Source organism: Aegilops tauschii, chromosome 3 (genome assembly GCF_002575655.3).
Source record: "Aegilops tauschii subsp. strangulata cultivar AL8/78 chromosome 3, Aet v6.0, whole genome shotgun sequence".
Taxonomy (NCBI): Eukaryota; Viridiplantae; Streptophyta; class Magnoliopsida; order Poales; family Poaceae; genus Aegilops; species Aegilops tauschii.
Window position 1 is genome coordinate 325,837,040 of NC_053037.3, and position 144,179 is coordinate 325,981,218.

At 45.0% G+C, this 144,179-nt stretch overlaps 2 protein-coding genes across 2 annotated transcripts; both read left to right on the forward strand.

Annotated features, from left to right (window-relative positions):
- Nucleotides 1-27,798: 27,798 nt before the first annotated feature.
- LOC109759966 (cytochrome P450 CYP72A616) lies at nucleotides 27,799-30,592 on the forward strand. Its single transcript, XM_020318796.4, has 5 exons — nucleotides 27,799-28,338; nucleotides 28,645-28,865; nucleotides 28,948-29,195; nucleotides 29,314-29,689; nucleotides 29,772-30,592. Exons 1-5 carry the CDS (start codon nucleotides 28,011-28,013, stop codon nucleotides 30,195-30,197), a joined length of 1,599 nt encoding a protein of 532 aa, XP_020174385.1. The 5' UTR covers nucleotides 27,799-28,010; the 3' UTR covers nucleotides 30,198-30,592.
- A 31,396-nt stretch (nucleotides 30,593-61,988) lies between these two features.
- LOC109759972 (cytochrome P450 CYP72A616) lies at nucleotides 61,989-64,451 on the forward strand. The gene is made up of 4 exons (XM_020318800.4): nucleotides 61,989-62,873; nucleotides 63,025-63,269; nucleotides 63,381-63,765; nucleotides 63,892-64,451. The coding sequence occupies exons 1-4, from the start codon at nucleotides 62,328-62,330 to the stop codon at nucleotides 64,315-64,317; spliced, it is 1,602 nt and encodes a 533-aa protein (XP_020174389.1). The 5' UTR covers nucleotides 61,989-62,327; the 3' UTR covers nucleotides 64,318-64,451.
- Nucleotides 64,452-144,179: the final 79,728 nt, after the last annotated feature.

Below are 144,179 nucleotides of genomic sequence, written 5' to 3' on the forward strand. Positions count from 1 at the left end.
AGAAGAAGTCTATAAAATGTTTGGCACTAAATCTTTGAATGATGAGCATGATTGCAATGTTGTTAGTATGGACTCTTTGAATATCCATAGTACTAATGATGATTGCCCTAGTCATGATGAAAATGTCTCTTATAAGCATGTCAACTTTTGTGGAGTGCATAGAGTTTGCAAGTACACACCAATTAGGAAAAATAGATTTTGCAAGAGGCGTAAGTATTTGGAAACTAAATGGTTGCAAGAGAGGCTAGATGTTTGTGCTGAAAAATTAAAATTTCTTCACCATACTTGTGAACTTTGCAATGAACATGGTCATTTAAATCTCCAATGCAAAAAAATTCATGATCGTATCGTGTCCAAAAATTGTGATGATTTGATTTCCCTTGCACATCATAATGAACTTAGTTTGGTTTTGGGTTATGAAGAAATGAAACGTACAACTAAGCATATTCCAGAATACAACCTTGAGAAATTCCTCGATATTGATCTAGAAGAAATTTTTATGTATTGTGCGGTGAATTGTATTGAAAATCCTTATATTGCCAATTACATAAAGAAAAGAAAACAAGTAGAGGATGAAGAGAATACTAATGAAAGGGAAGAGACTTCCCAATATCCTCCTATTATTTCTTATGATGAATCAGGTAACGAGGAGGAGCCTTCTATTCAACCCATCTCATTAATAACGAGCTCCAAAAAGAGGGTCAAACCCACACATAATGTGAAGAAGAAAAATAAAAGACGGAGAAGCAAAGGTAAAAAGGTATCCCTCCAAATGATGTTGCTCCTCTTACTCATTGTGATGATGGTATTTGCTATACTATTGGTGCTATTCATACTATTAATGATGAGACTGATTATGCTTATGATATGAAAAGGCCCAAGCTTGGGGATGCTATGTTTGATGAGAATGACAAGTTTGAGAATATATTTGCTGAATTTAATGTTTGTCCCAAGCTTGGGGATGCTATGTTTAATGAAGATGATGTTATTAGCCTCCCAAGTTTTGATATGCAAATTTGTTATGATAGCATGCCTCCTACTTATGATGATTATATTGATGAAAGTGGGTTTGGAAGAGTGTCAACTTTAGGAAGTAATGATCCCACTATTTTGGAGGATGTTGAATCTTATTGTGATAATTATGAAAGTGGATTTGGAGAGGTCATGACTTTATTTAGTGATGAATCCACTATTTCGGAAGAGGTTTCAATTGATTATGATGAGAACAAAGTTGCTACTTCTGATGATTATTGTAATGAAACTTATGCTATAAAGAGTAGTGATGATTATATTTATAAAACTTGTCATGATTATGATTACCCTTTTTCTGAACATTACTCATTTAATGTGGAAACCATTTATAGTATTCGAGTCTCTTATGATACTCCCACTATTCTGAATGAGAAGAATTTTGCTTATGTGGAGAGTAATAAAAATTCTATGCTAGTAGATCATTGAAAGAATGCTTTATGTGCTGGTTATATGGTTGAATTCATTCATGATGCTACTGAAAATTATTATGAGGGAGGAATATATGCTTGTAGGAATTGCAATAATATCAAGTTTCCTCTTTATGTGCTTAAGGTTTTGAAGTTATGCTTGTTTTGCCTTCCTATACTAGTTGATTATTGTTCCCATAAGTTGTTTTCTCACAAAATCCCTATGCATAGGAAGTGGGTTAGACTTAAATGTGCTAGTCATATTCTTCATGATACTCTCTTTATGTTTCAATTCTTATCTTTTATATGAGCATCATTGAAATCATCATGCCTAGCTAGGGGCGTTAAACGTTAGCGCTTGTTGGGAGGCAACCCAATTTTATTTTTGTTTCTGATTAGTAATAAATATTTGATCTAGCCTCTGGTTAGATGTAGTTTTATGTTTTAATTAGTGTTTGTGCCAAGTAAGACCTATAGGATCTTCTTGGATGATAGTTATTTGATCTTGCTGAAAATTCCAGAAACTATCTGTTCACGAAAATAATTGTTTAAAATCACCAGAACGTGATAAAATACTGATTCCAATTGCAGTAGATCAATAAAAAAAATTATCTAGGTCTTCCTATTTTGGTAGAATTGTTCGAGTTCCAGAAGTTTGCGTTAGTTACAGATTACTACAGACTGTTCTGTTTTTGACAGATTCTTTTTTCGTGTGTTGTTTGCTTATTTTGATGAATCTATGGCTAGTAAAATAGTTTATAAACCATAGAGAAGTTGTAATACAGTAGATTTAACACCAATACAAATAAATAATGAGTTCATTACAGTACCTTGAAGTGGTGTTTTGTTTTCTTTCGCTAACGGAGTTCACGAGATTTTCTGTTAAGTTTTGTGTTGTGAAGTTTTCAAGTTTCGGGTAAAGATTCGATGGACCATGGAATAAGGACTGGCAAGAGCCTAAGCTTGGGGATGCCCAAGGTACCCCAAGGTAATATTCAAGGACAACCAAGAGCCTAAGCTTGGGGATGCCCCAGATGGCATCCCCTCTTTCGTCTTCGTTCATCGGTAACTTTACTTGGAGCTATATTTTTATTCACCACATGATATGTGTTTTGCTTGGAGCGTCACTTTATTTTCTTTAGCTTTGCTTGATATTTGAATAAAATACCAAGATCTGAAATTCTTAAATGATAGAGAGTCTTCACATAGCTACATAATTATTTAACTACTCATTGATCTTCACTTATATCTTTTTGGAGTGGTTTGTCATTTACTCGTGTGCTTCACTTATATTCTATGAGTAAATGGTTGAATGATTTGAATGTCATAAATCTGAAATTATATATGTTTCATATGCCTTTTCCATGGGGAGTAATGCCTTCACATATAAGAAGTAGAGGTGGTAAATTTTTTGAAGGTTAGCAAACATTGTATTGGTCACTTGAACAATTCATGAAAGAATATTGAAGGAAGAGAGATTTCAAATATAAATATACTATCTTGGACATCTTCTATGATTGTGATCCCCATTAATTATTTTCAAACTTGATCAAATTAGTTGAAGTTGGACAAGGAAGACAACATAATGAGTTATGCTTGGTTATATTTGTATAGAAGTTATATTGTTATGGATCCTCTAACATGTGGTGCTTGCTATTTAGAATCCTTTGCTAGCCAAAATATTTGTACTAAGCGGGAATACTGCTTGTGCATCCAAATTCCCTGAACCAAGTTTATTCCATGAGTGTTCACCATATCTACCTATATGCGGTATTTACCTGCCGTTCCAAGTAAATTTGCATGTGACAAACTCTAAACCTTCAAATAATAATCTGTTTTGTATGCCCGAATCGCTCATGTAGCGTCTAGGGGCTGTCAGTATCTTCCATGCTAGGTGGGTTATTCTCACGATGAGTGGACTCCACTCATCATTCAGGAGAAAATGGCTGGTAACTGGGATGCCCAGTCCTATGATCCAGAGATCAAAAACAAATTCGCAAATAATTTAAACAAAACTCCCCTAGGAATGTGATAGTTGGACGGCACCTGTTGTTTCGGACAAGCCGTGGAGTGTGAATGTTGGTGGAGGGGGAGTAAAAACTTTACCTTTCTGCGTGGGAACCGCCTATAATGTATCTAGTATGGAAGATATTGGGAACTCTTGGTCGTTATGTTGAGAATGAAAGCATACCTCTCAAAATTATTTTCATCTCTGTTTTAAACCTTCGAGCTCTGGCACCTCTGCAAATCCCTGCTTCCCTCTGCGAAGGGTCTATCTTTTACTTTTATGCAAGAGTCAGTAGTATTCCTTCTCATTCCAACCTACTCTTTAGTTGGCAAGCATCATGTGGTGGATAAATATCTAAGCATATATGGCCATTCAAATATATTTGATCATGAATTATTATTGTTGACAATTATCTATATGATAAATAAATTGGGAGGCGAAACATTAAGCCCCTATCTTTCTCTGCGTTTGATGGATGCTATTTGTTCTAAAAATATGCTTTGAGTGGTAGCAATCATGGAAGACTATATGATAGTTGAGTATGTGGGATTTGCTAAATCAAAGCTCTTACATAGACCCTTCCTGAAAATAAGATGAATTGCAATTGTTTGATGACTGAGAACTGTTTGTTAGTTATCAAGAAAGTTTATGATCTATACTTTAACATGTGAATAGCTTGTTACTTGATCATGAGAAGCTTTATGATATGAGATACTGTTATGACAAATAATGATGCTAGAACAAGTGATTAAAATTATCATTGATCAAACTTGTGCACCTGCTAGCATTCACACTTCATAAATTATTTCTTTTATCATTTACCTACTCGAGGACGAGCAGGAATTAAGCTTGGGATGCTGATACGTCTCCAACGTATCTATAATTTATGAAGTATTCATGCTATTATATCATCTGTTTTGGATGTTTATGGGCCTAACTAAACACTTTTATATTATTTTTGGGACTAACCTATTAACTGGAGGCCCAGCCCAAATTGCTGTTTTCTTGCCTATTTCAGGTTTTCGAAGAAAAGGAATATCAAACGGAGTCCAAACGGAATGAAACCTTCGGGAGAGTTATTTTTGGAATGGAAGCAATCCAGGAGACTTGGAGTAGACGTCAGGGAAGCTTCGAGGTGGCCATGAGGCAGGGAGGCGCGCCTGTCCCCTGGGCGTGCCCCCCACCCTCGTGGGCCCCTCGTGGCTCCCCTGACCAACTTCTTTCGCCTATATATATCCATCTACCCTGAAAACATCAAGGAACAGAATAGATCGGGAGTTCCGCCGCCGCAAGCCTCTGTAGCCTCCAAAAACCAATCGGAACCCTGTTACGGCACCCTGCCGGAGAGGGGGACCCCTCACCGGTGGCCATCTTCATCATCCCGGCGCTCTCCATGACGAGGAGGGAGTAGTTCACCCCCGGGGCTGAGGGTATGTACCAGTAGCTATGTGTTTGATCTCTCTCTCTCTCTCTCTCTCGTGTTCTTGAGGTGGTACGATCTTGATGTATCGCGAGCTTTGCTATTATAGTTGGATCTTGTGATGTTTCTCCCCCTCTACTCCCTTGTAATGGATTGAGTTTTCCTTTTGAAGTTATCTTATCGGATTGAGTCTTTAAGGATTTGAGAACACTTGATGTATGTCTTGCATGTGCTTATTTGTGGTGACAATGGGATATCACGTGATCTACTTGATGTATGTTTTGGTGATCAACTTGCGGGTTCCGTGACCTCGTGAACTTATGCATTGGGGTTGGCACACGTTTTCGTCTTGACTCTCCGGTAGAAACTTTGAGGCACTCTTTGAAGTTCTTTGTGTTGGTTGAATAGATGAATCTGAGATTGTGTGATGCATATCGTATAATCATACCCACGGATACTTGAGGTGACATTGGAGTATCTAGGTGACATTAGGGTTTTGGTTCATTTGTATCTTAAGGTGTTATTCTAGTACGAACTCTATGATAGATCGAACGGAAATAATAGTTTCGTGTTATTTTACTACAGACTCTTGAATAGATCGATCAGAAAGGATAACTTTGAGGTGGTTTCGTACCCTACAATAATCTCTTCGTTTGTCCTCCGCTATTAGTGACTTTGGAGTGACTCTTTGTTGCATGTTGAGGGATAGTTATATGATCCAGTTATGTTATTATTGTTGAGAGAACTTGCACTAGTGAAAGTATGAACCCTAGGCCTTGTTTCCTAGCATTGCAATACCGTTTGTGCTCACTTTTACCACTTGCTACCTTGCTGTTTTTATATTTTCAGATTACAAAAACCTATATCTACCATCCATATTGCACTTGTATCACCATCTCTTCGTCGAACTAGTGCACCTATACAATTTACCATTGTATTGGGTGTGTTGGGGACACAAGAGAATCTTTGTTATTTGGTTGCAGGGTTGTTTGAGAGAGACCATCTTCATCCTACGCCTCCCACGGATTGATAAACCTTAGGTCATCTACTTGAGGGAAATTTGCTACTGTCCTACAAACCTCTGCACTTGGAGGCCCAACAACGTCTACAAGAAGAAGGTTGTGTAGTAGACATCAGTAACACAGATAGGTGAAGTAGCAAAAGCAGGGTCATATTTGATTCTAGCATTCAAAGATTTTTCTTTCAGCTTAGCTAATAATTTCTTAAGATCATTCCTATCATTGCAAGCAAGAAAGTCTCTAGTAGTTTCATCATCCATAACATAACCCTCAGGCACAACAGGCAATTCATATCTAGGGGGAGAATCTTCATCATCACTTTCATCAATATTATCAGTTTCAATAATTTCATTCTCTCTAGCCCTAGCAAGTTCATCAAGAAATTCACGTAGTGGCATAGTAGTATCAACAATAGAAGTAGTTTCATCAGAAGTATCATGCAAAGCAGAAGTGGCATCATCAATAACATGCGACATATCAGAATTTATAGCAGAAGCAGGTTTAGGTGTCGCAAGCTTACTCAAAACAGAAGGTGAATCAAGTGCAGAGCTAGATGGCAGTTCCTTACCTCCCCTCGTAGTTGAGGGAAAAATCTTAGTTCTTTCGTCTTTCAAGTTCCTCATAGTGACCAGCAGATATAAATCCCAAGTGACTCAAAGAATAGAGCTATGCTCCCCGGCAAAGGTGCCAGAAAATAGTCTTGATAACCCACAAGTATAGGGGATCACAACAGTTTTCGAGGGTAGAGTATTCAACCCAAATTTATTGATTCGACACAAGGAGAGCCAAAGAATATTCTCAAGTATTAGCAGTTGAGTTGTCAATTCAACCACACCTGGATAACTTAATATCCGCATCAAAGTATTTAGTAGCAAAGTAGTATGGAAGTAACGGTAACGGTAGCAAAAGTAACGGTAGCAGTTTTGTAGTAATTGTAACAGTGGCAACGGCAAAGTAACTAAGCAAAGAGCAGTATGTGAAAAGCTCGTGGGCATTGGATCGCTGATGGAGAATTATGCCGGATGTGATTCCTCATGCAATAGTTATAACATAGGGTGACACAGAACTAGCTCCAATTCATCAATGTAATGTAGGCATGTATTCCGAACATAGTCATATGTGCTTATGGAAAAGAACTTGCATGACATCTTTTGTCCTACCCTCCCGTGGCAGCGGAGTCCTATTGGAAACTAAGAGATATTAAGGCCTCCTTTTAATAGAGTATCGAACCAAAGCATTAACACTTAGTGAATACATGAACTCCTCAAACTACGGTCATCACGGGGAGTGGTCCCGATTATTGTCACTTCGGGGTTGCCGGATCATAACACATAATAGGTGACTATAGACATGCAAGATAGGATCAAGAACTCACATATATTCATGAAAACATAATAGGTTCAGATCTGAAATCATGGCACTTGGGCCCTAGTGACAAGCATTAAGCATAGCAAAGTCATAGCAACATCAATCTCAGAACATAGTGGATACTAGGGATCAAACCCTAACAAAACTAACTCGATTACATGGTAAATCTCATCCAACCCATCACCGTCCAGCAAGCCTACGATGGAATTACTCATGCACGGCGGTGAGCATCATGAAATTGGTGATGGAGGAAGGTTGATGATGACGACGGCAATGGATTCCCCCCTCCGGAGTCCCGAACGGACTCCAGATCAGCCCTCCCGAGAGAGATTAGGGCTTGGCGACGGCTCCGTATCGTAAAACGCAATGAATCTTTCTCTCTGATTTTTTTCTCCCCGAACGTGAATATATAGAGTTGGAGTTGAGGTCGGTGGAGCACCAAGGGGCCCATGAGGTAGGGGGCGCGCCCAGGGGGGTAGGTGCGCTCCCACCCTCGTGGACAGGGTGTGGCCCCCCTGGCCTTGATTCTTTCGCCAGTATTTTTATTAATTCCAAAAATATTCTCCGTGACGTTTCAGGTCATTCCGAGAACTTTTATTTCTGCACAAAAATAACACCATGGCAATTCTGCTGAAAACAACGTCAGTCCGGGTTAGTTACATTCAAATCATGCAAGTTAGAGTCCAAAACAAGGGCAAAAGTGTTTGGAAAAGTAGATACGATGGAGACGTATCAAGACATGACCGAGACACTTCTCCAGTCAATAACAAATAGCGGAACTTGGATGCTCATATTGGCTCCTACATATTCTACGAAGATCTTTATCGGTCAAACCGCATAACAACATACGTTGTTCCCTTTGTCATCGGTATGTTACTTGCCCGAGATTCGATCATCGGTATCATCATACCTAGTTCAATCTCATTACCGGCAAGTCTCTTTACTCATTCCGTAATGCATCATCCCGTGACTAACTCATTAGTCACATTGCTTGCAAGGCTTATAGTGATGTGCATTACCGAGAGGGCCCAGAGATACCTCTCCGATTCAGGGAGTGACAAATCCTAATCTCGATCTATCCCAACCCAACAAACACCTTCGGAGACATCTGTAGAGCATATTTATAATCACCCAGTTACGTTGTGACGTTTGATAGCACACAAGGTGTTCCTCCGGTATTCGGGAGTTGCATAATCTCATAGTCAGAGGAACATGTATAAGTCATGATGAAAGCAATAGCAATAAAACTAAACGATCATTATGCTAAGCTAACGGATGGGTCTTGTCCATCACATCATTCTCCTAATGACGTGATCCCGTTCATCAAATGGCAACACATGTTTATGGTCAGGAAACTTAACCATCTTTGATTAACGAGCTAGTCTAGTAGAGGCATACTACAGACACTTTGTTTTGTCTATGTATTCACACATGTATCAAGTTTCCGGATAATACAATTCTAGCATGAATAATAAACATTTATCATGATATAAGGAAATATAAATAACAACTTTATTATTGCCTCTAGGGCATATTTCCTTCAGTCTCCCACTTGCACTAGAGTCAATAATCTAGTTCACATCGCCATGTGATTTAACACCAATAGTTCACATCACCATGTGATTAGTTCACATCGCCATGTGACTAATACCCAAAGGGTTTTACTAGAGTCAATAATCTAGTTCACATCGCTATGTGATTAACACCCAAAGAGTACTAAGGTGTGATCATGTTTTGCTTGTGAGAGAAGCTTAGTCAATGGGTCTGTCATATTCAGGGCCATATATATTTTGCAAATTTTCTATGTCTACAATGCTCTGCATGGAGCTACTCTAGCTAATTGCTCCCACTTCCAATATGTATCCAGATTGAGACTCGGAGTCATCCGGATCGGTGTAAAAGCTTGCATCGGTGTAACTCTTTACGACGAACTCTTTATCACCTCCATAACCGATAAAATATCTCCTTAGTATTCTAAGGATAATTTTGACCGATGTCAAGTGATCCACTGCTGGATCAATATCGTACCCCCTTGCCAAACTCATGGCAAGGTACACAATAGGTTTGGTACACAGCATAACATACTTTATAGAACCTATGGTTGAGGCATAGGGAATGACTTTCATTCTCTTTCTATTTTCTGTCATGGTCGTGTTTTGGGTCTTACTCAACTTTACACCTTGCAATACAGGCAAGAACTCCTTCTTTGACTGTTCCATCTTGAACTACTTCAAAATCTTGTCAAGGTATGTACTCATTGAAAAATCTTATCAAGCGTCTCGATCTATCTCTATAGATCTTGATGCCCAATATGTAAGCAGCTTCACCAGGGTCCTTCTTTGAAAAACTCCTTTCAAACACTCCTTTATGCTTTCCAGAAAATTCTACATCATTTCCGATCAACAATATGTCATTCACATATACTTATTACAAAGGTTGTCGTGCTCCCACTCACTTTCTTGTAAATACAGGCTTCACCGCAAGTCTGTATAAAACTATATGCTTGATCAACCTATCAAAGCGTATATTCCAACTCCGAGATGCTTGCACCAGTCCATAGATGGATTGCTGGAGCTTGCACATTTTGTTAGCACCTTTAGGATTGACAAAACCTTCTGGTTGTATCAGATAGAACTCTTATTTAATAAATCCATAAAGGAATGTAGTTTTGATATCCATTTGTCAGATTTCATAAAATGTGGCAATTGCTAACATGATTCGGACAGACTTAAGCATCGCTACGAGTGAGAAAATCTCATCGTAGTCAACACCTTGAAATTGTCAAAAACCCTTTTCGACAAGTCGAGCTTTGTAGATAGTAACACTACTATCAACGTCCGTCTTCATCTTGAAGATCCATTTATTCTCAATGGCTTGCCGATCATCGGGAAAGTCCTCCAAAGTCCACACTTTGTTCTCATACATGGATTCTATCTCAGATTTCATGGCCTCATGCCATCTGTCGGAATCTAGGCTCGTCATCGCTTCCTAATAGTTCGTAGGTTCGTCATGGTCTAGTAACATGACTTCCAGAACAGGATTACCGTACCACTCTGGTGCGGAACGTATTCTGGTTGACCTACGAGGTTCGGTAGTAACTTGATCTGAAGTTTCATGATCATCATCATCAACTTCCTTACTAATTGGTGTAGGCATCACTGAAATTGATTTATGTGATAAACTACTTTCCAATTCGGGAGAAGGTACAATTACCTCATCAAGCTCTACTTTCCTCCCACTCATTTCTTTCGAGAGAAACTCCTTCTCTAGAAAGGGTCCATTCTTAGCAATGAATATCTTGCCTTCGGATCTGTGATAGAAGGTGTACCCAACATTTTCCTTTGGGTATACTATGAAGATGCATTCCTACGATTTGGGTTCGAGCTTATCAGGTTGAAGCTTTTTCACATAAGCATCATAGCCCCAAACTTTAAGAAATGACAACATAGGTTTCATGCCAAACCACAGTTCATATGGTGTCGTCTCAACAGATTTAGATGGTGCCCTATTTAACATGAATGCAGCTGTCTCTAATGCATAACCCCAATACGATAGTGATAAATCGATAAGAGACATCATAGATCGCACCATATCTAATAAAGTACGGTTATGAAGTTCGGACACACCATTACGATGTGGTGTTCTGGGTGGCATGAGTTGGGAAACTATTCCACATCGTTTCAAATGAAGACCAAACTCGTAATTCAAATATTCGTCTCCGCGATCAGATCATATAAACTTTATTTTCTTGTTACGATGATTTTCCACTTCACTCTGAAATTCTTTGAACTTTTCAAATGTTTCAGACTTATATTTCATCAAGTAGATATACCCATATCTGCTCAAATCATCTGTGAAGGTCAGAAAATAACGATACCCGCCGCGAGCCTCAACACTCATCGGATTGCATACATCAGTATGTATTATTTCCAATAAGTCAGTTGCTCGCTCCATTGTTCTGGAGAACGGAGTCTTAGTCATCTTGCCCATGAGGCATGGTTCGCAAGCATCAAGTGATTCATAATCAAGTGATTCCAAAAGCCCATCAGTATGGAGTTTCTTCATGCGCTTTACACCAATATGACCTAAACCGCAGTGCCACAAATATGTTGCATTATTGATACGTCTCCAACGTATCTATAATTTTTTATTGTTCCATGCTATTATATATTCTGTTTTGGATGTTTAAGGGGCTTATTTATACACTTCTACATTATTTTTGGGACTAACCTATTTACCGGAGGCCCAGCCCAAATTGCTGTTTTTTTGCCTATTTCAGTGTTTCGCAGAAAAGGAATATCAAACGGAGTCCAAACGGAATGAAACCTTCGGGAACGTGATTTTTGGAACAAACGTGATCCAGAGGACTTGGAGTGGACGTCAAGCAACGGACAAGGAGGCCACGAGGTAGGGGGCGCGCCCACCCCCACCAGGCGCGCCCTCCACGCTCGTGGGCCCCTCGTGGCTCCACCGACCTACTTCTTCCTCCTATATATACCTACGTACCCCCAAACCATCAGAAGCGCCCACGAAAACCTAATTCCACCGCCGCAACCTTCTGTACCCGTGAGATCACATCTTGGGGCCTTTTCGGGCGTCCTGCCGGAGGGGGCATTGATCACGGAGGGCTTCTACATGAACACCATAGCCTCTCCGATGATGTGTGAGTAGTTTACCTCAGACCTTCGGGTCCATAGTTATTAGCTAGATGGCTTCTTCTCTCTATTTGGATCTCAATACAAAGTTCTCCTCGATTCTCTTGGAGATCTATTCGATGTAATCTTCTTTTGCGGTGTGTTTGTCGAGATCCGATGAATTGTGGGTTTATGATCAAGATTATCTATGAACAATATTTGAATCTTCTCTGAATTCTTTTATGTATGATTGGTTATATTTGCAAGTCTCTTCTAATTATCAGTTTGGTTTGGCCTACTAGATTGATCTTTCCTGCAATGGGAGAAATGCTTAGCTTTGGGTTCAATCTTGCGGTGTCCTTTCCCAGTGACAGCAGGGGCAGCAAGGCACGTATTGTATTGTTGCCATCGAGGATAAAAAGATGGGTTTCATATCATATTGCATGAGTTTATCCCTCTACATCATGTCATCTTGCTTAAAGCGTTACTCTGTTCTTATGAACTTAATACTCTAGATGCATGCTGGATAGCGATCGATGTGTGGAGTAATAGTAGTAGATGCAGAATCGTTTCGGTCTACTTGTCGCGGACGTGATGCCTATATACATGATCATACCTAGATATTCTCATAACTATGCTCAATTCTATCAATTGCTCGACAGTAATTTGTTTACCCACCGTAATACTTATGCTATCTTGAGAGAAGCCACTAGTGAAACCTATGGCCCCCGGGTCTATTTTCCATCATATTAATCTTCCGTCAACAAGCTATTTCTATCTTTATTTACCATGCTTTCTTTACTTTTACTCTTTATCATAAAAATACCAAAAATATTATCTTATCATCTCTATCAGATCTCACTCTCTTAAGTGACCGTGAAGGGATTGACAACCCCTTTATCGCGTTGGTTGCGAGGTTCTTATTTGTTTGTGTAGGTGCAAGGGACTTGAGCGTGATCTCCTACTGGATTGATACCTTGGTTCTCAAAAACTGAGGGAAATACTTACGCTATTTTACTGCATCACCCTTTCCTCTTCAAGGGAAAACCAACGCAGTGCTCAAGAGGTAGCAAGAAGGATTTCTGGCGCCGTTGCAGGGGAGATCTACGCACAAGTCAAGACATACCAAGTACCCATCACAAACTCTTATCCCTCGCATTACATTATTTGCCATTTGCCTCTCGTTTTCCTCTCCCCCACTTCAGCCTTGCCGTTTTATTCGCCCTCTCTTTTTCGTTCGCCCTCTTTTTCACTTGCTTCTTGTTCGCTCGTGTGTTGGATTGCTTGCTTGTCTCGATGGCTCAAGATAATACTAAATTGTGTGACTTTGCCAATACCAATAACAATGATTTTCTTAGCACTCCGATTTCTCCTCTTACCGAAGCTGAATATTGTGAAATCAGTGCTGCTTTGTTGAATCTTGTCATGAAAGATCAATTTGCCGGCCTTCCTAGTGACGATGCCGCTACCCATCTAAATATCTTCGTTGATTTGTGTGATATGCAAAATAAGAAAGATGTGGACAATGATATTGTTAAATTGAAGCTATTTCCTTTTTCGCTTAGAGATCGTGCTAAAGCTTGGTTTTCGTCTTTGCCTAAAAATATAATTGATTCATGGAGTAAGTGCAAAGATGCTTTTATCTCTAAGTATTTTCCTCCCGCTAAAATCATCTCTCTTAGAAACGATATCATGAATTTTAAGCAACTTGATCATGAACATGTTGCACAAGCTTGGGAGAGGATGAAATTAATGATACGTAATTGCCCTACTCATGGTTTGAATTTATGGATGATTATACAAAAATTTTATGCCAGATTGAATTTTGCTTCTAGAAATCTTTTGGATTCGGCCACGGGAGGCACTTTTATGGAAATCACTTTAGGAGAAGCTACTAAACTCCTAGATAATATTATGGTTAATTATTCTCAATGGCACACTGAAAGATCTACTAATAAAAAAGTGCATGCGATAGAAGAAATATATGTTTTGAGTGGAAAGATGGATGAACTTATGAAATTATTTGCTACTAAAAGTGTTTATTCTGATCCTAATGATATGCCTTTGTCTACTTTGATTGAGAACAATAATGAATCTATGGATGTGAATTTTTTTGGTAGGAATAATTTTGGTAACAACGCATATAGAGGAAACTTTAATCCTAGGTCATTCCCTAGTAATTCCTCTAATAATTATGGTAATTCCTACAACAATTCTTATGGAAATTTTAATAAGATGCCCTCTGAATTTGAGACTAGTGTTAAGGAGTTTATGAATTCGCAAAAGAATTTCAACGCTTTTCTTGAAAAAAAATTGCTTAAGGTTGATGAATTGGCTAGGAACGTTGATAGAATTTCTCTTGATGTTGATTCTTTGAAACTTAGATCTATTCCACCTAAGCATGGTATCAATGAGTCTCTCAAAGCCATGAGAATTTCCATTGATGAGTGCAAAGAAAGAACCGCTAGGATGCGTGCTAAGAAAGATTGCTTTGTGAAAGCGCGTTCTTCTAGTTTCTATGAGAATAAAGATGAAGATCTAAAAGTTATTGATGTGTCCCCTATTAAATATTTGTTTTGCAATATGAATCTTGATAATGATGGGACTGGAGATGAGCCACCTTTACCTAGAAGGCGTTCCAAAAATTCGGAGTTTTTAGATCTTGACGCGAAAATTGGTAAAAGTGGGATTGAAGAGGTTAAAACTTTAGAAAGCAATGAACCCACTATTTTGGATTTCAAGGAATTTAATTATGATAATTGATCATTGATAGATTGTATTTCCTTGTTGCAATCCGTGCTAAATTCTCCGCATGCTTATAGTCAAAATAAAGCTTTTACTAAACATATCGTTGAGGCTTTGATGCAATCTTATGAAGAAAAGCTTGAGTTGGGAGTTTCTATCCCTAGAAAACTTTATGATGAGTGGGAACCTACTGTTAAAATTAAAATTGAAGATCATGAATTCTATGCTTTGTGTGATTTGGGTGCTAGTGTTTCCACGATTCCAAAAACTTTGTGTGATTTGTTGGGTTTCCGCGAATTTGATGATTGCTCTTTAAACTTACACCTTGCGGATTCCACCATTAAGAAACCTATAGGAAGAATTAATGATGTTCTTATTGTTGCAAATAGGAATTATGTGCCCGTAGATTTTATTGTTCGTGATATAGATTGCAATCCTTCATCTCCTATTATTCTTGGTAGACCTTTCCTTAGAACGATTGGTGCAATCATTGATATGAAGGAAGGGGATATTAGCTTCCAATTTCCGTTAAGTAAAGGCATGGAACACTTACCTAGAAAGAAAATTAAATTACCATATGAATCTATTATGAGAGCCACTTATGGATTGCCCACCAAAGATGGCAAGACCTAGATCTACCCTTGCTTTTATGCCTAGCTAGGGGCGTTAAACGATAGCGCTTGTTGGGAGGCAACCCAATTTTAATTTTAGTTTTTTTGATTTTTGCTTTTGTTTAGGAATAAATCTTTGATATAGCCTCTGGTTAGATTTGTTTTTGTGTTTTAATTACTTTGTGCCAAGTTAAACCTATAGGATCTTCTTGGATGAAAGTTATTTGATCTTGCTGAAAATTCCAGAAACTTTCTGTTCACGAAAACAATTGTTAAAAATCACCAGAAAGTGATAAAATACTGATTCCAATTGAAGAAGATCATTAAACAAATTTTCTAGGTCGTCCTATTTTGGTAGAATGTTTGGAGTTCCAGAAGTTTGCGTTAGTTACAGATTACTACAGACTGTTCTGTTTTTGACAGATTCTGTTTTTCGTGTGTTGTTTGCTTATTTTGATGAATCTATGGCTAGTAAAATAGTTTATAAACCATAGAGAAGTTGGAATACAGTAGGTTTAACACCAATATAAATAAAGAATGAGTTCAATACAGTACCTTGAAGTGGTGTTTTCTTTTCTTTCGCTAACGGAGCTCACGAGATTTTCTGTTAAGTTTTGTGTTGTGAAGTTTTCAAGTTTTGGGTAAAAGATTTGATGTATTATGGAACAAGGAGTGGCAAGAGCCTAAGCTTGGGGATGCCCAAGGCACCCCAAGGTAAATCTAAGGACACCAAAAAGCCAAAGCTTGGGGATGCCCCGGAAGGCATCCCCTCTTTCGTCCTCAACCATCGGTAATTTACTTGGAGCTATATTTTTATTCACCACATGATATGTGTTTTGCTTGGAGCGTCTTGTATGATTTGAGTCTTTGTTTGTTAGTTTGACACAATCATCCTTGCTGTACACACCTTTTAAGAGAGACACACATGATTCGGAATTTGTTAGAATACTCTATGTGCTTCACTTATATCTTTTGAGCTATATAGTTTTTGCTCTAGTGCTTCACTTATATCTTTTAGAGCATGGCGGTGGTTGTATTTTATAGAAATTATTGATCTCTCATGCCTCACTTATATTATTTTGAGAGTCTTAAACAGCATGGTAATTTTCTTTAATTGTGAAATTAATCTTCTATATTGAGTTCATTGAATGTTATGAGAAGTTAGATACTTGATAAGTGTTTTGAGATATAAAGGTGGTAATATTAGAGTGTGCTAGTTGAGTAATTGTGAAATTGAAAAATACTTTGTTAAAGTTGGCAAGTCCCGTAGCATGCACGTATGGTAAAAGTTGTGTGACAATTTTGACACATAGGTGTTCTTTTATTGCTTTCTTTATGAGTGCCGGTCGGGGACGAGCGATGGTCTTTTCCTACCAATCTATCCCTCTAGGGGCATGTGTAGTAGTACTTTGCTTCGAGGGCTAATAAAATTTTGCAATAGGTATATGAGTTCTTTATGACTAATGTGAGTCCATGGATTATACGCACTATCAACCTTTCACAATTTTCTAGCCTCTATGGTACCGCGCATTGCCCTTTCTCACCTTGAGAGTTGGTGCAAACTTCGCTGGTGCATCCAAACCCCATGATATGATACGCTCTATCACACATAAGCCTCCTTATATCTTCCTCAAAACAGCCACCATACCTACCTATCATGGCATTTCCATAGCCATTTCGAGATATATTGCCATGCAACTTTCCACCGTTCCGTTTATTATGACACGCTTCATCATTGTCATATTGCTTTGCATGATCATGTAGTTGACATTGTATTTTGTGGCAAAGCCACTATTCATAATTTTTTCATACATGTCACTCTTGATTCATCGCATATCCCGGTACACCGCCGGAGGCATTCACATAGAGTCATATTTTGTTCTAAGTATTGAGTTGTAATTATTGAGTTGTAAATAATAAAAGTGTGATGATCATCATTATTAGAGCATTGTCCCATGTGAGGAAAGGATGATGGAGACTATGATTCCCCCACAAGTCGAGATGAGATTCCTGACTAAAAAAAAGAGGTCCAAAAAATGAGAGAAAAAGAGAGAAGGGACAATGTTACTATCCTTTTTCACACTTGTGCTTCAAAATAGCACCGTGATCTTCATGATAGAGAGTCTCCTATGTTGTCACTTTCATATACTAGTGGGAATTTTTCATTATAGAACTTGGCTTGTATATTCCAATGATCGACTTCCTCAAAATGCCCTAGGTCTTCGTGAGAAAGCAAGTTGGATGCACACCCACATAGTTTCTTTTGTTGAGCTTTCATATATTTATAGCTCTAGAGCATCCATTGCATGGCAATCCCTACTCCTCTCATTGACATCAATTGATGGGCATCTCCATAGCCTATTGATTAGCCGCGTCAATGTGAGACTTTCTACCTTTTTTGTCTTCTCTCATAACCCCCATCATTATACTTTACTCCACCCATAGTGCTATATCCATGGCTTGCGCTCATGTATTGCGTAAGAGCTGAAAAGGCTGAAGCGCCTTAAAAGTATGAACCAATTGCTCGGCTTGTCATCGGGGTTATGCATGATGAGAACGTTTGTGTGACAATATTGAAACATAGCCTAACTATATGATTTTGTAGGGATAAGCTTTCTTTGGCTATGTTATTTTGATAAGACATAATTGCTTGGTTAGCATGTTTGAAGTATTATTGTTTTTATGTCAACATTAAACTTTTATCTTGAATCTTTCGGATCTAAATATTCATACCACAATAAAAAGATTTACATTGAGAATTATGCTAAGAAGCATTCCACATCAAAAATTCTGTTTTTATCATTTACCTACTCGAGGACGAGCAGGAATTAAGCTTGGGGATGCTTGATACGTCTCCAACGTATCTATAATTTTTGATTGTTCCATGCTATTATATATTTTGTTTTGGATGTTTAATGGGCTTATTTATACACTTTTATATTATTTTTGGGACTAACCTATTAACCGGAGGCCCAGCCCAAATTGCTGTTTTTTTGCCTATTTCAGTGTTTCGCAGAAAAGGAATATCAAACGGAGTCCAAACGGAATGAAACCTTCGGGAACGTGATTTTTGGAACAAACGTGATCCAGAGGACTTGGAGTGGACGTCAAGCAACAGACGAGGAGGCCACAAGGTAGGGGGGCGCGCCCACCCCCACCAGGCGCGCCCTCCACCCTCGTGGGCCCCTCGTGGCTCCACCGACCTACTTCTTCCTCCTATATATACCTACGTACCCCCAAACCATCAGAAGCGCCCACGAAAACCTAATTCCACCGCCGCAACCTTCTGTACCCGTGAGATCACATCTTGGGGCCTTTTCGGGCGTCCTGCCGGAGGGGGCATTGATCACGGAGGGCTTCTACATGAACACCATAGCCTCTCCGATGATGTGTGAGTAGTTTACCTCAGACCTTCGGGTCCATAGTTATTAGCTAGATGGCTTCTTCTCTCTCTTTGGATCTCAATACAAAGTTCTCCTCGATTCTCTTGGAGATCTATTCGATGTAATCTTCTTTTGCGGTGTGTTTGTCGAGATCCGATGAATTGTGGGTTTATGATCAAGATTATCTATGAACAATATTTGAATCTTCTCTGAATTCTTTTATGTATGATTGGTTATCTTTGCAAGTCTCTTCTAATTATCAGTTTGGTTTGGCCTACTAGATTGATCTTTCCTGCAATGCGAGAAATGCTTAGCTTTGGGTTCAATCTAGCGGTGTCCTTTCCCAGTGACAGCAGGGGCAGCAAGGCACGCATTGTATTGTTGCCATCGAGGATAAAAATATGGGGTTTATATCATATTGCATGAGTTTATCCCTCTACATCATGTCATCTTGCTTAAAGCATTACTCTGTTCTTATGAACTTAATACTCTAGATGCATGCTGGATAGCGGTCGATGTGTGGAGTAATAGTAGTAGATGCTCGACAGTAATTCGTTCACCCACCGTAATACTTATGCTATCTTGAGAGAAGCCACTAGTGAAACCTATGGCCCCCGGGTCTATTTTCCATCATATTAATCTTCCGTCAACAAGCTATTTCTATCTTTATTTACCATGCTTTCTTTACTTTTACTCTTTATCATAAAAATACCAAAAATATTATCTTATCATCTCTATCAGATCTCACTCTCGTAAGTGACCGTGAAGGGATTGACAACCCCTTTATCGCGTTGGTTGTGAGGTTCTTATTTGTTTGTGTAGGTGCAAGGGACTTGAGCGTGATCTCCTACTGGATTGATACCTTGGTTCTCAAAAACTGAGGGAAATACTTACGCTACTTTACTGCATCACCCTTTCCTCTTCAAGGGAAAACCAACGCAGTGCTCAAGAGGTAGCAAGAAGGATTTCTACTATCATTATCAACTTTGCATTTTTGGCATCAATATTATGAATATGTGTATCACTACGATCGAGATTCAATAAACCATTCACCTTGGGTGTATGACCACAGAAGGTTTTATTCATGTAAACAGAATAACAATTATTCTTTGACTTAAATGAATAACCATATTGCAATAAACATGATCCAATCATATTATGCTCAACGCAAACACCAAATAACATTTATTTTAGATTCAACACTAATCCCGAAGGTAAAGGGAGTGTGCGATGGTGATCTTATCAACCTTGGAATCACTTCCAACACACATCGTCACCTTGCCCTCAACTAGTCTTTGTTCATTTTGTAACTCTTGTTTCGAGTTACTAATCATAGCAACTGAACCAGTATCAAATACCCAGGGGCTACTATGAACACTAGTAAAGTACACATCAATAACATGTATATCATATATACTTTTGTTTACTTTGCCATCCTTCTTATCGCCGAGTATTTGGGGTAGTTCCGCTTCCAGTGACCATTTCCTTCGCAGTAGAAGCACTCAATTTCAGGCTTGGGTCTAGCTTTGGGCTTCTTCATGGGAGCAGCAACTTGCTTGTTATTCTTCTTTGAAGTTCCTCTTTCTTTCCCTTTGCCCTTTTCTTGAAACTAGTGGTCTTGTTAACCATCAACACTTGATGCTATTTCTTGATTTCTATCTTCGCCGATTTCAGCATCACGAAGAGCTTGGGAATTACTTTCGTCATCCCTTGCATATTATAGTTCATCACTAAGTTCTAGTAACTTGGTGATAGTGACTAGAGAACTTTGTCAATTACTATCTTATCTGGAAGATTAACTCCCACTTGATTCAAGCAATTGTAGTACCCAGACAATCTGAGCACATGCTCACTGGTTGAGCTATTCTCCTCCATCTTGTAGGCAAAGTACTGTCAGAGGTCTCATACCTCTCGACACGGGCATGAGTATGAAGTACCAATTTCAACTCTTAGCACATCTTATATGCTCCGTGGCGTTCAAAACGTTTTTGAAGTCCCGGTTCTAAGACATAAAGCATGGTGCACTAAACTATTAAGTCGTCATCATACCGAGCTTTGTGAAACGTTCATAACGTGTGCATCTGCTCCTGCAATAGTTCTGTCACCTAGCGGTGCATCAAGGACATAATTCTTCTGTGCAGCAATGAGGATAATCCTCAGATCACGGACCTAGTACGCATCATTGCTACTATCAACTTTCAACTTAGTTTTCTCTAGGAACGTATCAAAAATAAAAAGGGGAAGCTATACGCGAGCAATTGATCTACAACATAGATATGCAAATACTATCAGGACTAAGTTCATGATAAATTTAAGTTCAATTAATCATATTACTTAAGAACTCCCACTTAGATAGACATCCCTCTAATCATCTAAGTGATCACGTGATCCATATCAACTAAACCATGTCCGATCATCACGTGAGATGGAGTAGTTTTCAATGGTGAAGATCACTATGTTGATCATATCTACTATATGATTCACGCTCGACCTTTCGGTCTCAGTGTTTCGAGGCCATATATGCATATGCTAGGTCGTCAAGTTTAACCCGAGTATTCTGCGTGTGCAAAACTGGCTTGCACCCGTTGTATGTGAACGTAGAGCTTATCACACCCGATCATCATGTGGTGTCTCGGCACGACGAACTGTCGTAACGGTGCATACTCAGGGATAACACTTATACCTTGAAATTTAGTGAGAGATCATCTTATAATGCTACCGCCGTACTAAGCAAAATAAGATGTATAAAAAGGATAAACATCACATGCAATCAAATACGTGATATGATATGGCCGTCATCATCTTGTGCCTTTGATCTCCATCTCCAAAGCATCGTCATGATCACCATCGTCACCGGCTTGACATCTTTATCTCCATCGAAGCATCGTTGTCGTCTCGCCAACTATTGCTTCTACGACTATCGCTACCGCTTAGTGATAAAGTAAAGCAATTACATGGCGATTGCATTTCATACAATAAAGCGACAACCATATGGCTCCTGCCAGTTGCCGATAACTATTACAAAACATGATCATCTCATACAAAAATTTATATATCATCACGTCTTGACCATATCACATCACAGCAAGCCCTGCAAAAACAAGTTAGACGTCCTCTACTTTGTTGTTGCAAGTTTTACGTGGCTGCTACGGGCTTCTAGCAAGAACCGTTCTTACCTACGAATCAAAACCACAACGATTTTTCGTCAAGTGTGCTGTTTTAACCTTCAACAAGGACCGGGCATACTCAAACTCGATTCAGCTAAAGTTGGAGAAACAGACACCGTCACCTGTGTGCGAAGCACGGCAGTAGAACCAGTCTCATGAACGCGGTCATGTAATGTCGGTCTGGGCCGCTTCATCCAACAATACCGCCGAATCAAAGTATGATATGCTGGTAAGCAGTATGACTATTATCGCCCACAACTCTTTGTGTTCTACTCGTGCATATAGCATCTACGCATAGACCTGGCTCGGATGCCACTGTTGGGGAACGTGGTATTTCAAAAAAATTGCCTACGATCACGCAAGATCTATCTAGGAGAAGCATAGCAACGGGTGGGGAGAATGTGTCTATGTACCCTCGTAGACCGAAAGCGGAAGCGTTTAGTAACACAGTTGATGTAGTCGAACGTCTTCGCGATCCAACCGATCAAGTACCGAACGCACGGCACCTCCGCGATCTGCACATGTTCAGCTCGGTGACGTCCCTTGTACTCTTGATCCAGCTGAGGCCGAGGGAGAGTTTCGTCAGCATGACGGCGTGGTGACGGTGATGATGAAGTTACCGGCGCAGGGCTTCGCCTAAGAACTACGACGATATGACCGAGGTGTGTAACTGTGGAGGGGGGCACCGCACACGGCTAAAAGATCAACTTCTGTGTCTTGGGGTGCCCCCTTGGCCACGTATATAAAGGAGGGAGTAGGAGGAGGCCGGCCTAGGAGGTGCGGGCCTATAGGGGGAGTCCAACTAGGATTCCCAATCCTAGTTGGAGTCCCCTTCCTTTTCCAAGAGGGGAGAGACGGAAGGAGTAGGAGAAGGAGAAGGAAAGAGAGGGGGCGCCGCCCCCTCCCTAGTCCAATTCGGACTTGCCATGGGGGGGGGGTGCGGCCACCCCTTGAGGCCCTTCTCTCCTTTCCCGTATGACCCATTAAGGCCCACTACTTCCTCCGGCGAATTCCCGTAACTCTCCGGTACTCCGAAAAATACCCGAATCACTCAAAACCTTTCCGATGCCCGAATATAGCCTTCCAATATATCGATCTTTACGTCTCGACCATTTAGAGACTCCTCGTCATGTCCGTGATCTCATCCGGGAATCCGAACAACCTTCGGTACATCAAATCACATAACTCATAATACAAATCGTCATCGAACGTAAGCGTGCGGACCCTACGGGTTCGAGAACTATGTAGACATGACCGAGACACTTCTCCGGTCAATAAAAAATAGCGGAACCTGGATGATCATATTGGCTCCTACATATTGTACGAAGATCTTTATCGGTCAAACCGCATAACAACATACGTTGTTCCCTTTGTCATCGGTATGTTACTTGCCCGAGATTCGATCGTCGGTATCATCATACCTAGTTCAATCTCGTTACCGACAAGTCTATTTACTCGTTCCGTAATGCATCATCCCGTGACTAACTCATTAGTCACATTGCTTGCAAGGCTTATAGTGATGTGCATTACCGAGATGGCCCAGAGATACCTCTCTGATACAGGGAGTGACAAATCCTAATCTCGATCTATGCCAACCCAACAAACACCTTCGGAGAAATCTGTAGAGCATCTTTATAATCATCCAGTTACGTTGTGACGTTTGATATCACACAAGGTGTTCCTCCGGTATTCGGGAGTTGCATAATCTCATAGTCAGGGAACATGTATAAGTCATGATGAAAGCAATAGCAATAAAACTAAACGATCATTATGCTAAGCTAACGGATGGGTCTTGTCCATCACATCATTCTCCTAATGATGTGATCCCGTTCATCAAATGACAACACATGTCTATGGTCAGGAAACTTAACCATCTTTGATTAACGAGCTAGTCTAGTAGAGGCATACTATGGACACTTTGTTTTGTCTATGTATTCACACATGTATGAAGTTTCCGGTTAATACAATTCTAGCATGAATAATAAAAATTTATCATGATATAAGGAAATATAAATAACAACTTTATTATTGCCTCTAGGGCATATTTCCTTCACCTTCCCCCCTTGAGGGAGGCCGAATTGGGTGGGGGAAGGACTCCATCTCCCCTTTGGTCGGCGCAAGGAGGGGAGTCCTTCCCCTCCTTGTGGCGCCCCTTCCTCGCCCCTCAACCTATATATACTAGAGGTTCAAGGCACTTTTGGATACTCCCTCCATTTACTTATACAAGGTTACTATGAAAAATATATTTTAAATCTGTATAAGGCCATCAACAGTAATCGAGACAAAAGTTAATGATATTTCATCGTACTAGCAACCTGTTTAATGCTTGCATGCATGCAGTCATAATGATACTCAGCTATAACGTCCAATCAGTTTCCTATTCTTTTTTTGCATGAATGTGGCGTATTAATGATCTCCGTAAACGAAAAAAAAGTTGGCTTGCAAAGAAAGCATTAATTTTTATCTTCGTACCTGTAACCTAAGTTTGTGGCCTTGTATATCAAAATGAAGGGAGTACACAAGTTTTGGAGCCTCCTCTAGTTCCTCTAGTTCTAGTTGTAGTTGGTCCTAATTAATCAATTAGAGCTTGACCTAGATCCTCTAATCCTCACAATTAGAATCCCACTGTGGTTCTAATCTCCCCCTAATTCTTCGACGACGATTAGTTCTGGACGGTGAAGCTCTCCCAGATCGCGAAGACCATACGCTTGCAACCAAGTAGAGAGGTCGTACTTTCGGTTTCCCGTTCGACGAATCGTTCGCGGGCGGTTCGCGGGATAGTTCATCTACGGTTCGAGGGACTCCAAGTAAAATCTACCCTGACTCGTCTAATTCCGCTGCACTCCGGAGTCGGTAACGATCGTGATCCAAACCTTATATGCACCTTCATATTGTTTCAGGGTTATTGTAGGGCGATTTTTTTTGTTTTCTACTACGTTTCCCAACATATAGCCATCACTACTGCTTTGATGATGTCCCTAAGGTAAAAAACGAATGGGAAGCCCGTTCGGGCTAGGGGCTGAGTCCAGGTTCATATCTTTGACACGAGTTGGCTTCCTAGTAGGCGTTCCTTAAATATCTATGTACTCCGTCCTCTCCAAAATAATCGAAGTGTTTGGTTTGTCCTAATTCAAATTTTATTAATGTTGACCATGTCTATATAAAAATATATCAACATCTACAATATTAAATTTCTTTCATTACATCACATTTATTATGAAATATATATATATATATATATATATATATATATATATATATATATATATATATATATATATGATGTTGTAGATCTTGATAAATTTCTATAGGCTTGGTGAAACCTAAAAAAGTTTGACTTGAGACCATTTTAGGAACATGGGGAGTAGCTCGCAAGGGTTTCTCCAATGTTAACCCTCAAACCTCCCACATCCATCCGGACCGAGCGGTTCAGATCCATTTTGCCATCCAACCGGGTGCCCCTTCAGTCCGTGGACTGGTCCGAGTGTCTGTTTTCCCGCAAACCAGAGGCAACCGGGGCGGGGGGAGGGGTGCGGGAGTCCAGACAATCGCCACATAGGACTCTGACAGCCCCAACCCACTCAAATCCCCCTCCCGGTCCACTTTTTTGCACTCCAACCCTGCCCCCACCCCCCTGCTTTGCATCTACACGCTCCTCGTCCGCTACCACCAATGTTCCTTTTGGCCACCGCACATGCATCCTTGGATGTTCGCAGCCAGCCAGCCACCAGCAACGGGCCTACCCACCTTGGACTACGCCTTCATCCACCCAAGATCCCTCCGTAGCCAGGTACTCTCCACGCTAGTGCTGACGACGTCCATGAGATCTTTTTGTTGAACTTGTTGTCATTTTCTAGAGTAATTCGATGGTAGGGTAGTTGGTGAGGGAGGATGAGTTGATGTGCAATGCATAGTTGGTCATATTCGTGGACTTTGTAGGCATGAACTCATGGGGCTCAATCTTTTGGCAGCGCGTGCATGCTTCTTTTCATGAACAAAAGAACTTCATGCCCTACGAAATGCGCGTCATCCGTGAACGCAATATGAAGTTGATATCGCATCGATAGTACACCATCTAAACTCCGTCATGAACTATTGCAGTGTGATTCATCGAGTGGAGATAATGTGGCCGTTGGGCTCGTCAACCATGGAGATCATAAGTTTTACTTCTTGTTGCTCTACATGTTGGTTAATTCATTCATTCACTTAATGTTGCTTTACACGTTGTATAGCCGGCACATGTTGTCTTGTTGTACTACAGGACCGAGGGCGGGTCACTCACACACGTACATCGTTGGCTAAAAACTATAGGGGCAGTATGTGTGGTACGACATATGTCCATTCTAGACTTGAGAATCGTTGAATTGGGAAACAATGATTTCAAAAAACTTGTTGAACATCAAGTTACTTCAGATGTAATATTTACATTTGAACTATTTTTGCACTAGGCATATCTGCATTTTATTTATGGAAGAATCGTGCTATTTTATATAGTTATTTTGAGTGTTGTGGTCTTTGGAAAAACTAAGGCAGACATTTAGGGGACAAGATTGGATGGCCGGCTCCAGCATTAGTGTCCGCAGACTGGTCTGGACCAGTCTATTAACAAATAGTGTGTCTGTTTTTGGGGTTAGTGTTGGAGATGCCCTAAGATTATTAGTGTATTGAGGTGAAGAAGGAGATCAACGCGCGCAAAGAGAGCGCAGTCGTGGCGGCAGCCTCAAGCGCCTAATGATTCATTCTTGTATTGCCTGTCGATAAATTGTCGTATTTAATTTTGATACTTTTAAAAAAAAGAGGATATACCCCCGGCCTCTACATTTGAACGACGCATGCAACAATTTTACTAATTATTCACAAAGACCTTACAAAGTAATACAACCTCATCATCTTGGCAACACATGTCGCTACTCCTATCCCCTTGATGAAGAGGTGCCGAATGTTCGAACCGAATACCGAACAGACTCGCACCAAGGCCTAACATCTAAAGCCGGGTACCCCATCCAAGCCACAATGCCGGGATTGGAACAGACACCGGTCCGGCGCACTCTCAGTGTACCCCACATGCGCACTCAAGCCTGTATACACATCCAAGAATGACGCCCCCAAGGGGGAGACACCACAAGAGCGCTGCCATCATCCGATCTACTGATCTAGGGTTTCCCCTGGAGGTAGCAGATAGTGGTCTAGAACTTCTCAACGGCGATGCCTTCAAGGAGGGAACGACACCGAAGAGCCCCGCCATCGCCGACCTTGGCAGCTAGCCGAGAGCAAGTTTTCACCCAGATCAGCTCGAAGAACCTCCATCAAGCGTCTTGTGCACGGATCGCTACCTTCTCTGACGGGGACTAGACAAAAAGGGTCCAGCTGCCGCCGCCTGATCGGCCACGACACCACCACGGTGCCTAAGCAGCCGGTGTGGTCAGGCCCACCGTGCTAGCCCATCGCCGTAGAACTGAGCCACCGGCCCACCCAAGCCCATCTGGGTCAGGCGAGATCCGTGAACCCAGCTTGCCACCACAGGAGCGCCACAGGCCCGGGGTGGCCGCTCATTGCCATGTAGAGTTCAGGTGTATGCTCATTGTATTATGTATTTTCTCGATGCTCCATTTTGAGCAAATGAAATCCACCCTTTGTCAATAATGATAGCCATTCATAAAAAAAGGAACTGCAAAAAATTTCGTTAACAGAAAACTAACTAAAAGTCCTTTTCCTCAAATTTCACCTAAAATACGTTTTATAGAAACTGAGCTGTATCCAAACAACCACTTACGTATCTGCATAGGTCATAATAATAAGAACAAAAGAAGCAGGTATCCGCAAACGCCAAGCGACGGTATCCTTCGGCTCCGCGGTTGCTCTCGATTCCACGAAAATGAAGACAACATCCTGATTTATTAACAGTTACAACGTCTCCGCTTGGGTTTCTTGCCACGCTCTGCCGATGGAAACAACAACAAAAAACGAATCCAGCCTTTTGTTTGTCCTTGGTGTGTGGCACATCGTTTTCCACAATTCCCATCGGTAACCGCGAAAATGTTGTGACGAGAAAGAAGAAGCAAGAAGATAAGAAAAACATGTGATGCCAAGCAGGGCAGAGCACCCACCCTCGTATCACATCGACGACACTTGCTGTGCCTATATAAGATTCCATCTTCCACCGCACCTGCTCTAGTTGTACCGCACCACACAGTTTGATTACAGTATAAGAAACTAATGGAGGTCGCCGTAGCAGCAACCACACTCGGAGTCGGAGGTGACGTGTCTTCTCCTTCATCGCTGAGCCTGCTCTGCGGTCTCTCTGCGCTGCTCGTCCTCCTGTGGGCGCTCTCCCGGGCCGCCGAGACATGCTGGCTGAGGCCGCGGCGGCTCAGCCGGGCGCTCAGGGCGCAGGGCCTCGGCGGCACGGCGTACCGCTTTCCCGCCGGGGACCTCGCGGACAACGGCCGGCTCAACGAGGAGGCTCGGTCCAAGCCCATGCCGCCGTGCCACGACATTGTGCCCCGTGTGGCGCCACACCTCCTCAACATCGTCAAGGAACACGGTAGTAGAATTTTGTTGTTGCTCAAGTTGAATTTCTCTCTGGTCCAATATGTCTTTCTTTTTCGTTTTTCCGACATGAAAATTGATATTACAGTATACTGAAGTATCTACTATTGCTCTTCAGTATACTGAAGTATCTATTGACATGAAAATTGATATCACAATATGTTACTATTGCTCTTCTTTTACGGGCATCTGATGACCTAATCCTGCTCAAGGTAGCATTAAAACAAGATATTATTGCTGTCTCTACTTCATTTTTAAACCCAAAAATTTCTGACGGCAATCAATTTTGAACTGCATGTAGGCAACGTTTGCATCACCTGGTTTGGACCAGTCCTAAGGATGGTCATAGCAGAGCCAAAGCTAGTGAGAGAGATCCTATCAGACAAGTCGGGCCATTTCGAAAAATTCACCAACAAACGTCTGGGAAAACTGATAGCCCTTGGGCTTGCGAGCTACGACGGTGAGAAATGGGCGACGCACAGGAGGATCTTGAACCCCGCTTTCCATCTCGAAAAGCTCAAGGTAGTACTATTCTTTCTTACTAGGGTAGCTCCTAACCCGATCAGGGTGTGTGTGTGCGCGCGCTAACTGAAGCTGTTTACAGAGCATGTTGCCGGCTTTCTCCACATGCTGCACCGAGTTGATAAGCAGCTGGGAAAGTAAACTAGCCGGTTCTGATGGATCACATGAAATAGACATATGGGAGGATTTCCAGAACCTCACCGGAGACGTGATCTCTCGCACGTCGTTCGGTAGCAGCTTCATGGAAGGGCGAAGGATCTTCCAGCTTCAGGCAGAGCAAGCGGAGCGAATTATCAAGGCCTTCCAGTATATGTACATCCCAGGCTACCTGTAAGCACACTTCCTGTACCAATTACTCTTGACATAGTCCTTTTTATTCTGAAGTACAGTAACTTTTTTCCTTGTAAAATTCAGAGTAAGCATGAATGATGCGACTGCCCTTTTTCAGCTTTTTTCCAACCGAAAACAACAAGAGGATGAAGCAGATCAACCGAGAGATTGAAGGGCTCCTGAGAGGCATCATCGAGAAGCGGGAGCGCGCGATGGAGAACGATGGGCTTAGTAGCGGCAACGACTTGCTTGGCTTGATGCTGCAGTCGAACAAGGAGAGCGGGGCGTCGAGGATGAGGATGAGCACCGAGGATGTGATCGAGGAGTGCAAGCTCTTCTACTTCGCGGGGATGGAGACCACGTCCGTGCTGCTCACCTGGACGCTGGTCGTCCTGGGCATGCACCCCGAGTGGCAGGATCGGGCCAGGGAAGAAGTCCTCAGCGTCTTCGGCAAGGACAAGCCCAACTTCGACGGCCTCAGCCGACTCAAAACGGCAAGTGTCTCTCACACTTTACTTTTAAGTTTCGCCTAGAAGCCATTGCTGACTATGATTTGGCTCCAATTTCCTTGTCCAGGTGACGATGATACTGTATGAAGTGCTCAGGTTGTACCCACCGGCGGTCACGCTGAACCGGAAGACATCCAGACAGATGCAGATTGGAGGCATCACCTACCCTGCCGGCGTGCTGCTGGAGCTGCCGATAATCATGGTTCACCACAACCCGGATGTATGGGGGAAAGACGTGCTGGAGTTCAAGCCGGAGAGGTTTGCGGAGGGGATCTCCAAGGCAACCAAGGACCAGCCGGTCTTCTTCCCATTCGGCTGGGGCCCGAGGATTTGCATCGGCCAGAACTTCGCGATGCTGGAAGCCAAGATGGCGCTGAGCATGATCCTTCAGCGTTTCGAGTTCCAGCTCTCACCTTCCTACACGCATGCGCCGTACACGGTCATCACACTGCATCCTCAGCATGGAGCGCAGATTATACTCAAGAGTCTCTGATCGTCATCTTGTCTTGCGGCTTTGTCGACCTGTCGTCGGGTAACTTGGTAAGTGGAAGAAGTAAATTGAATCAAGTGAACTAGACTCTTTCATTTGATCCTAAAACTGGGTATTTGTACATGGTTAAGTACGTGTTGTTCACACCGGTTACGGGGAACACAACTGTTAGCAAAGTTGGTTCATACAGGGAAAGGGTGCCTCAAAAAAAAAAAAAGGAAAGGTGCCTGTTCAGAGCAGGCACCGATACAGAAAGGAGGCGGGACGGGATCTGACCATTTTTCTGCCACCGTAGTCTCTGCCGGTAGGATAACACTGCCTACCGTCATGGTCTTCGATGATAGAATTTAATTGTGTCATGAAAAATACCCTACTGCCAATATCTTCCTTTTTAAAAATGACGTCGCCTGTGCATGCATGCCGTCTGGGCTGGACCGCGTTTTGCAATTATGGCTGCAAATGTGCAGGCTGCCTGCGCTGCCTACTGCCTGCCTAGCTAGCTACCCGTGCATCCCATCAATTGTTTAAGTTTGTGACATGTCCAAGCTAGGAGCTACGTGCTAGCAGTGGCGGAGCCAGGATTGGCCGACGCCCCAGGCGAGAAACTAAGGGTCAAAAAATAACCCCCCTCCCCCTCCCTGAAAAATACAGTTTCAAAGCATATAAAAGTGTAAAAAAAGACTCTCGTACGCTACGTACCAGCAGCACATGCCCTTCTGTCTTTGTTGTTTTCGTTCACTTTTTTGTTATTGGGCTGGCTAATGGCCCAACAACAGGGGCATGAAGTGGGCTGCGCCCCAGGCCGTTTTTTTTTCCTCTAGATATATAGGCTGGGAAATTTGTCACGCCCCAGGCCACTGCCTGGGGCCCAGATCCGCCCATGCGTGCTAGTAATGATGCATGTGGGTGGAAAGAGAAAGGAAAAAATGGATGCGAGTGGATGTTTGTGCATACTATGCAGTGCGTCACAGAGACCAATGCTTGCATGCACTCACATGTGTCTCGTAATAGTGTATAGCCTACCGCCAAGTACAATGGCCAAGTACAATGGCGTAGGGTTACACAGCTTACCACCAATGACTATGGCGGTAAGATATGTTGCACTTTAAATGGTCGTGACAGCGTAGTTAAGTTCTACCGCCACTGACCTCGGCGGTAGGTTGTGTAACCGTCCAATGACTACAGCAGTAAGAAAAAGGGCCAGATCCTGATTTTTTTTGAACTAGGGTCAGATCCGGCTAAACTTTTGCAAAAAGGTCAAAACAACAAATTTAGCCTCCGCCCGGCGCTTGGGCAAACAGCAAATACCTATGGCATTTTAAGGCGTCTTCAACCAATCGTCTAAAACGGACATAGTATTCGTCTGTGGACAGTGATACGGGTCAACCAAACGAAATTTGAACACAGTATAATTTTCATGCAAATTGGATGATTTTCATTTAAACCGGACCAAATTCATGGTATTTTCAACACAAAAGCAGACATGATTTTTTTAACATAGCAAAACCTAGTCTACATCTTTGTTGTCCCTGGAGGCGTCCATGTTCCACGTCCCGTTCTTCCCCACGTGCAGCGAGCTCAACGGCCATGACCTCCGGGAAGTGAAGTTACGGATCGCCGACGAGGGGAGGAGTAGGACATGGGACATGGAGGTGTCCACATTCGTGTCCCACCTTCTACACTTCCACGTCGGAGTCTATGTGGATGTGACCCGTCGAGGTCAATGTTGAATATTTGAGGAATTTTCCGTTAAGTTTAATCAAAATAATAGTGGATAAAACATGAATAAGATAATAGCGAAGATAATCAAAACAAACAATAGGTTAGTGAAACTAGTCATGCAATCAAGGTGATAAGAAATAAGTATCATATTCATATCGATTGCTGCAACTCGTAAGCTAAATGCTAATCCTAACAAAGAGGATACGATGGCATACAGAGCAGCGTAAGAGGAAGCAGGTGCACCATTCGCGAACTCGCGGTAGGTTTGCCCCTCCGCCAGCCGATGATGCGCAAGGAGGGCGAGGTTATATGTTGGTCTTCCAACGCGAGGAGGAACGCCTCCACTAGCGGCGTCGGCTGCTCCTCCTCCATGACGTCGTTGAAGTGTGCATGCGCCTGCTCAATGGTGCAGCCGGCATGGACAAGCTCAGGCGCGGGTGTCGGATCGTTGTCAAATGCCTCCTCCATTGTCGATCCTTGTCGCTCACCTCCAGCGAGCTTGCCGGCAAGCTAACCTCTATCCTCTGCGCACGACAGGACTGCCAGTTGGCCGCAAGACTATGAGTATTGGGCTTCAGATCAGGTGCTCTAACTCTACACTTGTTAGTGCCTTCTCTGATGCTGATTGGGCTGGCTGTAGTAATGATAAAAAATCAATAGGAGCATTTTCAGTATTTTTTGGCTCTAATCTTACTTCTTAGAGTGCCAGAAAGCAGGCCACAATATCAAGGTCAAGCACAGAGGTTGGATACAAATCTTTGGCAAATACAACTACTGAGATCATTTGGATGGAATCCTTGCTTGCACAATTTGGGATTAAACAACATCGTGTGTCCTATGGTGTGATAATCTAGGAGCAACTTATTTGTCTGCTAATCATATCTTTCATGATATGAGCAAATGCGTCGAGATTAATTTTCACTTCGTATGAGAAAGAGTTGCAGAAAAGAAGTTGGAGATATGATTCATTTCATCCAAGATCAATTGGCAAACGGGTTCACAAAAGCCCTTCCTGTAAGGCCATTTGAGGAATTCAATAAGAATATAAATTTAGCACAGCTTAAATTAAGAGAGGGTGTTAGATAATATGGTTTAATTCCATATCGTAATCTCAACTACACTTATCTCTATTCCCTCTCGTAGTTATCCCGTTCTCTCACCTGTACACGCTGCATCTAAGCGATCGACATGAACTTGCATGCCACTGTGACACCCCTGATTCAATCGTACACTAATCATACACGCAAACGTGTACGATCAAGATCAGGGACTCACAAGAAGATATCACAACACAACTCTAAACATTAATAAAAGTCATACAAGCTCCATATTACAAGCCAGGGGCCTCGAGGGCTTGAATACGTAGCTTGATACATAAGCGAGTCAGCGGAAGCAACAATATCTGAGTACATGCATAAGTTGAACAAGTTTTGCCTTAAGAAGGCTAGCACAAACATCAACGATCGAAGAGGAAAGGCCTCCTTCCTGGGACCTCCTAAGTACTCCTGGTCGTCGGCGGGCTCCACATAGTAGTAGGCACCCTCGGGGTGGTAGTAGTAGTCGACTGGGGTGGCATCTGGCTCCAGGGATCCACCATCTGGTTGCAACAACCAGAAAGAAGAAAGAAGGGGGAAAGGGGGAGCAAAGCAACCGTGAGTACTCATCCAAAGTACTCGCAAGCATCAGATCTAAACTAAGTATGCATTGGTATCAAATGAAAGGGTTGTATTTGTGGACTGAACTGCAGAAGGCCAGAATAGAGGGGAAGGCCTAGCCTATCGAAGACTAGCATCTTCAAGCAGCTCCAAGCATCTTGCACCATGTAGAAGAGTAAAGAATAGCAGTTTATAATTAACAAGCATGTTGTAGAATTAATGCCGAGAGATCCTTCCTCGACTCCCTGCGAGGAAGCAATCCCGGGGCCACATATCCATCACATATCAAGTATCCATTTCTAGTTATATAAGATCTGGATACAAGTCTGAACGTCCATTACCGTGGACACGGTATTCGAATATATATCTTCCCTGCAGGGGTGCACCACGTTACCCAACACGCTCGATCACTCTGGCCGGACACACTTTTCTGGGTCAATGCCCGGCCTCGGAAGATCAACACGTCGCAACCCTACCTAGGCTCAGCAGAGAGGTCCCCGTCGGTATACATCCTAAGCACTCCAGGGTCTGGGCCCATCGCCCGTTGCACTCGGGGTCGTTGTGTGCAGGGTGGATACCAGCACCACCCGTGTAGTGGATGGCACGATCCGACCGTGCCACAATGCTGAACTGGACATCTGACAAAGCTTCGGCTGATACCACGACGTCGAGGCCCATATCTATTCTCACGTGGTGGTTAGTGCGTAAAGGCCAAATGCCAATTCAGAACAAATACCCAAACCTATTAATGCATTATTAAAAGAAGTGATGGCTGCCGGGACAAGTCCGGAGCTATCACCCCCTCCTGGGTGATACCGCTAAACAGCCAGCCGCCACCGTAACTCCTCGGGTGCTCTCCGGGCCCGCCCGATTTTCACCAATGTCTCAAATAAATTTAATGTAACCATGTGGCCAAACATCAAGGGGAAAACCCAAGGAATCACCCTCGGAGGATTCCACTCGATGTAATCATCAAGGTGAACGTAAGAGGAACCACCCTCGAGGTTCACACTTGAGGTGTTGCACGACAGAGCCGTATCGGGAATGGTGAAGGAGGAACCACCCTCGTTGACCACGACCGAATAGCTACACTACAGAATTATCATCAGGAGTGCGTTATGAGGTACCACCCTCGGCACTCGATAGTAGCTCTGCAGTGTCGAGCAACAAAAGGGGCGTGATGTGATGTGAGGTGTCGGGCTCTGGTCGTCGATCATGTTGATCGAGTCGTCGATGATGAAGCAGGGGCAACAAGGACAAGTGGGGGTCACTGATGGATCACTAACCAACCTATACTAAGCAGTTTAGGATAAGGAGGTAAGGTACAACAGCAGGTTACAAAAGCAGGCTATGCATCAGAATAGGAGCAATCAATTACAGTAGCAAAATCTAATGCAAGCATGAGAGAATGGAATGGGCGATATCGGGATGATCAAAGGGGGGGCTTGCCTGGAAGCTCCGCTGAAAGGGAAGAAGGGTCGTCGTCGACGTAGTCGATCACAGTGGCATCAGCAGTGGTCTCGGGTCTACCGGAGAAGAAGAGGGGGAAGAAACAGTAAATACAAAGCACACAGATGCATGACATGAAATGAGCGGTGCTAGGGGTGTTCTAATGCAGTGCTACACGATACTGGCGAAGGGGAATAACATCCGGGAAAGTTTTCCCGAAGTTGGTATTTTCGGACAGATGAATCGGAGAGGGACGATTGCATGTTCGCTATGATAGAGATGTGTTGCAGATGAACGGACTGCGTATTCGGATTCATCTCGTCGTTCTCAGCAACTTTCATGTATAAAACTTTTTCATCCGAGTTACGGTTTATATTCTATGATTTTATAAAGTTTTAACAATATTCTTAAATTAATATTAATTTGAAAATAATGAGTAAATGTTAGGTGCACCCAGATCTGTGTACACAGAAGTGTACCACAGGGTGACATGTGGGTCGAGGAGGTCCCAGTTGACCAGTCAACGTTTGACTGGTCAACAGGGGGTGGGGTCCCCCTGTCATGCACACACATTTATCTAACTACTGATTAAATTAACTAATCTAGTTCATTAGTTTAATTAAGATTAAGTTAATAAGCATTTAACTAATTAATTAATTAAATTTATTAATATATCTTTTAACATTTCTCATTTTTTTAGAAAAGGAGGCGTGGGGCCTACTGGGCAGTGGCTCAGAGCCATAGCGGGCGCAACAGGCGCTGGGCGCTCGCCCAGGGGCGCGGTAGGGGCCACAGAAGGGGCGACCGGCGCTGGTTGGCGGGCAGGGGCCGTGAGCGGGGCCGGTGAGGTCAGGTGGCGGCGGGCGTGGGCCGGCTTGGTTGGGCGCGGCGGCTGCGGTAGCCAGCCGCAGGAGCAACGGCGGGGAGGCGTAGCAGGCGAAGGGCTGCAACGGGGCTAGGCGGGGGAGCCACGGCGTGTGCGCCCAGGTTGGCCAGAGGCGGAGGCAGGGGTGGCCGCGGGAGCGCGCGGCAAGGGCGGCTGCGGCACCGACAAGCGTCAGCAGCGGGCGGAGCACAGCAGCTAGCAGCGTGGCAAGGCGGGGCGGAGGGGACTGGAGCCGCGGTCGCGGTGGTGGACGGGCGGTGCCAGCGGCAGCAGCAGGCAGCCGCGGGTCGGGTGGGCGTAGCAGCAGCTTAGCAGGGCGGCAGCGATGCAGCAGCCTCGCAGCAGAGCAGTAGCGAGCGCGAGGGGAGGTGGTGGCCGGGCGCGGGTTGCGAGCGAAACAGGGGAAGCGGACGAGGATGCCTATGTGTGGCCTCAACGCGGCGGACGTGGGGTAGGGGAGCGGCGAGCGGAGCGCCGGCGACGCACAGGGGAAGCAGCGGTGAGCAGCAGCAGTCTGCGACGGTCATGCGCGGCAGCACAGCAGGCGTTCGCGACGGCAGAAGCCGAGAAGCGGCAGTGAGCAGCGCACAGGCAAGCAACACAGCAGCGGGAACGGCGCAACGCAGCACGCAGTAAGCAGCAGCTCGAAGAGCAGCCGCAAGCGGCTGTAGCATGGGTGAGCGGGCGCGGCGACCGGAGAAGAACGTGGCATCGGTGCGGGGAGCAAGCTACGGAGAGATGGCGTATAAACGGAGGAAGGGAGAGGGGCAGGGGCTCACGTTGCGGCACACGAAGGCCGTTGGGGGCTTAGTAGCACAGGGCAGTGGCCGGAGTCGAAGGCGACGCGGCGACGGTGATCCCAGGAAGAAGACGAAGTGGGCGACGACGCTGGTGGTCCTCCTCGTCGATCCACGGTCATAGGCGAAGCAGAGGAGGCCAGCAGACCGGCTGGACACGAGACCAGCGCGCGGGGGTAACGGAGGCCATGCCGGTGAGCTTGGCCATGGCGACAGCAGGGCTGGTGGATCTGGCGAGGGAAGGGAGGTCGGGAGGGCGAGGAGCGAGAGCATGTCTAGTAGAGCCCTCAAACCCTTCAATCTAAAACTAGTTTTAAGGGTTGAGAATTGGCCATTTTTGACACTTTTAAGGGTTGAAAAACAGAGGCAAAGACTAGAACCCTCAAACCCAACCCTTATAACAGAATATCTCAAACCAAACCCTTATAACGGAATATTCTGTTATAAGGGTTGGGTTTGACGGTTCTAGTCTTTGCCCCAACCCCAACCCTTAAAACTGTCATTTGACATATCACAATTTTCATCATCTCAATAACACCGAATAGTACTTTCAAACACATAATAATCATTCAATTTATTACAACAATGTTTTGAAGCAAATTATAATAATTGTTCAAATCAAATAGGACATAGAAAAGTAAACAAAGGTAGATCATGGGCCTTGGCGCCGCCCAGCCAACTGCCACTGGTGCTCTACTAGATCATCCCGGAGCTGACCATGAGTGTTTGCATCCTCAATCTGACGATGTGCTTCAAGAGAAGCTTGTACGCGACAAGGGTTTCTTTCCGGTTGCACACGAGTACCAACATTGTCATAGAAACAAGGCAGTTTTAACCCTCTCTCATCCTTGATGATCATGTTGTGTAGAATCACACAACATTTCATGATCTTCTCCAAGGTTTTTTTGTCCCAAAAACGAGCTCGACCCCGAACTATGGCAAATCTTGCTTGCAAAACACCGAAAGCTCTCTCAATATCCTTGCGGGCTGCCTCTTGTGCCTTGGTGAAATGAGCCTCTTTTCTGGTTAAGGACACCCCATTTTTCTCCTTGATGGACTTCACAAGAGTTGCCCAACCGGGGTAAATTCCATCGGTGAGATAGTATCCCATTGAGTACTCATTGTCCATTATTTTGTAGTTGCAAGTTGGAGCATCCCCAAAAACTAATCTTTTTAACAAAGGAGATCTATTGAGCACATTGATATCATTGAGTGTTCCCGGCAAACCAAAAAATGCATGCCAAATCCATGTGTCCTTCGATGCCACGGCCTCAAGCACAATGGTAGCATCACAGCTTTTACCGCAATACATTCCTTGCCATGCCTTTGGACAATTTTTCCATTTCCAATGCATGCAATCAAGACTACCAAGCATCCCCGGCCATCCCCTTTTTACATCCATCTCCATCAATCTCTTTGTATCTTCCTCGTTGGGTGCCCGAAGATACTCATCACCATACAACCGGATGACCAATTTTGCAAACATACGAACGGACGCCGTGGTTGTATCTTGTCCAATGCGAAGATACTCGTCCGTATAGTCCGCTGGTATGCCATAGGCGAGCACCCGCATTGCATCCGATATCTTTTGGTACGCACTAAACCCCATGATACCGGCGGTGGATCTACGACGCTTGAAGTAATCTGAGGCGGCCTCACAATCGGTGACAATTTTCACAAACAAACTACGGCGCATTCGGTACCTTCTCCGGAAGAGGCGAGGTGGGTATGTCGGTACCTCCGTGAAGTAGTCTCGCATCAAATGTTCGTGTCCGAGACAACGGTTCCGGTAGATGGTGACTCGCCCCATCTTTGACCCTCTCCTCTGATCCATCAGCTTCACGCGGTCTTCAAACTCTTGCACGTCGAGGAGGAGGCCCATCATCTCGACGTCATCGTCTTGAAGCAAGTCCTCAATGTCCGAGTCGTCCGATGACGACCAACCGGAATCATCGGACAACGCATCCATCTACACAACACAAAACAAAAAATGTAGTGTTGCTCTGTAACAAAAATACAGGAAACAGGGCCGGCCGGAGCTCGCTGTGGAGGAGGCCGGCGGTGTGGAGACAGAGGGAGGAGGAGCAGGGGAGCTCACCTTGGACGGCCCGCGGTGGAGGAGGCCGGCGGTGTGGACGAGCTCGGGGCAGTGGAGGAGCTCGGGGCGGCGGTGGAGGAGCTCGGGGGCGGGACGGCGGCGGCGGCCCGAGATGCGGCCGGAGGCGGCTCGGGTCGGCGCGGGGGCGGGACGGCGGCGGCGGCCCAAGATGCGACCGGCGGCGGCTCGGGGAGGCACGGGAGGAGGTTGGGGATGGGAAATTTCCCTCCCGCGCGTGGCCGGATCGAAGTGAGGGTTGGGGTAGATTTTGCCCCCCAATCCTCACTTGTACAGGTTGGGAGAGGGTTTGCAGGTCTGATCCTTCATTTTTTAAGGGTTTAAGGGTTAAGGGGTTCTAGTCTACGTGTTTTTTCGCCCAACCCGTAAAAAAACGGTTAATTCTGTTTTTTGAGGGTTTAAGGGCTCTACTAGACATGCTCTGAGTGGGTGGGGTGAGTGGATGAGAGTGGGAGAGGGAATCGAGGGGATGAGGGGGGTCCTTATCCCCTCCCGGTATCGACGCCGGCGAGGTGGTCGGGCGGGGACCATGCCCCTGTAGCGACTGGTCGGAGGAACAGGGCGATCGACCGGGGTGGGGGTTGGGCTGGCTTGGTCGGTCTATTGGGCTAGGCCCAGTGGGAGTCACGGGGTTTCTTTTTCTTTTGCTTCTTTTATTTTTCTTATTTTCTTTACAGTTTTAGTTTTCTTTTATTTTTGAATAGAAATTAGCTTTATAAAATATAGTAACAACACCTAAATTGGTTTTACTAATTACACCACTGCCACATTTAGTTTGAGGTTCAAATAAAATAGTTTAGTATTTCTATAATTTAAAAAGCATTTAATATTTCTTTTTATCCACTGTCATATTCACAAAATGGCATTTAAATATTTTACATAAGTGTTGGGTCACCACCATAATTAGTTACGGAATATTTGCCACACTTTGAACATTTTATTTTGCATGTTTGAGAAATTTGAATTTTGGGCTTTAATTTGAATTTGAGTTTGAACTAAGATTCGGATCAAGCGAGGATTAGCAACAGTAATGTGATGACGTGGCACCATTAGTAGGGGATTACTGTAGCTCGATTCTCCGGGTGTTACAACCACGACAGGGGCTCTTCCTGTGGCACATAAATAAAGTTCATGTGTCACATAGAAGCCCCCACGCCCCCACGTCGTCCCCGCTAGGGCGACTCGGGCGGCGCTCAAATAGCCACCGGGGGCGCGATCTCCCTCTTCCCTTTGCCGCCGCCGGAGGACGCCGCCGGGCTAAGCACGGAAGCCGATGGTGGTGGCGGACGACTCCCTCTCTCCCGCGTCTTAGGGGTGGTGCGGGGCTCCTAAACATGTGGTGGCGCGGCCGATTCAATCTACGCTGCGGCGGCGATGATTGCGGCAGGCGGCGGCATGGTGGGCGGCCGTGCCTCGGACGGCGGTAGCAGCATGCGCGATCCTGTACCGGGAAGGACGATGGCTACGGTCGGCGGCTGCGCACCATCGAGCCTCGTATTGGCGGCAGCATTGAGGGCCTGGTGGACTGGTCGGCGGCGGCTCCGGTCACATCTGATCTGGCCGGAGCAGCCGGCTGTGGTGGCCATCTCCTCCATTGGAGGTAGTCAGCCTGAGGCTCGATGGTCAGATCTCGAGATCCATCACCTAGTCCCGACTGCGAGTCGGGAAGACATAGTTGCCGGTGAAAACCGAGCCGATGGCAGGCGATGGCGGCGTTCTATGTCGTTACCTTGATGAAGTCTTCGTCGTGTAACTACTTTCGACCCACTCGTGCTGCTCCGGGGGAAACTCTAGGATCTGGTGTTCCAGATTGGATGATGCCGGTACTGCGGTGTCGTTCCTCTCTTGGGAGCATCGTTTGTGGAGCAGCGCTGGAATACAGAGGCGGGAGGTGGAGCTGCTTCGTCTTGCACGGAGCTTCAGTGGGGATGTTGTCGGCGTTCTGGGAACGGGGGTCCCAGACTTTCCTGCCTACGGCGCGCGGCGTGGCTCCTCCGACGGCCTGGTACGACCCATCTTCACCAGCAAACACTCAAGACCCTCGCGAGGGGCCAAGCCTCGCGAGGCGGACGACGCAAGACCTCCTCAGGGGCCGCCTCACTAGGCTCGCTCGCGAGGAGCGGAGAGATCAAGGCAAGGGGCACCTCGCGAGGTTCCCGTGATGTGAGTCATGACGACCAAGGCCAGGCAAGCGCCAGGCAGGCGCCAGCGGGCGCAGAGTACTCGTTTCCTCTTTGGTGCAAAAGGAGCAGGCGCATGCGAAGACTCCCGAGGCATCAAGCAAAGGTTTCCATATCGGCGCAACAAGACCAAGACCAGCAGGACGGAAGGACGGAGGTCACCATGGAGCCCACGACGTCGTCACCACCAGAGCCTTTGGCAAGCGAAGACCACATTTTGTCAGGATAGCTTGTACTATCTGCCCCCCTTCAAATTGGCCGTTGTGGGATCCCTTCCCGCCTAACATTTGGGAAGAGGACCGGGGCCTCTATAAATAGGACTAGCCACCACCATAGGAGGGGGACGGATTTTGGATCAGAGCCATTCCACCCACACACGCACAAGCTCACTGAGCTCAAGAACACCTCTCCTCAAGAGGTTGTTCTTCCCTTGTACTTGTTCATCCTCAGCCTACAAGGCAATCCACCACACCACACTGGAGTAGGGTATTACACCACATCGGTGGCCCGAACAAGTATAAACTCTCGTGTCCCTTGTTCCTTGAGTTCGCGTGCGAGGCCTTGAGATCGTAGGGAGTGGGTGAGCTTGGGGAAGAGAGATCTTCGTGCACACTGATGACCCACAAGTATAGAGGATCTATCGTAGTCCTTTCGATAAGTAAGAGTGTCGAACCCAACAAGGAGCAGAAGGAAATGATAAGCGTTTTTTAGCAAGGTATTCTCTACAAGCACTGAAATTATAGGTAAAAGATAGTTTTGTGATAAGATAATTTGTAACGGGTAACAAGTAATGAAAGTAAATAAGGTGCAGAAAGGTGGCCCAATCCTTTTTGTAGCAAAGGACAAGCCTGGACAAACTCTTATATAGAGAAAAGCGCTCCCGAGGACACATGGGAATTATCGTCAAGCTAGTTTTCATCACGTTCATATGATTCACGTTCGGTACTTTGATAATTTGATATGTGGGTGGACCGGTGCTTGGGTGTTGTCCTTACTTGGATAAGCATCCCACTTATGATTAACTCCCATTGCAAGCATCTGCAACTACAAAAGAAGTATTAAGGTAAACCTAACCATAGCATGAAACATATGGATCCAAATCAGCCCCTTACGAAGCAACGCATAAACTAGGGTTTAAGCTTCTGTCAATCTAGCAACCCATCATCTACTTATTACTTCCCAAGGCAAGGGGGAAGTCCCCCCACCCTAGGGTTCCCAACCCTAGGCGCATGGGGGAGGCCCATGGGGGGGCGCCCAGCCCACTAGGGGCTGGTTCCCTTCCACTTTCAGCCCATGGGGCCCTCCGGGATAGGTGGCCCCACCCGGTGGACCCCCGGGACCCTTCCGGTGGTCCCGGTACAATACCGGTAACCCCCGAAACTTTCCCGGTGGCCGAAACTTGACTTCCTATATATAATTCTTCACCTGCGGACCATTCCGGAACCTCTCGTGACGTCCGGGATCTCATCCGGGACTCCGAAAAACTTTCGGGTTTCCGCATACATATATCTCTACAACCCTAGCGTCACCGAACCTTAAGTGTGTAGACCCTACGGGTTCGGGAGACATGCAGACATGACCGAGACGCCTCTCCGGTCAATAACCAACAGCGGGATCTGGATACCCATGTTGGCTCCCACATGTTCCACGATGATCTCATCGGATGAACCATGATGTCGAGGATTCAGTCAATCCCGTACACAATTCCCTTTGTCAAACGGTATGTTACTTGCCCGAGATTCGATCGTCGGTATCCCAATACCTTGTTCAATCTCGTTACCGGCAAGTCTCTTTACTCGTACCGCAATGCATGATCCCGTGACTAACGCCTTAGTCACATTGAGCTCATTATGATGATGCATTACCGAGTGGGCCCAGAGATACCTCTCCGTCACACGGAGTGACAAATCCCAGTCTTGATCCGTGCCAACCCAACAGACACTTTCGGAGATACCCGTAGTGCACCTTTATAGTCACCCAGTTACGTTGTGACGTTTGGCACACCCAAAGCACTCCTACGGTATCCGGGAGTTGCACGATCTCATGGTCTAAGGAAAAGATACTTGACATTGGAAAAGCTCTAGCAAACGAAACTACACGATCTTTTATGCTATGCTTAGGATTGGGTCTTGTCCATCACATCATTCTCCTAATGATGTGATCCCGTTATCAATGACATCCAATGTCCATAGTCAGGAAACCATGACTATCTGTTGATCAACGAGCTAGTCAACTAGAGGCTTACTAGGGATACGTTGTGGTCTATGTATTCACACATGTATTACGATTTCCGCACAATACAATTATAGCATGAACAATAGACGATTATCATGAACAAAGAAATATAATAATAACCATTTATTATTGCCTCTAGGGCATATGTCCAACATCCAGAATGTCAAGTGTGAATCAGAAACTTCATTGAGAACTAACAAACTATAATCTCAGTCATTGAAGCAATTGCAATTTATCATAACATCAGAAAGAGTCAATATAAGAGCTTTTCAGCAAGTCCACATACTCAACTATCATTTAGTCTTTCACAATTGCTAACACTCACGCAATACTTGTGGTTACGGAGTTTTAATCGGACACAGAGAAAGATAGGGGCTTATAGTTTTGCCTCCCAACCTCTTACCTCAAGGGTAATGTCAACAATAATAGCTCATGCTAACTTACATCCAATTAGATATATATATATATATCAGGATCTTTCCAACAGAATGTGCTTGCCAAAGGATAAAATGTAAAAAGGAAAGGTGAAGATCACCATGACTCTTGCATAAGGTAGAAAATAAAGGTAAAAGATAGGCCCTTCACAGAGGGCAGCAGAGGTTGTCATGCGCTTTCATGGTTGGATGCACGAATTCTTAATGCAAAAGAACGTCACTTTATATTGCCACTTGTGATATGGACCTTTATTATGCAGTCCGTCACTTTTATTTCTTCGACATCACAAGATCGTATAAAGCTTATTTTCTCTCACACTAATAAGTCATACATATTTAGAGAGCAATTTTTATTGCTTGCACCGATGACAACTTACTTGAAGGATCTTACTCAAATCATAGGTAGATATGGTGGACTTTCATGGCAAAACTGGTTTTAAGGGTATTTGGAAGCACAAGTAGTATCTCTACTTGGTGCAAAGAATTTGGCTAGCATGAGGGAGAAAGGCAAACTCAACATGTTGGATGATCCATGACAATATATTTTATTTTAGATGTAAGAAAAACATAACCCATTACGTTGTCTTCCTTGTCCAACATCAACTCTTTAGCATGTCATATTTGAATGAGTGCTCACAATCATAAAAGATGTCCAAGATAGTATATTTATATGTGAAACCTCTCTTTCTTTATTACTTCCTATTAATTGCAACGATGACCAAAACTATGTTTGTCAACTCTCAACAATTTTTAATCATCATACTCCTTATATGTGAAGTCATTACTCTCCATAAGATCAATATGATATGTTTTTATTTCTTTTTATTCTTTCTTTTTCTTTTATTCCCTCAAGATCATAGCAAGATAATCAAGCCCTTGACTCAACACTAATCTTTATTATATAGCTCACGGACTCGATTACATAGAAGGATCATAAAGCAAAACTCAAAACTAAATCATACCAAAAACTTTATTCTACTAGATCAAGATAATACCAAAAGGATCGAACTAAGAAAACGGTAAAGATAGAGATGTGATGGTGATACGATACCGGGGCACCTCCCCCAAGCTTGGCAGTTGCCAAGGGGAGTGCCCATACCCATGTGATTATATGTCTTTTGTTGGTGAAGAAGATGGAGGTGATGATGGATAGTCGCACATCGAGCGTAAGAGGTCCTCCAACTTGCGGATAATGCCCTTGAGTGCGATGATATGCTCCTTCAACAAAATATTTTCACATGTGAGATACTTGTTTTGTATACGAGCTAACTCAATCATCTTGAAAGCTTCGATCTTAGTTAGGGTAAGAAGATTGTGATCAAGTTGAAGGATGTCTTCTGCTGCCGGAGCTTGGTCCTCCGTGGCCTTCTTGATATCCTTGTTGATCTCCATGGGTTCTTCCCTCTTCAGCTCTATCTTCATTAGCCAAGCATCATTGTCACCATTGTTGGAGGAGGGGGACGACATGATGCCTGGCCTTGACAACTCTGACAGAAAACAACTCGAAACAAGAACAGAGGATAATTGGGTGATACGGTGGTCAAAACCTTTGGGAGATTATATAATGAATTTTTACCGACCAAAATACGTATCGTGCAAGAAAACGGAGTCCGGAGAGCACACGAGGTGCCCACGAGGCAGGGGGGCGCGCCCAGAGGGGTAGGGCGCGCCCTCCACCCTCGTGTCCTTTCCGGACTGCTTCTTATTTTCCTATTTTTCTAAATATTCCAAAACGGAGAAAATTTGCCATTAGAACTGTTTTGGAGTCGATTTACTTACCGTACCACATACCTATTCCTTTTCGGAGTCTGAAACGTTCTGGAAAGTGTCCCTTATGTATTCCTCCGGTGTTACGGTTTCAATAACATTAGTTTCAACATTTATAAGATTACCTGAGATATAATGTTTGATTCTTTGACCATTCACCACCTTTGGATTTGTGCCTTCGAAGTTGTTGAATTTTATGGCACCGGAACGATAGACCTCCTCGATAACGTAAGGACCTTCCCATTTAGAGAGAAGTTTTCCTGCAAAACATCTTAAACGAGAGTTGAATAGCAACACATAGTCACCTACATTAAACTCACGCTTTTGTATCCTTTTGTCATGCCATCTTTTAACTTTCTCCTTAAACAGTTTGGCATTCTCATAGGCTTGGGTTCTCCATTCATCAAGTGAGCTAATGTCAAATAGCCTCTTCTCACCGGCAAGTTTAAAATCATAATTGAGCTCTTTAATGGCACAGTATGCCTTATGTTCTAGTTCGAGAGGTAAATGACATGCTTTTCCATAAACCATTTTATACGGAGACATAGCCATAGGATTTTTATATGCAGTTCTGTAGGCCCATAATGCATCATCAAGTTTCTTGGACCAATTCTTTCTAGATCTATTAACAGTCTTTTGCAAAATTAATTTGAGCTCTCTATTACTCAATTCTACTTGACCACTAGACTATGGGTGATAAGGAGATGCAATTCTATGATTAACATCATACTTAGCAAGCATTTTACGAAAGGCACCATGAATGAAATGTGAACCACCATCAGTCATTAAATATCTAGGGACTCCAAACCTCGGAAAAATAAGTTCTTTAAGCATCTTAATAGAAGTGTTATGATCAACACTACTACTTGGAATAGCTTCTACCCACTTAGTAACATAATCAACAGCAACTAAAATATGTGTATATCCATTAGAGACAGGAAACGGTCCCATATAATCAAAGCCCCAAACATCAAATGGTTCAATAACAAGTGAATAATTCATAGGCATTTCTTGACGTCTACTAATGTTACCAATTCTTTGACATTCATCACAAGATAAGACAAACTTACGAGCATCCTTGAAGAGAGTAGGCCAATAAAAACCGGATTGCAATTCCTTATGTGCAGTTCTATCTCTAGCGTGGTGCCCTCCATAAGCCTCAGAGTGACACTTGCGTAGGATCTGTTCCTGTTCATGCTCAGGTACACAACGCCTAATAACACCATCTACTCCTTTATAAAGATGTGGGTCATCCCAGAAGTAATGTCTTAAATCATAGAAAAACTTTTTCTTTTGCTGGTATGTGAAACTAGGTGGTATAAATTTAGCAACAATGTAATTGGCATAATCAGCATACCATGGAGCAGTACAAGAAGCATTTATGACATTAATTGTTCATTAGGAAAGCTATCATCAATAGGTAGTGGGTCATCAAGAACATGTTCTAACCTAGACAAGTTGTCTGCAACGGGGTTCTCAGCTCCCTTTCTACCAATAATATATAAATCGAATTCTTGTAGCAAGAGAACCCATCTAATAAGTCTAGGTTTAGCATCTTTCTTTTCCATAAGATATTTAATAGCAGCATGATCAGTGTGAATAGTTACTTTAGAATCAACAATATAAGGTCTGAACTTATCACAAGCAAATACAACTGCTAAGAATTCTTTTTCAGTAGTGGCATAATTTCTCTGGGCATTGTCTAGAGTTTTACTAGCATATTGAATAACATTTAATTTCTTATCAACTCTTTGCCCTAGAACAGCACCTACAGCATAATCGCTAGCATCACACATAATTTCAAAAGGTAAATTCCAATCAGGTGGCTGAACAATAGGTGCAGAAATCAATGCTTTCTTAAGTATTTCAAATGCTTCTACACAATCATCATCAAAGACAAATGGTATATCTTTTTGTAATAGATTAGTCAGAGGCCGAGAAATTTTTGAGAAGTCCTTAATGAACCTCCTATAAAAACCGGCATGACCAAGGAAACTTCTTATACCTTTGATGTCCTTGGGACACGACATCTTTTCAATAGCATCAACTTTAGCTTTATCAACTTCAATACCTCTTTCAGAAATTTTATGCCCCAAAACAATGCCTTCATTAACCATAAAGTGGCACTTCTCCCAATTCAAGACAAGATTAGTTTCTTCACATCTCTGCAAAACTCAATCAAGGTTGCTCAAGCAATCATCAAAAGAGGATCCATAAACGAAGAAATCGTCCATGAAAACCTCACATATCTTTTCACAAAAATCAGAGAATATAGCCATCATGCATCTTTGAAAGGTAGTAGGTGCATTACATAAACCAAAAGGCATATGTCTATAAGCAAAAGTACCGAAAGGGCAAGTAAAAGTGGTCTTTGCTAGATCATCAGCTGACACAGGTATTTGAGAGAAACCAGAGTAACCATCTAGAAAGCAAAAATGTGTATGTTTGGATAATCTTTCTAGCATTTGATCTATGAATGGCAAGGGGTAATGATCCTTTTTAGTAGCTTTATTTAATTTGCGGAAATCAATTACCATCCTATAACCTGTAATAATTCTTTGCGGAATCAATTCATATTTATCATTAGGAACGACAGTAATACCTCCCTTCTTAGGGACACAATGGACATGACTTACCCACTGACTATCAGCAACGGGATAAATTATACCTGCCTCAAGGAGCTTTAGTATTTCCTTTCTTACCACTTCTTTCATCTTAGGATTCAGCCGTCGTTGATGATCAATAACTGGTTTGGCATCTTTCTCTAAATTTATTTTGTGTTGACATAGAGTGGGGCTAATGCCCTTAAGATCATGAAGAGTATATCCAATAGCAGCACGATGCTTCTTCAGAGTTTTCAATAATTTCTCTTCTTCATGCTCTGAAAGGTTAGCACTAATAATAACAGGATATATCTTCTTTTCATCTAGATAAGCATATTTAAGAGTATCAGGTAATGGTTTAAGTTCAAACACGGGATCACCCTTGGGTGGAGGAGGATCCCCTAGGATTTCAACAGGTAAATGTGTTTCAGCATAGGTCCCTGTTTAAAGAATACTTCATCTATTTCCCTTCTTTCATTCATAAACATATCATTTTCATGATCTAGCAAATATTGTTCTAAAGGATCACTAAGAGGTACGGCAATAGAAGCAAGACCAATAATTTCATCTTTACTAGGCAATTCCTCATCATGAGGTTGTCTACGAAATTTAGAGAAATTAAACTTATGAGACATATCATCCAAGCCAATAGTAATAACATCCTTTTCGTAGTCTATCTTAGCATTAACAGTGTTCAAGAAGGGTCTACCAAATATAATGGGACAAAAGCTATCTTGTGGGGAACCAAGAACAAGAAAATCAGCAGGATATTTAGCTTTCCCACACAAGACTTCAACATCTCTAACAATCCCAATTGGTGAAATAGTATCTCTATTAGCAAGCTTAATGGTAACATCGATATCTTCTATCTCAGCTGGTGCAATATCATGCATAATTTCTTTGTATAAGGAAATAGGTATTGCACTAGCACTAGCACCCATATCACACAAGCCATGATAACAATGATCTCCTATTTTAACAGAAATAACAGGCATGCCTACCACAGGTCTATGTTTATCTTTAGCACCAGGTTTAGCAATTCTAGCAGTCTCATCACAGAAGTAAATAACATGCCCATCAATATTATCAGCCAAGAGATCTTTAACAATAGCAATATTAGATTCAACTTTAACTTGCTCAGGAGGTGTATAAGTTCTAATATTACTTTTACGAACCACAGTTGAAGCTTTAGCATGATCCTTTATTCTAATAGGAAAAGGTGGTTTCTCAACATAAGCAGTAGGAACAACAGGATCATTATAAGTGATAGTCTTTTCTTCAACTTTAATAGGTGCAACTACTTTTACTTCAACGGGAGGATTATATTTAAACCACTTCTCCTTAGGGAGATCAACATGAGCAGCGAAAGATTCACAAAAAGAAGCTACTATCTCAGAGTCAAGTCCATATTTAGTGCTAAATTTACGGAAAACATCGGTATCCATAAAAGATTTAACACAATCAAACTTAGGTGTCATACCTGACTCCTTACCTTCGTCGAGATCACAATCTTCAGAGTTGCGTTTAATTCTTTCCAATAAATCCCATTTGAATTCAATAGTCTTCATCATAAAAGAACCAGTACAAGAAGTATCGAGCATGGAGCGATTGTTGTCAGAAAGCCGAGCATAAAATTTTTGAATAATCATTTCTCTTGAGAGCTCATGATTGGGACATGAATATAACATTGACTTAAGCCTCCCCCAAGCTGGAGCGATGCTTTCTCCTTCGCGAGGCCAAAAATTATATATATAATTACGATCACGATGAACAAGATGGATAGGATAAAACTTCTGATGGAATTCCAATTTCAACCGTTTGTAGTCCATGATCCCATATCATCACATAGCCTATACCATGTCAATGCATCTCCCTTCAAAGATAAAGGGAAGACCTTCTTCTTGATAACATCATCGGGCATACCTGCAAGCTTAAATAATCCAGAAACTTCATCCATATAGATTAAGTGTAAATCGGGATGCAATGTTCCATCTCCTGCAAAAGGATTAGCTAGCAGTTTCTCTATCATACCCGAAGGAATTTCAAAGTAAACATTTTCATTTTCAGTAGGTTCAGTAGGTTGAGGAGCAACTCTTTGCTCTACTGGTCGAGGTGAAGATACCCCGAACAAGCCCCTCAAAGGATTACTTTCCATAGTAACAAATGACAGTAAATTTCAGCACACTATATAAATTTTTTCCTAACCAAATTCCACCTACCAAAGGCGCTTCACTCCCCAGCAAGGGCGCCAGAAAAGAGTCTTGATGACCCACAAGTATAGGGGATCTATCGTAGTCCTTTCGATAAGAAAGAGTGCCGAACCCAACGAGGAGCAGGAGGAAATGATAAGCGGTTTTCAGCAAGGTATTCTCTGCAAGCACTGAAATTATAGGTAACAGATAGTTTTGTGATAAGATAATTTGTAAAGGGTAACAAGTAATGAAAGTAAATAAGGTGCAGCAAGGTGGCCCAATCCTTTTTGTAGCAAAGGACAAGCCTGGACAAACTCATATGTAGAGAAAAGCGCTCCCGAGGACACATGGGAATTATCGTCAAGCAAGTTTTCATCACGTTCATATGATTCGCGTTCGGTACTTTGATAATTTGATATGTGGGTGGACCGGTGCTTGGGTGCTGTCCTTACTTGGACAAGCATCCCACTTATTATTAACTCCTATTGCAAGCATCCGCAACTACAAAAGAAGTATTAAGGTAAACCTAACCATAGCATGAAACATATGGACCAAATCAGCCCCTTACGAAGCAACGCATAAACTAGGGTTTAAGCTTCTGTCACTCTAGCAACCCATCATCTACTTATTACTTCCCAATGCCTTCCTCTAGGCCCAAACAATGGTGAAGTGTCATGTAGTCGACGTTCACATAACACCACTAGAGGAGAGACAACATACATCTCATCAAAATATCGAACGAATATCAAATTCACATGACTACTAATAGCAAGACTTCTCCCATGTCCTCAGGAACAAACGTAACTACTCACAAAGCATATTCGTGTTCATAATCAGAGGGGTATTAATATGCATAATGGATCTGAACATATGATCTTCCACAAAATAAACCAACTAGCATCAACTACAAGGAGTAATCAACACTACTAGCAACCTACAGGTACCAATCCCAGGCTATGAGACAAAGATTGGATACAAGAGATGAACTAGGGTTTTAGAGGAGTTGGTGTTGGTGAAGATGTTGATGGAGATTGGCCCCCTCCTGATGAGAGGAGCGTTGGTGATGACGATGGCGATGATTTCCCCCTCCCGGAGGGAAGTGTCCCTGGCAGAACAGCTCCGCCAGAGCCCTAGATTGGTTCCGCCAAGGTTCCGCCTCGTGGCGGCGGAGTTTCGTCCCGTAAGCTTGCTTATGATTTTTTTCTCGGATGAAAGACTTCATATAGCAGAAGATGGGCACCAGAGGGCCACCAGGGGGCTCACGAGGCAGGGGGCGCTCCCAGGGGGGTAGGGCGCGCCCCCCACCCTCGTGGCCAGGGTGTGGGCTCCCTCTGGTATTTTCTTCGCTCAGTATTTTTATTATTTCCAAAAATAACTTCCGTGGAGTTTCAGGAATTTTGGAGTTGTGCAGAATAGGTCTCTAATATTTGCTCCTTTTCCAGCCCAGAATTCCAGCTGCCGGAAATTCTCCCTCTTTATGTAAACCTTGTAAAATAAGAGAGAATAGGCATAAGTATTGTGACATAATGTGTAGTAACATGCCATAATGCAGTAAATATCAATATAAAAGCATGATGCAAAATGGATGTATCACGCACCCCAGAGTTTGAACCTTAAGGGTTTGGCCGGAACCCGTGATCCGACATTTGGCGCGCCAGGTAGGGGTGCGCTGAAGCTTTCCTTCCGTCGATCCACGCTCCACCGCTCCACCACGTCCATGGCCGACGCACGTCGAGCTCGCGCCGAGCACCGTGCCGCCCTGGCTGCCCGCGTTGCTCAGACAGCCCCTGTCGGCGGGCCTCCCCGTCGTTCTCCATCACCCGCCGCCAATGCCGCCGCCGGCCCGGCGGGAAACAAGCAGCAAGCATCTTCGCTGCACCCCTCGGTGCGGTGGGATGGCCGCACCGCCACCCCGTCGCTGACTCCGGCCGGCTCATTGTCCCACGCTCGTCGCGCGCCCACGGACGCGCAGGCCGCGCTGCTCATGGCACGCGAGCTCCTGCGCTACCGCCCGGTCGACGACCTCTACGAGGACTGGCTGGACTGCATTGTCGAACTCATCAGCGCCGCTGGGGGCTCACCCGTACCGTCTCTCTCTCTACCTCGCGCTCCTCCAGCCGCGGGTGACGTAGCCCACGGAGCGCCTCTGCCACCTCCGCACCAAGATGGCGCCCCTAGGCACGACCCGCCGCGCCGGGCGCCCGCGCGCGAAGAAGAAAGCTGCCAAGAAGTTCCCCGGTCGCAAGAAAATGCTCCTGCGCTTCAGGCACCTCCACGTCAAGACCGCGTGCCGCCTGCGGCGGCGGTGCGCATGTATCAAGAGCAGGCTCCGCCTCCGCAAAGGGCCCCGGTGGCCACAGCAGGCTGCCGCGCCTTCACTCTAGAGCTGCGTAGTGTTGTCTGGCCAGGCAAGTTCAAGCCGGACCTGCCTCCGCGCTACGATGGCACCCCAGACCCTGCGGAGTTCTTGCATCTCTACGAGCTGAGCATCGAGGCGGCCAACAGCGACGAGAAAGTCATGGCGAACTGGTTCCCCATGGCTCTCAAGGATGGTGCCCGCTTGTGGCTCCTGAACTTGCCCCCAGGGTCAATCTCCTCCTGGGGTGAGATGCGCGACCGCTTCGTCGCCAACTTTCAGGGCACCGGCGACCGCCCTCCGGCCGCGGGTGACCTGCGCCGCATCAAGCAGCAGCCAGGAGAGACCCTGCAGAAGTATATCGAGCGCTTCAACAACGTTCGCCTCAAGATCCCCAAGGTGACGGACGAGGTCATCATCTCAGCGTTTTCCGATGGCGTCCGTGACGTCAAGATGAAGGAGGAGCTCGCCATCCACGAGGAGCTATGCACGGCTCTGGAGATGTTTAACATGGCGACCAAGTGCGCAAGAGCTGAGGAAGGGCGCCTCTCCCTCCTCGAGCTCCCTGCTGCCGACCCAGAAGAGAAGAAGGCCAAGGCCAAGGACGTGAAGCGCAAGGGGGTGGCCGTGCTCGCGGTGGAGCCAGACACGAAGCGCGTCCGGGACCACACCGAGTCGTCCAAGAGCAGCCGTCCGTTCTGCGCCTTCCACAACGTACACAGACACAACACCAACGATTGTCAAGAGCTCAGGGCCATCTGAGATGGACGCTTCGGTCGACGCCCCGAGCGCAACGACCGGGGCTACGGCCGAGGAGGAGGACGAGGTGGAGGACGCTGGGACGACCGCGGCCCCCGCCAGGAGTGGCGCGACCGGCCTCGTGAGGACCGCTGGCAGGACTAGCCTCGTGAGGGCGCCTGGAGGGACCAGCCATGCGAGGACTGCCCTCAGGGCAATGCTGGTCTCCCTCCATTGCCGCCACCGCCAAGGAGCGACGACCACCATCAGGACAAGGGAGCTGGGGGCTTCCAGGAACCGCACTCTATCGCCTGCATCTTGGGCGAAGCTTAGGCCCCAGCGTCCCAGTGCATCTTCAAGAAGTTTGCTCGCAGGGTGAGCGCGGCCCTTCCCAGGCTCGAGGCCACGCGCCCGCTCAGGTGGTCCAAATGTGCCATCACCTTCAGCTCATCGGACCAGCTCAAGTGCGCGGCGACTGTCGGCGCCCTCCCGATGCTTTGCTCGCCCGTCATCAGCAACGTCCAAGTCACCAAGACCCTCATCAACGGCGGCGCAGGGCTCAATGTCCTGTCCGTCGAGACATTCGATAGCCTCTAAGTGCCATACGATCAGGTGCAGCCTACCAAACCCTTCTCAGGAGTGACCGACGGCTCTACCACCCCGATAGGACAGGTCCGCCTCCCTGTCACCTTCGGCCCGCGCAACAACTACCGCACCGAGCTGATTGACTTTGACATCGCCCACATCCGTCTGCCGTACAACACCATCCTTGGGTATCCAGCATTGGCCAAGTTCATGGCAGTGACCCACCACGGCTACAACGTCCTCAAAATGCCAGGAAGCGGCGGAATCATCACGGCCCCCTACGAAGAAAGAGATGCAGTGTTCTCCCTGGAGCGCGCCTTCCAGGCCGCAGCAATCGAAGACCCCGACAACGAGGGCACGCTGTACCCTCCTGAGGCCATCCCCAAGAAGAAGAAGCAGCTACTCTGCACAGGGCCTCAGGAGAGCGGCGTCTCCAGCGGCACCGCCTCAGGATCAGCGCCCGCACCTGGGGCGCCTCCCTCCCTCGCATAGGAAGGCGCGCCCGGCGCCCTCCTCGGGCAAGGCTCGGGGGATCTCTTCTGGAGGGCCGCAGACCTAGCCAACATCACGAGGGAGGCGCTTGGGCACCACGTGGAGGCGTGCTTTGCTGCATGTTTCCCTCAAGAGGGCACTGGGCGAGGAGCGCCCGGTGCCCAGGAGTTCATCGTCAAGGCAACCCAGGAGCTTCAAGAAGCAAGGACCATGCGCGCCGACCGCCGCCCACCACCTGAGGCAGCTCCCCATCCTGGCGAGGACGGTGGGCTGAGCGTCTGCATCGACATTCCAGGGCTCAACAGGGCCGCATCTCAGGAGCGCTTCTGGCTTTCGCACGTTGGGCGGTGCGAGGGTCCACCTCACAGCTACGTCTGCATGCCATTTGGCCTGCCGAACGTGGCAGCCGCCTTCCAGCGCCACCTGCGGAGTGTCTTGTCGGCTCAGGAGGCTAGGCATCACGCGGTCCGGGCGGAGATGGCAACGGTCCTCGAAGACCCGCCCGAGCCCCCAGAGCCTCTCGAGGCTCAGGGGCCTGGCGGCTCATGAGGAGCGACTCCTTCATCGCGCGCCTTCGGCTTCCTCAACACTCCTTCGACAACGGTACCAGGTGACATTTTCCAAGTTTACTCAGCTAGGAGCGCCCCTCGGGCCGCACCATTTCCAGGTCGCACGGGCCTGTCCCTGCGACATGTATCGTTCTGCATCTTTAGCTTACTCTGTAGGGGCGCCCCTCGGGCTGCATCATCCCCAGGCCGCTCGGGTCCGTCCCGGTGGCATGTATCATTCTTACATCCATCTGAACTAGCTTGTTCCCTCGCATGAGTTACCTATGATCACCACCTGCCTGCCCGACACTTTGATGCTGTGAACGTCGTGCGCCCTAGCAAGCCCGCCCACGACCGCCTCATGATTAAGGACTGGCACGGCGTCTGTGCTCGGGTCGGTCCTTGCAGCGTCGTCAAACCCAAGAGGCTGAGCTCTGGGTCGCGGGCCCGCTCCCGTGTACGTCACCTCCCATGGCCCTTGGTGCCTTGTTCTCGCATGAGCTAATCATGGATGGACAGGCTAGGGCGCGCGACCCGGTCCTCGCCGCCGCGGGAGCCGCGCGCCAGTCGTCTTTCTTTAGGATTCTTTGCATGAGAAGACTAGGCACGATGTCTGTGCTTGGGTCCATCTCTATAGCGTCGATAAACCCAACGACTGAGCTCTGTCTGGTGGGCCGGCCCCGCTCACGTCACCTCCTGGGGTCGTTGGTGTTTGGCCTTCTCATGTGATCGCCTCAGGAGATTCGCCCGACGCAGGTTGCCTAACCATCTCGTAGGACCACTACAACCATCAAGAATCAAGACCAGGCGCAACCCGCCTTGAGGTAGGGCCTCGTGAGTCCCGTGCTGGCTCATGAGTGCCCAGACACACCTCGTCTAGCCCTGCCGTGCAAGCCACGTGCCAGGGTGGGGCTGTACATGCCCGGGGGCTCCACTCAGAGGGAGCCCTCACCCACGCACTAGTGGAAGCACCATGCTCCGCGCTGGCAGTCGACACGATCGAGGAGCGGCTATGCCCGTGCAAGTGCGGAAGCGCTACGCTTCGCGCTGGTGATAAACAACCGAGAGCGGCCCCATGGCCGTACCAACCTCAGGGAGCCACCTGGCTCAGTGTCCAGCCTCGCCGCAATGCTTTCCCCTTGGGAGAGCCGCGCGAGGGCGCTGGGCACGGGGGCTACGCTCGGGTCACGCCCAAGCATACGCCGCCCTGCCAGGTCCCTCGGACCTGGTCGTCACGCGCCCTCCCGAGCAGAACCAAGGTATGAAGGTCGTTTGGGCGTCAAGGGGGTCTCCTGAGCATCGCGACTCAGGAGCCTAACTGGCCACGTAGCCCCTCACCCCTTGGTCTCGTCCTGGCGATCCGGACGATCCAACGGCAGCCGAGGTATGCGCGGGGTCGGGCCCCGCCGACGTAGAACACTAGGCCTACTCCCGTATCTCCTTTCCATAAGCTGTTTGCGCGTCAAGGGGGACTCCTGAGCATCGCGACTCAGGAGCCTAACTGGCCACGTAGCCCTCACCCCTTGGTCTCGTCCTGGCGATCCGGACGATCCAACGGCGACTGAGGTATGCACGGGGTCGGGCCCTGCCGACACAGAACACCAAGCAAACGGGAAGGAAATCGTGGAATCTCAAACAAATATTACAAGACATACTGTTCTTTAAATACCAAACAAAAGTTTAAACGCCTCCACGAGGCATGGTGCATGTTGCAGAAGCAAAGCAGGAAAAGGAGCCGCCAGCAAGCCGTCTCTTCATCCATGGACGCCGCCATCGCTCGTGAGGGGTGCCCCTTCGACGGCGACGTTGCCCTCACTTGTGCCGCCCGCCGGAGTTGCAGGTTTAGCAGCACCTCCAGTCGAGGGCGCAGGGTCGAAGGCGCGGAACTTCTTCAGCAAGGCTTCCACCTAGCTCTTCACGGCTTCGGCAGCGGCTGCGGAGCGCTCGTCATACACGGGCTCGAGCAGCCCATCAAGGTCAGCGTCAGGATCACGAAGATGGAGGTGGCTAAAGACGCGTGTCAGTGCAGCTGAGGAGAGCGCACGGGCTTCCCCCTCCACCAAGGGGCCGATCCCGTCCACGACGTCCTCAAGCGCCGTGACCAGATGAGGGAGCAGCTGGGTGGGGCCCCCGTCGTCTGTCGCCACGCGGTCTTCAGCCAGGACCTTCGCTTTGGCTTCCAGCTCGGCCTTCTTTGTCTTCATCTCCTGCTCCAGCTTCTCCAGCCGGCTGCGCTCCGTGGCCTATGCCCTCGCGAACTGCTCCAGCTCGGTGTCCTCTAGGGCCTTCATCTTCTCCGCCTCCGCCTTGTGGTATCAAGCCTCGGCGGCACTCTCGTTGTGCATGGTCTCCAGCTTGGCCTCCAGCGCCCAACAGCGATCCTGGGCAGCCCCGGCGTCCTTCAGTGCCACCTCGCGGGAAGCCGCGGCTTGGGCGACGGCCTGCTTGTCCTTCTCGGAGGCCGCCACAGCCTGGCTCAGCGCCGCCCGGACGGACGCATCGGAGTGGAGCCAGCCAGAGATCAGCTCCAGGTGCCCGGCCACTAGGCGGCGGTCGGTGCCTTGAAGATCCTCCCGCAGCAGGGTCAGCGCAGAAAGAGCGTGCTCCAGGACGTTAGGCGAGGCAGAAGGGTCACGAACTGATGGTGGGGTGAAAGAAGGAGGTAGCGTCGTCGCCAAGACCAGCAGGTTGATGGCGGTGGAGGAAGAGGCCGGGATCTCCGGAGCCTGCGGGGCCTCGACCGGCGAGCTGGGGACGAGTGCCTCAGGAGCTGACGAGGCCTTGGGGGTCGCCCTCTCCTGGAGACGCTCCTCTAGGCCTCGCGAGGACGACCGAGCCGGAGAGGTGTGGGCGCCGCCGCCGCCTTTCTGCGCCAGAGGAGGTGCCGCCGTGCCAGGCTGCTGGTCCCCGAAGATGTGGTTGCCCCCTCCCTCTTCTTCTTCGATGACGACGTCGGCCTAGTGACACAAGGAGGAAGCATCAGGAAGCCGCGGCGGAAGCAGGAGCAAGGACGAGCTCAAGACAGGATACTCACTGGTCCACGGCGGCGTAGTCCCGCCGCCTCTTCAGAAGCGCGGAGCCTGGAGGCCTTGCGGCCTGGGGCACTGGCGTGCGGGCCCCAGGAGTCGACGAGGCCATGGCAGCCCCGGGCAGCGACACAGCGGGGGCGTCGCCCCGGGAGACCAACGCCGATCTACTCTTCGCCGGGACGCCAGGCGGCAGCTTCCTCGAGGGGGAGACCCTGGACCTCGTCGTGACCCCAGCAGGAGGTGGGACCTCCTTCACCAGGTGGTCGTCGGCGTCGTCGTCATTGGGCAAGGCGCGAAGAAAATTAGCCTTGCGCGGGGGGGACGTCTCCCCAGACCCCTCTAGGGTGGCCGCTGAATCCTGCTCCTCCTCCTCGCCGGATTCACCGGAGGACACCACCACCGGAGTCGTCGCCACCGGGACATCTGAGGGCGCGGGCGGCACGAGCCCACGGCCATCAAAGACAGGCATGGCAGCGGCAGTCTCCGCCCCATCTGGGCGGCGGTATAGGGGAATGAAGGAGCTCGGCGGATACCCTTGGTCGTCCCCAACTAAGGAACGAAGGGCCGTGCCCAACTCCTCGGCAGAAAGGGCCTCCGGACGAAGGCGGAGGTCGTCTGCTTCGTCTCCGAGCTTCCACAAAGGGAGGGAGCGCGCCTGGAGGGGAGCCACGCACTGCGCCATGAATTCCTTGACGATCATGGCCCAAGTTAGCTTCACCGCCTTTGGGTCATTAGGTTCAGGTCGGCGGTTATCCTCTCCAGCACCTGTGCCGCCCGGGGGTCGGCGAGCCTCGCGCGGAACCACCCATCGGGGGACGTGGGCATCTCCGTCGGCAGTACCAGCCGGGGGTGGGAGCACTTGGCATCCATCAGGACCCACTTGCTCCGGAAGCCCTCGGCCTTCTTCCCGGCCTTCGAGATTGCGTTGGTCTTGTTGGCCGCAACGAAGTTGACGCACCCCGAGCAGTGGCCCTCCTTGACCCGGAGATAGAAGAAGTGGCGCAACAGCGCCACAAACGGCATCACCCCGACGTATGCCTCGCAATAGAAGGCAAAGATCGACAGGAGGAGGATGGAGTTGGGATGAAGATGGAGGGTGTGGATCTTGTAATGGCTGAGGACGGAATAGAAGAAGTCGGAGAAAGGGGGAACCAACCCCGCGACGATGCTGCTCATGAGGAAGGGGTAGAAGGTGCTGCCTGCGGCCTCTGGCTTGCCGGAGCCAGCCCGGAGCGTAGTCTTCCTCTTCTCATCGCCCTCTGCCGTCATCAGGAGCATGGCGGCAAGGTTCTTCTCCAAGACGCTTGGCGCGTCGAGCGCAGGCTCGTACCAGGATGGCGGAGGAGCAGCCCGAGCTTTATTGGGCGCCATTGGTGGCAGGCTTGAAGGAGGATTTGGGCGGATCTGGAGTCTTCGGAAGCAAGGAGCAAGAAAGGGGATCTGAAGCAAGACGAAGGAAAGCAATGAAGGCAGCAGAGCCCGCGCCAGCCTTTTGCCAGTTGAGCAGTTGCCGAGGCAGCGTGGGGAAGCGGAGACGCCCACGTCCCGTCAGTCGCCACGCGTCAATCAAGGCCGCAGGCGGTTGGGGCCCGCGACGCTCCGCACTTGCCCCTTGGCTTCACCTCGAAGCCAAGTCCGAGCACGCCTTGGGCCCGGGGGCTACTGCCGGCGTTCTGGGAACGGGGGTCCCCAGACTTGCCTGCCTGCGGTCCGCGGCGTGGCTCCTCCGACGGCCTGGTACGACCCATCTTCACCAGCAAACACCCAAGACCCTTGCGACGGCGTGGCTCCTCCGACGGGCGCCAGCGGGCGTAGAGTACTCGTTTCCTCTTTGGTGCTAAAGGAGCATGCGCAGGCGAAGAGTCCCGAGGCATCAGGCAAAGGTTTCCATATCGGTGCAACAAGACCAAGACCAGCAGGACGGCAGGACGGAGGTCACCACGGAGCCCACGACGTCGTCACCACCAGAGCCTTTGGCAGGCGAAGACCACCTTTTGTCAGGATAGCTTGTACTAGCTGCCCCCCTTCAAATTAGCCGTTGTGGGATCCCTTCCCGCCTAACATTTGCGAAGAGGACCGGAGCCTCTATAAATAGGACTAGCCACCACCATAGGAGGGGGACGAATTTTGGATCAGATCCATTCCACCCACACACGCACAAGCTCACCGAGCTCAAGAACACCTCTCCTCAGGAGGCTGTTCTTTCCTTGTACTTGTTCATCCTCAGCCTAGAAGACAATCCACCACACCACACTGGAGTAGGGTATTACACCACATCGGTGGCCCGAACCAGTATAAACTCTCGTGTCCCTTGTTCCTTGAGTTCGGCGTGCGAGGCCTTGAGATCGCGGGGAGTGGGTGAGCTTGGGGAAGAGAGATCTTCGTGCGCACCCCAGAGTTCGAACCTTAAGGGTTTTGCCGGAACCCGTGATCCGACAGATGTCATGCCATGCCTGTCCGACAGGTGCTACGCTGTGTCATGCTTGGTCGGCAGGTGCTACGCACGACAAATTTTCCAGAATCTCCGCGTCTGGATGGACGAGCGCGGGGCGGTGGCGCCATGGTGGCGTCGACGGATGGACGGACTGGCAAGGATGATGCGAATCTCCCTCCTGAAAATGGGTCATCGGTCTGATGATGATAGCACCGTCTAAAACGTGTGCATGTGGTGTACGTTTTAGGTCTGCTGCACCGACTGTTGGTTCCGATATGTTATATGGATGGATCGACGACGACACCGGTTTTAGATATGGGGAGTGGGACCACCCCGCATTATCGAGTTTTATAGGTGTGAGTGGTGGCTTCGGATGACTTGATATATGTTCTTGTTAGACCTTTATTAAATAATAAATAATAAATGGCCGTATGCATTGATATGCAGAGGCCGGGGTTTTAACCTCCTTTCCCCCCAAAAAAAAATAAGTAAAGTTCACACGACTCCATCAGGGAGTAGGAAGGCTTGTTTGAGAAATCTTCAAAACACTCGAAGTAATTGAATTTGATGGAATGTCAGTTTAAGCTCATGATCACGTTCTGCCCATAGAGTTTTCTTTTGGAACCAGTAAGACTTTATTTCCTAAATAAGAGCCAAATCATTTATAATGGAGTGAGAAATTAAGTCAGGGATAGACATTCCGAGCAAATAAAAGTTTATCATTAAAAGATTATGCGCATAGAGTTAGTGAACCAAATGTTTCACTGATTTGCAGTGTGGAGGAAACTTAAAACGCGAAGCACGGGTCAAAACTATGAATCACATCAGCACATGCGTTGTTGCCGAACTCATGTCTGCCCTTTTCAATATCCATTTGTCTAAACATTGCTCTTTTAACACAGTACAATCACAAGATTATTTTAATCGTATACACTCATCTCTACTGTTCGAGCCCCTACCCCCCCCCCCCCCCCCCCCCCCCCCGTTGGGCGGTTTGGTTAAGGCCTTCGGTTTTAGATGCTAGGTTTTGTATGAGGTCTGGGCAGACAGCCCTAATCATGTACACCTCCTTCATCAAGTTGATAGGAGTAGCGATAGATATTGTCAGGAAAGTGGATTCAGAGTTATTAATGTATTATTTTGTAAGGTCTCAGTGAATAATTAATAAAATAGTTGTATGCATTGATCATGCAGAGACAAGGGTCATCCTCTTTTCCGAAAAAAATACTCATCTCTACGGACGCACTATATATGTAAACATTGTTTGCTTTTTATGGTGCTCACCGCATTTGCCATGTGGTCAATATGCATTTATCGTGTTATCTTTATTGTAATAATTAGGACCCACTAAAATTGTTTGTTCAAATAATTTAGCTTGCGCACAAGAATTGTGTTAGCTTGTTTGCCTCTTGCTTTAACAACGACGACGATGAATAATAATAATAATAATAATAATAATAGACCAGATGCATTTTGGTGTGTTCCATAAAAAAGAATGGATACACTGAATATAAGCATGGCGTTGACTTTAGATGTCTGAATATATGCAGCGGGCCGGTGTCCAGTTTCCAAGGAAGACCGAGCAATCTGAGTTGTGATTTCGAACCGCTAGCAACAATCAATGGGCACACGTGGGGCACCTATCCTGCTCGTCACCACTCAGCTTGACCAAGCCGATTCCCGTGTGAATTTCTTCTCCACCAAGTTCCTTCAGAGCAAGGCAACATGGCCGCACTCTTCTTACACTACGCTTGAAGAAACCTTAAACAAATGGGCACGATCCACGGACTACCGCAACCGGGCGACACCTCCTCTATATAACCTGAGGCCCACCACCGTACATCACCCAGCTCCAGTAAATGTCCACTTGAGTCAGATCCTACTGCTAGCATAGCAGCACACTTTTCTCCTGAGAATGCTCTTTGAGAGAGGCATGGCGGTTCTTGGAGGAGTGACGCCGGCCTCGTTGCCATGGGGCTTCCTGGTGTGCGGCCTGCTGTGCCTCGCGCTTCTGCGGCAGGCCGGCAAGCTACTGGACATGCTGTGGCTGCGGCCGCGGCGGCTGGAGCGCGAGCTCAGAGCGCAGGGCCTCCGCGGCACGCCCTACCGCTTCCCCGTTGGCGATCTCAAGGAGCACGGCCGGCTGAGCAAGGAGGCCTGGGCGAGGCCCTTGCCGCTGGGGTGCCACGACATCTCCGCCCATGTCGCGCCTTTCCTCTACAACGCCGTTGAGGAACACGGGAGGACGTGCTTCTCTTGGGTCGGCCCGATCCCCAAGGTCACCATCAGCGACCCCGACCTCGCCAAGGACGTCATGTCCAACAAGTTCGGCCACTTCGAGAAGACCAAGCTTCCGGCGCTGTCCAAGCTGCTCGCCGAAGGCCTCGCCAGCATCGACGGCGAGAAGTGGGCCAAGCATCGGCGCATCCTCAACCCCGCGTTCCAGCTCGAGAAGGTCAAGGTACGTTACGTACGCTAATATGTTTCATATATTATTATCATTTACTCCGTATGAAACATTTAAACATCATACCAGTTTTTGTTTTGAAAGGTGATATAGAGTGTACATACATTTGATCTTGATCTTTGGAATGTGCATGGTGACTCTGCAGCGTATGCTGCCGGCGTTTTCTTCATGCTGCGAAGACCTTGTTAGCAGATGGAGGACGTCCCTAGGCTCCAAGGGTTCATGCGAGCTGGATGTTTGGCCGGAGCTCAAGAACCTGACGGGGGATGTTATTTCTCGCACCGCATTCAGCAGCAGCCACCTTGAGGGGAGGAAGATCTTTCAGCTACAGGAGGAGCAAGCTGAGCGCCTCATAACGAACATTCGGGGGCTTCTCATTCCCGGCTACTTGTTAGTACCACTAGTACTAGTATTTAAGCTTTACTAGCACTTACTGATTTCTTTTTTCAGTAAATTCCATCTTCGTCTATACTGAACATGTAACGGGATTTTCGTTTTCAGGTCCTTGCCAACCAAAAACAACAGAAGGATGCATCAAATCAACAAGGAGATCGAATCGATCCTGAAAAATCTTGTTGGTAAAAGAATCCAAGCAATGAAACAAGGCGAGAGCACCAAGGACGACTTGCTTAGCTTATTGCTAGAGTCAAACATGAGACAGACTGACGAGCATGGCCGATCCAGCTTGGGGATGACAATTGAAGACGTCATCGAGGAATGCAAGCTGTTCTATTTTGCAGGAATGGAGACGACGTCGGTGCTGCTCACGTGGACCATGATCCTACTGAGCATGCACCCGGAGTGGCAAGACCGTGCGAGGGAGGAGATCATGGGTTTATTTGGAAGAAACAAACCGGAATATGAAGGGCTAAGCAGGCTCAAAACGGTGAGGCTTAAATATATTCAAAACGTTGCAACTGATTTTGTTTCATTCAAGATTCGAAAGCATCAACCACATCAGCTTGTTGATTGCACGGACGTTTAACTTCCTGTGTTGTGTCGGGAATTGTAGGTGACCATGATCCTTTATGAAGTTCTCAGGCTGTACCCGCCGGCAACCTTGTTCAGTCGGAAAACTTACAAGGAGATGGAGATTGGAGGCATAACATACCCTGCTGGGGTCATGGTTGAGCTCCCCGTGATGTTCATCCATCATGACCAACACATTTGGGGCAGCGATGTCCATGAGTTCAAGCCAGACAGGTTCGCCGATGGGGTCTCCAAGGCATCCAATGATTCAGGTGCCTTTCTCCCTTTCGGTTGGGGCCCACGGATCTGCATCGGCCAGAACTTCGCACTTCTTGAAGCCAAGATGGCAATGTGCATGATCATTCAAAGCTTTGAGTTCGAACTCGCGCCGTCGTATAGTCATGCTCCATATACTGTGATAACATTGCAGCCGATGCATGGTGCACAGATAAATCTTAGAGCTATTTGATCATTCTATTTTTATTGTCTCGCCATCATGTATGATATAGTGAATGTGATGATTTTTCATGTTTGAGGTTCTGTTTTGATAGATTTCATGGTATGAATAAAAGTGTGTGTATAGTGGTTGGGTTTCGAGTTTCACTCAGTTACTGCTAAGCACTTTAAAACAAGGAAAACTGTCAGTTCGGCACACGCCTCGTCATGTATTTATATGCGATGATACAAGGTACAGAGATCGAACTATGAGATCGTAACGAGCTACAGATAAACCGTATCTACAACCAACGAGATATACCATACTAACTACCTCAACTTGGCATTATATAAAATATTCATTTGTTTAACATACACCCTCAATCACAACCAGACAGAGAGGTTGAGATTGTGTCTGAATAACCGAAGTTGTTGTATTCCTATGGGTTTAGTTAAACCATCTGCGAGTTGGTTTTGAGTAGGAATGAATCGAATCTCCAAGGCCTTGTGTACAACACGTTCTCATACAAAATAGAAGTCAACCTCAATGGGCTTAGTCCGTGCTTGAAACGTGTGGAGGTCCTGAATGAGACGAGCGACAGCTGATGGTGATGAGCTCATGACAATTATGTCATCCACATATACCTACGTAAAAATAATGACTCCACCAGAATTGTACACAAACAGTGATGTATCAGCACGAGAGGGCATGAAACCCAACTCTTGAGTCTGGAGCTGAGACGAGAGTACCTGTGACGCCCGGATATTTAAGCTACAGTGAAACTCTGCTAATGATGTCACGCCACCTCCGTTACTGTTGCCAATCTCTCGTTAGTTCGAAATTGGTTCAAAAATCAAATTCAAAGTCACGGCAAACAATAAAAGTTTTCAAACTTTAAAACTAAAATGTTCGGAGTGTGCCAAATAATGCCTAAATATTTTAGGTGAAGGAAACACAATTTTACAGAATGCCTAAATATTTTAAATTGAAATGAAACAGAAAAGAAAATAAATAAAAGGAAAGAGACTAAACGAAATAAAAAAAACATGTAGAAGAGAAAAGACCCCCCGGGCCAACCGACCCAACTGGCCGGCCGAGTCGACCACTTCAGCCGGCCCACCCCCACTCCCTCACCATAACTCCTCCCCGAAACCCTAACCCACTCCCCCGTCGCCCCACACCCCACTCCCCCACTCCCTCGATTGGATCTGGATCGGGAGGAGCCCGATCCCCTCGCCCTCCCCCCACCCCACCGTCGCCCGCCGCCGCGGCCACCTCGCCACCTGAAGTGTCCTCGCCAGACTGCTTCCTCTCCGTCCCCGCCGTCTCCATCCTCCTCCTCGAACACCGCTGCCCGAACCCCTACCGCCCGCGGTGAGGCCCCCGGCCTCCTCTCTCTCCCTCGCCCGCGCGGCCCGTGCCCCGCTCGCCCCACGCGGCCACTGCATCGCGTGCGCCGGCACGCACCACGGTGCCCCGCGCGCCTTCCCTGCTCTGGCCGCCGAGGCCCGCGTCCGCCGTGGCCTCCTCCGGCCTCCCCTGTTCGCCTACGCCGCTAGTCATCACCGTCCCACGCCGCGCGGCTCGCCTTGGCCGCCGTGCTCACCGCGGCTGCCTTCCGGCCGCGCCCTTACTGCTGCGCCGCTTTGCCCTCCCACCATTGCTCGCCGCCCGCGCCGGCCTCGTCCTGCCCCGGACGGCGTCGCCCTCCGCCCGGGCCATCGCCCTGCCTTGCCTCGCCGTGCCCCCTGTTCCTCGCTGTTGCAGCTGCTTCTGCTACTGCTTGACCTCGCCCCTCGTCATTGCTCGCCGGAGACCACCTGCCGCGCCGCGCCGTGCATCCCGCCATCAGCGCGCCACCGCCCTGCTGCGCCCTGCCGCAGCCACCTCCGCCGCCTTCCCTGGCTCTGGCCGCCGGCGTGCGTCGTGCGTGCTCGGTGCCCCTCGGGCACGCGTCCGTTTGGGCGCCCGCACCGCCACCCGTTAGCACTGTGCCCGTTAAGGCCCGCTGGCCCTATGACATGTGGGGCCCCAAACCCCAGAACGATTTTATAAAAAAAGATAATAATAATAATAATAAATAAATTTAGCTAATTAATTAACTAAATTGATCCTGTTTAGTTAACCTAATTAACTATTGTTAATTAATTAAACAGTAATTAGATTAGTTAAACCCTAATTAGAATAAACAGAGTATGACATGCGGGACCCACACGTCAGATTGACCAGTCAACACCCTGTTGACAGCTGACGTCATGACGTCAGCAGGCACTATTCTTGATAATGTTAGAATTAAATAGATAATTAAATTTAGAAAATGATTAAAACTTTAGAAAAACATAGAAAATAAACCGTAGCTCAGATGAAAATGTTTTCTACATGAAAGTTGCTCAGAACGACGAGACGAATCCGAATACACAACCCGTTCGTCCACCACACATCCCTAGCATAGCAAACACGCAACTTTCCCCCTTTGATTCATCTGTCTGAAAATGCGAAACATCGGGAATACTTTCCCGGATGTTTCCCCCCTTCGCCGGTATCACCTACTACAGCGTTAGGGCACCCCTAGAAATGCTCATTGTCATGTCATGCATCGTCATGCATATGTTTGCATTATATTTATTGTTTCTTCCCCCTCTTCTCTCGCTAGACTCCGAGACCGACGCCGCTGCTACCCAGATCGACTACTGTGTTGACGACCCCTCCTTGCCAGAGCAACCTGGCAAGCCCCCCTTGATCACCAGATATCGCCTATTCTTCTCTCTACTGCTTGTAGAGTACTGTAGCATGTTACTGCTTTCCGTTAATCCTATCCTGATGCATAACCTGTCCTTGCTACTATTCTTGTTAACTTTACCTGCAATCCTACATGCTTAATATAGGATGCTAGTATTCCATCGATGGCCCTACATTCTTGTCCGGCTGCCATGCTATACTACCGGGCCGTGATCACTCGGGAGGTGATCACGGGTATATACTTACATACATATTATATGATACATGTGGTGACTAAAGTCGGGTCGGCTCGTAGAGTACCCGCAAGTGATTCCGATGTGGGGGGCTGGAAGGACAGGCGGCTCCATCCCGGTAGAGGTGGGCCTGGGTTCCCGAAGGCCCCCGATTGTTACTTTGTGGCGGAGCGACAGGGCAGGTTGAGACCTCCTAGGAGAGAGGTGGGCCTGGCCCTGGTCGGCATCCGCAGTTACTTCATAATAACACGCTTAACGAGATCTTGGTATTTGATCTGAGTTGGGTCGTTGACCTTATACGCACTAACCGCCACGTGGGACAAGATATGGGCAACCGACGTCGTGGTATCAGCCAACGCCTTCGTGACGTCAGCGACTGAGCGGCGCGCGCCAGATTGGACCGTAAGCCTGCGCTTGTATTAAGGGGGCTAGGTCTGCTTCCGGCCGCCCTCGCAACGTGCAGGTGTGCAATGGGCGATGGGCCCAGACCCTTGCGCCATAGGATTTAGACCGACGTGCTGACCTCTCTATTGTGCCTAGGTAGGGCTTCGATGTGTTGATCTTCCAAGGCTGGGCATGACCCAGGAAAGTGTGTCCGGCCAAAGGGGATCGAGTGTGTCGGGTAATGTGGTGCACCCCTGCAGGGAAGTTTATTTATTCGAACAGCCGCGATCTTTGGTAACAGGACGACTTGGAGTTGTACCTTGACCTTATGACAACTAGAACCAGATACTTAATAAAACACACCCTTCCAAGTGCCAGATACAACCCGGTGATCGCTCTCTAACAGGGCGAGGGAGAGGATCGCCGGGTAGGATTATGCTATGCGATGATACTTGGTGAACTTACCTTCTACTCTCTTCTACATGCTACAAGATGGAGGCTGCCAGAAGCATAGTCTTCGACAGGATTAGCTATCTCCCTCTTATTCTGGCATTCTGCAGTTCAGTCCACCGATATTGCCCCTTTACATAGATACCCATGCATAAGTAGTGTGGATCCTTGCTTGCGAGTACTTTGGATGAGTACTCACTGTTGCTTTTCTCCCCCTCCCCCCCTTTCCTTTCTTCCTGGTTGTCGCAACCAGATGCTGGAGCCCAGGAGCCAGACGCCACCGTCGACGACGACCCCTACTACACCGAGGGTGCCTACTACTACGTGCAGGCCGCCGCCGACGACCAGGAGTAGTCTAGGAGGATCCCAGGTAGGAGGCATGCGCCTCTTTCGATCTGTATCCCAGTTTGTGCTAGCCTTCTTAAGGAAAACTTGTTTAACTTATGTCTGTACTCAGATATTTTGCTTCCGCTGACTCGTCTATGATCGAGCACTTGTATTCGAGCCCTCGAGGCCCCTGGCTTGTATTATGATGCTTGTATGACTTATTTATGTTTTTAGAGTTGTGTTGTGATATCTTCCCGTGAGTCCCTGATCTTGATCGTACACGTTTGCATGCATGATTAGTGTACGATTGAATCGGGGGCGTCACAGTACCATGCACGAGGTGACTGCTTGAGACCATAGTTCGCCTTGTCCAACTTGCAAAATGATTCGGAAAACGTGAGTCAACATACCCAGGTGGTTAACGCATGAGAACTTCCTCTTCCAGAACGCCGTGTAGGAACACATTCTGCACATCAAGCTGCCAAAGAATGCAGCCACGAGACACTGCAAGCGACAAGACCAAATGAATAGTGACAGATTTCACAAGGACTGAAGATATCCTCATAATCAACACCATATTGTTGCTTGAACCCTTGGCCACTAGACAAGCTTTATGACGCTCAATAGTACCATCAGCACGTCTTTTGATGCAGAACACACATTTGCAATCAATAAGATTGCGTACAGATGCAGGAAGAACGAGATGCTAACGGTTTAACACTTACTCACTACTCACAGTACCCCACCTAGCTAGTCAACCCATGAAGGCATCCATGTCTCCCTTGATAAGGCCCGCTCTGCTCCAGCTCCGACTCTCCCTCTCGATAACTGAGATAACCTTTCGCAAGGATGGTGTTGCCCATCGAACATGACTGCATTTCGATGCTTCCATAGAGTCCACATACCAAGTGTTATCACCATCCGGTTGTCCTTGCCCGAGTGTTGGCTGCTCGTCTTACTGATGCACCAATCCACAGGTACTTCCCCTTGAGTTGGCGCCCAAGCCCAAAGTCGTGCAAACCATCATCCAAGTTTGCCTAGAGAAAACACACTCGATAAGGATGTTGTTCATTTTTTCCTCGTGTTGATCGCATAACGGGCAGCTGACACTACAGGAATCAACTTCTTTGCCGCCAGCCGTGGCGGACGGCAAAGGACCGGAAAACGGACAGCAAAGGCCTTTGCCGTCCGCTGCGGACAGCAAACATGTCCGTCAAAGGAAGCGACGGTAAACAGCTTCTTTGCCATCCGCTTTCGCATAGCGGACGGCAAAGGGCCGTTGCCGTCGGTGGCTGACGGCAAAGAACGCAGACGACAAAGATTAGACGTTAGCCCAGTTAGGTGGCTAACGGGAGGCTTTTGCCGTCTGTCGGCAGACGGCAAAGAGCCGGGTCGTCAGCACACACATCAGCTCCGGACGTCAGCAGACCCGTCGTGCGGACCTTGTGGCATCATGCGGCCCGCGTGATCATCAAGGCGGCGGTTCCCGAGGCGTCCGCCGCCCGTACGTCCCCCGACACGCCATTAAGGCCTTTGTTACTCCGGTGGGTCGCAGCCCACCTACCCCTCCGCCCCGTCCGCCTATATAGGCCCCCGTCGGCCTCCCTCCTCCCCACCGACGCGCTTCACTCCACCCCCCGGTGCCCTTCCCTCTCTTGCCGCCCTCCTCCACCCCGACGCCCTTCCCTCTCTCGGTGGCCACCATGGTGTCCGACGGCGGCGGCTGTCCTTCAAGGGGTGGCACGTGGCCATCGAGCCTCGAGACGCCGGAGACCAATGAGCTCATCGACGTGGGGCTAATAGTGCCGCCAGGGTGCCATCTGCTGCGCGAGTTCCACATCACTGCCGACGGCTACCCGACGAGGGGGCTCGGAGCGACGCTAGACGAGCTCCGCCGCCACCGCGGCGGCCGTTGGAACATCGCCGGCCGCCACCACTATTGGGACGACAAGGATTATTGGGCGGTCGTCGGCGAGCTTCGGCGGGAGGCGGGCGGCTCCTCATCTGCCCCACCCGCGACGGCCGCTCCCGCCGCCGCCCTCCGGCCGTCGCATCGCCCCGCCGTCGAGATCCCGCGGTCGCCGGACCCTTCGCCCCTCCCTCCATTGAGATCCTACTGGATCTGGTCGCACTGTGCGAGGAGGGGGACCCCGACGACAGCCCCGGCTACCTCGTCGCCTTACGGGCAGCGGCGGCCGCGGCGGCGAGGGAGGCCGCGGATCTGCAGGCGACATTGGACGCGGTGGCGGCGGCTGAGGGAGTCCTGGATTAGGGGGTCCTCGGGTGTCCGGGCTGTGTGATATGGGCCAGACTGATGGGCTGTGAAGATACAAGGCAGAAGACCTCCCCCCTTGTCCGGGTAGGACTCTCCTATGCGTGGATGGCAAGATTGGTGTCCGGATATGTAATTTCCTTCCTCTATGAACCGACTCTGTACAACCCTAGGCCCCTCTGGTGTGTATATAAACTGGAGGGTTTAGTCCGTAAAGGCTATCAGAATTTACATAGGCTAGATAGCTTGGGTTTAGCCATTACGATCTCGAGGTAGATCAACTCTTGTAACTCCTATACTAATCAAAGACAATCAAGCAGGACGTAGGGTTTTACCTCCATTAAGAGGGCCCGAACCTGGGTAAACATCGTATCCCCCTTGTCCCTTGTTACCTTTGATCCTCAAACGCACAGTTCGGGACCCCTACCCGAGATCGGCCGGTTTTGACACTGACATTGGTGCTTTCATTGAGAGTTCCACTGTGTTGTCAGCAGAAGGTTCGATGGCTCGTTCGATCATCAACAACGATGTTGTTTCCAGGGAAACTTACCTCACTGGTTAACTTTTTGTGTTTGGCGGCTTCGTTCTGCATGCCAATTCAATTGGTCACGTTGAACAGATCGACAGCTATGCCCCTGGTCGTCAGATCATGTTCGGAAGCCTGAACTATGTCGCTGATATCTGAGGAGACTTGATCTTCGAAGGGTTCACGACATTAACCGCTATTCCTCGTCCGCAAGAAGGAAATCCGTCGGATCCACCATCAGGCACCGTTCAAGGATCAACTAGAGTTCCTGCCCTGGCCTTAGATCCAGAGCAGCCCACCTTGTCCGAAGACGGGAGTTTTAACCCCACCGGACCCTCTCCCACTACGGAGCTCCTTGCCGGAGACCTAGAGGCGGCCATGTTATCGGCGGACCTGAACTCAAACAGGGTCCTCCCTGTCATCAGAAAGCCGAACTCACCTCTGGATGTTAACTCTGAACTCTTGAGGTCCGCGTCCATTGGGCATGGCCAAGCAGCGCTCACCAGGCCCAGCTCTGTAGATCCTCAGCCACCCGTCCAGCTTTCACTTCTAAGCGAAGCTCTGGACTTAATGCGATCTCTCGCCATAAATGAAGCGTCTCTTCCAAACTACGCCTAGCCCGAACTAGGGGCTGAGTGCATAGAATTTTGCATCCCACCCACCACCCACTTGGTAGCCACTGTCGAGGACTTAGCTGACATGCTAGATTACGCCTCCGAAGACATTGACGGTATGGACGACGATGCCGGAGCCGACCCAGGCCAAAATCCGCCTATCACCGGGCGTTGGACGGCCACCTCCACATACGACGTGTATATGGTAGATACACCTAAAAAGGACGACGACGACTGCAGGCAAGATCCGATTGAGGACAAACCCATCGAAGCACCACCAAAGCACCGACGTCAGCGGCGCCGCCCACGATCGCGTTGAGAAAAGGACAATAATACCGGCACCAGAGACAATAACACTCCGGATGACGCCGAACACCCCGAAGACCCCGTCGAGCCTGCATCCGAGCAGGATGAATGGGAGGAGGGACAAGTTAACCCCGACGAGCCAGTCGATAATGCGGATTCAGAAGATAGTAACTATGTACCGGTCTCCGAGGAGGATGTCAGCCTCGGCAACGAAGATTTCATCGTGCCAGAGGAACCCCTCGAGCAAGAGCGCTTCAAGCGACAGCTAGTCGCCACTGCGAGGAGCCTTAAAAAGAAACAACAACAACTTCAAGCCGAACAGGATACGCTCAACGACAGATGGACCAAGGTCCTGGCTGCCGAAGAATATGGCCTCGAGCGCCCAACAAAGAGTTATCCGAAGCGTCGGCTACTACCACAATTTGACGACGAGGCCCTTGAGCCAATACCATCAAGATATAATCACGTTGACAAGCCGGACCGACCACCACGTGGACGGGATAAAGCGGCTGCTTACACCGAACACCAGCCCGCGCCACCTCGCCATCGAGGCAAAGAGGTAGCGGCTCTGGGCTACTCCTATGACTTACGTCGGGACCTGGAAAATAGAGCCGGTCAGACCAGATCAATCTACGGATCAAGGGGACGTGCTCCAACAAGAGACGATGGCCATTAAGCTTGGCGTGACAAGCATAACCAAACCTGGGCTGAAAACCGAACACAGATGTCATCCGAGCTCCGTCGTGACGTTGCCCAATATAGAGGCGCCGCACACCCCTTGTGCTTTACTGATGAGGTAATGCAGCATCAGTTTCCAGAAGGGTTTAAACCCGTAAACATTGAAGCATACGATGGAACGACAGATCCCACTGTATGGATTGAAGATTTTCTTCTCCATATTCATATGGCTCGCGGCGACGAGCTCCACGCCATTAAATACCCCCCCTAAAGCTAAAGGGACTAGCACGACACTGGTTAAATAGCCTCCCAGATAACTCTATTGGCAGCTGGGAAGATTTGGAGGATGCCTTTCGAGACAACTTCCAAGGTACTTATGTCCGGCCACCGGACGCCGATGACCTTAGTCACATAGTCCAGCAAGCCTGAGAGTCAGCTTGCAAACTCTGGACTCGGTTCTTAATTAAAAAGAACCAAATCGTCGACTGTCCGGATGCCGAAGCCCTAGCGGCCTTTAAACACAGCGTCCGCGACGAATGGCTCGTCTGACACCTCGGTTAGGAAATGCCGAAGTCTATGCCAGCTCTTACCGCACTCATGACCCGCTTCTATGCGGGAGAAGATAGTTGGTTAGCTCGTAGAAGCAACAGGACCAGCGACCCTGGCACATCCGAAGCCAGGGATGGCAACAGAAGGCCACGACGTAACAAACATAAGCGTCAGAACAACAATGAAGAAACTGAAGATACATCGGTCAATGCCGGATTCAGTGTCTCTAAACCCGGTCAGTGGAAGAAGTCATTCAAAGGAAATACGGACGGTCCATCTAATTTGGACAAAATACTCGACCGGCCTTGCCAGATTCATGGCACCCTCGACAAGCCTGCAAATCATTCCAACAGAAACTGTTGGGTCTTTAAACAAGCCGGTAAGTTAAATACCGAACATAAGGGGAAAGGGCCGCCAAGCGAGGATGATGATGAGCCCCGCCCACCGAACACAGGGGACAGAAGAAATTCCCCCCTGAGGTGAAAACAGTGAATATGATATATGTCACGCATATCCCCAGGAGGGAGCGCAAGCGCGCACTAAGGGACGTCTACGCCGTAGAGCCTGTCGCCCCAAAATTCAACCCATGGTCGGCTTGTCCGATCACCTTCGATCGCAGGGATCACCCGACCAGTATCCGTCATGGAGGTTCGGCAGCCCTGGTCCTTGATCCAATCATTGATGGATACCATATCACTCGAGTCCTTATGGACGGCGGCAGCAGTCTTAACCTGATCTATCAAGACACTGTTCGTAAAATGGGTATTGACCCGTCAAGAATCAAGCCTAGTAACACCACCTTTAAAGGAGTGATACCCGGCATAGAGGCCCTCTACACGGGTTCATTAACATTGGAAGTAGTCTTCGGTTCAGCGGATAACTTCCGAAGCGAAGACTTGATCTTCGACATTGTCCCCTTTCGCAGTGGTTATCACGCAATGCTCGGACGAACTGCCTTCGCCCATTTCAACGCAGTCCCGCACTATGCTTACTTAAAGCTCAAAATGCCTGGACCGCATGGCATTATCACAGTCAATGGAAACATGGAGCGCTCCCTCCGTACTGAGGAGCACACTGCGGCCCTCGGAGCCGAGGTGCAGAGCGGCCTCATCAAGCCGAACACTTCATCGGTCATCAAGACCCCGAACACTGCTAAGCAAGTTCGGCCTACTCTGCAGAATGACAGCTCGGTGGATCTAGAACTAGATTAGCAGTTTTGCCTCCGCCCATCGCCCCACACAACCGCGGAATATGTACCGCGTGTGCATAATTACGCACTCAAAATACCCTGGGCAACGACGGAGGCACACTGCGGACAAAGTCTATAGTACGGCTTGACCCTATTTGAACCTTAACTTTTCTTCTTTGATTTTTTCTCCCTCATACTACAGGTTCATTAAAACCTGGCTACCCTACGGTCGTGCAAGGGTTCTTTCCAGGCCCCTTCCGTATAAACGACCGTTGACTGCTCCTCTCAAAGATTTTTTTACCAAGGAGAAACGGCGCAGACGTGCGGCAGGGCATCAATGGGATCTTCAAGACTACCTTTTCTTTTTAGGCCCTGTATACAACTTCCCCTTGTGTACAAATTTTCGGCATGTAAAATAGCCTTGATGTTTATGGCATTATCTGTAATAGCACGTCTTGACGTATTAATCAGAGTATAAAGGAAACAGTTTATCGCCCCTGTTCGGTATTGGTTTATTTTACCATCTGTATTCCCTCCTTGCTTCAGATTGCCAAATATACTTTGGCCCGGCCTAAATGTCGGGGGCTCTATTCAGCCACGTATATTTTCAAAAGTCCGAACACTTCTAGGGTATACTTCGGCATCCCGAATATTGCATTATATGCATCAGCTCCGAATCATGTCTTTGGTCAATAGTTGGGTTGCACGGCTCCTGTGATTACCACCTTACGTTCCATTAGTTCGGCTAAGGTAGTAAAGGGAGAACTACTGCGATTGTGTTTCTAGTTCGTCCGGTCAAACACCTCTGTAGAGAAAGCCGAAAACTGACTGTCATGATATGGCGCGAGCTGGTCGGCGATTCGGTGACTCACTACAAATCTTTCGTGATTTACTCCGTGTTATACGAAGGACTGGTCTTTGCCCAGTCATGCGACAAAGGCATCCTAGTTCGGACGGCCGCATACGCACCAGGGGCTAGTACTTAGCCCCACCGTCAAACTCCTATGGCTAATGAAAGTAATAAAGGCGCATAGTCGGATTGCCTGGTTCTCTGCGTAGACACCTCCTTTACAGACCAAGACGTTGGGTCAAGTGTGATCATGCGCTATACCGAACACCCCCGTAGCATCTACGTGGGGGCTGAAGCAGAAGACTGGCAAACTTTAAGAATTGAAACGGCCGCACAGGAGGAAAACAATTCTAGATAAAGGCATAAAAATATTACAAGCCTTGGTTCATAAAACAAAGTTTGGATTGCCCGGATACATTCACTCAAATATAACATCCTTTGAGCATTGGCCCTCCACTATTCGGGCACCCGCTAGGACATCTTCAAAGTACCTCTCCGGCTTGTGGTGGTCCTTGCCTTCGGGCGGGCCCTCGGTTGCCACGATGGTGGCCTTCATATTCGCCAAGTGCATCTTGACACGGGCAAAGGCCATCCGCGCAGCCTCTATGCACGCCGAGCGCTTCACAACTTCAACTCGGGGAAGCGCATCGATGAGTCGCCTCACCAAGCCGAAGTAGCTGCTCGGAATGGGTTCGGCTGGCCAAAGCCGGGCTATGATGTCCTTCATGGCCAAGCTGGACATCCTATGCATCTCCGACAGTTGCTTCATCTGGTTGTTCAACAACACCGGGTGCTCCGACGCCAAGAACTGTGACCAGAACAGCTTCTATGTCGAGTTCCCCTCCTGGGCTCGGAAGAACTGCGCAGCGTTGGCGGCACTCCTCGGAAGATCCGCAAAGGTGTCTGGAGAACTCCACAGTCGAGTGAGCAAGGCATATCTTTGACCCCCAAATATACTCTGCAAAAGAAAGGGCTTACCAGCCGCTATTTGTTCGGCCTGCCGGATCTCCTCACGAGCACTTCGGGACTCGGTCTGCGCCTCTTTGGCCTCTTGGAGGGCTTTGGCGAGTTCGGCCACTTGGGCCGTAGTCTTCCCCTCCAAGGCCTCGCACTTGCCAATGGCGTCTTTTAGCTCTTGCTCCACTTCGGCCACCCTCTCCTCGTGTTGGCGGCGGGCAACCTCTTCGGTCTTTAGTTCTGCAGCCGCTTTGTCAGCGGCTGCTTTATTTGCCTTTGCCTCCTCCTTGGCCTAGGCAAGGGCGCTCTTGAGGGTCTCGACCTCGGCCGTGCTACCTGCATTCATAATCACAGCAGTACATGAGTTACACTCAGAATTTGCATATCACTTCAGATATATGATCAAACTCTTTTAAAGTACATGATACGTCTCCAACGTATCTATAATTTATGAAGTATTCATGCCATGTTTACAACAATTTTATATGGTTTTGGTATGATTTGCATGCAACTAACCCGGACTGACGCTGTTTTCAGCAGAGCTACCGTGGTGTTGTTTTTTCTGCAGAAATGAAAGTTCTCCAAATGAGCTGAAACTTTTTGACGATTTTTTTGGAACAAAAGAGACCTCCGAAGCTTCGTGGAAGGACCAGAAGGTGAAGGATCAATGCACAAGACACTGGGGCACGCCTGGGCTCTTGTCCGTGCCCCGGTGGGTTGTGCTCACCTCGAGGCCCATCTTCGCGTGAAACCGACGCCAAAAAATCCTATAAATAGAGAAACCATCAGGGGTTAACCTAGATCAGAAGTTCCGCCGCTGCAAGGCTCTATAGCCACTGAAAACAAATCTAGACCCTTTCCGGCACCCTACCGGAGGGGGGAATCATCACCGGTGGCCATCTTCATCATCCCGGCGGCTAGCACGATGAGGATGGAGTAGTCCACCCTCGGGGCTGAGGGTTTGTACCGGTAGCTATGTGTTTAATCTCTCTCTCTCTCTCTCTCTCTCTCTCGTGTTCTTGAGATGTCACGATCTTGATGTATCGCAGGCTTTATTAATATAGTTGGATCATATGATGTTTTCCCCTCTCTATCTTGTTGTGATGAATTGAGTTTTTCCCTTTGAGATTTTGTTGTTATCGGATTGAATACTTTTATGGATTTGAGAACACTTGATATATGTCTTGCAATTGAATACTCGTGGTGACAACGGGGTATCGTATTGATTCACTTGATATATGTTTTGGCACTCAACTCGTGGATTCCCGAGGTGACATTGGGGTAATCTCTGCATAGGGGTTGATGCACGTTCTTGTCTTTGTTTCTCCGGTAGAAATCTTGGGGCATTCTTTGAAGTTCTTTGTGTTGGATTGAGTATTATGAATATGAATTTGCTTTGGTGTTATTTTAGTACGAACTCTAGGATAGATCGAATAGAAAGAATAGCTTTGTGTTATTTTAGTACGAACTCTTGAATAGATCGAATGGAAAGAATAGCTTTGAAGTGGTTTCGTACCCTACAAACAATTTATTCTTATGTTCTCCACTAGATAGGAACTTTGGAGTGATTCTTCATCGCAGTTTGAGGGGTGGTTATATGATCCAATTATATTAGCACTGTTGGGAGATTGCACTAGTGAAAGTACGGACCCTAGGCCTCATTTTCAAGCATTGCAATACCGTTTTTGTACCCGTTTACTATTTGCTACCTTGCTGTTTTTATTTATTTAGATTATAAAAATATATTTCTACCATCCATATTACACTTTTATTACCATCTCTTCGCCGAACTAGTGCACCTATACAATTTCCATTGTATTGGGTGTGTAGGGGACACAAGAGATTTCTTGTACTTGGTTGCAGGGTCGTTTGAGAGAGACCATCTTGATCCTACACCTCTCACGGATTGATAAACCTTAGGTCATCCACTTGAGGGAAAATTGCTACTGTCCTACAAAACTCTGCGCTTGGAGGCCCAACACGTGTCTACAAGAATAAAGTTGCATAGTAGACATCAAGCTCTTTTCTGGCGCCGTTGTCGGGGAGGTGAGTGCTTGAAGGTATATCTTTAGATGTTGCAATCGAATCTTGTAGTTTCTTGTTTATCACTAGTTTGGATTATAAAAGAAAACTACAAAAAATGGAATTGAGGTTGCATCATATTATTCATCTTTATAATGTCTTTCGTGAAAATGATGGAAAGGAAAATTGTGCTCAATTGATATAAGAAGAATTCAATAGAATGTTTGGTATAAATGGTGAGCATGATTGCAATGTTGTTAGTATGAATTCTTTGAATATCCATGATGCTAATGATATGCAAAGCCATATGCTTGGGGATGCTATGTTTGATGAAGATGATATATTTAGTCCCCCAAGATTTGATGTGCAAATTTGTTATAATGATTGCATGCATCCTATTTATGATTATTATAATGCTGAAAGTGGATTTGGAGAGGTCATGACTTTATTTAATGATGAATCCACTATTTTGGAAGAGGTTACAATTGATTATGACAACAAAGTTGCTATCTATGATGATTATGCTGATGACATGTATGCTATATGGAATAATGATAACCATGAAACTTGTCATCATGATTTTAATTTCCAATCACATGATAGTTATTTTGTTGAGTTTGCTCCCACTACTATTGATGAGAATAAATTTGCTTATGTGGAGAGTAATAAAATTTCTATGCTTGTGGATCATGAAAAGAATGCTTTATGTGATAGTTATATTGTTGAATTCACTCATGATGCTACTGAAAATTATTATGAGGGAGGAACATATGCTTGTAGGAAATGCAATAATATCAAGTTTCCTCTCTATGTGTTGAAAGTTTTGAAGTTATGCTTGTTTAGCCTTCCTATGCTAGTTGATTCTTTCTCCCATAAGTTGTTTGCTCACAAAATCCTTATGCATAGGAAGTGGGTTAGACTTAAATGTGCTAGTCATATGCTTCATGATGCTCTCTTTGTGTTTCAATTCTTATCTTTTATGCGAGCATCATTGAACTCATCATGCCTAGCTAAAAAGGCACTAAAGAAAAGCGCTTGTTGGGAGACAACCCAACACTTTTCACTACTGCAGGATACTGCTAATGCGACACTACGATAAGAGACCCTTTGCCAAAACTGTGTGTGATGCCATAATTGCAAACGGTGGTATAAAAACCGTCAAAAAAGGTGCAGAATGTTTGCGATGGCGGAGCCATCAAACACGGTTCAAATTTTAGTTGCGTGTGCGATGCAGGGCACACGGTTAATCCATTCAAGCTGTCCACGATGAGGCAGAACAACATAAACTGGCAGCCATAACAATGTGTGTGTGATGCAGGACACACGGTTAATCCATTCGAACTGTTTGCGATGAGGTAGAACAACAGAAACGGGCAGCCATATCAATGTGTGTGCGATATACGGCATATGGTTAACTCGGACGAACTGTTTTCAAATAGGGAACACAACAGAAATGGTTCAACTTAACAAGATGTGTGTGATATGCGGCATACAGTTCACATGGATGAACTGTTTGCGATGAGCCAAAAGAACACAAACGAGTCGTGTAAACAAGATGTGTGTGATACATGGCAAACAGCCGACTCGAATGAACTGTTTGCGATGAGAAATTACAACACAGACGGTCAATACAGTTACTTTGTGTGCGATTCTGTGTGTACAAAAAACTTTGAAAAATGCAAACTAGTTGCTTGCGGTGGCTAGGAGTATCGCACACGATGCGTCTACGAGTACTCGTGTGCGATGATTAGTATGTTACACATACGTTTCCTTATGTTAACATGTGTGTGAATTTGCAATATGGACAGTTAATATGCAAATGCCTTCTGGACATCGGGCACACGCTTAAACTCAATGAACTATGTACGATACTAATACATTCCATGAAAATTTATGAACTTGGGTAACAACATTTGAGTAACATATATATATATATATAGTGGTTACACTATTCGACAAAAGGAGGATCTTCGTAACACGGTTTTGACAACCATATGATCCATATCTACATACTTAACATAGTAACAACTATCACATTTTAAGAGGCTAAGGGCCAACAACCATATGGTCCATATCTACATACTTAACATATATAGTAACAGCTAGCACATTTTAAGAGGCTGAGGGCCAACAACCACACCTATCCACTGGAAGCAGCTTGATCACGGCGACTCGGCATCTCGTCAATGAAAAGGAAGAGCCCTCATGTGCCTTGGTAGAGCATGAGTAGAACAGTGTCTCCTATTTTCCAATATGGATGCATTGCCACGAGAAGCGACAACTTGTTAATTTGAATGGTTCCATTTCTGCGGGAGATGCAGTACCTTGCAATCACTTTGGCGTTATTAGCAGGCACAAGTGTAATTCGACCACGCCGGGAAATCGATCCAGGAACTGCTATAGGGGGCAATTTCTGTTGACATGTAGAATAAAAAACAATTGTAATATGTCGTTGAAGATATATATAGTTTATGAGCATCAACATTAAAATAAGACTTTTTACCAGCGTTTTGTGCACACAATTGGTCTTGTTCAGTGTGTGCACCGGCGCCAGAAATTGCTTGATGTCTACTACACAACCTTCTTCTTGTAGACGTTGTTGGTCCTCCAAGTGCAGAGGTTTGTAGGATAGTAGCAAATTTCCCTCAAGTGGATGACCTAAGGTTTATCAATCCGTGGGAGGCGTAGGATGAAGATGGTCTGTCTCAAACAACCCTGCAACCAAATAACAAAGAGTCTCTGTGTCCCCAACACACCCAATACAATGGTAAATTGTATAGGTGCACTAGTTCGGCGAAGAGATGGTGATACAAGTGCAATATGGATGGTAGATATAGGTTTTTGTAATCTGAAAATATAAAAACAGCAAGGTAGCAAGTGGTAAAAGTAAGCACAAACGGTATTCCAATGCTAGGAAACAAGGCCTAGGGTTCATACTTTCACTAGTGCAAGTTCTCTCAACAATAATAACATAACTAGATCATATAACTATCCCTCAACATGCAACAAAGAGTCACTCCAAAGTCACTAATAGCGGAGGACAAACGAAGAGATTATTGTAGGGTACGAAACCACCTCAAAGTTATCCTTTCTGATCGATCTATTCAAGAGTCCGTAGTAAAATAACACGAAGCTATTCTTTCCGTTCGATCTATCATAGAGTTCGTACTAGAATAACACCTTAAGATACAAATCAACCAAAACCCTAATGTCACCTACATACTCCAATGTCACCTCAAGTATCCGTGGGTATGATTATACGATATGCATCACACAATCTCAGATTCATCTATTCAACCAACACAAAGAACTTCAAAGAGTGCCTCAAAGTTTCTACCGGAGAGTCAAGACAAAAACGTGTGCCAACCCCTATGCATAAGTTCACGAGGTCACGGAACCCGCAAGTTGATCACCAAAACATACATCAAGTAGATCACGTGATATCCCATTGTCACCACAGATAAGCACATGCAAGACATACATCAAGTGTTCTCAAATCCTTAAAGACTCAATCCGATAAATAACTTCAAAAGGAAAACTCAATCCATTACAAGAGAGTAGAGGGGGAGAAACATCATAAGATCCAACTATAATAGCAAAGCTCGCGATACATCAAGATCGTGCCAAATCAAGAACACGAGAGAGAGAGAGAGATCAAACACATAGCTACTGGTACATACCCTCAGCCCCGAGGGTGAACTACTCCCTCCTTGTCATGGAGAGTGCCGGGATGATGAAGATGGCCACCGGTGAGGAATCCCCCCTCCGGCAGAGTGCCGGAACAGGGTTCCGATTGGTTTTTGGTGGCTACACAGTCTTGCGGCGGCGGAACTACCGATCTGGGTTATTTTCTGGAGGTTTCTGTATTTATAGGAATTTTTGGCGTAGGTCTCACGTCAGGGGGGTCTCCGAGTCGTCCACGAGATAGGGGGCGCGCCCCCCACCCTCATGGACGGCCCGGGACTCTTGTGGCCCAACTCTTTTACTCCGGGGGCTTCTTTTGGTCCATAAAAAATCATCAAAAATTGGCACGTCAATTGGACTCCGTTTGGTATTCCTTTTCTGTAAAACTCAAAAACAAGGAAAAACAGAAAGTGGCACTGGGCTCTAGGTTAATAGGTTAGTCCCAAAAATCATATAAAACAGCATATAAATGCATATAAAACATCCTAGATGGATAATATAATAGCATGGAACAATAAAAAATTATAGATACGTTGGAGACGTATCAGCATCCCCAAGCTTAATTCCTGCTCGTCCTCGTGTAGGTAAATGATAAAAACAGAATTTTTGCTGTGGAATGCTACCTAACATATTTATCAATGTAATCTTCTTTATTGTGGCAAGAATATTCAGATCCATAAGATTCAAAACAAAAGTTTAATATTGACATGAAAACAATAATACTTCAAGCATACTAATAAAGCAATCATGTCTTCTCAAAATAACATGGCCAAAGAAAGTTATCCCTACAAAATCATATAGTCTGGCTATGCTCTATCTTCATTACACAAAATATTTAAATCATGCACAACCCCAATGACAAGCCAAGCAAATTGCTTGATGTCTACTACGCAACCTTCTTCTTGTAGACGTTATTGGGCCTCCAAGTGCAGAGGTTTGTAGGACAGTAGCAAATTTTCCTCAAGTGGATGACCTAAGGTTTATCAATCTGTGGGAGGCGTAGGATGAAGTTGGTCTCTCTCAAACAACCTTGCAACCAAATAACAAAGAGTCTCTTGTGTCCCCAACACACCCAATACAATGGTAAATTGTATAGGTGCACTAGTTCGGCGAAGAGATGGTGATACAAGTGCAATATGGATGGTAGATATAGGTTTTTGTAATATGAAAATATGAAAACAGCAAGGTAACTAATGATAAAAGTGAGCACAAACGGTATTGCAATGCGTTGAAACAAGGCCTAAGGTTCATACTTTCACTAGTGCAAGTTCTCTCAACAATAATAACATAATTGGATCATATAACTATCCCTCAACATGCAACAAAGAGTCACTCCAAAGTCACTAATAGCGGAGAACAAATGAAGAGATTATTGTAGGGTACGAAACCACCTCAAAGTTATTCTTTCTGATTGATCTATTCAAGAGTCCATAGTAAAATAACACGAAGCTATTCTTTCCGTTCGATCTACCCTAGAGTTCGTACTAGAATAACACCTTCAGACACATATCAAGCAAAACCCTAATGTCACCTAGATACTCCAATGTCACCTCAAGTATCCGTGGGTATGATTATACGATGTGCATCACACAATCTCAGATTCATCTATTCAACCAACACAAAGAACTTCAAAGAGTTCCCCAAAGTTTCTACCAGAGAGTCAAGACGAAAACGTATGCCAACCCTTATGCATAGGTTCACAATGTTACAGAACCCGCAAGTTGATCACCAAAACATACATGAAGTGATCACGTGAATATCCCATTGTCACCACAGATAAGCACATGCAAGACATACATCAAGTGTTCTCAAATCCTTAAAGACTCAATCTGATAAGATAACTTCAAAGGGAAAAATCAATCCATTACAAGAGAGTAGAGGGGGAGAAACATCATAAGATCCAACTATAATAGCAAAGCTCGCGATACATCAAGATCGTGCTGAATCAAGAACATGAGAGACAAAGATCAAACACATAGCTACTGGTACATACCCACATCCCCGAGGGTGAACTACTCCCTCCTCATCATGGAGAGCGCCGGGATGATGAAGATGGCCACCAGTGATGGATCCCCCTCCAGAAGGGTGCCGAAAGAGGGCCCCGATTGGTTTTTGGTGGCTACAGAGGCTTGCGGCGGCGGAACTCCCGATCTAGATTATTTTATGGAGGTTTCTGTATTTATAGGATTTTTTGGCATAGGTCTCACGTCAGTGGGGTCTCCGAGTCGTCCACGAGATAGGGCGGCGCCCAGGAGGGTAGGGCGCGCCCCCCACCCTCGTGGACGGCCCGGGACTCTTCTGGCCCAACTCTTTCACTCCGGGGGCTTCTTTTGGTCCATAAAAAAGCATAAAAAATTGGCACGTCAATTGGACTCCGTTTGGTATTCTTTTTCTGTAGAACTCAAAAACAAGGAAAAAACAGAAACTGGCACTAGGCTCTAGGTTAATAGGTTAGTCCCAAAAATCATATAAAATAGCATATAAATGCATATAAAACATCCTAGATGGATAATATAATAGCATGGAACAATCAAAAATTATAGATACGTTGGAGACGTATCGAGAGCCCTCCTATGCCTTAGTAGAGCATGAGTAGAACAGTGTCTCCAGTTTTCCAATATGGATGCATTGCCACGAGAGCTGACAACTTGTTAATTTGAATGGTTCCATTTCTGCGGGAAATGGAGTATCTTGCAATCACTTTGGCGTTATTAGCAGGCACAAGTGTAATTCGACCATGCCGGGAAATCGATCTAGGAACTGCTATAGGGGGAAATTTCTGTTGACATGTAGAATAAAAAACAATTGTAATATATCGTTGAAGATATATATATAGTTTATGAGCATCAACATTAAAATAAGACTTTTTACCAGCGATTTGTGCACACAATTGGTCTTGTTCAGTGTGTGCACCATAGGTCTAATTAATCTCATCCAAAATCCAGCGTTCATACGCTGTGCTATCTCTGTCAGATTGTCAACAAAGTTTATGACATGCTTCAAGTCCTTATAGTGAAATTTGGTACGCTTAGTAACATACAGATCATTCACTATGCATCCAACATATCCTGCTTAAAAGGTGGAAAGATATTATTTATTCAGAACATGGCAGAAGAATATATAGTGCGCATAAATTGGTAAATAGAATTTGTTACTGCCTAGGAACAGAGTCAGAATATGATATCACAATTGGCTGCTTAAATAGTGATCAATTGGTTGCTTAAATAGTAATATGACAGCATGGAGAAAGTTGAAAGGACACTAACCTCGATCAGACTCTGATCGGTTGATGATGTTGGGGAAGTAAACATCCATGTTAATTAGACCAGGCTGTGGTGCGCGCACTAGAATTTTATTGCCAGCTTTCAGTTCATAACACTTAGGCATTTTTCTCCAAATAAGGTCCGCTAAAATAGGAGTGACCATCTTTATTAAGTTTCACGCTAACCGTCATTGTATATCCATGTTGCGTTGTCAATATGACATCCTGGGAGTCATCAGCAAAGTAAAGCCCAAGATTTCCTTCTACTCCTGTTCTTGCAAAGCAAGGGATGTACTGCTTGAAATGAAAATTAAGATCGTAAATTAGATATATTGAAATAATAGAGCAATATGCAAATATGGGAGTAACTGATAGAACAGATCAATATATAGATGAAAGCAAAGTACAAAAATATAGAATTAAAAATAGATAATGTAACAAAGATTTGATGCAAATATATAGATAATGTAGCAACATAAGGTATATGTTCACAAATTTAGGCCACGCCGACCGTGGTAGGTTGAGATTGAACATACCGAGCGCTCCCTAAAGTCATCCGGAATGGTGAGATAGATCTTCGTTTCCGACTGGCCACGACCACAGTTGCCCGATTTGTGCTCGCACCGTGGACACATGAATGAACACCCACGGATCAGCTAGAACAAAAATGATTCCACGGCGATTTCCGCCGGTTGATTAACAGCGACGGGCGGACCGTGATAAGAGATGAGTGAATATTTCACTAATTAAGTTAATTACCTTCTCCATGAGAAAAATCCCCGGCCCAATCCCGCAGAAAACCCCAGTCGACCAGAGTCTAGAATGTCGGTGTAGATAGGCGGCGGAAAGTGGTAGGGGCGAAATCCCGTGCCGTTTGGAGCGCGACCTACGCCTGCCGCCAACAGCCGTCGAGCTTAGGATGCAGAGTTGCGGAGGAGTCCACAGCGAATGAGTGGGGACGAAGTGGGCGAGGGTTTTCTTTTTCCTTTTGCATTTGTGAGTGAACACACATGGTTCGCAGAGGCGACGGAGATGAATCATGTGCGATAGTAAATCACCGGGATTGAATGGGAATCCAAATTTCCTTTGTCCTTCATCCATGAGTTTTTTTCTACGATGAACACAAACCTTGCTAATCACCATGTTCAAATTTGACACTTTTCCGGGTTCATTTACAATATTTAGGGGATTTTGTGCATTTTGTAGGCATTAATGCACATAAGTCAAATTCAAACAATTGGTGCTTGAAAAGGTGCACAAGAACGGTCTGGAAAAATCATACTCGTGGTATTTAGTAATTTCTCAAGCCTTTTACAAGGAATGGGCAGAGATTTCAATGGAATGCATGGCAATAGTCAACCACAAACACGTCATTTACTGGGTTATCAACTATACAAAAATGAAATACATGACGCCTGGTGTGGTGCCATGGTATGACCTCACCGTGCCCTGGTAAAAATGTCGTCATGCACGCCTTTCATAAAACGAACCATCACCGAGGAAGTTTCATGGTTTTGAGGGGGAAATCACCAAGATTGAAGGGGGATCCAAATTTCCTTTGTCCTTTGTCCACGACTTTTTTTCTATGATGAACATACAACCTGCAAATCACCGTGTTCAAATTTGGCACTTTTCTGGGTTCATTTGCCATATTTAGGGGATTATGTGCATTTCTTAGGCATTAATGCACATAATTCAAGTTCAAACAATCGATGCATGAAAGGGTCGACAAGAACGGCCTGGAAAACCATGCTCGTGCCATTTAGTAAATTCTCATGCCTTTTACAAGGAAAGGACAGATATTTCGATGAAATGTGTGGCAATAGTCAACCACAAATGTTTGTTTGTTGGGTTTTCAACTATAGAAAAAAATGAAAAAAAGATTAAAAAACATGACGCCTGGCATGGTGCCATGGTATGACCTCACCATGCCCTAGTAAAAATTTGAGAAGGTTTGGCTTATGTTGTCATGCACGCCCTTCATAAATCGAACCATCACCGAGGAAGTTCCATGCTTTCGAGAGGGAAATCCCCAAGATTGAAGGGGAATCCAAATTTCTGTCCTAGTTTGTCAATCATTTTTTTCCAACGATCAACATACCGCCTCAAATGCAACGTGTTCAAATTTGACATTTTTTGGGGCTCATTTACCATATTTAGGGGATTATGTGCATTTTCTAGGCATTAATGGACATAATTCAAATTCGAACAATCGGCGCATGAAAAGGTGCACAAGAACGGTCTGGAAAACCATGCTCGTGTTATTTAGTACATTCTCATGCCTTTTACAAGGAATGGGCAAATATTTCAAGGAAATGTGTGGCAATAGTCAACCATAAACATGTCATTTAATGGGTTAAACACTATACAAAAAATGAAACACATGGTTGGAAAACATGACGCCTGGCGTGGTGCCATGGTATGGCCTCACCATGCCCTGGTAAAAATTGGTGAATGTTTTCCTTATGTCGTGATGCACGCCTTTCATAAATCGAACCATCACCGAGGAAGTTTCATGGTTTCGAGGGGGAAATCACCAAGATTGAAGGGGGATCCAAATTTCCTTTGTCCTTTGTCCATGAGTTTTTTTCACCAAGATTGAAGGGGGGTCCAAATTTCCTTTGTCCTTTGTCCATGGTTTTTTTTCTACGATGAACATACAACCGGCAAATCACCGTGTTCAAATTTGGCACTTTTCTGGGTTCATTTGCCATATTTAGGGGATTATGTGCATTTCCTAGGCATTAATGCGCATAATTCAAGTTCAAACAATCGGTGCATGAAAGGGTGCACAAGAATGGCCTGGAAAACCATGCTCGTGCCATTTAGTAAATTCTCATGCCTTTTACAACGAAGGGACAGATATTTCAATGAAATGTCTGGAAATAGTCTACCACAAATGTTTGTTTATTGGGTTTTCAACTATAGAAAAAGGAAATAAATGCTTGAAAAACATGACGCCTGGCATGATGTGCCATGGTATGACCTCACCATGCACTGGTAAAAATTAGAGAAGGTTTGGCTTATGTCGTCATGCACGGCCTTAATAAATCGAACCATCACCAAAGAAGTTCCACGCTTTCGAGAGGGAAATCACCAAGATTGAAGGGGAATCCAAATTTTCTTCGTTCTTTGCCCTGGAGTTTTTTTCTACGACGGACATACACCCTGCAAATTAGCGTGTTCAAATTTGGCATTTTTCCGGGCTCATTTACCATATTTAGGTGATTATGTGCATTTTCTAGGCATTTAGCGCATATAAATCCAATCCAGCTACAGGTTCACGGGTGTGATGTGAGGCATGTGGATTGCCGTTCGATCACGGCGCATCCTACGGTGCACACACGCGATCCACGTGGCTGGGGTTTCGGCCAATCATAACGCAACACACAATAGGCTCAGTGCACACTGTTTCCGGAAGCGACGGAGATGAACCGTGTGCGATAATGAACGAGAAAAATTGTAAGGGAGGTCAAATTTCTGTTGTCGTTTGTCGTTGAGCTCTTGAATACCACCGCACTGTACGGCTGCCCAGCCCCTCCGTCCCAGAGCTCTCTCCAGGCGTCGTCCATGGCACCGTGGCACACAGTAACTGGTAAGGAAGCAATGGCATCCCGCTGCGCCACGTTCCTCGCCGCCCGCGACCGCACACATGGTAAGGAAGCGATGGCATCTCACCACGCCGAGTTCATCGCCGCCGGCGGCCAGACAATTAGATGGGCGGACTTTGAGGCAGCCATGGCCGAATGGGTGGTGGATCTAGAGGCGGCCAAAGCCGCACAGAAGGCACTATTGGAGGATGCTGCCAACGCGACACTACGATCAGAGACCCTTCGAGAAACTGTGTGCAATGCAATAATCGCAAATAGTGCTATATGAAAACCGTAAAAAAATGATGCAAAACATTTGCGATGAATGATACATCAAACACGGTTCAGATTATAGTTGCGTGTGCGATGAGGGGCATACGGTTGATTTGTACGAACTGTTTGCGATGAGGTAGAACAACAGAAACGGGCAGCCAGATCAAGGTGTGTGCAATATACGGCATACAGTTCAGTCCGATGAACCGTTTGCGATGAGTGAGGTGAACACAAATGATTCGGCGTAACAGGATGTGTGTGATACCCGGCAAACAGGTCGGTAATCAGAATTGTGTGCGATCATTATAGACAGCCCATACGGTCTTTTTTAGTGAATTGTGTGCTCGTCGGGGCACACAGTTCAACAAACCAACCTGTTGGCGATAATGTAGAAGATCTCTGTCGAATACATATTACTAACCGTCTGCGATGAGATTGACAGGATAAATAGAGATATATGCAGTCTGCTTAATTTAGTGCTTCTTCTTCTTGTTGTTGTTCTTGTTGGATGACCCCACGGCATCGTCTTGGCGAGGACGCTTCTTTCCGCTGACCGTTGGCTTTTCATCGCCGCCACCGTCATCATCGTCGTTGTTGTCGTCATCGTCCTCCTCCTCGTTCGACCATTCCTCCTCATCATCATCGTCGTCCTCTTCTTCGTCCTCCGACGACTCCTCGTCCGTCTGGTTGTCATCTGACGACTCCGGAGGCGGCGTCCCTTTCATGAACCGGATATAATCGAGGTCTGGGCTCGACGCCGGACTCATGGAAGACGAGCGGGATGATTCCGATGTTGACCTATCATCGGGCGCCAAACTGCTGGGCGAACTGTCGTCCTTGCTATGGCTCGACATGGCTTCAGAGTGTGTGTGTGAGTGTGTAGCGCGGCCTGCTGGGGACGATGAAGATGGTGGACACTTAAGCGGGGTATGCAGAGAAGAGGAACTGCCAATTGAAGCGGGGGTTTACGTATTATCTAACCGCTGATATAATCAACCGCAATTATTTGTACCCAGTCGCTCCAAATTCCCGGGGTTGCGCTGGACTCCGATTGGCTATTTGGCTGGTTTCCTTTTTCAAGACAAAAACAAGGAACGAGTTTTGGGATTATGCACCGGTACCGGTACGAACGGAGTAGGACAGTTGGCAAGCAATACATTAAGCTCTTCTTATTGATAAAGCCAGTAATAATCAAACTAGAAAGGAAAAGAAAAAAGACAAGGAAAAATATCTGCACGAATCTTCACGTAACATCAATGGCATAGGACCTAGATGTGCATTACTTAGAGCACATCTAGATGTGCTTTAGCAATACTGTCAAACAAAACCCCTAATCATCATTGCAAATAGCGCATAGAACATGGCTAATGCGACAACCACAACTACACATGCTAGTTCCTTCTAGTCTCTTGCTTTCATCTGTTGCCTGTGATTGATTCTTTCTTGCTTCATCGTACTGATTGTACATTCCAGATCAGCCAGTTTCTTCTTCAGCTTTACGTTATCTTCTACGAGCTTGGTGATAACACTCCGAGCCCTGCCATGCCATTCTTCATCCAGCCAGTTAACAAAGGCACAAGCCTCATATCCCTGCCAATGTTAAAGTATTCTGGATGAGCGGTGGCATTAACTGAAGTAAAATGATGAACTTAATTAGCACTAACGTCTAAGGGGCAACTAAGAAACCGCCTGCGAATGTCGAATCCCTCCGTGCATACACGTCGAGCGGGAGTGTGCCCGTGCACACAACTCAGCTTTTGGTACTTCTCGGTGGCGCAAAACTCGGAGTCAAACTCGTGTTGCGGGAGTCTGGAGTCAAGCTCTGGATCCGGCGGCAGATTGCTTTCCTGGGGGGGGGGGTCATTCAGGACGGATTCAGCAAGGATTTATACTTTGGACATGCTAAAAAAGATCGGGATAGATTGCGACCTAACAGGACGATTCGGATCTGTAGTACACCTGCCTTCTGATGACCTTAGGCAAGTGCTCGGTGGCGATACGAGCACGAGCAGCCGCACCGAAACCATCAGCACCACTCATCCGCATTCCCCCAATGTCAGCGCCACGCGAGGGAATTTTGGAGGCTATGTAGGGATTTGGGGGAAATGGGGAAACTATGGAGATAAGCTAACGGTCGGGAACTACTAATGGCACTATATACATGTTGTATACGACACACTGTTTGTACATGTCGTTTGTGTTGGGTATTACAACATCACACACGATTTCGGCACCAAACTGTGTGAGAAGACAATGTTGGTTAGACACGGTTGCCGTCACATAACCGTATGTGATGTACTACCCTGTCCATATAATTGAGTTACGGTGAGATACCGTGTAAACAGCCGCTCCGCGGATATCCGTAAAAAAACAGCCTCTCTGCATATAGAGATGGCGGCGGTGGCCTAGGCAGCGGCTACCGGAGAAGAAGTCAATCCTCGGTCGATGGGCGGTGGCGGCGTCATAGGAGGTCAATCATCGGTCTGCGGCGGGAGATAGGAGGAGCTCAACCATCGAGGTCGGTGGCGGCGTGATTCGAGCACATCCATCGCGGTCGATGGCGGGATAGTGGAGGTCGAACTTCAGGCGGCAGCCGCACTAAGCTTTGCTCCTCGACCCTGCTGTCTCGGCGTGCCGCCGCATCGCGCTTGTCTGTCTGCTGGGTGGAGGTCGCCGCGCGGCTAATTAATTAAGGTATTCTTTTTGTGAGTGGCTTAATTAAGGTATTCAATTCCTAAGTGTAGTGTTGTACTAGTATCTCTGCGTGTAAATTGACTGGCCATTAATTTTTGTCATTGCACGTCTGGATAACAACATGGAGCGCCTCAGTAATTATTAAAATAAAACCTTGTGATTTATGCACGCATCTCTGGGCAGCAGTTAATCCGTGTATTAATGTTGTTTTTTTTGTTTTTAATTACCATTCGTTTGCTGCAGATGGAACGATCTCGATGGATGAAGAATCAGAAAACCGCAGATTTTATCAGTGGCGTGACAGAGTTCATGAATTTGGCTGAAAGTGCAAAGAGGGGAATTGGTGATGCGGATTACATCCTGTGTCCATGTATTGATTGTGCCAATACAGAGTCACATGAAGTTGCAGATGTCCAGATGCACTTAGTCTCTGGGGATTCATGGATGGATATACATGTTGGACCAGACACGATGAAGAGGAGGTCATGGATGAAGATACCCAGGGCAGCGAGATGCCAAACACCGATCAGTGTCACATGGATGTTGAATCTAACATTGGGGCAGAGGCGTCAAGCTACCAATGGAACACCGGAAAGCCGAAACGCCCACTGGAAAACCAAGATGTCCACGCAGATGACGACGATCTTGATATGCCAGATTTTGCTGCTATGATTGTAGATTTTGAGGGCCCAGAAAAGGATATGATTGGGTACAAGGATCTGCCAACCATTGATGCGGACTCCAAGAAAGAATTGTATCCAGGTTGCAAAAAGAAATATTCCAGGTTGAGTGCCACCCTGGCGCTTCTCAGATTTAAAGCTGCAAACGGTGTATCAAACAAGGGCTTCACAGAGATGTTAGGTCTTTTTAAAGAAATTCTTCCGGAAGATAATGTGCTCCCCAGAAGCACGAATTAAGCGAAGAAAATTGTTTGCCCATTGGAACTTGAAGTACAGAAGATACACGCTTGTGTGAATGATTGTATATTGTACCGTGGTGAGTACAAAGATTATCGTGCATGTCCCACATGCAAGCATGCACGATACAAGCGCAGGAGAGCAAAGGACAAGTAGAAATTGGACGACGAGATCAAGACAGGAATCCCGTTCAAGGTTGTTTGGTACTTGCCTTTAATTCCAAGGTTGAGGCATTTGTTTGCAAACCCTAGAGAGGCAAAGAGGTTACAGTGGCTTCATGATGAGCGGATTGCGGATAGGTTTATGAGGCACCCGAAAGATGGGGCTTAGTGGGAATTAATCGACAACAAGTTTGAAAAATTTGCCAAGGATCCTAGAAGTATAAGGCTCGGGGAGTGTACTGAGGGGATGAATCCTTTTGGCGATATGAGCACCAATCACAGCACATGGCCGGTGCTTCTGTGCATATATAACCTAGCTCCTTGGTTGTGTATGAAGAAAAAATACATTATGATGTCAATGATTATCCAAGGCCCGAAGCAACCTGGAAATGACATCAACATTTACTTTCAGCTACTAGTAGAAGAACTGCTGACAGTGTGGATAGATGCGCCTGCTGTAAAATGTTATGATGCTTACAGAAAGGAGATTTTCGATCTACATGCGATGCTGGTGCACACCATTCAAGATATGCCGGCATTAGGCAACACATCGGGGCAGAAAACAAGGGGAGATGTAGGGTGTGTCACATGCATGGATAGGACAGCTAGCAGAAGACTTCCCAACTCGCACAAAATAGTGTATTTGCGTCATCGTAGGTTCTTGCGAATGGATCACCCATACCGAAAGATGAAAGCTGAATTTGATGGTACGACAGAGGCAGGTGTGGCCCCTAGACCCTATGAAGGGGAGGTGGTCCACAACATGGCTAAAAAAATTAATGTTGTGCTTGGCAAGAACCACCCTTTGACGGTGAAACTAACACCCAAGGATCAAGTGTTTAAGAAGAAATCGGTGTTTTGGAAATCACCTTACTGGGAGATTCTACGTGTACGTCACTGCATCGATGTCATGCACGTAGAGAAGAACGTATGTGAAAGCATCCTTGGTACTCTGCTCAAGATTAAAGGTAAAAGAAAGGATGGTGACGGTTCACGGCTCGATATGCTTGCTGATCAATCACAACACAAGAGTGAAGCAGAAGATGATGACAAATTCATCAAAGCTCGCCATAGTTACAATTTCAGTACAAAAGAAGCAACACAGTTCTTCACCTATTTGTTGTCAATTAAGACACCCTGTTCCTACTGCGCAAACATCAGAAGTCTCGTGGATGTGAGCTCAGGTAAAATGAAGTTGGGACACATGAAGTCACATGATTGCCATGTAATGTTGACACAAATCCTCCTGGTGGCCATCAGGAATCTGATGGACAAAGATATAAGAAACACACTCATTGACCTTTGTGATTTCTTCAACTAACTATGGCAGAAAGTTGTAGATCCTGAAGAGTTGGATAATATGCAAGATGATATTGCAAGAATATTGTCCAACCTAGAGATGTTTTCCCCACCGTCATTCTTTGATGTCATGGTCCATCTCACTGTGCACCTTGTCGACGAGATAAAGTATTGTGGTCCTGTGTTTCTTCGCAACATGTATCCCTTCGAGCGGTTCATGGGAATACTGAAGCGCTTTTGTCGGAACCGAAACCATCCAGAGGCAAGCATCCTACAAGGTTATACCGCAGAGGAGGTGGTTGAGTTTTGCACCGAATACATGAAACAAAGACCTATAGGTTTGCCCCTCTCTTGCCACGAGGGAAGGCTGAAAGGTAAGCCGGTCCTTGCTGGCACGCAAATGGCTGCACCCGGAGAATTGGCAGAGAAATCCCATTTGACGGTACTGCTTAACAACCCAGTTCTCATCGCTTATGCCGAAGAACACTTGGCGGAGATACGCCAAAGCTTCATACCAATGGTGCCTTCATCAGAAGTGGAGATGAAGGAGCACACTAAGAAGTACGCCGAATGGCCGAAGAATCGTTTGGCACAAGGATCCATCGATGACATTGCTACGTGGTTGGCACAAAAGCCATCACCTACAGTGTTGACGTACCAAGCATATGACATAAATGGATACACGTTCTACACTGAGGAACGTGATAAGAAGACCTCGTATCAGAACAGCTCTGTTCGAATAGAATGCGTGACTGTAAATGAAGCTGATAAAAGGGTATACTATGGAACCATCAAAGAGATTTGGGAGCTTGACTATGTGAAAGTTAAGGTGTCATTATTCAGGTGCGCATGGATCTCTCTTGGTCAGGTAAAGATTGATGAGTACAGGAAGACCTGTGTTAACAGGACAACGATGGCATATCACGCGGACCCATTCATTCTTGCCAGCGATGCTACCCAGATTTTCTTTGTGGAAGACCCCGTGCATAAGAACGGCCATTTAGCGAAGCATGGGAAGAGAAGGGTACTGGGTGTCGACATGTTGCCGATCAGGACGAGTACGATGAATTTGATGAGTTGCCAGCCAAGGGATCACGCACCGGTGCAACAGAGAAGCGTAAAATCATCAAAAACCCCAAGTTCATTCGGGGTCAACTTAATGATCCCAGTTCCCCCATGTACATGGGAATTAAGCCGTACGACTAGTCTTTTTGCCTACCCTGCAACTTAATTCGTTCAATTTAGAACTATCGCGTGTACTGAATTTGTGAGTTATGCCCGGTTTTCTGTTGATGTAAGAACCGTTAATTTGTTGACCTTGATATGCTGTCAGCTCAGGCAATGAATATGAACTGTTTATTATTATTATTATTATTATTATTATTATATCATAGAGGTAGCACACTCAATCGATCTCACTACAGTATGTGTGAATAAAAATATGCAATCTGGTTTGCGAATAGCACGCGGTTCGTTGATAAAAGCCGTGTGCCGACCAAACCCCGCCACCCCGCCCACGATCTGAGTCGTGCTTTCTGATTGGCCAGAACCCAAACCCCACGGATCGTACATCTGCACCGTTGGATGCTCCGAGATTGAACGACGATCCTCATCCCTTTCGATAGCACATGCACGTTAATCTAAAAAAATGTCTTAAGTATAGCTAACGATACCTGAAATGCTCCAAAAAATCAAACCCGTGGTATGATGGTGATTGCGTACCGTGGAAATTTTTATGAGGCCAAACGATGAAGTCACTGACCACAGGAGTTTGAATTGACACATCTCCTTTTGGAAAACCATGATCCTTCACGTGAGATGCTCCGGTTTGGAAGGAGCAGTCATCAAAACTTGTGCCAAACTTTACCAATTTTTTTCCATGGGGTCGTGAGAGCACGCCTCAGGCACACATCGATTTTGATGATGTCCGAACTCCATGTGAATTTTCTATAATTAAAATACCAACTAGGCCTACGCCAGTGGCCGCACCTCGCGGCCGAAATGTTTGAAACTTCTCCCCGCTTCTCGAACAAACGGATGAAAACTCACAAATTGATGCACAAATGATCTGTACACCATTGCTAGGCTGATAGGAAGGGGGTATCATAGCTAGTATCATGCATGCCAACTAGGCAATTTTGATGAGCTGTCATAGAATTAATTAAATGAAGAAAGAGAGGGTTAAGTATCATATCATGAAACCGTATCATAATAAATGTTATGCTACTATGTGTCATGCATGACAATATAAATAAAGTACTACATATGATACTAGCTACTCTATGATACTATGCATTAGAGCAAGTGAGTACACAATAGAGTGACATAATTAAGACTAGCGACAATGGGTAGTAACATAAAATGTTACTACCTCTATAGTGGGGAGTAACATATGTGTAGTAACATGCAACACTTCATTTATTAGGTTATAGACTCATCGTGCCTTGAGATGTGTGATGTTACTCAGACTAGCCACAATGGGTAGTAACATAGACTAGCAACATGCCCATGTGTTACTAGTCTATGTTACTACCTCTATAGTGGGGAGTAACATATATGTGTGGTAACATGCAACACTTCATTTATTAGGCTATAGACACATCTTGCCTTGATATGTACATGTGATGTTACTCATACTACTAGTAACTAGCTATGTTACTACTTTCCTCTCTTCCTTCATTTATTGCTTGCCACATCATCTACTTAATTTATCTAGATATGTGTGATGTTACTACCTATGTTACTCCCATTGTGGGTATAGTCTCATACTATAGTAAGACTATACCCACAGTGGGAGTAACATAGGTAGTAACATCACACATGTCCACTTTCCTCCATTTCTTCATTTATTGCTTGCCACATCATCTATTTTATCTAGATATGTGTGATGTTACTACCTATGTTACTCCCACTGTGGATAGTCTGGCTATAAGGAATAGAATAATATATATGTGCTTATTAGTTGGAGGAAAGAGAAGAGAAGCGGGCTCTTTGTTAGTAGAGCCAGCTGTAACACGTGACCCAAGACACTTTGTGAGGATGTAAGGTGGGCCAACTATTGATAAACTAGCATGTATATAAAACATATTATTGTACATGCCCGCTAAGAGGTTGGCTCTATATGACATGGCAACTTCTTATAGCCGACCCTTGGCTGTATTCTTAACCATGCTCTTACTGAGGTAGCTAGTATATCATAGACGACTAGCTAGTATCAGACTAGCCACAGTGGGAGTAACTTCAGCAGTAACTGTTGGTGGAAACGACACCTATGGGATCACTGGAATCCCTTCTACGGTTGGCGGGCGCGGGGTCGTGAGAAGAGCAGGTCTAACAGGAAGCACACGGATCGTTTACCCAGGTTCGGGCCGCGAGGATGCGTAATACCCTAGTCCTGCTTTGGTGGATGTATTGAGTGTTCTTGTGTTCTTGAGCCAGCTACGGGGTGTAACTTGCCCAAAAGAGCCGAATCCCCCTCCTGGTCGCCTCGGGCCTCCTTTTATAGGCAAAAGGGCTTGCCACAGTGTTACACAGGAGGTGGAAAGGTCTACAGTGCGCAAGCTTATCGCCTGGCGTTAGGGAACAAAACGCATTAAATGCGCCACTTAGGTGTCCATTAGCTTTATCAGGGGCGGGAACGAGGCCCGTCCCGTCCATCACCGCCCCGCCTCGCTTCGACACGCACCCAGGCCAGCGATGCGTGCGGCGCCATGTAGGCAGGCAGGCTGCTGAGATGGCGCGGTGGTGGATCCTTCACAAAGATTTGCATGCCACCACACAGGTGCTTGCTGAGTTGGTGTAGACGCCACCCGTCGCCACACAGGTGCCTGCCCAGCTGGTTGAGCTAGCAGCTGCTTGGGGACGGCGGTGGAGTCTTGGCTGGTGCGGGCCTGGCAATGGCCCTGCTGGCGTCCTCGGAAAGGGCCTTGCCGGGGGCCCGGCAAGGGTCTTGCCGTGGTGTCGCGGTTGTCCCCGGCAAGGCGCTTGCCGGGGGTCTTGTGGATTCCCTCGGCTGGGATCCCGCCGAGGGTCGTCGTCTTCTGGTCCTCGTCTGATCTCGTATGTTTATGATCTTGACGAAGATCTGCATGCTACCACAGAGGCGCCTCCCGAGCCCTGGTTCCAATGTACACTACTAGGAAAAGGCCTGCTAGTGGCGCACTTGTTTTGCCTACTAATGGCGCACTACACGTGCGCCACTAGCATCACGCCATTATTATACTAATGGCGCACCAGGCAGTGCGCCATTAGTACATCACACGGTGCGCCATTACTATCTGACTTAGTAATGGCGCACCACATAGAAGTGCGCCATTACTAACATTTTTTTTCAAATTTTTTTCAGAAATATTTTTTTCAAATTTTTTTCAATTTTTTATCGTTTTTTCTTAATCTCGGGTCACTATGGCTTAATCTCGGGTCAATATGCTTAATCTCAAGTCAAATCGCACTCCGTGGTCAAACTTCCCAAAAGGTCACCCATCCTCACACTACTCCAGCCCAAGCACGCTTAAGTTCAGAGTTCTATCCAACCCCAGCACCAGCTCACTTAACAGGCACTTGTTGATATATCTAGCATATCAATCCTATTAAACCTTGTTGATGTCTAGGACTTTGTTCATGTTCATGAGTGTGATGAAATTTTGAAAAAATATTTCAAACTTCCCGGTCATATTACGTATCATATTTTGATAAAAAATTCCAAAAAAAAGTTTTTTTGAAACCAATTTTTTTCTGTTACTAGTGGCACACCTAGCAAATGGTGCGCCACTAGTAAGTTTGAATTTTTTTTCATTTCCCCCCCCTCTAGATCTTAAAAGCCCCGTATCTTTTGTTCTGTTAGGTTTTTGGGGATTTTGAATATGTTGAACAGTGTTCCCCCGGTTCAATTCGTATGTAACTTTTCGAGTAGATGATTTTTCATATAAAAACTTTTTAATCCGAGTTCGTATGCAAAAGTTATGCCCATTTTACAAATTCCAGAGAGATTTTGCAAATAAAGTCGAAATTCATATTTGTAAATTTTCCCAACAACTAGACCACATATCACATGGGAAACTTATTTTATTTTATTTTTGACATTTCCATCATTTTCTTTTATTTTTTCTAAAACTGAAAAGGCGGTCCACTGGGGGGTGGTGCATTCGGTGGAATTTTTGGGCAAAGTTAGTAATGGCGCACCGTGGGTGTGGTGCGCCATTACTAGTTTAACTAGTAATGGCGCACCACACCCACGGTGCGCCATTACTAACTTTGAAAAAAATAAAAAAAATTGTTAGTAGTGGCGCACCGAGGGTGTGGTGCGCCATTACTAGTTAAAACTAGTAATGGCACACTGTCCCCTGGTGCGCCATTACTAGTTTTGAAAAAAAATAAAAAAATTGTTAGTAGTGGCGCACCGAGGGTGTGGTGCGCCATTACTAGTTAAACTAGTAATGGCGCACTATCCCCTGGTGCGCCATTACTAGTTTTGAAAAAAAATAAAAAAATTGTTAGTAGTGGCGCATCGTGGATGTGGTGCGCCATTAGTATTTGGACACTAATGGCGTACCAACACATGGTGTGCCATTAGTATATAGTAGTGGTGCACCACATGTGTGGTGCGCCATTAGTGTCCATATTATCTATAGCCCTTTTCCTAGTAGTGGTAGTTGGTTGGGTCGGAACACGTGGGCTCAAGGGTGGCTCGCTCTGTTGGTGTCAGGCAAGTTGCCCCGGCAAGGCTCTTGCCGGGGACGCGGAGGCCGCCCCGGCAAGGGCCTTGCCGGGGGAGTCCACCTCGCCCTCTTGCTCTTTGGTGTTTCTGGTCTTGGTGTTGCCTTGACCGTCTTGTGCTTTTGGCTTCTCTCCGGCTTCCCTCCTTTGCCCTGCTAAGTGTGGTCGTGGCGCGCGGCTCCGACTGCCCGTGCACAAGTAAAGGGGTACAAAGGAGTGCCCCTACTTTTGTACACCGACAGGAGCCCCCGGGCCTAGGCCACACATAAGCGCGACACATTGTTGGGCCAGGCCCAAAACAGTGCGCGGGCAGGTGGGGCGGATTTTACCGTAGTAACTGTTTTGTCCGCTGCGCTTCCCCATGATCCGCGTTGAACGCGCGACGTGGAGGGTCGTGTGTGACGTGGGGGTCATGCGTGGGGCGGTTCCCGCACGCATGCGTCACGTCGTAGTAAAGAGGCGGCTCGCGCCTTCCCCATAAAAAGAGTAAGGCGTGGAGGCGCGGCTCATTTACTGAGTGGACTCGGGTCGCAGTCTTCAAGGCGCCCACGCCCCATGATCCTGGGGCGGGGAACGGTCGCCTCACCCGGCCCCTCGATTCTGCTCGCTCGCCACGTGTCCTCCATGCAGCTGGCAAGCGGTGGGGGCGGGAAACCGGGCCGTCACTGATTGGGGCAGCAGGTCGGTCCTGATTTCCTGTGCCTCCGATGGCTGGATTGGCCGAGTGGGGCGGCCGCGCCTCGACCCCGCCTCTTTATAAGGAGGGGGAGGGGGAAGTCACCCCCACATTCTCCCAGCATCCATCGTCTTCCACTTCCACTCCTTCCTTCCACCCGTCATGGCGAGAGGGGGCGCAGGTCCTTCGACGGTGGGGGCGAGGGTCGCCGCTCGACAGCGTGTTCCTCCTTCCCACGAGCTCGCGGCGGCGGAGCCGGCTACGAGATGAAGGGGGAGGGGGCGAGGCCGAGATCGCCGCGGCGGTCGGGGGAGAGGGGGACGAGGCAGCGCGATGGCCGAGCCCCGCCAGCGATGCCTCCCGCGATGGAGGGCCACGTTGGGGACTAGCCCCGCGAGTTCTTCATCAGGCTGTGCCGGCCACCACGTCGTCGTCTCCGCCTCCTGCTACCTCTTGAGCACTGCGTTGGTTTTCCCTTGAAGAGGAAAGGGTGATGCAGCAAAGTAGCATAAGTATTTCCCTCAGTTTTTGAGAACCAAGGTATCAATCCAGTAGGAGGCCACGCACAATTTCCTTGCACCTACACAAACAAATAAATCCTCGCAACCAACGCAATAAAGGGGTTGTCAATCCCTTCACGATCACTTACGAGAGTGAGATCTGATAGATATGATAAGATAGTATTTTTGGTATTTTTATGATAAAGATGCAAAGTAAAGAACGCAAAATAAAAACGGCGCCAAAAATAGCTTGTTGTCAGGAGATTAATATGATGGAAAATAGACCCAGGGGCCATAGGTTTCACTAGTGGCTTCTCTCAAGAGCATAAGTATTACGGTGGGTGAACAAATTACTGTTGAGCAATTGACAGAATTGAGCATAGTTATGAGAATATCTAGGTATGATCATGTATATAGGCATCACGTCCGAGACAAGTAGACCGACTCCTACCTGCATCTACTACTATTACTCCACACATCGACCGCTATCCAGCATGCATCTAGAGTATTAAGTTCATAAGAACAGAGTAACGCTTTAAGTAAGATAACATGATGTAGAGGGATAAACTCATGCAATATGATATAAACCCCATCTTGTTATCCTCGATGGCAACAATACAATATGTGCCTTGCTGCCCCTACTGTCACTGGGAAAGGACACCGCAAGATTGAACCCAAAGCTAAGCACTTCTCCCATTGCAAGAAAGATCAATCTAGTAGGCCAAACCAAACTGATAATTCGAAGAGACTTGCAAAGATAACCAATCATACATAAAAGCATTCAGAGAAGATTCAAATATTGTTCATAGATAAACTTGATCATAAACCCACAATTCATCGGTCTCAACAAACACACCGCAAAAGAAGATTACATCGAATAGACCTCCACAAGAGAGGGGGAGAACATTGTATTGAGATCCAAAAGAGAGAAGAAGCCATCTAGCTAATAACTATGGACCCGAAGGTCTGAGGTAAACTACTCACACATCATCGGAGAGGCTATGGTGTTGATGTAGAAGCCCTCCGTGATCGATGCCCCCTCCGGCGGAGCTCCGGAAAAGGCCCCAAGATGGGATCTCACGGGTACAGAAGGTTGCGGCAGTGGAATTAGGTTTTTGGCTCCATCTCTGGTAGTTTGGGGGTCCGTAGGTATATATAGGAGGAAGAAGTACGTCGGTGGAGCAACGTGGGCCCACGAGGGTGGAGGGTGCGCCCAGGGGGGTAGGCGCGCCCCCCTACCTCGTGCCCTCATGGTTGATGTCTTGACGTAGGGTCCAAGTCCTTTGGATCACGTTCGTTCCGAAAATCACGTTCTCGAAGGTTTCATTCCGTTTGGACTCCGTTTGATATTCTTTTTCTGCGAAACTCTGAAATAGGCAAAAAACAGCAATTCTGGGCTGGGCCTCCGGTTAATAGGTTAGTCCAAAAAATAATATAAAAGTGTGTAATAAAGCCCATTAATGTCCAAAACATAATATAATATAGCATGGAACAATCAAAAATTATAGATACGTTGGAGACGTATCAAGCATCCCCAAGCTTAATTCCTGCTCGTCCTCGAGTAGGTAAATGATAAAAACAGAATTTTTGATGTGGAATGCTACTTGGCATAATTTCAATGTAATTCTCTTAATTGTGGTATGAATATTCAGATCCGAAAGATTCAAGACAAAAGTTTAATATTGACATAAAAATAATAATACTTCAAGCATACTATCTAAGCAATCATGTCTTCTCAAAATAACATGGCCAAAGAAAGTTATCCCTACAAAATCATATAGTCTGGCTATGCTCTATCTTCACCACACAAAGTATTTAAATCATGCACAACCCCGATGACAAGCCAAGCAATTGTTTCATACTTTTAGTGTTTTCAAACTTTTTCAATCTTCACGCAATACATGAGCGTGAGCCATGGACATAACACTATATGTGGAATAGAATGGTGGTTGTGGAGAAGACAAAAAAGGGAGAAGATAGTCTCACGTCAACTAGGCGTATCAACGGGTTATGGAGATGCCCATTAATAGATATCAATGTGAGTGAGTAGGGATTGCCATGCAACGGATGCACTAGAGCTATAAGTATATGAAAGCTCAACAAAAAGAAACTAAGTGGGTGTGCATCCAACTCGCTTGCTCACGAAGACCTAGGGCATTTTGAGGAAGCCCATCATTGGAATATACAAGCCAAGTTCTATAATAAAAAATTTCCCACTAGTATATGAAAGTGATATCATAGGAGACTCTCTATCATGAAGATCATGGTGCTACTTTGAAGCACAAGTGTGGTAAAATGATAGTAACATTGTCCCATCTCTCTTTTTCTCTCATTTTTTTATTTGGGCCTTTTCTTCTCTGTTTTTGGCCTCTTTTTTTTCGTCCAGAGTCTCATCCCGACTTGTGGGGGAATCATAGTCTCCATCATCCTTTCCTCACTTGGGACAATGCTCTAAAAAATGATGATCATCACACTTTTATTTTCATAAAATTTAGGAACATTAGAGTTTTCATTAAAATAGACTTCGTTTGGTAGTATCGTTTCCATTTTTTTTACAATAAACTCTTGTTTACAACTCAACAATTACAACTCAATACTTAGAACAAAATATGACTCTTTGTGAATGCCTCCGGCGGTGTACCGGGGTATGCAATGAATCAAGAGTGACATGCATGAAAGAATTATGAACGGTGGCTTTGCCACAAATACGATGTCAACTACATGATCATGCGAAGCAATATGACAATGATGGAGCGTGTCATAATAAAAGAAACGGTGGTAAGTTGCATGGCAATATATCTCGGAATGGATATGGAAATGCCATGATAGGTAGGTATGGTGGCTGTTTTGAGGAAGGTATATGGTGGGTGTATGATACCGGCGAAACGTGCGCGGTATTAGAGAGGCTAGCAATAGTGGAAGGAGGAAAAGTGCGTATAATCCATGGACTCAACATTAGTCATAAAGAACTCATATACTTATTGCAAAAATCTACAAGTTATCAAAGCAAATTATTACGCGCATGCTCCTAGGGGATAGATTGGTAGGAAAAGACCATCGCTCGTCCCCGACCGCCACTCATAAGGAAGACAATCAATAAATAAATCATGCTCCGACTTCATCACATAACGGTTCACCATACGTGCATGCTACGGGAATCACAAACTTTAACACAAGTATTTCTCAAATTCAAAACTACTCAACTAGCATGACTCTAATATCACCATCTTCATATCTCAAAACAATTATCTAGTATCAAACTTCTCATAATATTCAACACACTCATAAGATTTTTTTTAATAATCTTGAAAGCCTATCATTGTCAAAGCAAACTACCACGCTGTTTTGTAGGCTCTCAAAATAATCTAAGTGAAGTATGAGAGAACAATAGTTTCTATAAAACAAAATCACCACCGTGCTCTAAAAGATATACTAGAGCAAAAACTATATAACTCAAAAGATATAAGTGAAGCACATAGAGTATTCTAATAATTTCCGAATCAAGTGTGTCTCTCTCAAAAGGTGTGTAGAACAAACATGATTGTGGCAAACTAACAAACAAATACTCAAATAATACAAGACGCTCCAAGCAAAACACATATCATGTGGTGAATAAAAATATAGCTCCAAGTAAAGTTACCGATGGAAGTAGACGAAAGAGGGGATGCCTTCCAGGGCATCCCCAAGCTTTGGCTTTTTGGTGTCCTTAGATTATCTTGGGGTGCCATGGGCATCCCCAAGATTAGGCTCTTGCCACTCCTTGTTCCATAATCCATCAAATCTTTCACCCAGAACTTGAAAACTTCACAACACAAAACTTAACAGAAAATCTTGTGAGCTCCGTTAGCGAAAGAAAACAAAACACCACTTCAAGGTATGGTAATGAACTCATTCTTTATTTATATTGGTTTTAAACCTACTGTATTCCAACTTCTCTATGGATTATAAACTATTTTACTAGCCATAGATTCATCAAAATAAGCAAACAACACACGAAAAACAGAATCTGTCAAAAACAGAACAGTCTGTAGTAATCTGTAACTAACGCAAACTTCTGGAACTCCAAAAATTCAGCAAAAATAGGAAGACCTAGACAATTTATTTATTGATCAGCAGCAATTGGAATCAATATTTTATCACGTTCTGGTGATTTTTAACAATTATTTTCGTGAACAGAAAGTTTCTGCAATTCTCAGCAAGATCAAATAACTATCATCCAAGAAGATCCTATAGGTTAAACTTGGCACAGACACTAATTGAAACATAAAAACACATCTAACCATAGGCTAGATCAAATATTTATTCCTAAACAGAAGCAAAAAGCAAAAAACTAAAAATAAAATTGGGTTGCCTCCCAACAAGCGCTATCGTTTAATGCCCCTAGCTAGGCATAATAGCAAGGATAGATCTAGGTATTGCCATCTTTGGTAGGCAATCCATAAGTGTCTCTCATAATAGATTCGTAAGGTAATTTTATTTTCTTTCTAGGGAAGTGTTCCATGCCTTTCCTTAACGGAAATTGGAATCTAATATTCCCTTCCTTCATATCAATAATTGCACCAATCGTTCTAAGGAAAGGTCTACCAAGAATAATAGGACTTGAAGGATTGCAATCTATATCAAGAACAATAAAATCTACAGGCACATAATTCCTATTTGCAATAATAATAACATCATTAATTCTTCCCATAGGTTTCTTAATGGTGGAATCCGCAAGGTGCAAGTTTAAAGAGCAATCATCAAAATCACGGAAACCTAGCAAATCGCACAAAGTTTTTGGAATCGTGGAAACACTAGCACCCAAATCACACAAAGCATAGCATTCATGATCTTTAATTTTAATTTTAATAGTAGGTTCCCACTCATCATAAAGTTTTCTAGGGATAGAAACTTCCAACTCAAGTTTTTCTTCATAAGATTGCATCAAAGCATGAACGATATGTTTAGTAAAAGCCTTATGCTGGCTATAAGCATGTGGAGAATTTAGCACGGATTGCAACAAGAAAATACAATCTATCAAAGAGCAATTATCATAATTAAATTCCTTGAAATAAAAAATACTGGGTTCATTAATATCTAGAGTTTTGATCTCTTCAATCCCACTTTTACCAACTTTTGCATCAAGATCTAAAGACTCCGAATTTTGGGAACGCCTTCTAGGTAAAGGTGGATCATATTCAGTCCCATCATTATCAAGATTCATATTGCAAAACAAAGATTTAATAGGGGACACATCAATAACTTTTAGATCTTCATCTTTATTTTCATAAAAATTAGAAGAACACGCTTTCACAAAGCAATCTTTCTTAGCACGCATCCTAGCGGTTCTTTCTTTGCACTCATCAATGGAAATTCTCATGGCTTTGAGAGATTCATTGATATCATGCTTAGGAGGAATAGATCTAAGTTTCAAAGAATGAACATCAAGAGAAATTCTATCAACGTTCCTAGCCAATTCATCAACTTTAAGCAATGTTTCTTCAAGCAAAGTATTGAAATTCTTTTGCGAATTCATAAACTCCTTAACACTAGTCTCAAATTCAGAAGACATCTTATTGAAGTTCCCATAAGAATTGTTGTAGGAATTACCATAATTATTAGAGGAATTACTAGGATAAGGCCTTGGATTAAAGTTTCCTCTATACGCGTTGTTACCAAAATTATTCCTACCAACAAAATTCTCATCCATAGATTCATTATTATTCTCAATCAAAGTAGACAAAGGCATATCATTAGGATCAGAAGAAACACTATTAGTAGTAAATAATTTCATAAGTTCATCTATCTTTCCACTCAAAACATTAATTTCTTCTATCGCATGCACTTTTTTATTAGTAGATCTTTCAGTGTGCCATTGAGAATAATTAACCATAATATTATCTAGGAGTTTAGTAGCTTCTCCTAAAGTGATTTCCATAAAAGTGTCTCGCGCGGCCGAATCTAAAAGATTTCTAGAAGCAAAATTCAATCCGGCATAAAAAATTTGTATGATCGTCCATAAATTCAAGCCATGTGTAGGACAATTATGTATCATTAATTTCATCCTCTCCCAAGCTTGTGCAACATGTTCACGATCAAGTTGCTTAAAATTCATATTATCGTTTCTAAGAGAGATGATCTTAGCGGGGGGGGGGGGGAATACTTAGAGATAAAAGCATCTTTGCACTCATTCCAAGAATCAATACTATTTTTAGGCAAAGATGAAAACCAAGCTTTAGCACGATCTCTAAGCGAAAAAGGAAATAGCTTTAGTTTAACAATATCATTATCCACATCTTTCTTCTTTTGCATATCACACAAATCAACGAAGCTATTTAGATGGGTAGCGGCATCTTCACTAGGAGGGCCGGCGAATTGATCTTTCATGACAAGATTCAACAAAGCAGCATTGATTTCATAAGATTCAGTATCAGTAAGAGGAGCAATCAGAGTGCTAAGAAAGTCATTATTGTTGGTATTGGTGAAGTCACACAATTTGGTATTGTCTTGAGCCATAGTGACAAGCAAGCAATCCAACACACGAGCAAACAAGAAGCAAGCAAAAAAGAGGCGAACGGAAAAGAGAGGGCGAATAAAACGGCAAGGGTGAAGTGGGGGAGAGGAAAACGAGAGGCAAATGGCAAATAATGTAATGCGGGAGATAAGGGTTTGTGATGGGTACTTGGTATGTTGACTTTTGTGTAGACTCCCCGGCAACGGCGCCAGAAATCCTTCTTGCTACCTCTTGAGCACTGCGTTGGTTTTCCCTTGAAGAGGAAAGGGTGATGCAGCAAAGTAGCGTAAGTATTTCCCTCAGTTTTCGAGAACCAAGGTATCAATCCAGTAGGAGGCCACACACAAGTCCCTCGCACCTACACAAACAAATAAATCCTCGCAACCAACGCAATAAAGGGGTTGTCAATCCCTTCACGGTCACTTACGAGAGTGAGATCTGATAGATATGATAAGATAATATTTTTGGTATTTTTATGATAAAGATGCAAAGCAAAGAAAGCAAAATAAAAACGGCACCAGAAATAGCTTGTTGTCGGGAGATTAATATGATGGAAAATAGACCCGGGGGCCATAGGTTTCACTAGTGGCTTCTCTCAAGAGCATAAGTATTATGGTGGGTGAACAAATTACTGTTGAGCAATTGACAGAATTGAGCATAGTTATGAGAATATCTAGGTATGATCATGTATATAGGCATCACGTCCGAGACAAGTAGACCGACTCCTGCCTGCATCTACTACTATTACTCCACACATCGACCGCTATCCAGCATGCATCTAGAGTATTAAGTTCATAAGAACAGAGTAACGCTTTAAGTAAGATGACATGATGTAGAGGGATAAATTCATGAAATATGATATAAACCCCATCTTGTTATCCTCGATGGCAACAATCTAGGGATGAGCTTCTTCACCCCGAGGTTTGCCGTGATCCTGAGACCGGCAAGCATCCCCCCGTACTCAGCTGTGTTGTTTGTGGACATCTCCCTGGGGAAGTGCATCTGGATCACATACTTGAGGTGCTCTCCGGTGGGTGCGACAAGCAGCACAACGGCACCGGCGCCTTGCAGCGAGAAAGCCCCATCAAAGTACATGATTGATACGTCTCCAACGTATCTATAATTTTTGATTGTTCCATGCTATATTATATTCTCTTTTGGATGTTTAATGGGCTTTATTATACACTTTTATATTATTTTTGGGACTAACCTATTAACCGGAGGCCCATCCCAAATTGCTGTTTTTTGCTTATTTCAGTGTTTCGCAGAAAAAGAATATCAAACGGAGTCCAAACGGAATGAAACCTTCAGGAACATGATTTTCGGAACAAACATGATCCAGAGGACTTGGAGTCCACGTAAAGAAATCAACGAGGAGAGCACGAGGCAGGGGGGCGCGCCTACCCCCCCAGGCGCGCCCTCCACCCTCGTGGGGCCCACGTTGCTCCACCGACGTACTTCTTCCTCCTATATATACCTACGTACCCCGAAACCATCAGAGGCATCCACGAAAACCTAATACCACCGCCGCAATCTTCTGTACCCGTGAGATCCTATCTTGGGGCCTTTTCTGGCGCTCCACCGGAGGGGGCATTGATCACGGAGGGCTTCTACAACAACACCGTAGCCTCTCCAATGATGTGTGAGTAGTTTACCTCAGACCTTCGGGTCCATAGTTATTAGCTAGATGGCTTCTTCTCTCTCTTTGGATTCAATACAAAGTTCTCCTCAATTCTCTTGGAGATCTATTCGATGTAATCTTCTTTTTGCGGTGTGTTTGTTGAGACCGATGAATTGTGGGTTTATGATCAAGTTTATCTATGAACAATATTTGAATCTCCTCTGAATTCTTTTATGTATGATTGGTTATCTTTGCAAGTCTCTTCGAATTATCAGTTTGGTTTGGCCTACTAGATTGATCTTTCTTGCAATGGGAGAAGTGCTTAGCTTTGGGTTCAATATTGCAGTGCTCGATCCCAGTGACAGAAAGGGAAATGACAAGTATTGTATTGTTGCCATCGAGGATAACAAGATGGGGTTTATATCATATTGCATGAGTTTATCCCTCTACATCATGTCATCTTGCTTAAAGTGTTACTCCGTTCTTATGAACTTAATACTCTAGATGCATGATGGATAGCAGTCGATGTGTGGTGTAATAGTAGTAAATGCAGGCAGGAGTCGGTCTACTTTTCACGGACGTGATGCCTATATACATGATCATACCTAGATATTCTCATAACTATGCTCAATTCTATCAATTGCTCGACAGTAATTTGTTCACCCACCGTAATACTTATGCTCTTGAGAGAAGCCACTAGTGAAACCTATGGCCCCCGGGTCTATTTTCCATCATATTAATCTTCCAACAGTTAGCTATTTCTATTGCCGTTTATTTTACTTTGCATCTTTATTTCTCTTTATTATAAAAATACCAAAAATATTATCTTATAATATCTATCATATCTCACTCTCGTAAGTGACCGTGAAGGGATTAACAACCCCTTTATCGCGTTGGTTGTGAGGTTCTTATGTGTTTGTGTAGGTGCGTGGGACTGGAGCGTGGTCTCCTACTCGATTGATACCTTGGTTCTCAAAAACTGAGGGAAATACTTACACTACTTTACTGCATCACCCTTTCCTCTTCAAGGGAAAACCAACGCAGTGCTCAAGAGGTAGCAAGAAGGATTTCTGGCGCCGTTGCCGGGGAGTCTAAGCAGAAGTCAAGACATACCAAGTACCCATCACAAACCCTTACCCCTCACATTACATTATTTTCCATTTGCCTCTCGTTTTCCTCTCCCCCACTTCACCCTTGCCATTTTATTCGCCCTCTCTTTTCCGTTCGCCTCTTTTTTCGCTTGCTTCTTGTTTGCTCGTGTGTTGGATTGCTTGCTTGTCATGATGGCTCAAGATAATACTAAATTGTGTGACTTTTCCAATACCAACAACAATGATTTTCTTAGCACTCCGATTGCTCCTCTTGCCTTGTTGAATCTTGTCATGAAAGATCAATTCGCCGGCCTTCCTAGTGAAGATGCCGCTACCCATCTAAATAGCTTTGTTGATTTGTGTGATATGCAAAAGAAGAAAGATGTGGACAATGATATTGTTAAATTGAAGCTATTTCCTTTTTCGCTTAGAGATCGCGCTAAAGCTTGGTTATCATCTTTGCCTAAAAATAGTATTGATTCATGGAATAAGTGCAAAGATGCTTTTATCTCTAAGTATTTTCCTCTCGATAAAATCATCTCTCTTAGAAACGATATTATGAATTTTAAGCAACTTGATCATGAACATGTTGCACAAGCTTGGTAGAGGATGAAATTAATGATACGTAATTTCCCTACACATGGTTTGAACCTTTGGATGATTATACAAAAAATTTATGCCGGATTGAATTTTGCTTCTAGAAATCTTTTAGATTCGGCCGCGGGAGGCACTTTTATGGAAATCACTTTAGGAGAAGCTACTAAACTCCTAGATAATATTATGGTTAATTATTCTCAATGGCACACCGAAAGATATAATAATAAAAAAGTGCATGCGACAGAAGAAATTAATGTTTTGAGTGGAAAGATGGATGAACTTATGAAATTATTTGCTACTAAAACTGTTTCTTCTGATCCTAATGATATGCCTTTGTCTACTTTGATTGAGAATAATAACGAATCTATGGATGTGAATTTTGTTGGTAGGAATAATTTTGGTAACAACGCGTATAGAGGAAACTTTAATCTAGGCCGTATCCTAGTAACTCCTCTAATAATTATGGTAATTCCTACAACAATTCTTATGGAAATTTTAATAAGATGCCCTCTGAATTTGAGACTAGTGTTAAGGAGTTTATGAATTCACAAAAGAATTTCAATGCTTTCCTTGAAGAAAAAATGCTCAAGGTTGATGAATTGGCTAGGAACGTTGATAGAATTTCTCTTGATGTTGATTCTTTGAAACTTAGATCTATTCCACCTAAGCATGATATCAATGAGTCTCTCAAATCCATGAGAATTTCCATTGATGAGTGCAAAGAAAGAACCGCTAGGATGCGTGCTAAGAAAGGTTGCTTTGTGAAAGCGTGTTCTTCTAGTTTTTGTGAGAATAAAGATGAAGATCTAAAAGTTATCGATGTGTCCCCTATTAAATCTTTGTTTTTCAATATGAATCTTGATAATGATGGGACTGAATATGAGCCACCTTTACATAGAAGGCGTTCCAAAAATTCGGAGTTTTTAGATTTTGATGCTAAAATTTGTGAAAGTGGGATTGAAGAAGTCAAAACTTTAGATATCAATGAACCCACTATTTTGGATCTCAAGGAATTTAATTATGATAATTGCTCTTTGATAGATTGTATTTCCTTGTTGCAATCCATGCTAAATTCTCCTCATGCTTATAGCCAAAATAAAGCTTTTACTAAAATATCGTTGATGGTTTGATGCAATCCTATGAAGAAAAACTTGAGTTGGAAGTTTCTATCCCTCGAAAACTTTATGATGAGTGGGAACCTACTATTAAAATTAAAATTAAAATCATGAATGCTATGCTTTGTGTGATTTGGGTGCTAGTGTTTCCACGATTCCAAAAACTTTGTGTGATTTGCTAGGATTCCGTGAATTTGATGATTGTTCTTTGAACTTGCACCTTGCGGATTCCACTATCAAGAAACCTATGGGAAGAATTAGTGATGTTCTTATTGTTGCAAATAGGAATTATGTGCCCGTAGATTTCATTGTTCTTGATATAGATTGCAATCCTTCATGTCCTATTATTCTTGATAGACCTTTCCTTAGAACGATTGGTGCAATTATTGATATGAAGGATGGGAATATTAGATTCCAATTTCCATTAAGGAAAGGCATGGAACACTTCCCTAGAAAGAAAATAAAATTACCATATGAATCTATTATGAGAGCCACTTATGGATTGCCTACCAAAGATGGCAATGCCTAAATCTATCCTTACTTTTATGCCTAGCTGGGGGCGTTAAACGGTAGCGCTTGTTGGGAGGCAACCCAATTTAATTTTAGTTTTTTGATTTTTGCTTCTGTTTAGGAATAAATATTTGATCTATCCTCTGGTTAGATTTGTTTTTATGTTTTAATTAGTGTTTGTGCCAAGTTAAACATATAGGATCTTCTTGGATGATAGTTATTTGATCTTGCTGAAAATTCCAGAAACTTTCTGTTCACGAAAACAATTGTTAAAAATCACCAGAACGTGATAAAATACTGATTCCAATTGCAGTAGACCAATAAACAAATTGTCTAGGTCTTCCTATTTTGGTAGATGTTTTTGTGTTCCAGAAGTTTGCTTTAGTTACAGATTACTACAGACTGTTCTGTTTTTGACAGATTCTGTTTTTCGTGTGTTGTTTGCTTATTTTGATGAATCTATGGCTAGTAAAAGAGTTTATAAACCATAGAGAAGTTGGAATACAGTAGATTTAACACCAATATAAATAAAGAATGAGTTCCATACAGTACCTTGAAGTGGTGTTTTGTTTTCTTTCGCTAACGGAGCTCACGAGATTTTCTGTTAAGTTTTGTGTTGTGAAGTTTTCAAGTTTTGGGTAAAAGATTTGATGGATTATGGAACAAGGAGTGGCAAGAGCCTAAGCTTGGGGATGCCCATGGCACCCCAATATAATCTAATGACACCAAAAAGCCAAAGCTTGGGGATGCCCCGGAAGGCATCCCCTCTTTCGTCTACTTCCATCGGTAACTTTACTTGGAGCTATATTTTTATTCACCACATGATATGTGTTTTGCTTGGAGCGTCTTGTATGATTTGAGTCTTTGATTTTTAGTTTACCACAATCATCCTTCCTGTACACACCTTTTGAGAGAGACACACATGAATTGGAATTTATTAGAATACTCTATGTGCTTCACTTATATTTTTTGAGCTATATAGTTTTTGCTCTAGTGCTTCACTTATATCTTTTAGAGCACGGTGGAGGATTTGTTTTATAGAAACTATTGATATCTCATGCTTCACTTATATTATTTTGAGAGTCTTAAAACAGCAAGGCAATTTGCTTTAATATCATGAGAAATTTGATGCTTGATAATTGTTTTGAGATATAAAGGTGGTAATATCATAGTTGTGCTAGTTGAGTAATTGTGAAATTGAGAAATACATGTGTTGGAGTTTGTGATTCCCGTAGCATGCACGTATGGTGAACCGTTATGTAACGAAGTCAGAGCATGAGGTATTTATTGGTTGTCATCCTTTGTGTGGCGGTCGGGATCGCGCGATGGTTAACTCCTACCAACCCTTCCCCTAGGAGCATGCGTAGTAGTACTTTGCTTCGAGGGCTAGTAAATTTTTGCAATAAGTATATGAGTTCTTTATGACTAATGTGAGTCCATGGATTATACGCACACTTACCTTTCCGCAATTTTCTAGCCTCTTCGGTACCGTGCATTGCCCTTTCTCACCTTGAGAGTTGGTGCAAACTTCGCCGGTGCATCCAAATCCCGTGATATGATACGCTCTATCACACATAAACCTCCTTATACCTTCCTCAAAACAGCCACCATACCTACCTATTTTGGCATTTCCATAGCCATTCCGAGATATATTGCCATGCAACTTTCCACCGTTTCGTTTATCATGACACGCTCCATCATTGTCATATTGCTTTGCATGATCATGTAGTTGACATCGTATTTGTGGCAAAGCCACCGTTCATAATTCTTTCATACATGTCGCTCTTGATTCATTGCATATCCCGGTACACCGCCGGAGGCATTCACATAGAGTCATATCTTGTTCTAAGTATCGAGTTATAATTCATGAGTTGTAAGTAAATAAAAGTGTGATGATCATCATTATTAGAGCATTGTTCCAAGTGAGGAAAGGATGATGGAGACTATGATTCCCCCACAAGTCGGGATGAGACTCTGGACTAAATAAAAAAAGAGGCCATGAAAAAAATGGCCCAAATAAAAAAAATGAGAGAAAAAGAGAGAAGGGACAATGTTACTATCCTTTTACCACACTTGTGCTTCAAAGTAGCACCATGATCTTCATGATAGAGAGTCTCTCATTTTGTCACTTTCATATACTAGTGGGAAATTTCATTATAGAACTTGGCTTGTATATTCCAATGATGGGCTTCCTCAGATGCCCGAGGTCTTCGTGAGCAAGCAAGTTGGATGCACACGCACTTAGTTTCTTTTGTTTGAGCTTTCATCCACTTATAGCTCTAGTGCATCCGTTGCATGACAATCCCTACTCCTTGCATTGACATCAATTGATGGGCATCTCCATAGCCCGTTGATTACCCTCGTCGATGTGAGACTTTCTCCTTTTTTGTCTTCCCACATAACCCCTATCATTATACCTTATTCCACCATAGTGCTATATCCATGGCTTGGGCTCATGTATTGCGTAAAAGTTGAAAAGGCTGAAGCGCGTTAAAAAGTATGAACCAATTGCTTGGCTAAAACCGGGGTTGTACATGATATGAATATTTTGTGTGGTGAAGATGGAGCATAGCCAGACTATATGATTTTGTAGGGATAACTTGCTTTCGCTATTTTATTTTGATAAGACATAATTGCTTGGTTAGCATGCTTGAAGTATTATTGTTTTTATGTCAAAATTAAACTTTTATCTTGAATCATATCGAATCTGAACATTCGTGCCACAATAAGAAGAACTACATTGAAATTATGCTAAGTAGCATTCCACATCAAAAATTCTGTTTTTATCATTTACCTACTCGAGGACAAGCAGGAATTAAGCTTGGGGATGCTTGATACGTCTCCAACGTATCTATAATTTTTTATTGTTCCATGCTATATTATATTCTGTTTTGGATGTTTAATGGGCTTTATTATACACTTTTATATTATTTTTGGGACTAACCTATTAACCGGAGGCCCAACCCAAATTGTTGTTTTTTTGCCTATTTCAGTGTTTCGCAGAAAAAGAATATCAAACGGAGTCCAAACGGAATGAAACCTTCGGGAACGTGATTTTCGGAACAAACGTGATCCAGAGGACTTGGAGTCCACGTAAAGAAATCAACGAGGAGAGCACGAGGCAGGGGGGTGCGCCTACCCCCCCAGGCGCGCCCTCCACCCTCGTGGGGCCCACGTTGCTCCACCGACGTACTTCTTCCTCCTATATATACCTATGTACCCCCAAACCATCAGAGGCATCCACGAAAACCTAATTCCACCGCAGCAACCGCGCCCGTTAGCACCGTGCCCGCTAAGGCCCACTGGCCCTATGACAAGGGGGCCCCACCCAGAACGTTATTAAAAAAGAGTTAAAATAATAATAATAATATTCAATAATTAATAAATTAATTAAATTAATTTACTCAATTAATTATGTTTAATTAACCTAGTTAACTACCGTTAGTTAACTTAACTAATCTGTTAACTAAACTAATTAACCTGTTTAGTTAGTTGCACTCAATGACATGCGGGACCCACACGTCAGCTTGACCCAGTCAACACCTCTATTGACTGATGATGTCATGCTGACATCATGCTGAGGCAGTAATACCATTTTCGAATTAAATCAATAATAATAATTTATAAATTGAGTGAAATCTTTAAAAATTAATATGAAATAAACCGTAGCTCCTATGGGAAAACTTTGTACATGAAAGTTGCTCAGAACGACGAGACGAATCCGGATACGCAGCCCGTTCGTCCGCCACACATCCCTAGCATAGCAAACACGCAACTTTCCCCCTCCGGTTCATCTGTCCGAAAACGCGAAACGCCGGGAATACTTTCCCGGATGTTTCCCCCTTCGCCGGTATCACTTACTACCGCGTTAGGGCTTACCTAGCACTGCGTATTGCCTCTTTATGTTTTGTGATGCTTTGTTTGCTCCGTATTTACTGTTTCTTCCCCCCTCTTCTTCTCCGGTAGACCCCGAGACCGGCGCCGATGCCATCGAGTACGACTACGTCACCGACGACCCTTCTCCCTGTACAACAGAGCTTCCAGGCAAGCCCCCCCTTGATCACCAGATATCGCCTATTCTTCTCTATACTGCTTGCATTAGAGTAGTGTATCATGTTACTGCTTTCCGTTAATCCTATCCTGATGCATAGCCTGTCATTGTTGCTACAGTTGTTACCCTTACCTGCTATCCTACTTCTTAGTATAGGATGCTAGTGTTCCATCAGTGGCCCTACACTCTTGTCCGTCTGCCATGCTATACTACTGGGCCGTGATCACTTCAGGAGGTGATCACGGGTATATACTATATACTTTATATACATGACACATGTGGTGACTGAAGTCGGGTCAGCTCGTTGAGTACCCGCGAGTGATTCTGATGAGGGGGCTGAAAGGACAGGTGGCTCCATCCCGGTAGAGGTGGGCCTGGGTTTCTGACGGCCCCCGAGTGTTACTTTGTGATGGAGCGACAGGGCAGGTTGAGACCACCTAGGAGAGAGGTGGGCCTGGCCCTCGTCGGCGTCCGCGGATACTTAAAAATAACACGCTTAACGAGTTCTTGGTATTTGATCTGAGTCTGGCCATTTGGTCTATACGCACTAACCAACTACGCGGGAATAGTTATGGGCACTCGACGTCGTGGTATCAGCCGAAGCCTTCGTGACGTCAACGACCGAGCGCCGCGCGCCGCATTGGACCGTAAGCTCGCACTTGTATTAAGGGGGCTAGGTCTGCTTCCGGCCGCGTACGCAACGTGCAGGTGTGCAATGGGCGATGGGCCCAGACCCCTGCGCACATAGGATTTAGACCGGCGTGCTGACCTCTCTATTGTGCCTAGGTGGGGCTGCGACGTGTTGATCTTCCGCGGCCGGGCATGACCCAGAAAAGTGTGTCCGGCCAAATGGGATCGAGCGTGTTGGGTTATGTGGTGCACCCCTGCAGGGAAGTTTATCTATTCGAATAGCCGTGTCCCTCGGTAAAAGGACAACCCGGAGTTGTACCTTGACCTTATGACAACTAGAACCGGATACTTAATAAAACACACCCTTCCAAGTGCCAGATACAACCCGGTGATCGCTCTCTAACAGGGCGACGAGGAGGGGATCGCCGAGTAGGATTATGCTATGCGATGCTACTTGGTGAACTTACCATCTACTCTCTTCTACATGCTGCAAGATGGAGGTGGCCTGAAGCTTAGTCTTCGATAGGATTAGCTATCCCCCTCTTATTCTGGCATTCTACAGTTCAGTCCACCGATATGGCCCTTTACACATATACCCATGCATATGTAGTGTAGCTCCTTGCTTGCGAGTACTTTGGATGAGTACTCACGGTTGCTTTTCTCCCCCTTTTTCCCTTTCTATACCTGGTTGTCGCAACCAGATGCTGGAGTCCAGGAGCTAGAGATCCCGAGGAAGATTCTACGTGGAGTTCGGCTTCGAGGAGTAGTTAGGAGGTCACAGGCAGGAGGCCTTGCCTTTTCGATCATTGCTACTTTTGTGCTAGCCTTCTTAAGGCAATCTTGTTTAACTTATGTCTGTACTCAAATATTATTGCTTCCGCTGACTCTTGTGTTTTTGAGCTTATGTATTCGAGCCTTCGAGGCCCCTGGCTTGTAATATAAAGCTTGTTTTATTTTAATTTGTGTCTAGAGTTGTGTTGTGATATCTTCCCGTGAGTCCTCGATCTTGATCGTACACATTTGCGTGTATGATTAGTGTACGATTGAATCGGGGGCGTCACAATTGGGAAGTAATAAGTAGATGATGGGTTTCTAGAGTGACAGAAGCTTAAACCCTAGTTTATGCGTTGCTTCGTAAGGGGCTGATTTGGATCCATATGTTTCATGCTATGGTTAGTTTTACCTTAATACTTCTTTTGTAGTTGCGGATGCTTGCAATAGGAGTTAATCATAAGTGGGATGCTTGTCCAAGTAAGAACAACACCCAAGAACCGGTCCACCCACATATCAAATTATCAAAGTACCGAACACGAATCATATGAGCGTGATGAAAACTAGCTTGACGATAATTCCCATGTGTCCTCGGGAGCGTTTTCCTTTATATAAGAGTTTGTCCAGGCTTGTCCTTTGCTACAAAAAGGATTGGGCCATATTGCTGCACTTTATTTACACTTGTTACTAGTTACCCGTTACAAATTATCTTATCACAAAACTATCTGTTACCGATAATTTCAGTGCTTGCAGAGAATACCTTACTGAAAACCGCTTGTCATTTCCTTCTGCTCCTCGTTGGGTTCGACACTCTTACTTATCAAAAGGACTATGATAGATCCCCTACACTTGTGGGTCATCAGGACTCTTTTCTGGCTCCGTTGCCGGGGAGTGAAGCGCCTTTGGTAAGGAAAAATTTATATAGTGTGCTGAAATTTACTATCACTTGTTACTATGGAAAGTAATCCTTTGAGGGCCTTGTTTGGGGTATCTTCACCCCGACCAGTAGAGCAAAGAGTTGCTCCTCAACCTACTGAACCTACTGAAAATGTTTACTTTGAAATTCCTTCGGGTATGATAGAGAAACTGCTAGCTAATCCCTTTACAGGAGACGGAACATTGCATCCCGATTTACACCTAATCTATGTGGATGAAGTTTGTGGATTATTTAAGCTTCCAGGTATGCCTGTTATCAAGAAGAAGGTCTTCCCTTTATCTTTGAAGGGAGAGGCATTGACATGGTATAGGCTATGTGATGATATGGGATCATGGAACTACAAACGATTTAAATTGGAATTTCATCAGAAGTTTTATCCTATGCATCTTGTTCATCGTGATCGTAATTATATATATAATTTTTGGCCTCGCGAAGGAGAAAGCATCGCTCAAGCTTGGGGGAGGCTTAAGTCAATGTTATATTCATGCCCCAATCATGAGCTCTCACGAGAAATGATTATTCCAAATTTTTATGCTCGGCTTTCTCTCAATAATCGCTCCATGCTCGATACTTCTTGTACTGGCTCTTTTATGATGAAGACTATTGAATTCAAATGGGATTTATTGGAAAGAATTAAACGCAACTCTGAAGATTGGGACCTCGACGAAGGTAAGGAGTCAGGTATAACACCTAAGTTTGATTGTGTTAAATCTTTTATGGATACCGATGCTTTCCGTGAATTTAGCACTAAATATGGACTTGACTCTGAGATAGTGGCTTCTTTCTGTGAATCATTTGCTACTCATGTTGATCTCCCTAAGGAGAAGTGGTTTAAATATAATCCTCCCGTTGAAGTAAAAGTAGTTTCACCTATTAAAGTTGAAGAAAAGACTATCACTTATAATGATCCTATTGTTCCTACTTCTTATGTTGAGAAACCACCTTTCCCTGTTAGAATAAAGGACCATGCTAAAGCTTCAACTGTAGTCAACAAAAGTAATATTAGGACACCCAAACCCCCTGAGCAAATTAAAGTTGAACCTAATATTGCTATGGTTAAAGATCCCTTAGCTGATTATATCGATGGGCATGTTATTTACTTCTATGATGAAGCTACTAGAATTGCTAAACCTGGTGCTAAGGATAAACATAGACCTATGGTAGGCATGCCTGTTATTGCTGTTAAAATAGGAGATCATTGTTATCATGGCTTGTGTGATATGGGTGCTAGTGCAAGTGCCATACCTCATTCTTTATATGAAGAAATTATGCATGATATTGCACCTGCTGATATAGAAGATATAGATGTTACAATTAAGCTTGTCAATAGAGATACTATTTCACCGATTGGGATTGTTAGAGATGTTGAAGTCTTGTGTGGGAAGGTTAAATATCCTGCTGAATTTCTTGTTCTTGGTTCCCCACAAGATAGCTTTTGTCCCATTATATTTGGTAGACCCTTCTTGAATACTGTTAATGCTAGGATAGACTGTGAAAAGGATGTTGTTACTATCGGTTTAGGGGATATGTCTCATGAGTTTAATTTTGCTAAATTTCGTAGACAACCCCGTGATGAGGAATTGCCTAGTAAGGATGAAATTATTGGTCTTGCTTCTATTGCCGTGCCTCCTAATGATCCTTTAGAACAATATTTGCTTGATCATGAAAATGATATGTTTATGAATGAAAGAAGGGAAATAGATGAAGTATTCTTTAAACAGGGACCTATTCTGAAACACAACTTGCCTGTTGAAATCCTAGGGGATCCTCCTCCACCCAAGGGTGATCCTGTGTTTGAGCTTAAACCATTACCTGATACTCTTAAATATGCTTATCTTGATGAAAAGAAGATATATCCTGTTATTATTAGTGCTAACTTTTCAGAGAAGGAAGGAGAGAAATTATTGAAAACTCTGAAGAAGCATCGCGCTGCTATTGGATATACTCTTGATGATCTTAAAGGCATTAGTCCCACTTTGTGTCAACACAAAATAAATCTGGAGAAAGACGCCAAACCAGTTATCGATCACCAACGACGGCTAAATCCTAAGATGAAAGAAGTGGCAAGAAAGGAAATATTAAAGCTCCTTGAGGCAGGTATAATTTATCCTGTTGCTGATAGTGAGTGGGTACGTCCTGTCCGTTGTGTCCCTAAGAAGGGAGGTATTACTGTCGTTCCTAATGATAAAGATGAATTGATCCCGCAAAGAATTATTACAGGTTATAGGATGGTAATTGATTTCCGCAAATTAAATAAAGCTACCAAAAAAGATCATTACCCTTTGCCTTTTATTGATCAAATGCTAGAAACATTATCCAAACATACACATTTTTGCTTTCTAGATGGTTACTCTGGGTTCTCTCAAATACCTGTGTCAGCCGAGGATCAAGAAAAGACCACTTTTACTTGCCCTTTTGGTACTTTTGTTTATAGACTTATGCCTTTTGGTTTATGTAATGCACCTGCTACCTTCCAAAGATGCATGATGGCTATATTCTCTGACTTCTGTGAAAAGATTTGTGAGGTTTTCATGGACGATTTCTCCGTTTATGGATCCTCTTTTGATGATTGCTTGAGCAACCTTGATCGAGTTTTGCAGAGATGTGAAGAAACTAATCTTGTCTTGAATTGGGAGAAGTGCCACTTTATGGTTAATGAAGGCATTGTCTTGGGGCATTAAATTTCTGAAAGAGGTATTGAAGTTGATAAAGCTAAAGTTGATGCTATTGAAAAGATGCCATGTCCTAAGGACATCAAAGGTATAAGAAGCTTCCTTGGTCATGCCGATTTTCATAGGAGGTTCATTAAAGACTTCTCAAAAATTTCTAGGCCTCTGACTAAGATATCCCTTTTGTCTTTGATGATGATTGTGTAGAAGCATTTGAAATACTTAAGAAAACTTTGATTTCTTCACCTATTGTTCAGCCACCTGATTGGGATTTACCCTTTGAAATTATGTGTGATGCTAGCGATTATGTTGTAGGTGATGTTCTGGGACAAAGAGTTGATAAGAAATTAAATGTTCTTCAATATGCTAGTAAAACTCTAGATAGTGCCCAGAGAAATTATGCTACTACTGAAAAAGAATTTTTAGCAGTTGTATTTGCTTGTGATAAGTTCAGACCTTATATTGTCAATTCTAAAGTAACTATTCACACTGATCATGCTGCTATTAAATATCTTATGGAAAAGAAAGATGCTAAACCTAGACTAATTAGATGGGTTCTTCTACTAAAAGAATTTGATTTGCATATTATTCATAGAAAGGGAGCTGAGAACCCCGTTGCAGACAACTTGTCTAGGTTAGAGAATGTTCTTGATGACCCACTACCTATCGATGATAGCTTTCCTGATGAACAATTAGCTATCATAAATGCTTCTCGTACTTCTCCATGGTATGCTGATTATGCTAATTACATTGTGGCTAAATTTATACCACCCAGTTTCACATACCAGCAAAAGAAAAAGTTTTTCTATGATTGAAGACATTACTTCTGGGATGACCCACATCTTTATAAAGAAGGAGTAGATGGTGTTATTAGGCATTGTATACATGAGCATGAACAGGAACAGATCCTACGCAAGTGTCACTCCGAGGCTTATGGAGGACACCACGCTGGAGATAGAACTGCACATAAGGTATTGCAATCCGGTTTTTATTGGCCTACTCTCTTCAAGGATCCCGTAAGTTTGTCCTATCTTGTGATGAATGTCAAAGAATTGGTAATATTTGTAAACGTCAAGAAATGCCTATGAATTATTCTCTTGTTATTGAACCATTTGATGTTTGGGGCTTTTATTATATTTTAGTTGTTGTTGATTACATTACTAAGTGGGTAGAAACTATTCCAACTAGTAGTGCTGATCATAACACCTCTATTAAGATGCTTAAAGAAGTTTTTTTTCCGAGGTTTGGAGTCCCTGGATATTTAATGACAGATGGTGGTTCACATTTTATTCATGGTGCTTTTCGTAAAATGCTTGCTAAGTTTGATGTTAATCATAGAATTGCATCTCCATATCACCCACTGTCTAGTGGTCAAGTAGAATTGAGCAATAGAGAGCTCAAATTAATTTTGCAAAAGACAGTTAATAGATCTCGAAAGAATTGGTCCAAGAAACTTGATGATGCATTATGAGCCTATAGAACTGGATATAAAAATCCTACGGGTATGTCTCCGTATAAAATGGTTTATGGAAAAGCATGTCACTTACCTCTCGAACTAGAACATAAGGCATATTGGTCTATTAAAGAGCTCAATTATGATTTCAAACTTGCCGGTGAGAAGTGGCTATTTGACATTAGCTCACTTGATGAATGGAGAACCCAAGCATATGAGAATGCCAAACTGTTTAAAGAAAAAGTTAAAAGAAGGCATGACAAAAGGATACAAAAGCGTGAGTTTAATGTAGGTGATTATGTGTTGCTATTCAACTCCCGTTTAAGATTTGTTGCAGGAAAGCTTCTCTCTAAATGCGAAGGTCCTTACGTTATCGAGGAGGTCTATCGTTCCGGTGCCATAAAAATCAACAACTTCGAAGGCACAAATCCAAAGGTGGTGAACGGTCAAAGAATCAAACATTATATCTCAGGTAATCCCATAAGTGTTGAAACTAATGTTATTGAAATCGTGACCCCGGAGTAGTACATAAGGGACACTTTCCAGAACGTTTCAGACTCCGAAAAGGAATAGGTAGGTGGTACGGTAAGTAAACCGACTCCAAAACAGTTCTAATGGCAATTTTAATCCGTTGTGGAATATTTAAGAAAATAGGAAAATAAGAAGCAGTCCGGGAAGGACATGGGGCGTCCACGAGGGTGGGAGACGTGCCCTACCCCCCTGGGCGCGCCCCCTGCCTCGTGGGCACCCCGTGCGCTCTTCGGACTCCGTTTTCTTGCATGATACTTCTTTTGGTTGGTAAAAATTCATTATATAATCCCGAAGGTTTTGACTCTTGTATCATGCAAATATCCTCTGTTTTTGTTTCGAGCTGTTTTCTGCCAGAGTTGTCAAGGTCAGGCATCATGTCGTCCCCCTCCTCCAACAATCAGGGCAACGATGCTTGGCTAATGAAGATAGAGCTGAAGAGAGAAGAACCCGGGGAGATCAACAAGGATGATGGGATCAAGAAGGCCATGGAGGGTCAGGCTCCGGCAGCAGAAGAAGAAGACATCCTTCCACCTCTCTTTACCCCAACTGAGATTGAAGCTTTCAAGATGATTGAGTTAGCTCGTATTCAAAACAAGTATCTCACACGTGAAAATATTTTGTTGAAGGAGCATATCGTCGCACTCAAGGGCATTATCCGTAAGATGGAAGATATGCTACGCTCGTGTGCGACTATCCATCATGACCACTATCTTCTTCGCCAGCAAAGGAGAACTAAGTATTGGGTATGGGCACTCCCCTTGGCGACTGCCAAGCTTGGGGGAGGTGCCCCGGTATCGTATCACCATCACACTCCTATCTTTATCGTTTTTCTTAGTTCGATCCTTTTGGTAATATCTTGATCTAGTAGAATAAAAGTTTAGTAAGATTTAGTTTTGAGTTTTGCTTTATGATCGTTCTATGTAATCGAGTTCGTGAGCTATATATGTAATAAAGATTAGTGTTGAGTCAAGGGCTTGATTACTTTGCTATGATCTTGAGTGAATATAAAAAAAAGAAATAAAAATAATGAAAGAGATCATATTGATCTTATGGAGAGTAATGACTTCACATATAAATAGTATGATGATTAAAAGTTGTTGAGAGTTGACAAACATAGTTTTGGTCATCGTTGCAATTAATAGGAAGTGATAAAGAAAGAGAGGTTTAACATATAAAAACACTATCTTGGACATCTTTTATGATTGTGAGCACTCATTAAAATATGACATGCTAAAGAGTTGATGTTGGACAAGGAAGACAACGTAATGGGTTATGTTTTCTTATATCTGAAATAAAGTATATTGTCATGGATCATCCAACATGTTGAGCTTGCTTTTCTCCCTCATGCTAGCCAATTCTTTGCACCAAGTAGAAATACTACTTGTGCTTCCAAATATCCTTAAACCCAGTTTTGCCATGAGAGTCCACCATACCTACCTATGGATTGAGTAAGATCCTTCAAGTAAGTTGTCATCGTTGCACGCAATAAAAATTGCTCTCTAAATATGTATGATTTATTAGTGTGGAGAAAATAAGCTTTATACGATCTTGTGATGTGGAAGAAATAAAAGCGACGGACTGCATAATAAAGGTCCATATCACAAGTGGCAATATAAAGTGACGTTCTTTCGCATTAAGATTTTGTGCATCCAACCATAAAAGCACATGACAACCTCTGCTTCCCTCTGCGAAGGGCCTAACTTTTACTTTTATCTTCTACCCTTATGCAAAGAGTCATGGTGATCTTCACCTTTCCCTTTTACATTTTATCCTTTGGCAAGCACATTGTGTTGGAAAGATCCTGATACACATATCCAATTGGATGTAAGTTGGCATGAACTATTATTGTTGACGTTACCCTTGAGGTAAAAGGTTGGGAGGCGAAACTATAAGCCCCTGTCTTTCTCTGTGTTCGATTAAAACTCCATACCCATAAGTACTGCGTGAGTGTTAGCAATTGGGAAAGACTAAATGATAGTTGAGTATGTGGACTTGCTGAAAAGCTCTTACATAGACTCTTTCCGATGTTATGATAAATTGCAATTGCTTCAATGACTGAGGTTATACTTTGTTAGTTTTCAATGAGGTTTCTGATTCATACTTGACTTTGTGAATAAATTGTTACTTTATCATAAGAAATCACATGACAATATTTATATATGATGCTGTTATAAAAATGATCATGATGCCCTCATGTCCGTATTTTATTTTATCGACACCTCTATCTCTAAACATGTGGACATATTTATCGTTATCGGCTTCCGCTTGAGGACAAGCGAGGTCTAAGCTTGGGGGAGTTGATACGTCCATTTTGCATCATGCTTTTATATCGATATTTGTTGCATTATGGGCTGTTATTACACATTATGTCACAATACTTATGCCTATTCTCTCTTATTTTACAAGGTTTGCCTGAAGAGGGAGAATGCCGGCAGCTGGAATTCTGGGCTGGAAAAGAAGCAAATATTAGAGACTTATTCTGCACAACTCCAAAAGTCCTGAAACTCCACGGAAGTCATTTTTGGAATTAATAAAAAATATTGAGCGAAGAAACTGCCAGAGGGGGGCCACACCCTGGCCACGAGGGTGGGAGGCACACCCTACCCCCCTGGGCGCGCCCCCTGCCTTGTGGGCCCCCTGGCAGGCCTCCGGTGCCCATCTTTGGCTATATGGTGTCTTCTACCCTGGAAAAAATCAGAAGCAAGCTTTCGTGAAGAAACTCCGCCGCCACGAGGCGGAACCAATCTAGGGCTCCGGCAGAGCTGTTCTATCGGGGAAACTTCCCTCCGGGAGGGGGAAATCATCACCATCGTCATCACCAACGATCCTCTCATCAGGAGGGGGTCAATCTCCATCAACATCTTCACCAGCACCATCTCCTCTCAAACCCTAGTTCATCTCTTGTATCCAATCTTTGTCTCCAAACCTTAGATTGGTACCTGTAGGTTGCTAGTAGTGTTGATTACTCCTTATAGTTGATGCTAGTTGGTTTACTTGGTGGAAGATCATATGTTCAGATCCATTATGCATATTAATACCCCTCTGATTTTGAACATGAATATTATTTGTGAGTAGTTACTTTTGTTCCTGAGGACATGGGAGAAGTCTTGCTATAAGTAGTCATGTGAATTTGGTATTCGTTCGATATTTTGATGAGATGTATGTTGTCTCTCCTCTAGTGGTGTCATGTGAACGTCGACTACATGACACTTCACCATTGTTTGGGCCTAGAGGAAGGCATTGGGAAGTAATAAGTAGATGATGGGTTGCTAGAGTGACAGAAGCTTAAACCCTAGTTTATGCGTTGCTTCGTAAGGGGCTGATTTGGATCCATATGTTTCATGCTATGGTTAGGTTTACCTTAATACTTCTTTTGTAGTTGTGGATGCTTGCAATAGGAGTTAATCATAAGTGGGATGCTTGTTCAAGTAAGGATAGCACTCAAGCACCGGTCCACCCACATATCAAATTATCAAAGTACCGAACGTGAATCATATGAGCGTGATGAAAACTAGCTTGACGATAATTCCCATGTGTCCTCGGGAGCGTTTTCCTTTATATAAGAGTTTGTCTAGGCTTGTACTTTTCTAGAAAAAGGATTGGGCCATCTTGCTGCACTTTATTTACACTTGTTACTTGTTACCCGTTACAAATTATCTTATCACAAAACTATCTGTTACCGATAATTTCAGTGCTTGCAGAGAATACCTTACTGAAAACCGCTTGTCATTTCCTTCTGCTCCTCGTTGGGTTCGACACTCTTACTTATCGAAAGGACTATGATAGATCCCCTACACTTGTGGGTCATCAAACCACTGCAAAAGAAAAAAGATTCAGATATTGTCATCTAACACAACTCATTGCGGGCAGTAAAAAGAAGGCTACAGGGTTCTTACTTACCATCCTGCAGTTCACTCTTGTCTTGCATAAAGTGTAAACAAATAGTTCAATTGACATCTTTTGACCCATTTTAATAACAATCTTTATCAGTTTCCTCACTTGATGTTGGTTCATGAATATCTCATTGCCCCATACACAGAAAGGGTCGAAGTGTGGATCTTTGGCAATGATATATGTACCTAAAAGCACCAAGTTAATATTATAAGCTAAACAACAATTGAAAAATGATGTAGTACAACACTCCATCAATCCCATTATATAAGATTTTATTACATGTATATCTAGACATCATCAAAACATTAAGGTAACGCTCTTCCTTGTTGCTATGTAGCCTGGGATTGCATATTTAGTCATTCAGTACAATGCATGTTGCTAAACAACAATTGAAAAATGAAAAGGCATGTTAACTGCAATATCCTTAACAGCAATCAAATATCGTAATTCATAGTGGTATTGTTGAAACTGTTATTGATGAAATTGAACTACATGGCAAATAGTTGCACATATAGAGCATCACATTGTGAAGAACTGAAATAAACAAGTCATAAGGACATCTCTAGGTGATCCTTAAAAAGTTAAAGGACTAAAACCCTTAGTGGATATATATATATATACTCCACCATTTTTTGGCCTTTTCTAGTCGATCCCCTAAACTTAAGGTTGTAAACTTCAATTTGATCAAGTTCAAAGCAGGTTCAACCGAAAGTAGCATGCAATCAAACATAAACATAGATAGTTTTGCATTACCGAACATAAAACATAAATTTAAACTTAGCTAAACTACTTTCGGTCGAAGTAGAGGTCGAGCCAATCCTTCCTCGTCATGTACGGTGTGCCGCGAGCCGGGTCCGGGCCAGTACCGTCGTCGGGGTCGTTGGGGGGAGGCACTCCTCCAATCGTCAACGTCGATCTCCTCGTCCTCGGGGCCCACCTCGACGCCCTTCGCGCCGCCGTCGCCGCCGCCTTCAACCTCGTCATCAGAGGAGAGCGCGATAACCTCGCCGCCCTCCGCACCGCCACCCTCGCCACCTTCGACCTCGTCATCGGAGGAGAGCGTGATAACCTCGCCGCCCTCCTCGCCAGCAAAGATTGCCCGCTCCGCCTCCACGAGCTCCGGGTGCTGCCGGCAGAGCTCTTGCATGTAGGGCTCGTCGGCGGCCTCGGCCTCGAGGCGCTCCCATGCCTCGCGATCCTCCCGCGCCATAGTCGAGCTCACCACCCTGGCTCCGGCGGAACGAGGTGGACCGGACGTGTGCCGAAGGGGAAATTGAGCCTAGCCGCCGCGCTGTGGTAGCGGACCTGCCAGCGGTCGTACTCCATGGCCGTGAGCTCGGCCGTGTGGAAGCTACCGAACCACCGGCGGGTGTGGGTCTCTCGATCTGTAATCTCGGTGACCCACGTCCCCCACCGTCGCTGCTGGACCCCGAGGTAGGACTTCGTCAGCTGTCTGGTCCGAGGGAGGATGGGGAAGTCCTCGAACCGGCGTAGCGGCACGGCGGCGGGTAGATCGGGGGATCGGGCCCGCGAAGGACGACGGGGACACCTCAGCGGCCACCTCGCTGGCGCCGGGCGAAAAGGCCGCGATAAACTTCTTTTTGGCCATTGGCTCCTCGAGCTCCCCGGCACACAAGCAGAGGTTGTGGATGGAGGTGCCGGCGATGGTGGCGACATACCAATGGTTTCGAGGGTTGTGTGTGTCTGTGTGAGCGGAGGTTTTGGGGTGTGTGTGGAGGTGGGGGCAAGGTTGTGTTTGAGGAAATACTGCGGCAACTGAAAATTATACTAGGCGGGAGTAACAAGGCGGGGCCACTAAAAATTTGGATCAAGGGCGAGCAGATATTTTTGAGATTGCGAGGGATGCAGAGGCGGGAGTAAAATGCCGGGGCTACTGAAAATTTGAATCAAGGGACTGAAGCAGAGCGGGAGTAACAGACATCGCACACGGTCCGCAAATACTAATTGTGTGCTATCAAACATTAAAACCTTCCAGGCGGTAGATATTTTCGAGATTGCGAGGATGCAGAGGCGGGAGTTTTTGGGGAGTGAGCTACTGTGCTTGACACGCCGGCTGTGGACTGTAGCCGACGCACCTTCTCGCGTAAGCCATATGCATACTATACACCGACGATGCTCCAAGATATTTTGTGCTACATCTCACACGGTTGGTGATAATAAACTATGTGGGATCTACTTGATTTGAATTACAAAATGGGGTCACAGCGGCAATGGACGCTATTTGAATTGCTAGACGTTTTATCTGAAGTGAACATGCAACTATATGTGTGTCGTAAAAGAATTGGAATTATTCAGGGTTCGTTTGGACATTTTATACATTAAACTGGTTTTCTAGCCATTTCACGTGCACAATTCAAAATTAAACTACATGCACATGCTCCAATGCACCAACGTTGGTTGAAAAATCACATGTGTGTCCTTGGGTGAATTTCTAGGTCCCATGCAAGAGATGGGAATGAATTTCAAACACCAGGGCACAATTGATTGCCGGTAAAACGTTGAGATACCTAGTTTTTAAATTCTAGTAAATCCAAAACTCGTCTGAAATTCATGAAACTTGGCATGCTATCTTGGAGCGGCATCAACATGTCGTGGTGAAAATTTTGTCCCATTTGGGGCAGGTTTGGGTATAAGCTTCTCACAACAAGAATGATGGTTTCGATAGGGAACGTACCACCTTTGGGGATGGGGAGATTTCCGTTGCCTCTTATTGCTTTCAAAAAAATTCTAGTGTCAACATAGAACTACAGGAGTGTTGTGTTTAATCTTGGAATTTTCGGGGTTCGTTTAGCCTTTTTTATACATTAACTGGGTTTTGTAGGCATTTTATGTGCATAATTCAAATTTGAACTACAAGCAGATGCTCCAATGCACCAAAGTTGGTTGAAAAATCACATGTGTGTCCTTGGGTGAATTTCTAGGTCCCATGCAAGAGATGGGAGTGAAATTCAAACACCAGGGGCACTGTTGATTGCCGGCAAAATGTTGAGATGCCTGGTTTTTAAATTCTAGTAAATCCAAAACTCGTCTGAAATTCATGAAACTTGGCATGCTATCATGGAGCGGCATCAACATGCCGTGGTAAAAAATTTGTCCCATTTGGGGCAGGTTCGGGTATAAGCTTCTCACAAACCAGATCTTCTCACAACAAGCATGATGGTTTCGATAGGGAACGTCCCACCTTTGGGGACGAAACGATATCCATTGCCTCTTATTGCTTTCAAATTTTTCTCGTGTCAACATAGAACAACAGGAGTGTTGTGTCAATTTTTGGGATTTTTCGGTGTTCATTTGGACATTTTTATGCATTAACTGAGTTTTTAATGCATTTATGTGCATAATTCAAATTTGAACTACATGCACATGCTCTAGTGCACATAAATTGGTTGAAAAATAAAATATGTGTCCTTGGGTGCATGCTTAGGTCCCATGCAAGAAATGGGAATGAATTTCAAACACCAGGGCGCCGTTGATTGCCGGCAAAACATTGATATGCCTGGTTTTTAATTTCTAGTAAATCCAAAACTCGTCTGAAATTCATGAAACTTGGCATGCTATCATGGAGCGGCATAAAAATGCCGAGGTAAAAAATTTGTCCCTTTTGGTGCAGGTTTGGGTATATGCTTCTCAAAACCAGACCTTCTCACAACAAGCCTGATGGTTTCGGTAGGGAACGTATGTCCCACCTTTGGAGACGAAACGATATCCATTGCCTCTTATTGCTTTCAAAAATTTTCTCGTGTCAACATAGAACAACAGGAGTGTTGTGTCAATTTTTTGGGATTTTTCGAGGTTCGTTTAGACATTTTTATGCATTAAGTGAGTTTTCTAGGCATTTTATGTGCATAATTCAAATTTGAAATACATGCACATGCTCCAGTCCATATAAATTGGATGAAAATCACATGTGTGTCCTTGGGTGCATGCTTAGGTCCCATGCAAGAGACGGGAATGAATTTCAAACACCAGGGCACTGTTGATTACCGGCAAAACGTTGAGATACCTAGTTTTTAAATTCTGGTAAATCCAAAACTCGTCTGAAATTCATGAAAGTTGGCATGCTATCATGGAGCGCCATCAACATGCCGTGGTGAAAATTTTGTCCCATTTGGGACAGGTTTGGGTATAAGCTTCTCACAAACCAGAGCTTCTCACAACAAGCATGATGGTTCCGATAGGGAACGCACCACCTTTGGGGACGGGACGATATCCGTTGCCTCTTATTGCTTTCGAAAAATTTCTAGTGTCAACATAGAACAACAGGAGTGTTGTGTCAATTTTTGTGATTTTTCGAGGTTCGTTTGGACATTTTTATGCATTAACTGGGTTTTCTAGGCATTTTATGTGCATAATTCAAATTTGAACTACAAGCACATGCTCCAATGCACTAAAGTTGGTTGAAAAATCTAATCTTTGTCCTTGGGTGAATTTCTAGGTCCCATGCAAGGGATGAGAATGAAATTCAAACACCAGGGCACTGTTGATTGCCGGCAAAATGTTGAGATGCCTGGTTTTAGAATTCTAGTAAATCCAAAACTCGTCTGAAATTCATGAAACTTCGCATGCTATCATGGAGCGGCATCAACATGCCGTGGTAAAAAAATTGTCCCATTCGGGGCAGGTTCGGGTATATGCTTCTCACAAACCAGAGCTTCTCACAACAAGCATGATGGTTTCGGTAGGGAACGTCCCACCTTTGGGGATGAAATGATATCCATTGCCTCTTATTGCTTTCAAACATTTTCTCGTGTCAACATAGAACAACAGGAGTGTTGTGTCAATTTTTGGGATTTTTCGGGGTTCATTTGGACATTTTTATGCATTAACTGAGTTTTCAATGCATTTATGTGCATAATTCAAATTTGAACTACATGCACATGCTCCAATGCATATAAATTGGTTGAAAAATCAAATCTGTGTCCTTGGGTGCATGCTTAGGTCCCATGCAAGCAATGGGAATGAATTTCAAACACCAGGGCACCGTTGATTGCCGGCAAACATTGAGATGCCTGGTTTTTAAATTCTAGTAAATCCAAAACTCGTCTGAAATTCATGAAACTTGGCATGCTATCATGGAATGGCACCCGACATGCTGTGGCATTTTTCGTGTCCATTCTGAGAGAAGGCGCACTCGGATAATGACAGCCAACAAAGGCATTTTGAAAAAAAGCTGCCACTTTAATATCTCAAACGTTTGTAGAATTCAAACCATCTGCGTTCTATTAACCATTCACGTGACGCCATGTGTCTTGGTTTTAATGGCCGTAGGAGATGCCGTGCGGACAACTGCTTGACCTTGACTGAACGGGAGGCGTGCGAGCGCAGTCCGGTGCGCATGCTGACCGAGAGGCGTGCAAGCTGTCCTCCAATGTGCAGGCTCATCGGGAAGCGTGCGAGCTGTATGCTATGCAGGCTCACTGGGAAGCGATGCCGTTGACTTCCATGGCCGCCCGCCCGAGCCGCTGTTTAATACGGGCGGCCTTACTGTTCGCCTCCCATTCCCCTCCCTCCCGCAGACCTACACCAATGCCATGGCGCAGAACGATCATCTGCCACTAGTCTTCAAGTTTGGTGAAGTCAACTCCGAGCCGGAGGAGATAGAAAATAAGGAGGAATGGGGCCTCATGGACATGGCCCAGAACGAGCTGGCCGCGGCGGTTGCTGCCCCCGCTCCCGTCCCAACTCCCATCCCCGCGCCCGCGCCAGCGACCATCCCAATAGCATTGACGGGCTGGTCACCGAGCACTATCGTAGAGCTGGAAGCCGCGGGCGTCAGCGAGGTCTCCGCGGACCCGCGCGAGCTCGTGTACATGCCAGCGCCCGTGCCCGTGCGGGCCCCTCCACCCACCATGGTGCCATCCCCCGTGCGTTTGGCTACACCCGCCGCGCCCGTGCCCGTGCGCGCGCCCCCCTCAGCGGCATGGGACGCTGCCGTCGACCGCCACCTCTCAGTAGTGCCAGTTGTCGTCCTCCCGCGCCCTGCCCGTCGATCGCACGAGGACATGATGTTTGATTTACAAGTGAAGAACATTTTGTGCTGCCTTGAAGACTTCAACAACGGCGTCCCGAAGGACGAGGACGACAACGACGGCGCAGCACGCCGCCTCCACCGCCGCCGGAAATAGTTTTTTTGGGGTTAAATACTGTGTCTTGAATTCTCGATCATATGAATATAAATTCCCAGTGTGACTGAATGAAAGATATGGTTTGAACGAACTTGCATCTTTCTCTCTTAATGTACAGACTTATCAAACGATTTTCTTTTGAAAAAACATCAATGGTTTTTAAATATAAAACACTCATCGCAAACGCTTCAGTTAGAACACCCGGATGCAAACTGACAGCTTCCCCAGGAAACCAAGGGAAAATGTGCCGAGCAGGATTTTTGCATCCCTTCAACGCAAAACGGTTGTTTTGCATGACCCGTGTGCAACCACGTACGAACAATTGGGTAAGATTTGCATATCTGTCATTTTGGGTATGTTGCCATTTGTCAAACTGGAAAGATTGACATTTGTTTATCTAGTAACATTGCCATTTGTCAACCTTGTAACACTACGATTTGTTGAAATATGCAGCTAAAAATCACTAGCACTATCTAATTTTTGCAACTAAAATCACTAGCACTGTTCATATGGACACCACTAGCAGGCGTGAGTTGATGGATGCATATGCAAATGTTGAAGGAAATATGCCCTAGAGGCAATAATAAAGTTGTTATTTATATTTCCTTATATCATGATAAATGTTTATTATTCATGCTAGAATTTTATTAACCAGAAACTTAGTACATGTGTGAATACATAGACAAAATAGAGTGTCCCTAGTATGCCTCTACTTGACTAGCTTGTTCATCAAAGATGGTTAAGTTTCCTAGCCATGGACATATGTTGTCATTTGATGAACGGGATCACATCATTAGAGAATGATGTGATGGACAAGACCCATCCGTTAGCTTAGCACTATGATCGTTTAGTTTGTTGCTATTGCTTTCATCATGACTTATACATGTTCCTCTGACTATGAGATTATGCAACTCCCGAATACCGGAGGAACAATTAGTGTTCTATCAAACGTCACAACGTAACTGGGTGATTATAAAGATGCTCTACAGGTGTCTCCGATGGTGTTTGTTGAGTTGGCATAGATCGAGATTAGGATTTGTCACTCCGATTGTCGGAGAGATATCTTTGGGCCCTCTCAGTAATGCACATCACTATAAGCCTTGCAAGCAACGTGACTAATGAGTTAGTTGCGGGATGATGCATTATGGAACGAGTAAAGAGACTTGCCGATAACGAGATTGAACTAGGTATGGTGATACCGACGATCGAATCTTGGGCAAGTAATATACCGACGACAAAGGTGTTGGGGAACATAGTAATTTCAAAAAAATTCCTACGCACACGCAAGATCATGGTGATGCATAGCAACGAGAGGGGAGAGTGTTGTCCACGTACCCTCGTAGACCGACAGCGGAAGCGTTATCATAACGCGGTTGATGTAGTCGTACGTCTTCACGATCCGACCGATCAAGTACCAAACGTACGGCACCTCCGAGTTCTACACACGTTCAGCTCGATGACGTCCCTCGAACTCCGATCCAGCCGAGTGTTGAGGGAGAGTTTCGTCAGCACGACGGCGTGGTGACGATGATGATGTTCCACCGACGCAGGGCTTCGCCTAAGCTCTGCAACGGTATTATCGAGGTGTAATATGCTGGAGGGGGGCACCGCACACGGCTAAAATATCGTATATCAAGTTGTGTCTCTGGGGTGCCCCCCTGCCCCCGTATATAAAGGAGCAAGGGGAAGAGGGCCGGCCAAGGGGAGGTGGCGTGCCCAAGGGGGGAGTCCTACTCCCGGTTCGGACTAGCCCATGGGGAGGGGTGCGGCCACCCTTTGAGGTCTTTCCCTCCTTTCCCGTATGGCCCATTAAGGCCCAATACGAATTCCCGTAACTCTCCGGTACTCCGAAAAATACCGGAATCACTCGGAACCTTTCCGAAGTCCGAATATAGTCGTCCAATATATCGATCTTTACGTCTCGGCCATTTCGAGACTCCTCGTCATGTCCCCGATCTCATCCGGGACTCCGAACTCCTTCGGTACATCAAAACTCAATAAAACTGTCATCGTAACGTTAAGCGTGCGGACCCTTCGGGTTCGAGAACTATGTAGACATGACCGAGACACCTCTCCGGTCAATAACCAATAGCGGGACCTGGATGCCCATATTGGCTCCCACATATTCTACAAAGATCTTTATCGGTCAGACCGCATAACAACATACGTTGTTCCCTTTGTCATCGGTATGTTACTTGCCCGAGATTCGATCGTCGGTATCTCGATACCTAGTTCAATCTCGTTACTGGCAAGTCTCTTTACTCGTTCCGTAATACATCATCCCGCAACTAACTCATTAGTCACAATGCTTGCAAGGCTTATAGTGATGTGCATTACCGAGTGGGCCCAGAGATACCTCTCCGACAATCGGAGTGACAAATCCTAATCTCGAAATACGCCAACCCAACAAGTACCTTTGGAGACACCTGTAGAGCACCTTTATAATCACCCATTTACGTTGTGACTTTTGGTAGCACACAAAGTGTTCCTCCGGTAAACGGGAGTTGCATAATCTCATAGTCATAGGAACATGTATAAGTCATGAAGAAAGCAATAGCAACATACTAAACGATCGAGTGCTAAGCTAACGGAATGGGTCAAGTCAATCACGTCATTCTCCTAATGAGGTGATCCCGTTAATCAAATGACAACTCATGTCTATGGCTAGGAAACATAACCATCTTTGATTAACGAGCTAGTCAAGTAGAGGCATACTAGTGACACTCTGTTTGTCTATGTATTCACACATGTATTATGTTTCCGGTTAATACAATTCTAGCATGAATAATAAACATTTATCATGATATAAGGAAATATATAATACTTTATTATTGCCTCTAGGGCATATTTCCTTCAAAAGGGACCAACGTATGTTGCTATGCGGTTTGACCGATAAAAATCTTTGTAGAATATGTAGGAGCCAATATGAGCATCCAGGTTCATTTGTTATTGGCCGGAGATGAGTCTCGGTCATGTCTACATAGTTCTCGAACCCGTAGAGTCCGCACGCTTAACGTTCGGTGACGATCGGTATTATGAGTTTATGTGTTTTGATGTACCGAAGGTTGTTCGGAGTCCCGGATGTGATCACGGACATGACGAGGAGTCTCGAAATGGTCGAGACATGAAGATTGATATATTGGAAGGTTATGTTTGGACACCGGAAAGGTTTCGGATGAGTTCGGGCATTTTCCGGAGTACCGGGGGGTTACCGGAACCCCCCGTGGAGTTAATGAGCCTTAATGGGCCATGGTGGAAGAGATGAGGAGGCGGCCAAGTGGGAGGCGCGCACCCCCCAAGCCCAATCCGAATTGGGGGGGGCGGCCCCCTTTCCTTCTCTCCCTCTCCCTCTTCCTTCTTCTCCTACTCCAACTAGGGAAGGGGGAAACCTACTCCTACTAGGAGTAGGAATCCCTCCTTGGGCGCGCCCCACGCCATCATGCTGACAAAACTCTCCCTCGACCTTAGCTTGATCAAGAGTTCGAGGGACATCACCGAGCTAAATGTGTGCAGATCGCGGAGGTGCCGTGCTTTCGGTACTTGATCGGTTGGACATACTCTCCCTGCTCGTTGCTATGCATCTCCTAGATAGATCTTGTGTGATCGTAGGAATTTTTTTGAAATACTGCGTTCCCCAACAGTGGCATCCGAGCCAGGTCTATGCGTGGATGTTATATGCACGAGTAGAACACAAAGAGTTGTGGGTGATAATAGTCATACTGCTTACCAGCATGTCATGCTTTGATTCGGCGATATTGTTGGATGAAGCGGCCCAGACCGACATTACATGACCGCGTTCATGAGACTGGTTCTACCGCCGTGCTTCACACACAGGTGGCTAGTGGGTGTCTGTTTCTCCAACTCTAGTTGAATCAAGTGTGACTACGCCCGGTCCTTGTTGAAGGTTAAAACAGCACACTTGACAAAAAATCATTGTGGTTTTTGATGCATAGCTAAGAACGGTTCTTGCTAAGCCCGTAGCAGCCACGTAAAATTTGCAACAACAAGTAGATGACGTCTAACTTGTTTTTTGCAAGGCATGTTGTGATGTGATATGGTCAAGACGTGATGATATATAAATTGTTGTATGAGATGATCATGTTTTGTAACAGTTATCGGCAACTGGCAGGAGCCTTATGGTTGTCGCTTTATTGTATGAAATGCAATCGCCATGTAATTGTTTTACTTTATCACTAAGCGGTAGCGATAGTCGTGATAGCAATAGTTGGCGAGATGACAACGATGCTTCGATGGAGATCAAGGTGTCAAGCCCGTGACGATGGTGATCATGACGGTTCTTTGGAGATGGAGATCAAAGGCACAAGATGATGATGGCCATATCATATCACTTATATTGATTGCATGTGATCTTTATCCTTTATGCATCTTATTTTGCTTAGTTCGGCGGTAGCACTATAAGATGGTCTCTCACTAAATTTCAATGTATAAGTGTTCTCCCTGAGTATGCACCGGTGCGATAGTTCGTCGTGCCGAGACACCACGTGATGATCGGGTGTGATAAGCTCTACGTTCACATACAATGGGTGCAAGCCAGTTTTGCACATGCAGAATACTCGGGTTAAACTTGACGAGCCTAGCATATGCAGATATGGCCTCGGAACACTGAGACCGAAAGGTCGAGCGTGAATCATATAGTAGATATGATCAACATAGTGATGTTCACCATTGAAAACTACTCCATCTCACGTGATGATCGGACATGGTTTAGTTGATTTGGATCACGTGATCACTTAGATGATTGGAGGGATATCTATCTAAGTGGTAGTTCTTAAGCAATATGATTAATTGAACTTTAATTTATCATGAACTTAGTACCTGATAGTATTTTGCTTGTCTATGTTGTTGTAGATCAATGGCCCGTGCTACTGTTCCTTTGAATTTTAATGCGTTCCTAGAGAAAGCTAAGTTGAAAGATGATGGTAGCAACTACACGGACTGGGTCTGTAACTTGAGGATTATCCTCATTGCTGCACAGAAGAATTACGTCCTAGAAGCACCGCTAGGTGCAAGACCCGCCGCAGGAGCAACGTCGGACGTTGTGAACGCCTGACAGAGCAAAGCTGATGACTACTCGATAGTTCAATGTGCCATGCTTTACGGCTTAGAACCGGGACTTCAACGACGTTTTGAACGTCATGGAGCATATGAGATGTTCCAGGAGTTGAATTTAATATTTCAAGCAAATGCCCGGATTGAGAGATATGAAGTCTCCAATAAGTTCTACAGCTGTAAAATGGAGGAGAATAGTTCTATCAGTGAACATATACTCAAAATGTCTGGGTATCATAATCACTTGACTTAGTTGGGAGTTAATATTCCGGTTGATAGTGTCATTGACAGAGTTCTTCAATAACTGCCACCAAGCTACAAAAGCTTCGCGATGAACTATAATATGCAAGGGATGGATAAGACAATTCCCGAGATCTTCGCGATGCTAAAGGCTGCGGAGGTAGAAATCAAGAAGGAGCATCAAGTGTTGATGGTCAACAAGACCACCGGTTTCAAGAAAAAGGGTAAAGGGAAGAAGGGGAACTTCAAGAAGAACAGCAAACAAGTTGCTGCTCAAGTGAAGAAGCCCATGTCTGGACCTAAGCCTGAGACTGAGCGCTTCTACTGCAACGGGACTGGTCACTGGAAGCGGAACTGCCCCAAGTATTTGGCGGATAAGAAGGATGGCAAAGTGAACAAAGGTATATGTGATATGCATGTTATTGATGTGTACCTTACTAATGCTCGCAGTAGTGCCTGGGTATTTGATACTGGTTCTGTTGCTAATATTTGCAACTCGAAACAGGGACTATGAATTAAGCGAAGATTGGCTAAGGACGAGGTGACGATGCGCGTGGGAAATGGTTCCAAAGTCGATGTGATCGCCGTCGGCACGCTACCTCTACATCTACCTTCGGGATTAGTTTTAGACCTGAATAATTGTTATTTGGTGCCAGCGTTAAGCATGAACATTATATCTGGATCTTGTTTGATGTGAGACAGTTATTCATTTAAATCTGAGAATAATGGTTGTTCTATTTATATGAGTAATATCTTTTATGGTCATGCACCCTTGAAGAGCGGTCTATTTTTGTTGAATCTCGATAGTAGTGATACACATATTCATAATATTGAAGCCAAAAGATGCAGAGTTGATAATGATAGTGCAACTTATTTGTGGCACTACCATTTGGGTCATATTGGTGTAAAGTGCATGAAGAAACTCCATGCTGATGGACTTTTGGAATCACTTGATTATGAATCACTTGGTACTTGCGAACCATGCCTCATGGGCAAGATGACTAAAACTCCGTTCTCCGGAACAATGGAGCGAGCAATAGATTTATTAGAAATAATACATACTGATGTATGCGGTCCGATGAGTGTTGAGGCTCGCGGCGGGTACCATTATTTTCTGACCTTCACAGATGATTTGAGCAGATGTGGGTATATCTATTTGATGAAACACAAGTCTGAAACATTTGAAAAGTTCAAAGAATTTCAGAGTGAAGTGGAAAATCATCGTAACAAGAAAATAAAGTTTTTGCGATCTGATCCTGGAGGAGAATATTTGAGTTACGAGTTTGGTCTTCATTTGAAACAATGCAGAATAGTTTCGCAACTCACACCACCCGGAACACCGCAGCGAAATGGTGTGTCCGAACGTCGTAACCTCACTTTATTAGATATGGTGCGATCTATGATGTCTCTTATCGATTTACCGCTATCGTTTTGGGGTTATGCATTAGAGACGGCTGCATTCACGTTAAATAGGGCACCATTTAAATCCGTTGAGATGACACCATATGAACTGTGGTTTAGCAAGAAACCTAAGCTGTTGTTTCTTAAAGTTTGGGGCTATGATGCTTATGTGAAAAAGTTTCAACCTGATAAGCTCGAACCCAAATCAGAGAAATGCGTCTTCATAGGATACCCAAAGGAAACTGTTGGGTACACCTTCTATCATAGATCCGAAGGCAAGATATTCGTTGCTTAGAATGGATCCTTTCTAGAGAAGGAGTTTCTCTCGAAAGAAGTGAGTGGGAGGAAAGTAAAACTTGATGAGGTAATTGTACCTTCTCCCAAATTGGAAAGTAGTTCATCACAGAAATCAGTTCCAGTGATGCCTACACCAATTAGTGAGGAAGTTAATGATGATGATCATTAAACTTCAGATCAAGTTACTACCGAACCTCGTAGGTCAAGAAGAATATGTTCCGCACCAGAGTGGTATGGTAATCCTATTCTGGGAATCATGTAACTAGACCATGACGAACCTACGAACTATGAGGAAGCGATGATGAGCCCAGATTCCGCGAAATGGTTTGAGGCCATGAAATCTGAGATGGGATCCATGTATGAGAACAAAGTATGGACTTTGATTGACTTGCCCGATGATCGGTGAGCCATTGAGAATAAATGGATCTTCAAGAGGAAGACAGACGCTGATAGTAGTGTTACTATCTACAAAGCTCGAATTGTCGCAAAAGGTTTTCAACAAGTTCAAGGTGTTGACTACGATGAGATTTTCTCACTCGTATCGATGCTTAGAGTCTGTCCGAATCATGTTAGCAATTGCCGCATTTTATGAAATCTGGCAAAATGGATATCAAAACTGCATTCCTTAATGGATTTTTTAAAGAAGAGTTGTATATGATGCAACCAGAAGGTTTTGTCAATCCTAAAGGTGCTAACAAAATGTGCAAGCTCCAGCGATCCATCTATGGACTGGTGCAAGCATCTCGGAGTTGGAATATATGCTTTGATGAGTTGATCAAAGCATATAGTTTTATACAGACCTGCGGTGAAGCCTGTATTTACAAGTAAGTGAGTGGGAGCACTACAACTTTTCTGATAAGTGTACGTGAATGACATATTGTTGATCGGAAATGATGTAGAATTTTTCTGGAAAGCATAAAGGAGTGTTTGAAAGGAGTTTTTCCAAAGAAAGACCTCGGCGAAACTGCTTACATATTGAGCATCAAGATCTATAGAGATAGATCCAGACGCTTGATAAGATTTTTCAATGAGTACATACCTTGATAAGATTTTGAAGGAGTTCAAAATGGATCAGTCAAAGAAGGAGTTCTTGCTTGAGTTGTAAGGTATGAAATTGAGTAAGACCCAAAACCGGACCACGGTAGAAAATAGAGAGAGAATGAAAGTCATTCCCTATGCCTCAGCCATAGGTTCTATAAAGTATGGTATGCTGTATCCAGACCTATTGGGTACCTCACCATGAGTTTGGCAAGAGGGTACAATAGTGATCCAGGAGTGGATAACTGGACAGCGGTCAAAATTATCCTTAGTGGAATAAGGATATGTTTCTCGATTATGGAGGTGATAAAGAGTTCGTCGTAAAGAGTTACATCGATGCAAGCTTTGACACCGATCTGGATGACTCTGAGTCTTGATCTAGATACATATTGAAAGTGGGAGCAAATAGCTAGAGTAGCTCCGTGCAGAGCATTGTAGACATAGAAATTTGCAAAATACATACGGATGTGAATGTTGCAGATCCGTATACTAAAATTTCTCTCACAGGCAAAGCATGATCATACCTTATTACTATTGGGTGTTAATCACATAGCGATGTGAACTAGATTATTGACTAGTAAAAAATTTGAGTGTTGGTCTCATGGCGATGTGAACTATGGGTGTTAATCACGTAAAGATGTGAACTATTAGTGTTAAATCACATGGTGATGTGAACTAGATTATTGACTCTAGTGCAAGTGGGAGACTGAAGGAAATATGCCCTAGAGGAAATAATAAAGTTGTTATTTATATTTCCTTATATCATGATAAATATTTATTATTCATGCTAGAATTGTATTAACCGGAAACTTAGTACATGTGTGAATACATAGACAAAACAGAGTGTCCCTAGTATGCCTCTACTTGACTAGCTCGTTCATCAAAGATGGTTAAGTTTCCTAGCCATGGACATATGTTTTCATTTGATGAACGGGATCACATCATTAGAGAATGACGTGATGGACAAGACCCATCTGTTAGCTTAGCACTATGATCGTTTAGTTTGTTGCTATTGCTTTCATCATGACTTATACATGTTCCTCTGACTATGAGATTATGCAACTCCCGAATACCGGAGGAACACTTAGTGTGATATCAAACATCACAACGTAACTGGGTGATTATAAATATGCTCTACAGGTGTCTCCGATGGTGTTTGTTGAGTTGGCATAGATCGAGATTAGGATTTGTCACTAAGATTGTCGGAGAGGTATCTCTGGGACCTCTCGGTAATGCACATCACTATAAGCCTTGCAAGCAATGTGACTAATGAGTTAGTTGCGGGATGATGCATTATGGAACGAGTAAAGAGACTTGCCGATAACGAGATTGAACTAGGTATGGTGATACCGACGACCGAATCTCGGGCAAGTAACATACCGATGACAAAGGGAACAACGTATGTTGTTATGCGGTTTGACCGATAAAGATCTTCGTAGAATATGTAGGAGCCAATATGAGCATCCAGGTTCCGCTATTGGTTATTGACCGGAGATGAGTCTCGGTCATGTCTACATAGTTCTCGAACCCGTAGGGTCCACACGAACGTTCGGTGTCAATCTGTATTATGAGTTTATGTGTTTTGGTGTACTGAAGGTTGTTCGGAGTCCCGGATGTGATCACGGACATGACGAGGAGTCTCGAAATGGTCGAGACATGAGGAAGAGATGAGGAGGCGGCCAAGTGGGAGGCGCGTGCCCCCCAAGCCCAATCCGAATTGGGGGGGGGGCTTTCGTTCTCTCCCTCTCCCTCTTCCTTCTTCTCCTACTCCAACTAGGGAGGGGGAAACCTACTCCTACTAGGAGTAGGAATCCCCCCTTGGGCGCGCCCCATGAGGCCGGCCCTCCCCCTCCTCCACTCCTTTATATACGGGGGAGGGGGCACTATTGGAAATATGCCCTAGAGGCAATAATAAAATGGTTATTATTATATTTCCTTGTTCATGATAATTGTCTATTGTTCATGCTATAATTGTGTTATCCGGAAATCGTAATACATGTGTGAACACATAGACCATAACATGTCCCTAGTGAGCCTCTAGTTGACTAGCTCGTTGATCAATAGATGGTTACGGTTTCCTGACCATGGACATTGGATGTCATTGATAACGGGATCACATCATTAGGAGAATGATGTGATGGACAAGACCCAATCCTAAGCATAGCACTAGATCGTGTAGTTCATTTGCTAAAGCTTTTCTAATGTCAAGTATCATTTCCTTAGACTATGAGATCGTGCAACTCCCGTATACCGTAGGAATGCTTTGGGTGTACCAAACGTCACAACGTAACTAGGTGGCTATAAAGGTGCACTACAGGTATCTCCCGAAGTGTCTGTTTGGTTGGCAGGGATCGAGACTGGGATTTGTCACTCCGTATGACGGAGAGGTATCTCTGGGCCCACTCGGTAATGCATCATCATAATGAGCTCAATATGTGACTAAGTAGTTAGTCACAGGGATCATGCATTACGG

Coding starts and splice junctions, on each gene's coding strand:
- LOC109759966 (XM_020318796.4), top strand. CDS start 28,011: ATGGAGGTCGCCGTAGCAGCAACCACACTCGGAGTCGGAGGTGACGTG. Junction 28,339..28,644: donor CAACATCGTCAAGGAACACG/GTAGTAGAATTT, acceptor AACTGCATGTAG/GCAACGTTTGCATCACCTGG. Junction 29,690..29,771: donor GCCTCAGCCGACTCAAAACG/GCAAGTGTCTCT, acceptor TTCCTTGTCCAG/GTGACGATGATACTGTATGA.
- LOC109759972 (XM_020318800.4), top strand. CDS start 62,328: ATGCTCTTTGAGAGAGGCATGGCGGTTCTTGGAGGAGTGACGCCGGCC. Junction 62,874..63,024: donor TCCAGCTCGAGAAGGTCAAG/GTACGTTACGTA, acceptor GTGACTCTGCAG/CGTATGCTGCCGGCGTTTTC. Junction 63,270..63,380: donor CTTCTCATTCCCGGCTACTT/GTTAGTACCACT, acceptor TTTCGTTTTCAG/GTCCTTGCCAACCAAAAACA.